Here is a 144179-nt window from a genome sequence, read left to right on the forward strand (position 1 = left end):
TCTGGTGTTATACCCCAATCTGACCTGTCTCGCACCCTGACCTGGTTCTTACATCTGCCAGTGGGTGTTGTGAACTGGCCCAGACTGGCTCTGCCCCAGACCTGACCCACATATACGCTGGCTGTTACTGTAACCTGGCTCGTTCCGGGTAGCTCCCAGTGTTGATTCTTGTGCTCAGCTGTGGGGACTGCAAACTGACAGTTTGCCTTTGTGATTCCAAAGTAATTTCAAATATAAAATGCTCACCTGCTAGGTTTTGTGCTTTGTCTAAAAGAAAAAAATCTCTGAGAAAATAAATAGTGACCAAGTATGCAAAGAAAGAGAAACATGGAGAACAGAGTGATCTGAGGACAATGCAGATGAACTGACACATCCCAGTGTTTGGAGGAAAAACCTTGTACAAATGTCAGGAAATAATTAGGTGTGGACCTGTGAGAATCAACATGTGAATGGGAGGTATGTATCTCTCTTTCATCTTTCTCTTCTATCTTTTCTTCCCCTCTTCTCTGTTTCTACGTGCATCTCAAATACAACATTAAAAAAAAACAGAAGAAAATTAAAACATGCATATTTGTGAATGTCTACACTCAGGAAAACTTCCAAGAAAACTGTACAGCTCTGTCTTTACCTACTCCAGACCTGCATGCTATCTTGTCTGGTATTACAATCCTTTTATCTTTTCAGGTCCATTAGATGTAACAGTTTCTGTTTGTGTAATTAATGTTCATTTATATTTCTCTCTCCTTTACTCCAACTTTAGTTTTCATTGCTCTGGTATTGCATATTATCCATCTGAGATAATTTTCTTGTTGTCTAAATATTTTCGCTAAAAGAGTATCTCCTGGTGACCAATTCAGTCTTTTACTTCTCTGACAATGTCTTTATTTTGGATGTTTCTTAAGCATTATTTTCACTGGGTGCAGAATTCTAACTTAGCAGTTCTTCCTCTCAGTACCTGGAGTTGTCATTCTATTCTCTTCTGGTTTGCAACACTGTTGTCAGACCAAAGATGCTATGTCAAGCCCACCCACTGCTTTTAAAATGCATCCTTTGTCTGTCTTTGTTTTGAAGTTTGGGATAATGAATATACTTGTACATTTCTTTGTAATCTGGTCTGCATGGAGTCTGTTTGTTGGGCATGTTTTACTTTTGGGTTGTGTTATATATCAGTTCTGGGGGGAAAATAATCTATGCCATTACTTCTAGAATAGTGCTTCTGCCTAGTTCTTCTCCTCTGGTATTCTAGACAAATGTGTTTCCATCTGCTTTCCCTTGAGGAAGGAGTCCAATACCTTATTTTTGGGACATTATGGTTTATCCTTTCTAAATATTTAAAATTTGTAAAATGATGCTTAGAATCTCTCTAAAGATTTGAAAGGATAGTACTTTACAAGTATATAGAGCTAAGATATCTCAATCTTCAGAACAAATATTGTTGCCAGCCCCAGTTTCCTGATTCATATTGAGAACATTTCTCCTGTTAGCTGAAGGATTGTTCAATTGCTAGGTGTGAGAACACTTCATCTTTGCTTCTCTGTCAGTCCAAGTCTTATTAGTGGAAAGCACTTTCTGGAAATTTAAAAGGAACTAAGGCAGGTGAGTCCTTATCTCACATTGTATCAGTTAAATTGCTTCTAAAACATTATTTGTTCTTCTCTCTCCCCTCTTCCTCCTTACTTTCCTCCTCCTTCTCTTCTTCCTCTTCCTCTTTAGCAATGGTTGGAACACTCAATATATTCAGCAGATTTAAGTAGAGATCCGATCACTCCTTAGACATAAGGCAAACTGGAAGTGTTACCTCCAAAACTTAACTCAGACTTGGCTCAGTGAATTGCTAAAGCCCAGCAATTGTAGGAGCTCATCTCAGCATGGAGGGAAGAGACCAAGCTGGGAGAACCAGGTAGGTCATTGTGTGTGTTAACTGGCTTTCCTTCCTGTTTTTGTAAGATAACCTTTTTAGATTGAAAGAGGCTCCTCCCAGAAGCCAAATTTGATAGCACTGCTGTTAACATTAGGTATTGTAGGTGAAACGACCATTCTGTATGTGAGAGGCTACTGACTGTGGTATTTTAAAACAGAAGGCACTAAGTACCTTTCATGGCAGAAGCTTCTGTGACCAGAAGTGCAGACAAGAGCCCATTTTTACACCTCTTTGGAAAATGACTTCGTCTCCCATTCTCTGGTCTCCCATTCCACCTCCAGCCGCTCAGCAGCTTCCTCACAGGTGATGCCAAGAACACTGAAAAAGGGGTAGGTAGAGGTCGGGGTGAGCAGGGTGGTGGGTAAGGAGGTGGAATTGAGGAGATGCAAGATTTGCACTTTAATTCCTGCTCTGTCGTGAACTAGTTCAGTAATATGATTGTCAATTTTATCAACTACCAATTTTTTGGGAACATTTCGTTTTCCTTAGTGTGTAGCTAAAGCCATGATGAACATATTGTTCTAATCAGCACCAGACTGGGCTCTACCCATTCCTGAGGTCCTGGCTGTGGGTACACGTGACAGTGTGTTCCACTTGGGTGACCCCAAGACTGGCACTGGCTGAAGTAAGGGACAGGCAGCTTGTAGCCACACCAACAACCAAAAGAGAAAAATATAGTTGTCTTTAGAAAGAATGATCACTTTGGGACCTACAGAAAGGGTTTAAATTGTGGAGAACAATTATATGTGCTGGAAAATTTACAGATGACTTGAAAAGTGGCTCTGATGGTTGTGAAACACCAAGACTGAAGCTTCCTGTGCATTGTTTATGTAAAACAACCCTCTGAATTGTGAAAAAGATGATTTCTAAAGGAACTTTAAATGTGTATCTACAATGTACTGTTATATAGATATTTAATTATTTCCCCCTGCATCCCTAGAAATTTATATCTACACATTAAAATTCTCAGAGACAGATCATAAGATTATTTTTTGTTGCTTCCAACTGGAAAAACTGGACATCACTTTTTATATGAACATATGCTGTTGATGATGGACAAATGTTCCTGTTAAAACACATCTAATTCAGTTTGGAGAACTTAATTTTTATGTTAGAATAATCTTTGTTTTCATATATATGACTTCCATTTAAAAATATTACTAGAAATTATTTTTAAATGTATGATTAGATTTTATATTTTCAAATTGTGATATATATACTACCTTGACAGTTGAAGGATTAGAAGACATTGTTCACTGCATTTCATGAACACTTTCAATGAACCTGTTTGTATATGATATATGCACAGTCACATGTGCAGGCACTCATATAGATAAGCATACTGCTCATCATTTGCATAAGTAGGTGTGTACCTGCAAACGTATGAAAGCTTATTGACAAACATAGACTCATCTGAATGCCTGGTTGAGTTCATGAGAACAGCAATCATGCTGCTAGATTAGCCGTTTTTTTTTCTCACAAACAGCCAGATGTGCCTCTGGCTGCACTGTGCCCTCTGTAGAACATACGCCATCATCAAGGCAACAATGTAAGTGATGAGCTTCTGAAGCTAGACAAAAGACATGTATAAATGTCTACATGTCTCAAGGCACAGGGAAGGTAACCCATGTCTTTATGGTCACACTCTGTTCTTAGCTTAACAATGAAGAGTCAAAAACTATCCAATCTTGCTGCTTCATGTGGATGAGCAAAAGTTACTATTAAAAGCCCTACAAGCAATGTCTTCTTCCACAGACGCTCATGGCTTTAGCAAGTGGTTTGTGGAGTTAATATCTAGTAATAGTTAATACTGTTTAATCCTTTCTTGGCTGTTTATACTAAGCCTGGATCTCTCACATTTTGTATCTATTCAATACTTCTAATTCCACTGTGAAAAGTAGACAGTTGTTACTCCAAATAGTAATGATTTTCAGTTTGTGGAATTCATTCCCTATCTCTGAGATATGTGCTAACATTAACCTTAGTTAATGATTGATAACTTCAATGATAAATGTATTGTTAAATTTATTTCATTTTTTCCCTAGGAATGAAAAAGTTTTGAACTGCATATACCAAAATCCTAATGCAGTTTTTAAGCTGATTTGCTTTCCCTGGGCAGGAGGTGGCTCTACTTACTTTGCCAAATGGGGCCAAAAAATTGATAACTCACTGGAAGGTACGTTCATTTTCATCACCAGCTAAGTAGTTTATACGGTCAGATGGCTTGGGCCAACACTGTGGCATAGTGGTTTAAACTGCAGCTTCTGACTCTAGCATTCCATATCATGCATTAGCTCAAGGCCCAGCTGCTTTGCTTTTTCTTCTTCTTTTTCAAGGTTTATTTATTTCTATTGGAAAGGCAGATTTCACGGAGAGACGGAGAGAAAGATCTTATTCTTCCATCCACTAATTCACTCCCCAAATGGTGGTAACAGCTGGAGCTGAGCCCATTTGATCCAAAGCCAGGAGGTTCTTCTGGATCTCCCACACAGGTGCAGGGTCCACGGCATCCTCAGGCTATAAGCAGGGAGCTGGAAGGGAAGTGAGGCAGCTGGGACATGTACCTGCACCCATATGGGTTTGCGGCACATGCAAGGCAAGAATTTAGCCACTGAGCCATCACACTGGGCCCCTATATTCTCTACTTCTAATCCAGCTTCCTGTTAGTATGCCTGGGAAAGCAGTGGGAGGTGGTCCAAGCCCTTGATTCCCTGCCACCGACATGGGATATCTAAAGATTTCCTGACTCCTAGCTTTAGCTCGACCCAGCTCTAGTTGTAGACATTTGAGAAGTAAATCAGCAAATCTGATGGGTTTTTTTTCTCTCTCTCCCTTTCTTCTCACCTATTGTTCTTTCAAATAAGTCAAAACTTTAAAACTTTAAAATTTTAAAACTTTAAAATCTTTAAAAAAAATCTGATGACTTAAGCATGTCGAAATTTGAAGTATGGTAAAGCTTTCTCTAATTGGTAGACAATCAACAATAAGCAGTTAAGGTTTCACTTCAAGAAATGATTGATATATTTCTAATGAAACTCTGTTGCCTCTATTTTGTCATTGTTATTAGAATTAGAAGGAGTTTCTAGATGACTTCACTCTGAATTTGTAACTAATGAAATTATTGATTTCATTAAGAACTTATGAATTTATATTTATAATTTCATTATGAAATTATTGATATGGTGAAATTAAATCTAATATCCTGGCAGTATTTTTCAATTTATCCTACTTGTGATTTGTTCTTCTGGTTTTTTTCCTTTTCTGTTACATTACTGGAACACTTAAAAAATATTCTGTATATATCTCCACCATTACTTATTAGTTATAACTGTTTTCCTAGTGCTTGCTGCAACATTGACAGTATGCATCTTCAACTTTTCATAATCTATCTTCAAATTCAAAATTTTGAAGACTGCATTGTGGCACAGTGGGATAGGCTACCACTTATTTCTTGAACATCCCATATGGGAATTCTAGTTGGAGCCCCAGTTGTTCAACTTCCAATCCATCTTTCTGCTAACATGTCTGGAAGGCAGTGAAAGATAGCATGAGTACTAGAACTCCTGCCATGCATGTGGGAGACCAAGATGGACCTCCTGGTCCATGGTTTCAGCCTGGACCAACCCTGGCTCTTACGGCCACTTGCAGAGTGAATCAGAACATGGAAGACTGATCTCTTTCTCTCTTCCCTCAAAATTTTCTGTCACTCTGCCTTCCAAACAAAATAAAATTTTTAACTTTTAAAAAATCTTTTTAATTTTATTTTTTAAATCTTTTTTATTGTTTATTATTATTATCATTTAATGATACAGTTTCATAGACTCCTGGGATTTCCCTTATCCCCTCTCCAATTCCCCCCACCCCCACCTAGTTCCTCTTTATCATTACTAAACTATTGTTTTTCATACATAGTCATATGTCCATCATTGCGGACATGGACAATGGCAGAGAGTCCAGCATCCTAATGTCAATATAGAGTAAACAGTTTCATTGTAAGTCCATCCTTGTCTGGAAGTAGAGATGCATACTACATTGTATCCTCGCATCTGGATATGTTAGTCTCCATTTCACAGTTACTATATTTCACAGTTATCCCCTTAAATGAAAAATCATAGTACAAAATCAACAATAGGAAGAAAAATAATTTACAATGCCATGAAGTTAAATGACATGTTACTAGATATGACAGTCTCCATTACACAGCTACTATACATCCCCTTAAATGAAAAGACACAAAACAAAATCAACAGGAAGAAAAAAGAAATTAACAACACCATGAAGTTAAATAACATGCTACTGAATGATTAATGTGTTGCTGAAGAAATGAAAAAGGAAATTAAGAACCTTCTTGAAGAAAATGATGCTACTGTATGATCTGTGAGTCACTGAAGAATTTAATTAGAAGTGTTTTGAAGAGATGAAACTAACAAAAACAAAAAAATCAAAATCCATGAGATACAGTTTCTGATTTTTGTTGGTGAAATACATCTCCTGTAGACAACAAATAGATGGGTTTTGTTTTTTAATCCAGTCTACTAATCTATGACGTTTGAGCTTAAGCCATTTACATTCAGGGTTAATATGTATTTTAGGAATGGGCTGTTCATTGATTTAGTCTTCTGTTGTCATTTTGCTGGAATGTTCTTCACATTTGCCTTTGGTTTTGTCGGGTGCTATTCCTCTTCTCTGTCAAGAGAACATCTTGAAGTATCATTTGTAGGGGAGGTTTGGTAGAGGCATATTTTTTAAACTTTTCTTTATTGTTAAAGAATTTTATTTCATTTTCAAAGACAAAAGAAAGCTTTGCTGGATATGTTATCCTGGGCCGACAATTTTTTTCTTTTAGAATCTGGAATATATCACTCCATTTCCTTCTTGCCTGTAGAGTTTCCTGTGAGAGATCTCCTGTGAGTTTAAGTGGCATTACTTTATATGTCAATTGATTTTTTTCACGTGCACATTTAAGGATCTTTTCCTTATGTTCAACTGAAGAGAGTTTGATGACCATGTGTCTTGGTGAAGATCACTTTTGGTCAAGCCTGTTAGGAATTGTGTGTCCCTCCTGGATCTTATTTCCCAATTCTTTCTCTACATTAGGGAAATTTTCCCTTATTATTTCATTAAATATATCTGTAAAACCAGTTTCTCTTTCTGCACCTTCTGGGACTCCCATAACTTTTATTAGGCCTCTTAATTGTGTCTTTCAATTCTTGAACACTTTTTTTGGCCTGATCCAATTCTGCTTCCAGCTTTTTGTTTGTTTCCCCCGATGACAGGAAATATCTTCCAATCCTGAGATTCTTTCTTCTGCCTCCTTCATTCTATTTTGGAGACTCTCCATTGTACTTTTAATTTGCTCTACTGTGTTTTTAATTTCTGATATATCAGCCTTGATTTGCTTTATTGCTGCTGTTGCTTGTGTAAAATATTCTTTAAATTCTTTGAACTCTTGTATGTGCTTTTCATTGTTGATCAGAAGCTTTATAATGAGTTTTCTCAATTCTGTGTCCCCCATTTTCTTGATATCTTCCTCAGTTAACTCTGAGGTTGGCAAAAGGTTTTGCTCCTTTACAGGGGAGTCTTCAGTCATATTCATTTTGCTTGTGTGTCTTCTTTAGCTCTTGGTCATTGTACTTCTGGTTAGCAGATTCTTCTCCTTGGGGCAGGTTTCTAAGCTGTGTCATCCACAGGACTACAGTTTGATTTTATTTATTGCTGTTGGTAACCAGCTCTTTGCTGGCAGCCAATTGTGCCACTCCTTTCAGCAAGTTTCAGGTTTGGGTTCTTATGTTAGATTTCCACAAATAACTCTGTAGCCCCAACTCCTGGCTCACCAATCTCCACCTCCTATGATACCATGCTGTGGTTGCACCATTGTCTCTGCAACCTTTCTCCCACTTTCGGTAGGAGCAGGTCTCAGGATTAGAGAGACACCAGGTGTACTATATAGCTAGGTTGTTGTTGGTGCTGATCTTGCCAGAACTTGTTGGCCATTAGGTCTGATGCCACATGGACGTATTTTGACCCGTACGCCGCCACAGTCGGTATTATTTTCCTATGGGACCAGTGCAATCCACTGAACTCAGTGAGTTCTCGCGAGCTCAGCACATGCACAGTTCACTGTTGTCCCCTGCAGTCCTAAAACTTTTGCCATACTGTACAAAATGGCACCTGACGTGCCACTACTAAAGTTCTTGATCTGCTAGCTATCAGGTCTGAGGGCTACCCAGACCTGTCTTGGGTGGAACCTGTAGAATGCCACGTTGTTTCAGTTCACTGAGTCAGAAATGAGTTCACTCCCAGCTAGGCGTATGCTCAGTCCTTTCCCTTGCCTTTGCCTCCTTACGCAAAATGGTGCCCAATTCGGCTCTAGGGGCATGACTGGGCTGTAAAATCAACCTTGTTCTCACACTGCCCATCTGGGGTCTGCTGCTCTGTCTCTGCTCCTGGCCAAATCAAACGGACCAGCAGGATGGACGATTCTTTGTCTGGGTTCACCTCCTAAGCTCCCAGTGAAAGTCCCTTCCCATCTGGTTGCTGGTGGAGTTCCAGCTGTGGTGGAGTTCAGATCATTAGCTGACTGCCGCTGGAGTATCAGTCACTGCAACACCATATCATTGTTTTCACTGCTTTCTTGTGTCTGTCAGTCTCCAGGTACCCCTCTGCTGCTGTTCTGTCCTCTCCTATTTGCTGGAATGTGTCCTCTCTGCTTCATCCTGACTGTCTGTTTAAATATGTCCTTACCCTATTCCACCATCTTGATTCTCCTTAATTTGTTTTAAAATTCAAAACCTTACAATGGTGGATGTGTATTTCCCTCCTGACCCTTTGCTATTGCTGTCACACATTTCAATTTTCCAGGACATTTGTATTATTTTCCCTTTTAGTAGTTACATTTTAATATCTTGTTAAATAAGAAAAACATTTTCTATTTTCTTCCTTCGTGTTGTCTGAATTTGTGTTTGGAATCATTTTCCTCCAGCCTGAGGAAAGTTTTCCTAGTGCATACGTGTTGTCAGCATGTTCCCTCAAAAGACTATACTTTGTCTCTATTTTGCCTTTGTTTTTCAAACATTTTTATTTCAGTTTGGACATATACCTTGACAGAGAGAGTATGAATCACACATTCACTGGTTAGCTGCCTACAACTGCCCAGGCTCAACCAGGCAAAAACCAGGGACCAGATGTCAGCTGGTAACTCCACATGACGACAGGAATGGGACCACATGCTGCCTCCCAGGGCATTTGTTAGCCCAGGCATGGGATAATGAGCAGCGGCAGGACCACAACCCAGGCCCTCTGACATGGAACATGAGCACCCCCAGTGGTGGCTTAACCACAACATGAAGCATATGCCCTGAGCCTCCCCCTGGAAATATATATAGGTGCCATCTGAATATGCAACTCCGGGTTGACCTACTTTTGTCCGTCTACAGATGTCATTCTGTCGTTGACTTGTTTTTTTTTTATGAGAAGGTATCAATAATTATTGCTATGTGCAATTGTCCTCTTCCTCTGGCTGATGTTTAGACTGTCTTGTCACTATTTTCATAAAGAAAATACGATGTACCCTTGTTTATCACTCTTGGGGTTCCTTTTGTTTCTTAGGCCTATAAGCTTACAATTTTTATCAAACTTAAATTTTTTTCAGTCAATATGCTTTCAATTTTTCCTTTTCTTTCCTCTATTTTCTTGGCTTCTCACCAAACATGTTATACCATTTGACATGGTTTCAGCAAGTCCCTAAGAATGTTTCTTTTTCAGGACCATTTTCTTGGTGCTTCCTTTTAGATCTACTGCCAATCTGTTCTGTGATTTTCTTTATTGGTGGAATGCAAATTTGAATTATTTTCTTACAAGATTGTGAATCTAAAGAAAAAAATCTTTTGTTTTGTGTCTATTTGCTTAATCTCTGTGCTACCTAAGAATGAGCCAAATGCCTAGAAGGGAGATTCACTGTGCCTTTTTTTTTTTTTTCTGACCACAATTTTGACTGGAAGGTTTGGCTGTTTTGGTAGCACTGTGTTCCAATTTTCATCTTTCTTGCCCTGAGAGAATGTAGAAAACTCTGCTGGCTTGTTGGTCACATGACCTGTATCACATTACCTCTGAGAGCAGTATAGAGGCTGAGAAAGTATCAGTTCATTTCTCTCGAGTTCTCTCCTCTTCATGCTTGGCCTAGCTGCTCCCTGACACCTTCAGCTTTATGTCTGTGTCTGTGATTTGTGCCTGTGTTTTTCTGTTTTTCCAAAGAGAGTGATGGTCTATGATAGGCTATTTCTTAGCCATGTGTAGAAAGCTAGTTATGTGAGTCTAGGGTCGTATAACAAATCTTTGTATAATTACCAGCTTTCCAATGTTAGTATGTTGAAATTTTTACTTCAGACTCTACACGTTTGATCAAATATTGTCTCTAACTTTAAGTATTTTTTACAAAGAAGGTTTTCAGTTTACAGAAAAATTGCACAGGCAGCATGGTGTTTCCTATTGTTTGCATGTTAGACTACGCGCTGCATTTGTCATAACTAAGGAAACAAGATTAGCATGTTACTGATACCTGCACTCCTTGCCCACTCATTTCTCATAATGATCCCTTCCTGTGTCACCTGAGCCAGTACCTTCCTGAGTGTTGAGCCTTCCTACCCTTCTCCAGTCTATGACAGTTTCTCTGAGTTGCCTTGTTCTTGATGGCATTTCAAACAGTTTAGGTCAGGTCAGGTCAGGTGCATTGTAGACCGTCTCTCCATTTGGGTTTCCTGGTGTTCCAGCCTGGTTAGGCATGGATCATGGGCTTCTGGGAAGAAGATCCCAGAGGGGAAGTGCCAATAGGCCGACATGAGATGCCATGGGGGAAGGCAGTCATGAGCACCTGACCAGATTTCTCCACCAGGAACTTGCTTTGCACAATGTCTTTTCAATATGCTTTTGAAGCAAGTCATTCAAGGGATGGGAGTTCACATCCACTTCCTCATGGTTATTTGGAGTTTTGCTTCAGATGTTGTCACAAACAAAATGAAATTCTTCTGCAGCTCCTAATGTGGATGAAATTCATTTTTTATTTTATTTAAATAGAATTTCATTCTTTTACTTCTAGTTATGCAATCTTCAAAATGTTCAAAGAGAACACATATCATGAAAGAAAACTATGAATGGATTAAAAAATTTTGATGGCAATAAGCTTCCTTTTAATTTCATTTTTCTATGAATTATTTCAAATACATTTATACAATATAAGCTTTTCAGGTTAAATAATAAATGGGAGATGAAACAGTGACTTTTCCAAAATTACATATACTAACTCTGATAACCTAGAAATCACTTCATAAGATTATGTATTGACTCAGACTTTTTTCTTCAAGAGATAGAGATGGACATAGATTTTACCTGCTGGTTTAGTTTTCCAGTGCCCACAAGGTCTAGGGTTGGACCTCAGGTTAAAGATAGGAGCCAAGAACTCAATCCAGCTCTCCCACAAAGGTGGCAGAAACCCAGTTACTTGAGTCATTATGGCTGCCCCTCAGAGTCAGGAGCCACATCCAGGTTCTGAATCTATGTATTTTGATGTGGGATATAGGCATGTTAACCACTAGCATAAATAAACATCCATTCCCTCTCTTAGTTTTACTTTTTTCATAATCAACCAAAAGTTTGATTTGTGCTTGATTCCAAAGCTCCCTTCCAGTGTCCCTTGAGTGCTTCTAATAATTTAACTTCACCTTCAGTGCCAACAACTTTCCAGCTAGGGCTTATCGGGAAATCAGTTCTAGGAATTTCAACAACAACAGCTTTATATTCCCCAAAGCATGTTGATGTAAATGTATAAAGAACTACACTCTGGCATTGTCTTAGTGGCCAAAAAGCCCTCAAATAATAACCAAGACAAAAATAAAAATAAAAAAAATATCCTTGGGGCAGAGATGGCATGATGGCTCATTTGGCTAATCTGCCTGCAAGTGCCAGGATCCCATATAGGCACTGGCTTGTGTCTTAGCTGCTCAACTTCTCATCCTACTCCCTGCTTGTGGCCTGAAAAAGCAGAGGAAGATGGCTCAAAGCTTTGGGATCCTGCAACCACATGGGAGACCTGAAAGAAGCTCCTGGCTTCAGTTCAGCTCAGATCCAGACATTGCCACTGCCGTCATCTGGGTAGTGAACCAGCGGATGGAAAATTTTTCTGAATCTCCTCTCTGTGAATCTGCCTTTCCAATAAAAATAAACAAATCTGTAAAAAAAATAAATCCCCTGGGAAATACAACAACTATTAAGAGAAAATTAGTTAAATAAATTATGGGATATTGCTACAGTTAACTATAAGATGCGGCTGTTAAAAAGAATGATTAATGTTTGCACATACAGAGATGGAACCAGAGCTATATTATGTAATGAACTAGGGGAAAAGCAAGTTGCAGACTATTGTTAGGATCTGCTGTTGTGTAAAAAGTTAAAAGGATATATAGTGATGTGCAGAAATGAGCCAGAATAAACCAAGACAGATACACTTATTTACACAGAGGTAAGTCTGACCTTTAATCCTTGCTTTTTCCCCACAGTATTTTCACATTTAGGGATGACTGTTAGAGGTACTTCGTAGAAATCTTTGAAATTTTTCTTCTTCTACTTCAGTAGAATTGATATTATGCATAACTTGAATAGCATTGACATTATGTCCTTTAAACAGTGGGGAAAAATTCCTATGAAATCATATGAGTTTGTATTAGGGTAGTTCTTCGATGAAAAATTACTTAAGGGTCAGCATGATGGCCTAGTGCCTAAATGTTCACCTTGCAAGTACTGGGATCCCATATGATTGCCTGTTTGAATTCTGGCTGCTCAACTTCTCACCCAGCTACTCTGCCTGTGGCCTAGGAAAGTAGTGGAGGATGGCTCAAAGCCTTGGGACCCTGCACCCATGTGGGAGACCTGGAGGAAGCTTCTGACTCCTGGCTTTGGATTGGCTTGGCTCTGGGCTCCAGCCATAGTTGCTACTTGGAGAGTGAGCCAGTGGACAGAAGATCTTTCTGTCTCTCCTTCTATAAATCTGCCTTCCCAATAAAAAAATTTTTTTAATTACTTAAAATTTCTATTTTTACTGAGGTAATTGTGGTAACTGTATCTTTTAAAGATGTAAGGAGGCTCCAGAAAGTTCATAAAAAAGGGAATTAATGGGATGTACCATGTTTATAGCAGCCCTGTCCACAATATCCAAGATAACGGATTCAAACATGGTCCCCATCATCAGATGAACAGAGAGCGAATATGATGCACACACACACAAATTATTCAGCTATAGAAGAGAATAAAATTCTACCATTTGCAGCAAAATAGTTGGAACAGCAGGACATAATGTTAAATGAAATAAGCCAGACACAGAAAGACAAATATCAAATATTCTGCCTTGTACGGGAGAAATAAAGGAATGCAGAGGGAAGGAGGAAATGAGAGGGAGAGAAAAGAGAGGGTGTGGAAGGAGAGGGGAGGGAGGAAAAGGGGGCTGGGAGGGAGAGGGAGAGAGAGAGGGAGAGAGAGAGAGAGAAATGTTCCATCTGCTGGCTCACTCACCAAACGCCTCAACAGTCAGGGCTGGGCAGGCTGGGGCCAGGTTGAAGCCAGAAGCCAGAAACTCCATCTAGGTCTCCTGTGTGGGTGGGAGAAACCCAAGCACTTGAGTCATCACCTGCTGTTCCCAGGACACACGTTAGCAGGGAGGCTGGCTCGATCCTAGTCCCTCAAAGTAGGATGTGGGTATCCCAAGCAGTGGGAACCCAGTGACCTATAACCCTATGTCACCTGCTCTTTCTGCTTTGCTTTTTTTTTTTTAAAGCATTTTCATCAGCTGAATCATTTATGTTTTCAGCGATCTATGTGTTAGGATTACGATGAAAACTGTTGGATTTTTCCGTAAAAATACCGCAGCCTACTGGGGCTGAAGTGCATGGTTCCTCCTCAGTTTCCTGGTTCAAGTGTGGCTTCTTCTGTTGATACAAGGAAGTGTAATTTTTAAAATACTTTGTCTAGTAGTGCTGACTTCTGATTCTACCACATTTTCTCGTTTCTATAGAATTCTTATCTTCAGCTCTATCCCCCTTCTAATTTTTTTTTGCACATAGAAGGAGTTTTATTTATTCCATTCTAATCTAAACATCTTATTTCCTTTGTTTATCTTATAGTATATTTGGTATTTCATAGAAGCATTGAGAGGGGACATTTTGTTTGTTTTACAGCCTGTCATTGTTCAACACAATACCAGCCGTAGGAGTTTTATAGTCAGCTTTTATAAGGCCGAAGTTCTCTTGCCAGCTTGCTGGAAGTTGTTAGTGTGAGTAGTGAATCTTGTCAGAGTTTGCCGCACCTGTTGATGGTGCTGATGTGGTCCTAATTTCTTGTTCTTTGCAGGTTTTACTAGGTTTCATTTCTGAATCTAGGTCCATGAGTGACACTGAATGTTTCTTTTGGAGTGGTCTTGTCTGGTTTCACGATCAGTGTAATAAATGGCTTCCTAAAATGAGTCAGGATGTGTTTCCTTCTTTTCTAGGTTCTGGGAGACCTGGTGTAGAATTGATACCATTTACTGCTGGGTGTTTGTCAGATTCGTCAGAGCACCCATACAGGCTTTGAGAGCTTTCTATGAATGTTTTAACTGTAAATTCAATGTCATTAATAACTATTTGGGCATTATTTCTCGCAAATTTCTAGAATTGACCTTTTGGCATAATTTTAGGTGTGCAGAATCAGTGAGCAGAGAGTACATAGGTTCCATACACTCATCCAGCACTCTGATAGTTTCCATGGATACAAACATCTTGTTTTAGTGGTGTACATTTATTAATTGAAGCCCACAGTGTACATGAAGGTTCACTCTGTGTTGTTCCCCTGGTCTGTGTTTTGATGACTGCATTAAGATACAGTGCTGTCATTTCAATTTCCTGCAGAATTGCTTTACCATCCTAAAAAACTCCCCACGCTTCACCTGTAAGTTCCTTGGCTCTCTGTTCTCAAACTCTTGGCCACTGGTGCTCCTTTGATTGTCTTTGAAGTTTTGCCTTTTCTTGGGTGTCATGTAACTGGGATCATACAGCATGAAGACCGGATCTTTTCACTAAGCAAAATGCGTTTAAAGTTCCTCCATGTCTTTTCCTGTTTTGATCCATTTCTTTTCATCAAAAAATCATTCCATGTTCTGGATGTATCAGTCTGCTTACACATTCACCTACTGAGGGACATCTTCCAATTTGAGCCTAGTTTAAATATCGATGTTGCAGACATGTTTCTGTAGGTTTTTTCTGCAGATAGCTCACTCACTGTCAGCATGTCTTGTGTTCTCTGGTCTCCAGTGCATGCTGTACGGCTTGCAGGAAGAGAAAGCAGATCTGAAGAACCTTTCGCAGATAACATGTGCCAGATAGTGGATGAAATTGTCTGTGCTCTGCTGCCCATCATCCAGGATAAGCCATTTGCATTTTTTGGCCACAGGTATTCAAAATGAGTTTTTTTTAAATATTTATTTACTTTTATTACAAAATCAGATATACAGAGAGGAGAGACAGAGAGGAAGATCTTCCGTCCGATGATTCTCTCCCCAAGAGAGCGCAACGGCCGGTAATGCGCCAATCTGAAGCTGGGAACCAGGAACCTTTCTGGGTCTCCCACATGGGTGCAGGGTCCCAAAGCATTGGGCCGTCCTCAACTGCTTTCCCAGGCCACAAGCAGGGAGCTGGATGGGAAGTGGAGCTGCCGGGATTAGAACCGGCGCCCATATGGTTTCCCGGGGCGTTCAAGATGAGGACTTTAGCCGCTAGGCCACCATGCCGGGCCCTCAAAATGAGTTTTAAAAGACATCAGAAGGAGTTCCTTCAATCATCCTTCTGTAAAGTGAGAATGATATTAGCTCCTATCATGAGAATTAAGTGAAAAGTGATAATAAAGAATTTTTTTGACTACTATATCGTACTTGTAAATATGGTTCAAAAATTGGAAAATAACATATACCCATCATTCTATCACTAAAATAATAATTCTGTAAAGTTTTAATGTGAAGTTCTCCATAATAGGATCCTGTTTTATGTTTCTTTAATATGATTTAAGAACATCTTTCATGGCTTGTAAGTATACACAACTTGCAGGGCCTGTATATATTTAATAGGATCTTTTTGTGCATATCAATTATTTTTATCTTTGTGGCTAAAAATAATTTATAACAAATTTAGTATACATCTCTTAAGTGATGCAAATATTGTTAAGCTCCTGACCAATATTTTTAAATTCCCTGCACTTTATATACTCCCTCAGCGGTGACCATGGGGATAGAGTCTCCCTTTCAAAGTCTATATAAATGTATAATTCATATATAAAAATACATTCATACTTATTTATAAATGAGTAACCTCTGGCAAAATGTGTCTGTAGAGCATTTGCTGCAGCAGTTAAAATAGGACACCTGCTTCTCACAATGAGGTGCCTAGGTTTGAGTCCCAGTTCTGGATTTGATTCTATCTGCCTGTTAGTGTGTACCCGGGGACACAGCAGTGATGCTCAAATAGTCGGGTCCTTGCTCACATGGGAAGACGCAGATGGGGTTTGAAGCTTCTGGCTCAATTCCAGCTATTCTGAGCATCCGAGGGCATCAGCAGATAGCACTCTCTTTCTTGCCCTTTTCCTTTTTGTTCTCTCTCTCTCTGCATCCCTCCCTCTTTTCTGTTGCTCTGCCTTTCAAAGAAATATTTAAATATTTATAAGATATATTAATATATCTGTTTTGTCCCAGTACCCCTTTTAAGACACATTGAGTACCTCTAAGATCTTCTGTTTACAAGTAACATTTCTGTCAATATTTTCCATGTTGGAAAGTAGAACTAAGAGGCCTGAAAGGTACTTATTAACTTCTTTAAAAACACTGACACACCTGTGTTGTGTTCACAAGCATTTTTATAACAAAAAAGGACATTTTCCCCCTGAAAGCACAGTAAGAAGAGTGGCATTATTTTACACCTCTGCAGATTTGTTCAGTGTTTGGTATTAGAGAAGGCAGCTGGGTTTGGACTTTTGTCTCTGTATTCAAACCTTTACAACAGCCTGTGTCACAGCATCTCCAGGCAATGTCACTGTGCATTCACAAGAGTGAAAAGGCAAATAAGCTCCCAATAGTATTCTGAAAATAGTTTTGACTTTGTGAGTCACCTGTTAGTGTGTCAGACATTCCCAGGGTGTCCCCAGACTATGCTTTGAAAATAGCTTTATATATCCTGGGAGAAGTATAAATTCATTTTCAGACACTGAAAATCAGAACTGAGTCTGGGATGCCTTTGAAATGCTTTTTATGCTGATGATATCACTGAAAATACACTTTACAATGTTTTGACTATTCCATGATCACTGCTACATTTATGGTACTTGTTTTTATCAACTTCTGATGGATCTTCGCGAGTTTTGCTGAATTGTGATTTTTTTTCTTTCCTGGAGTTAGTATGGGATCGTATATTGCTTTTATGACGGCACTACATTTAAAAGAAAATCATAAACTGGAACCAGTTCACTTCTTTGTGTCAAGTGCAACTCCTCCTCATGTAAGTCATTATTTTAATGGGCATGGGGAGGGTAGTGGAGAGGAATGAAGCAGATAAAAATCCAGCTGTTATTTGGCAAATTTTGCCTCAGAGGGATGACTGGGTTATTACTTGCTATTGAAAACCCTCCAGTCTCTTATTGCCATTTCTGCACATCTCTGAAGCACACATCATCGTTTCCCTGATCCTGGCTGCACTGCCCTTGCACCGCTGAGCTGCTGGCGGCCAGAGCCTTGCCTTGCCTTTTGGGTCAGCTGGGCACACAGTCTACTTTCAGCATACTAACTGGATGGGAACCAGGAAGGAAATCTTCACAAAAGGGATGTCACCTTTTTAGGGCTGCCATGGCTTTTTAAATCTACTGCTGTTGTGCCTACTCTTCCTCTGACACTGTAGATCTTCCCAACTATAGGACTAAAGTCCTGAATAGCCTGGAATTCTCAGTCCACAATTATGTATTAAGACATAGGCATATCTTACCAAATTTATTCTCCTGGCTTTAAAAAAAAGATTTATTTTTATTAGAAAGGCAGATACAAACAGAGAGGAGGAGAGACAGAGAAGATCTTTCGTCTGATGGTTCACTCCCAAGTGGCTACAATGGCCAGAGCTGAGCCAATCCGAAGCCAGGAGATAGGAGCCTCTTCTAGGTCTCCCACATGGGTGCAGGGTCCCAAGGCTTTGGGCTGTCCACGACTGCTTTCCCAAGCCACAAGCAGGGAGCTGGATGGGAAGTGGAGTGCCGGAATTAGAACCTGCAGCCATATGAGATCCTGGCGTGTTCAAGGTGAGGACTTTAACTGCTGGGATATCATACAAGGCCCTCTCCTAGCTTTGAAAAAAAATTATTGGGGACAATGCTATGGCATAATGGGTTGAGACTCTGCCTGTTAATGCCAGTATCTCATATGGGCACCAGTTTGTGTCTTTGCTGTTCCACTTCCAATCCAACTCTCAGCTAATGTGAAGAGGATGGTCCATGTGCTTAGGCCCCTGCATCCACATGGGTATCCTGGAAGAAGCTCCTGGATCCTGGCTTCAGCCTGGCCTAGCCAAGGTCACTGCAGCCATTTGAGGAGTAAACCAGCAGATGGACAGTTGGATAGCACTCGTTCTCTCTCTTTCTCTCTTTCCCTCTTTCCCTCTCTTGCCCTGTGATTCTTCCTTTAAAATATTTTTTTAAAAACACAATACATTATTGCCCATGGAAGCCTGTAAATAAAGGCATACATTTCCTATCCTTGATTTAGCAACTGCTTTAGATTGCTCTTAGTTTTTGAGCAAGTGTGGCTACCAAAATAACAGAGCTGTGTTGTTGATGTTTCAAGTCAAAAGAGCGGCTGCCCATTCCCCCAAATAATGAACTGTCTGAAGAACTGCTTAACCACCGGCTCATGGAATTCGGAGGGACTCCCCAGGATTTAATGGATGACAAGGAACTTCAGCAACAGTATGTTCCTATCCTGTTGGCAGATGTTCATATTCTGCGTAATTACATGTGAGTAAATGAGACAAGCTTTTTACATAATTATTTATAGAAAATATAGATTGGTAGTTTTCTAAGGCTATTTAAATGGAAGACAAGACTAAACAATTGATTTGCTCTCCTTTAGGGCCACTTGTCAAGTGTGTATTGGTTTGATCCTTGGCATAGAAATTAACTACAAAAGATGGATGACACATATTTGTTCTGTAAACATGTAGTTAGACATGCGCATTTCATCACATAATATTTTTAAAGTATTATTTATTTATTTGAAAGGCAGAGCCACCGAAAGGAAGATAGAGACAGAAAGACAACAAAATCTATCTTCCATTTGTTGGTTCACTCCCCAAATGACCACAATGGCCAGGGCTGGGCCATGTAGAGGCCAGCAGCCTGAAACTCCATCTGGTCTACCTTGTGGGTTCAGGGGCCCAAGCACTCAGGATTTGCTTTCCTAAGCACATTAGTAGTGGGCTGGATTGGAAGCAGAGCAGTCAGGACTCAAACCCAGCTCTCATATGGGATGTTGACATCATGGGTGACAGCTTAACTCACTGAACCACAATACTGGCTGCACCACATACTATTTTGTAAATTAAATTTGTACCAAAACATTCTCATTTTCTCAGAGGGATCAGTAGGAATGGGCAGCTACTATTGTTAAGGGTGGAGGTGAATTAAGGAGGAGGTTTGCTTTCCTGTGATTTTTGTTTCCCCAAACCAAAATCTATCAATGGCTCTTCCTGGCCTAACTTACCCATGGCTGTCACTTTAGAGGCAGCTTTTGGCCTTTACCACCAATATATACTGCCATGCATTTGGCCTTTGCTCCTTGGAATAAGTTCCTTGGAGGAACATGCCTGGACCTACACTTCTTTTACTTCCTCCACAAAGTCTGGAACTATGCATGGACCACACTGGGCAATGCTGATTATTAGGAGTTTACCAATAGCTGCAAAAATTGGGGTCACATTAGCAACTGCTTGAGCATGGAGGCAAGCCCATTCATTTTTCACAAATCCCTTGATTCACCTCTTACCTACCTCTTGTCATGAAGTTCACGATTCATTTTCTGGATACCCCAAGTCTTATCCATGTCTCTCCATTTCTACTCCAACCATCTTTACCCAGGTCTGATTCTCATTAAGGCTAAGTTGTCTTATGTTTGTATGTTAGCACACAGTCGGGATCCAAAAATACTAGTCAGACTTCCACAGAAAATTCAAATGACAAAAAAAAAAAAAAACCCAGCTGTAGTAATCAGGGTGGGGTTTTGGTGAAGTGGTTAAGATAGCACTTGGGCCATCTGGAATTCAAGTCCCCCTTGCTTTCCATTCTAGTTTCCTGCTAATATGTACCCTGGGTGCCGCTGATGAGTAATGGCTCAAGTAGATGGGTCCTAGCCATTCATATGAGAGACCTGGATTGAGTTCCTAGCTCCAGCCCTTGGTCTGATCCAACCCCAGTTATTGTAGTCATTTGGAGAGTGAAGCAGCATATGGGGCCTTTCTTTCTCTTTCCCTCTGACTTTGAAATACAGATGTACATTTTTTTCCCAGATATCATAATCAAACCAGTTTGTTACCAGAATAAAAAGAGACAGACTGATGCATGTAACAAAGCAAAAGTCCATAAATAAACCCTTGCATTTATAATCAAAGGAGCCAGGAATGTACAATGGGAAAGACAGTCTGCAGATAAAACCTGTTGGCAAGACTAGATATCCATGTGCCAAAGAACGAAATCAGATCCCTGCCTCATATTGCATTCAAAATGCAACTCAACTCCTTCACTATTGGTGGGAGTGCAGGCTAGTACAGCCACTTTAGAAATCAGCATGAAGAGTGCTTGGAGAATTGCAAGTAAACCTGCCATATGGCCCAGCTATCCCACTCCTAGCAATATACCCAAAAGGGTATATGAGAAGGGGATCTGTAATCCTATATTTACAGCAGCACACTCTACAGTAGCAAAGACATGGAAACAATACAGATGCCAATCCAAAGAGGAGTGGTTAAAGAAACTGTGGTTTATCTACCCCTACGGAATATTACTCAGCCATTAAAAAGAATGAAATGATACCATTTGCAACTAGATTGTCCCAACTAGAGACCATTATGCTCAGTGAAATAAGTCAATCCCAAAAAGACAAATACCATATGTTCACTGTAATATAAGGAAACCATCTTGCAAAATGGAATAGTGATGTAGTAATAGAGACTACCATATCCAGATTTGAAGACATAATGCAACATGCATCCCTACTTCCAAATCAAAAATGGACTCCCAATGAAACTGTTGGACATATCTAGACAATGGGATGCTAGATTGTCTGACATTGTCTGTACCAGCAATGTCGGGGCACACTTAAATAACAGACTGATGAATTATAACTCCTTATAAACGACTATGCTATTGTAACAATATGGGAAAAATCAGTTGGGAGGTTGAAACCTTGGGGGGTAGAAATCCCAGATTCTACAACATTGTATCATAAAATTCAAAATAAAAATAAAAATAATAAAAACAAAATCCAACTAAAAATTGGTTAAGTCCTCTATGTAAGACCTGGAATTCTAAAATTCCAAGAATAAAACACAAGGAGAAAGCATTACTACACTGGTCTGGGCAATGTTTTGCTTGATATGGCCCAAAAAGCAAGAACAGAAATATACAATTGAGATTACATCAAACTAAGAGCTTTGAAACAAAAGAAATCAAAGAGTCATCCCATAGATTGGAAAAAATATCTATAAAGCACATATCTTAAAATGCATAAGAACTCTCAACTGAATAAGTAAAAAATAACCGGAGTTTAAAATGGGCAAAGGGCCTAAGATGAACAGACAATTCTTAGAAGACATACAAATGGCCAACACATATGTGAAAAAAATGTTCAGCATTGCTGATTGCTAGGAACAAATTCAAACCAGAAGACAAAACCTTACACCTCTTAGAAAGACTACTAAAAGAAGACAAAAGTCTGCCAAAGTCTTGACAAAGACTTTGACAAAGATGTGAAAAGGGAATGCTTTGTACTTTATCCATCAGAGTAAATAATGGGAAACAGTACGAACAATCCACACACAATGGAAATCAGAACTTCCTCTCATCTAGAGGAACTGAAGAACTGACCCTTTGTCAAGAGACTCCTACACATCTTATTCACTGCAGCACTATCCCCAAGGCCGACACAGCAGTTGAGGCATGCATCCCTTGGGAGTTCCACCATGCATTCACCAGCAAACATGGCAGAAACCCAATGTGGAATCTTAGACCTTAAAATGGACATGCTTTCACTTGAGATCACAGAAACCAACCTGGAGGATGTTGTGCCAAGTACATGGCATGCAGACAGATGACAAACACGACGTGATCTTACTTCTATGAGGAATTTAAAGAAGTTCAATCAGAGAGTAGCTGGGGCTTAAGAGTAGCAGAGGAGACCTTGTTCAAAGGACATGGAGTTTCAGACAGGAGGGAGAAGTTGTTGAAACTAAGGGCATAACAGGTAACTTTCATTAAAAATAGTACATTTATATTAATTTCTAAGTGAGTGGCAAGCCCTGTGGCACAGGACATTAAAGCTGCCACTTGAGGTGCCTGTACTGATACCAGAATGCCAATTTGGGTCCTAGCTGTTGCTATTGTTTAAAAACTATTTATGGGGCCAGTACAGTAGGTCAACAAACCAATCCTCCACCTGCCAGTGCCAGCATCTCATATGGCTGCAGGCTCTAGGCTGTTCCACTTCTGACCCAGTTCCCTGCTTATGGCCCGGGAAAGCAAAGGAGGATGGCCCAAGTCCTGGGGACCTACACCCATGAGGCAGACCTAGAGGAGGCTCCTGACTTCTGACTTTGGATCAGTTTAGCTCTGGCCTTTGTGGCCATTTGGGGAGTGAACCAGCAGATGGAAGGTTTCTGTCTCTCTATCTCTGTCTCTCTCTCTCTCTCTCTCACATTCTCTTTGTAAACTTCCTTTCAAATAAAAAATATTAAAAAAATATTTATTTGGAGTGCAGAGTTATGGAAATAGGAGAGTTAGAAAAACAGAGAGGAAGAAAGAAAGGGAGAATCTTTCATCTTCTGGCTTACTTTTTTTTTTATAATCTTACATAGTTAATTAGGGTACAAAGGATCAAGGGCTACAGGAAAGTGGGTAAGACCATTGTTTCCACACTAATATCATCTTTTCCCCCCTCTGTATTTGGGGTCAGTGGAGAAACAAAGGGAGAAGCCCCACCCAGTCTCCCACCCATCCCAGGTCCCAGATGTGGGGCATGCTCTGAGGGTCATGCTCAAGCAGTTTTGATAGTTCAACAGTTCTGAATTGCTGCCAATCTCGCCATTCCAAGCACGATGAAATCTCTTCTAAATCCACTGGCTGACATAGTCTCTTCATAGTTGGGGTTCTGAGCTCAGCAGTTCAGTTGGAGGAATCTCCAAAGAAACTTCGTCTGAGGTGATCCCAGACCTGATTCTTGTATGCGCTTACCAGTACAGGGTCCAGCACTGTCCATCTCCCCAATTAGCTTATGCACATGCTGGTCATTACAATTGCTGGGTCAGTTCTGTTTCCAGCCCTGCCTTCCACATAAACCAATGGGTATTGCAGTCCAGACTGATCCTGTCCACTTCACACTCTGCCTTCAGGAAAACCAGTGGGAGCTGCGGTCTAGTCGGAGTGACCCACAATAACCCCCACCAGGCCCGTCCCCTGCCCTGGTTCCTGTGCTTGCCAGCATGTGCGGCAGACTAGTCCCGTCTGTCCCACATCCCATTCAGCTCTCATACATGTCAATGGGCATTGAAGCCTAGTTCAACCTAACTAGCTCCACTACATAGCCCACACACATGCTGTTGGGTGCCTTTCTGTCTAGCCACCCCTGCCCCTCTCCTGGTTTTTGTGCTCTCCAGTGGGAGTGGTAACCCAAGAGGGAGGAGTCCACTATTTCCCTTCTAGGTCCCTCCTACTCCTGGATTATGCACTCTCCAGGTGGTTCTGAAATTTAACTTGACAGATTTAGCCCCTAGTGTCAGCCTGTCAGCTGATGCTGCAGCAAAGCCAACCAACCCTCATCCACTCTAATTTTTGCTTGCACCAGTCAAAACAGTCAGTCCAACCTGGCTTTTCCCTGATCTAGCTCACATGAGGCCCACAGGTGTTGTAGCCCTGCCTGGTCTGGTCTGCCCCCATCCCAGCTCATGCTCTCCAGTGGGAGTGGTTGTCCAGCAGGGGAGCTCACATTCCCCCTGCTGGCTTTGCACCCTCCCTCCCTGGTTCTCATGTGTGCTGTTTGGGCGCTGCAGCTACATATGGTATGGCTCACCTCACCTTGGCATTCTGTAATGTGCACTGATTTGTGTCACAACCGAACCTGGCCTGACCCACACTCTATACTGGTGCTCGGATTCACCAGCGGATGATGTGAACTGATTCAGCCTGGTCTGCCCCCAGCATATGCCAAATGTATGCTGGTGGGTATCTTTCTCTGGCATGATCTGGGTTGCTCCCCATTGTGATTCTTGCACTCACCTGCAGGGACTGTGTCCTGACAGAGGAGTTTCCCAAGCTCCTCCATCAGAACCTCTCCCCATGCCAGATCTTGTGCATACTGGTGGGTTCATGGACCAGCTCTCCTTGCTGGTCTTCAATCCATTCTGGTTCTTACTGTTGGATGTTTCAGCCCAGACAAGTCTTGTCCATACCCAGACACTGCTCACACATGGCTCAGTAGGGGCAGAGACCTAGCCTAGTCCGTCCTACATCTACACAGGTTCTCCAGAGCACCAGATGGTGCTAGTGTCTAGCCTGGTTAGGTGTACCCAGCCCCAGTCTATACTTGTGCTAAGGGAGATTGCATCCATATCCGGACCAGAACACATCCCCCACTCTGGACCTGCACTCTCCTGTGGGACCCCCACTCTGGACCTGCACTCTCCTTTGGGAACCCCAACCCAACAAGTGTGTACTCTCACAGCTCCCCAACCAAGCCTGTTCCCAGCCTTAGATTACTCGCCCATGCCAGTGGTTGCTCTGCCCCAGTTGGCTTAGCCCCTCACCTGTCTCAGCTTTTGCCTTAGATGCTGTGGTCTAGTATCCCTGGCTTATGCAGACCAGTCAGTGTAAGAGCCTTGTTTGGCATGACCTGTGCTCCATCCTGAGTTCTGTTCTTCCTTGTGAGTTGAAGTTTGCTCAGCCCTGCCTGGTCTGCCCCCTTCCAGTTGCAGCTTGACCCACCCCACATCCTATTTTAGGATGCACTTTTGGGTGCTGCTACCTTGACTGTTGTCGGTTCCTTTACCCGTAAGTGATGGTAGGTTCCATGACTCAGCCCATCACTACCCCAGCTCGCAAGCTAACCAGCAGGATTTGTATTTCCACAGGGTTTGGTACACACTCCCCCCACAGAATCTACCCCCGGACCTGGTTCTGTTACGTGCTGGTTAGTGTCTTGACCCTGCCAAGTATGACCTGTCCACTGTTCCACCACTCAGTCAGGTACTGGTACCTAGCCCTGTCAGACAGGCCCCCCCATCCATAGCTTTCATGTGGACTGGTATGTGGCAGTCAGTGATGCTCTATGCTAACAACCCATCTCAGGATTCCCATTTGGGCTGGTAAATCAGTCTGGCCGAAGTAGGTCTTATGGATTCTCCCCTCCAAACCACCAGGTCTCAGTCCCATGCTTGCCAGACAAAGTTTCGTGACCACGTTGCTGGGAATCACCTAAAATTCATTCCTCACCTACACTCACACTGGCCTTATCCATGGGTGTCCCTAGGCACCAACTATATATCCTAAAAACCCCAGAGTTCACCATGGGGTGGCCAGAGTACCTACTAGTGCTAGGCTCTGTCTGCTGGCCGCCCAGAACCTAGGACTCAGTCACTGCCTTTCAGCAGTGACTTTGGCCTGAGTACCCACATTGGGTCCAGCCTGGCTGGGGCAACCCCCATAGCCGCCACACTGTATGGAGCTACTTTTGCCCCAACCCCAAAGCCGAACCGCGCCCAAACTATTTTTGGTTTACTTTTCAAGTGATCACAATTGCTAGGACTACGCCAGGCCAAAGGAGACCTTTACAGGTCTCCCATGTAAAGGGAAGGGACCCAAGTTCTCAGGTCAACATATATTGCTTTTCTAGACACACAAGCAGGGAGCTGGGTGGGAAGTGGAACAAAAGGGACTTGAAGCAGTGAATATGGGATGCCAGCACTGTGGACAGTGGAATAGTCTATTGTACCAGGATGCTGTGCCTGCTAGTGTACCTGGGAAACAGAACATAGTTAAAGTGCTTAATTCCCTTCCTCCCACATGAGAGGCCAGAATGGAATCCTAGGCGTCTGACTTTAGCTTAGCTCAGCTGCAGCTGCTGAGCCATTTGGGAACTGAATCAACAAATGGAATCTCTCCCCCCTCTGTTGGTCTGCCTTTTAAATAAAAAAGTCTTTATGGAAAAAAAGAATTGTTTAAAAAAATTAATCCTTGTGCAAGCATTAACCATGTCATCATTAGAATGCACCTACCAGACTCTTGAATCCTTCTGTCCACGCCTTACTGTGACACCTGGAGCACATTTCTGCCGCTTTGCATCTAATCAAAGGAAGAGATAATAGTAACCACTCAAGGTGGGACACCTGTAGGAGGTGGTGCCTAGTAGAGGGCTTGGCATAGAACAAATTATAAGGCATATTAAAAATAAGACCCAACAAAATCCACCTGTCACTGCGTTTTTTTCTTAACTTTTAAAAATTTTATTTTAAAGGGAAAGAGAGAAAGTATATGTCACCTACTGGCTCTCCCTAAGTGGCTACAAAGACCAGGGCTGTGCCAGGCCAAAACCAGGATGGTAGGGAGCCAAACACTTGGTCCACCATCTGCTGCCTCCTGGTTCTAAGGAAGCTGGAAGGGAAGCAGAGGCAGGTCTTGAGTCCAAGCGCTCCAATAATACAGGTATTCATAGGCAGTGGTTTAAATCCCGTGCATAACACCCACTCCTATCACTAAACTTTTTCACCAACACCAATATATTCCAAACACCCAAAACAACAAGCAGTAACACACTCCTGGAGCTGTTCCACTCACAGAACATAGAAGACCATTATCACTGCCCCCCTCGCCCTGTCTCCAGTGAAACAAAATCACAGTGGCTACTCACAGCAGTTTCTTCTCTCTGAATTCCAAAGCTTCCCCCAAAACTCTGCTCTTGGGATTCTCCTCCTCTCCTCTTAGCTGCTTGCTCTTTCTCAGCCTTTCTCATCAGCCCTATACTTCCCAACACCTGCCCAGCCCAGGGCCTACTGGCAAATAAGGTGGAAACGTGTGTCTGCTCGAAAGCATCCTCCCACCCCCCACCCTTGCCTGGACCCCAGCGTCAGCCCGTCTTCCCCTTCCAGCAGCCCAATTCCCCACATGAGATTGCTTGATAACTGGTATTGTCCTGATCTTTTGGATGCTTGCTTGCTATGCAACTTGCTTTCCTTTGTGTTCCAGCGTGGATAACTCGTGCTGAATGGCCTCAAGTTCCTTGCTGTTTGTCCTCAGCTGTATCACATCTACTGATGAGCCTGCCAAAGGAATTCCTCATTTTTGTTCCTATTGATTTCAAGAAATTCCACTGAACTCTTTCTTGAGGTCTTCACCTCTAATGGAACTCCACATGTAAATGCTGTCCATCTTTCTTGCTAAATCCTTTGACATACTAACCAGGGATATTTCCAAGTCTGTCTGATAGCATCAGTATCTGGGTCTTATCTGTCTTGGATTCTCTGCATCATCTCTTACAATCGATTTTTTTTTTGCTCTTTTGTGTATCTTTTTTTTTTAAATTTAAAAATGTGTATCTTAAAAGGCAGAGAGCTCCCACCGACTGTTTCACACACCTCCAGTAGCTGGGGTTCACCTTGGCTAACGCCAGGAATTTGAAACCCAATCCCAAAGTTCCTCATGCAGGGAGCAGGGACCCAACTACTTGAGCAACACCTGCTGCCTCCCAGGGTGCATTTCAGCAGGAACTGGGAGTGAAGCCAGGCCCTCCGTGATGGAGGGGGGCGGGAAGAGGTGTGCTAAACAGCCCTGTAACTGCTGTGCCAAATGCTCACTCCCGTTTTTCCTTTAATGAAAAGCCAGTGCATACAACAGTAGAGACTGAAATGAGCATTTTTGTACCTGAATTGGAGCATAACTTTTGTCAGGCTGTTAGTGCACGGAGTCAGTCTAGATTGAAGCTGAACTGGATTTGGATTTTGTGGTTGCGACGGTCACCTCCAGTACATCACAGGTCCCCAGACCTCTCTGTTACCACGTGCTCTCTGTGGCCGCCAAGGTGTTAACTTTTCTGTGTTCCTACTCCACCTCTAGCTTTGTGTCTCTCTGGAGCTCTCAGGGTAGTCCCTGTCCCTGTAGTTGTTCCCTACTGGTGCAGATAGCTGTGGCTTGTTACTGGATGTGTATTAACCTGTGCAGTCATCCAGGGAGTTCTTGGGCAATTTACATAGCCTTAAGCATCAAATGTTGCCTCTTACCCATGATTGGCTTGGTCAGCCCTTGTCCTTTCCCAAAGTGAGCAGATTTCAGCTGCGCTATGGCATAGGAGTGCTTGCTACACCTCACAGCAGCCCTGGTCTTTGCCTGGGCCTGGGCCACTGGTGGCCGCTCCTCAGGCACCCCTGAACCTACCCACGCTTCTCACTCTTCTTGGAGAGCCCCACCCGCCACTCCCTTTAGTTCAGTCCTAGTCTGAGGACAAACAGCTCTCTGAGGTTGAGAGGATATGATATTGTAGCTGATGGCTGTTTGGGTGTTTGTTTTATGCTTCCTCTTTATTGTTAGGGTGGGAGAGGTACTCCAGTTTTCTAGAACTGTGCAGAAGCAAAATCCTTGCCTGGAGTATCGACAAAGTCATTTACTAGGTCCTCTCCTTGGTCCCCTTTAATTGTCCACTCCCGCCCCACCACACACACATTCTTAGAGGGCAGAGCATCCAGTTTGATCACAACGTGCCTTGCCTGCAATCCTTTGGTGGCTTTCTTGCTCTTAGAACAATTAAATTCCTACATTTGGCCCTTGCTTGCCTCTTCTACCCAAGCTTGCCCCATACTCCCACTCATTTGTGTTCCGTCCTTTTTTTTTTTTTTTTTTTTTTAAGATTTATCTAGTTTAATTGGGAAGACAGATATACAAAGAGGAGAGACAGAGAAGAAGATCTGATGGTTCATTCCTCAAGTGGCTGCAATGACCACAGCTGAGCCAATTCGAAGATAGGAGATAGGAGCCTCTTCTAGGTCTCCTACATGAGTGCAGGGTTCCAAGGCTTTGGGCTGTCCGTGACTGCTTTCCCAGGCCACAAGCAGGGAGCTGGATGGGAAACGGGGTTAATAGGATTAGAACCGGCGCCCATATGGGATCCCGGTGCATGCCAATATGAAGACTTTAACCACTAGGCTACCATGCCGGGTCCTCCTTCCCCCTCTTTTCCCACTCTTCTTGTTTCAACCAGATGTCATGTCCACCTCATTTCCCCAGAGACAGCTGCCTGCACCTTCTCTCTGCATCAATTCTCCTATAAAAAATACGCTCGGATTGCCACAGCTCATGAGCCCTTCCTACACTCTCTGTGTGTCTGCCAACTTCATTAATTCCAGCCTCAGAATTCAAGATGGCAAAGACCGGGTTTTTTTCACGTGCCATTAAATGGCTGCCACACACTGCCAGTGCCAGCTCAGTCAAATGTTTAGTCACTATTGTTATGAGACTTGCTTCTTGCACAGCAATCCTGTGCTGTACCACAGAGCTGGAAAACACCACAGAGGTCTTGTTCTCCAGGAATTATACTTGAAAGTATCAGTTATCAGCTATCTGATTCCTGGGACTATATCCATAGGAAAGAAAGCAAAATATGAAGGAGTTACCCACACGTGCACATTTATAGTAGCTCAATTCACAATGGTGAGATATGGAATCAAGCCAGATGACCATCAAAGGAAGACTGGATGAAGAAAACGTTTATAAAAACAATGGAATATTACAGAGCCAAAAAGAGGAATGAAACCCTGACATTTGTAACAAAATGGATGCAATTAGACATCATTATGCTAAGTGAAATAGGCAAGTCCCCCAAAACAGAAATATTATTTTTCTTATTTGTAGCAGCTACTGTATACAGACAGGATAAAAATTAGGTGAATGTCAGTTCATTTGGTATACAGGTCTAAATGATGCATCACTGAATCATTCTCGGGGGTCCCTGTAGTGGGGACCGGGACTTGAGATGTGATGTCCACACCGAGAAGAAATTTGGGACACAGGTATGCAAAGGCAAGATGAACCAATGAGCAATTTATTGAATTTTTCTGGTGAATTTCATACCTATTTTTTGTAAAACAAGCAGGCTGGTTAACTATACAAGTTAACTATACAAAAGTATACAAGCTGTTTCAACAACAGCTCCCAAGGGATTTGTAAAAACAATCACCAGGTCTCAGGCAACAGCATAAGTAAACATGAGTTACAGGAACCAACACCGGTAAACAAACAAATCTCACTAGAAAAGGAATCTAACAGCACTTTTCACTCAGATACATCGTTCAGGCCACAATAGGAAGAGGAAGATGATGATGAAGACGCCTCATACCTATCCAGGCACACTTTGTCAACAAAGCGACCTGCAATCTCAAAAGGAAGTTTGCTTCCTGCAACATTCTCAGTCTGTTGAGAGTGTTTAAGATTGGGGTCCTAGGACATTTGGTGGTCTGGCTTTTGGGGTGGGTAGTCCTTCAACAAATCGTACCACATAAATGCAATATGCGCATTCCTCATGTTTGACAAAGTGGAATGGGGGTAGTGTCCTTTTTGGGTGTTTGTACGAGGGTGATTAGACAACAAAAAGACTCACTGGTGAGTACACTTGTTAACATGGGGACTATGTTTTAATGAAATATTGAACTTTTTCAAATGTATCAGCTGCAACCCGCCACACCCATAGTCATATGGGAACCCAGTACTATCCTTCTGCCTCTCTCAATGTTTTAGAAGTTACGTGTTGGGAAATGCTCTCCGTTTGGTTCTGAGAGGGCATGGTACCCTGGTGAAAACAAGACTCGTGCTGTTGACACTAGCAGCATCAATGATATTAACAGGAAAAGATCCTGGGATATCGATGATGAAAAACTACTCACCCATTCTTTTGTTTGCAGCTTTGAGACACCCTCCAAGGCTGTTATTTCTTGTGACTTCACTTGCTTTCTTGGAACTGATGATATCGCAAAGGATATGGAAGGTGAAAAATTATTTTTACTATTTTCACGGTTGTATTAGGATAACATAGCTCACATGTGGTTTTCAGCTGACACCAACTGGCAGCTATCACAACAAGTAGAAAATTGGTCCAGTTTTTATTTAGTGTAAGGGGAGAGATGCCGGTCCTATGCAACTTGAGAGAACACAGGTTAAGACTGCTGGATATTGATAGGTCTTAGTGAAATTAAAAACACAGGACACCCAGAACCTGAGACCTTGGAAGTAACTCTACTACCCAGTGTCAGTTCTCAGGGAAATGCTAGCTGGAAAGAAATCTCTAGTTGTGGTTGATACGTGTCATTTGTTACTATTTTTTTTAGCCTGGAAAGATGTCACCAGTGGAAGTCTCGATGTTCATGTGCTTCCTGGAAACCACTTTTATCTTAAGGAACTGGACAATGAGAACTTCATCAAGAATTACATAGCCAAGTGTCTAGAACTATCATCACTTGCCAATTTTTAAATATTTTCCTTGTGGTCTTTAACTAGTCAAAGCATGCATATGCCAAGCTTCTCAGTTATTTAGATGTTTGCTTAATAGTTTTATTCAGAGACTGAAAATTACCCATTCTCTGTTCTCAAGGTGATTTGTTACATATACATCTATGTCTTCATGGAGCATGTATGTATGTGGGAAAAAAAGTTAAAGACACAGCACATCCTCTGGCACAGACCTTTATCTTTCCATTAGATTCTAATTTGATTCCCTTCTGTAGGAAGCTTGCAAAATCATGCTGAGTAAATCACCCACTTATTTGCTTCAATTATGTTAATGGTAGAAGTGATTAACAAGAGAAATGCTTGAAATAAATGACTGTTCCACCAAATACTATGGGCTCAAGGTTTGACCTAATTTTTTAGACATCTGGTAGCAACTTTACTAAGAAAACATAATCTGCTTGATTAGAAGATGGCCCGAATCAGCTATTGTCACCTGTACCAGCCAGTCCTCAGAATGCCTCCTTCTGGGGGCTCCTTTGGCACCAGTGCCTCGTGGCTGTGGATGGCCCTGTAACCCTGGCCATAACTGTTTGGGGTCTAAAGTGATACCCAGTGATGGTGAGCTCTAGAGTCCGGCCCGTGGTGGGTGGGTGACCAAGCACAATGCCATTCCCAATAGGCAGCCTTGGTTTCACTCTGAAAAAAAAAAAAATAGGACTTGATATAGGGAAAGAGCAGCAGCTGGAAACAATCAGGAGCCAAGAGTAAAAGCAGTTTTAGAAGGGTCAGAATAATGGCAGCACACTACAAATGGGATCCACAGATAGGTACTGAAGAGGGCCAAGTGTAACCATACGCTGGTGAACTTCAACTCTACTGGTTCATGCTGACCGTGCAATTCAGTTCTCCTGATTTACCTGTTTCCTTCAGCTCTTTACAATAAACTACTACTGAATGAGACCAGTGACTCCTCCTTTCAGCCCACATCACTCAACACAGTATTACACACTAAATTGTGAAATCTGGAAAGGTTAAAGCATCAATAAGTTTATCATCACACAACATGAGTTCCTATTTTTGTTACTGTTTTAAAGTAATGTACATAGGGTCTTACTAAATAAGATTAGGAAAAGTACATAAAGCAAACATTCTTCCAAATTCTTCATCCCTTTCTAACAAAGTACACATAATATGTAAAATTACTGGGAAAGGCCAGTGCACATGAGAGCCAGGATTGAGGGAACAGCCTAGTAGGGGCTTAAGGGATCTTCCAGACTGGGCCACTGTACCTGTGGTGCATATGAGAGCCAGGGCTGGGGGTGGGTTGGGTCATATCACTGCATCCAAAGGTGCTTCTGGAACTGGGACTAAGAGTCAGCCTGGTAGCATTTCTGGAGGCCACTCCCCCCAACGCCACCCCAACCGGGCTGATACACTCACAGATGCATATGGGAGAGCAGGCTGCAGTCTGGACCAGGATGCAGCACCTGCTGGGGCACATGAGAACCGGGGCTGAGGATGAGCTGGGTAAGCAGTGAGCCCCCTGAATTGTATGTGCGCCTTAGACTGACGAAATCCCCAATCTCAGGGAACACCATGTATACTGCCCTGAAGCACATGCTGCAAGGCGAGGCCACCTCTGTTGCTGATTACTGTCACCTCTGTTGCTGATTACTGTGAAGCGATGAAGAACATACCCAGATGTACATGAAAGACAACTGGCTCCTCTAATCCAGCAGAAGACCTCAAATACCTCTGCAAAGGGTGGAAAGAAAAGCAAGTAGCACACTTCAGGCCAAGTTCCACAGAAAGCACCTAGGCCTGTGGACACTCTGAGGCAGACATGGACAACCAACAGGCCTTAGAACTTACACAGAGAGAACAAGAGCCCCCGGGAGGACAGATGGACTAATTCACCTCTTAACAGCAATTAAGATGATGCAGGGGACACAGCTATAGAGGGAAAAGCCAGGCCAGCCATAAGGATCCACTAGATGAGGGTTGGAATTAGGACAACTCTGTAGCAAGCTTAGGGCCACAAAGCAGAAGCCACACCTCCTCTGCTCCATGTCAGTCTTACCCATCTATCACTCAAGTAACACTCCCAGGACATTGTTCCTCTCACTGAGACACTGAGGTTGCTTCTGGTGACCATTACTGTCCCTGACACTAATGTAGTCTGAAAACAAGGAACAGCACAGCCCCTTCCACATGCCCCAGCCCCACAGAAGCAGGAGGGAAGGCAGAAACAATTCTCTCATCAAACCCATCCCAACCAGTGGCCCACATGAGTCTGCAGTCCCCTCATCTTTGTCATAAATGTTAACAAGTTAAATTTAAAAAAGTAAAAACAAAATAATTGGGGAAGGTGTTGAGTTAGAATTCATATAATCAATTTGGGTCAGAAACAGTTTCAAGCAAATTATACTAAATGGTTAGTGAGTATTTGACTTCATCCTGCAGTTCCATACTGGTTTTCAGGGCCCCCTTACAAAGACGGGTTCCAAAATCATTTGGGTTTATGAAACTTTTTTAGTCACTATGGTCTGTGGACAGGAGTCTCCAATGTGTCTGATACTGAGCTGTTGGCCAGGCTTTTCTTTGCTTCTTCACCAGGGGAGGTGAGGTCCATGTAGGATTCAGGCCTTTGTGTGACGGTGTCAAATTGACCCCTATGGAATACTTAGGAACTCTGTGTCTCTTGTTCCAAGTAAGACTAGCATCTGGGTCTGTGAGGATGAGGGGAAAGACCCTGCCACCGTGTGGGCCTGCACCATCAGTTGGTAAGGGGTCTGGAGAGAACACGCACAGAAACCTGACTGGTGTCTCTTGCTCTATGTTTTGGGACTCTGGCTTAGGACATCAGCTGCTGGCCTATGGACTTCAGTAGCTCCACTGCTGGTACTCAGGCTTCTGTCTCCAATTGAGAGCCACACCTGGGCTTTGTTGGTTTGAAGGACCCCATACTTGGGCTAGGCTCCACTCCCAGTGTGCCAGGGTCTCTGGCCTGAAGCAACTGTCATGGGACTTCTCGGCTGCCACAATCACATGAGGCAATTCTACCAATTCCCTCCTTGCAGATCTGCACAGACCCTACAGCTTCTCTTTCAGACTCCAACACACCTCTGTTGTGAAAGACCAGGCCTAGTGTTGCTGAGGCTTTCTCAGGCCTTGACTTCACTGTGGAAGACTTCTGACTCTCTGCAGGCAAGTCTTAATAGATCTAAGAGTTAGCTTTACTTTTCAGAATATCCCAGCAGGTCAGTCGACCCTGATTATTAAAATAATTAAACTTCTTGCAAGAACTATAGATTCCCACACAGTTATGAAAATAATACAGACAGTTCCCAGAGCCTTTTCCCCAATATGTATGACATGTGACTATAATGTAACATCACACCCAGGGTGCTGACATGGCTACAGGGGAGATACAGAACAACCCAACACCACAGGAACCTTCCTGCTGTACTTTCACAGTCACACCCGCCACGTTCCTTCCTGGCAACCACTCTTCTATTCCTTAGGTTAGTAATTTTGCCGTTTTAAATATATTAACTAAATACGAAAACTCAAAAAGCTTGTGGAAATGGTGACCATGAAAATGTGTATCCTAAAAAAGTATAATTCTATGCATATATTTGAACATTTTTATATCAAAGTAAACTTTTAATTCCACGTTTAAAGAACTTTTTGAAGAATTCCCATAGCATTACACAACACATGGTGGCAGGTGTTTGATGCAGTAGTTGAAACACAGACTGGGATGTTCACATCCCACCCTGGGTGACTGGGTTCAAGTCTGACTTCCACTTCTGATTCCAGTTTCCTGCAACAGGTGATGGCTCAAGTAGTTGGGTTTCTGCCACTCTACCAGGAGACCTGAATTGTTTTCCTGGCTCCTGGCCCCAACCCTGCCTAGCCCTACCTGTTGCAGGCATTTGGGGGATGAGCCAGAGATTAGAACCCTAGCTCTCTGTCAGATTAAAATAACTTTAAAAAACACTTGAGGTCAATTTCTCAAGTCATACTATATTAACCTTGAACTCTTTTAAAAGGAATACAGACACACTTTGGAAGGAAGACATATAATCTATGGAATCTCAGATAGGTTTCTAAACTGTTAAAATGAATCTATCTCCTTTCAAAGAACTTGTGTACTGGCCAGAAACTGTAGCAAGGGCCAGTATTCAAGACTCTGCATCTTCATTCTGATGAAACTGGACCTAAGTATGCAACAGTGGTTCTGTTAATCACTAGACACACTTTCATCTTATTTTTCTGATCTCTTCATCTTAAATTTCAAAATGTGAAGAAATTGTAGATTCCCATGGCAGCTTTCTTCTTTGAAGAATGATGGGTAGCCCCTTTTGTTTTACATAGAATTTGCTTTCATGTGAGCGTATGATGACAGTCAGTGCATTCAAATCTTACAACTACCCTGTGACAGCAATATTACTTTCCTTCCTCCAAGGTCACCTTGAAAATCACGGGGGACTGAGACCCAGCCAAACTGTGACCCCTATAGTCCTACATCTAGGTGAGCCCAAAGCTACACATGTTTACAATGAATCATTTTGCTACTGATTCTTAATAATCTGCATTTCTTACACCAATAACTAACTCATTATACACAGTTACCCTTTTATTCTACCAGAGGAATTTATTTTTTTAAGATGTATTTATATATTTGGAAGGCAGAATTATAAAGAGAAGGGGACACAAAGAGGGACACTGAGAGATCTTCTACCTGCTGGTTCACTTTGCAAATGGCCACAACAGACATACTGTGCTAAACCAAAGCCAGGAGCCAGGAACCTCCTCCAGGTCTCCCACCATTGGTGGCAGAGGCCCAAGCATTTGAGCCATAATGTGCTGCTTTCCCAGGTGCAGTAGCAGAGAAATGGATTGCAAGTGGAGCAGCTGGAACTTGCATCAGGGCCCACGTGGGATGCCAGCACTACAAAATAGCATTTAACAAAGTGGCTGCACCATCATGCTGGTCACTGCAACTTAAAAAAATAACTTGAGAGTCACCCGATTTATCAAGTAAAATTTAATCAGTGTCCAGTTACACAATATTCCTAATTAAATATTATAAATCATGTTAATAGCAAAAATACAGAATAATAGAGAACACATTGCGCCATTCAATGTTAGCTTGTGATACCTTCACCGTGAAAGCTCCAGAAGGAAAAACCTCTCCTCTGCTGGTTTCTAAATTCCATATTTTCCAATCAGCTCGTTAGTTTTAGAAATGTAGGCAAGCATGGCCTCATCCTTTGACAACCCTAGGAAGACACAAAAAAACAGGTTCCCTCACAGATTGGTGCATGGGGAAGTGAAGAAGTTTTGTTTTAGACTTGTTAAGGAGTTCCAAACCTTTTTGGAGGCTCCACGCTTCCCACTTGGCCTTGCCTTTTAAGTCTAACATTGCTGGACATGCTGCCAAAAAAAAGAGAGACACTTTCATGTTGACTTAGTACTGGCTGCTTCTGTAAATACTGTTAAACCAAGTTCATCATTATTCTTTCTTAAATAGCCACTTAATACCGATATTAACGTCCCCAACCATGGCTTGCTTGTACAGCCCGTAGAGTGCTTTCAATTCTTCATCACTAGGTCGTGCCTTCAGCTTCCTCACGTCTTCGGCGGCCCTGTCAAAATCAGCCTAAAGTAGGAAAAAAAAAAGACACATACTGTGCATTTGCTACTGTCGGGCCGACCCATCTTCGTTTCAGGGTGTGTTTCTCCAGGAAGTAAGGACTCAGAGGAAGTGGAAGAAGGTTCAGTAAGAAGTGAACCACCATGCAGGTGTTGTAGCACTTCTGTGGGTGCTGACCCAGCTCCCTGCTGATGCAATTTGGGAGGAAGCAGATGATGGGCCAAGTGTGTGGGCCCTGTCACCCACGTGGGAAACCAAGATGGAGTTCTGGACTCCTAGTACCTGGCCCAGCCTGGACTATCAGGTGCTTATGGAGAATGGGTCAGAGGATGACAGATTCCTCTCTGTCACTCTGCCTTTCAAGGAGGTGAAAAAAATAAACATATTTTAAAATTCTGCTTTCACAATTATCCTAATTACTTGAACTCATGGATAGATTGTTTTTCAGGTAGTTACCTGATATTTAGATAAAGTACATGGAATTAAATAAAATCTTTCCTACTAACAAACAATGCTCAGCCTGAGTTTTCTAAAAGGAAATCATACTCAATGAAACTTTATGACTTCCATGGAATTGCTTTCCCAAACCCACACCTCATTGTATGCAGGCACCCAAGCACACACCTCTTCCTCTCCCAGAGCTCAGCACAACAGCAAAACGTGGTGAACACCCCAACGGCCAGGGCTTGGCTAGCCCATAGGGGCACAAGGGGCGCTCTGCCTGCAGGGGCTCAGAACCTGGCAGGAGGTGAGTACGTGACATGCTGCAAAGCAGCACAAATGCCAAATGCACATTATCATTGTATGTACTCACACTACTAAATTTAAATAGGTCAGTCAACTACGCGGTTGTTTTTCAAAAGGTATTTTCCTCCAGAGCGGGGGAGAGAGAAAGAGAGAGAGAGAGAGAAACTTTCCATCTATTAGTTCATTTCCCAGTTGCCCACAACAGTCAGAGCAGGTCAGTAACTAACGCAAAATTGGTTAGGGTCTCCCCTGTGTTGGCAATAACGCAAGTTCTTGAGCCATCATCTGATGCCTCCCAGAGTGCTCATTAACAGAAAGTCATGCCCCACTAGGAGGGATGTGGTCTCCCAACCTGGTCAACACCTGCCACTCCTCCAATACCAGGAATACTCAATTAAATGGATGACAGATACTATCCTGGTAGTCAATGTGGATATTTCTTGGCATGCTGCTTTCCTGTAATGTCTTTCAGCTACTACATTCTCACTGAAGAATTTTTCCCCCAAGATTTGTTTATCTATTTGAAACACAGAGCAATAGAGAGAAGGAAACCCCAAATGGCTGCAACAATTAAAGCCTGGGTCAGAAGGAAGGCAGGGGGATGTGCTCCAGCCAGGTCTCCTACATGGGCGGCAGGGACTCAAGAACTCGGGTCATGTTATGCTGCCTTCCCAGAGTGCTCATTAGCAGCAGGAAGCTGGACACGGAGTGGAACAGCAGGGACCAGAACTGCCACTAGGACATGGGATGCCTGTAGTCCAAGTCAGCTTAACTCACTGTGCTACAACACACATCCCAAAACATCTTTCAAGCCTTCAACAGACAACAAAGTACTGAGTGAGAAGGAAATTCTATCTTCTGAGTCTCGGCAAGTTTTGATTATTGAAGGATGAGGGGAGGAGAGGGGAAGCTCAGCATTAGATTACATTGTCAAACACAAGAGAAAAATCCATAAATGTTTAGCTACCAGTTTATCTTTACTGGACACTTAGCCCACACGCCAGGCACTTTCCCACAAACTATAGAGGCAGCCCACTTGAGAACAAGCGTGCTGCAGTTTTAGAGAAGGGAACTGAGATACAAAGAGGCTAAGGAACTATTTCACAGGCTGAGTAGAGACCAAGTAGAGAGATCTGAACCCAGCTGAGAGGAGTGTGGACTTTTTTCCCACCTCGCTTCTTGCCTGAGGAAATGGTTAAGAGTTAGCCATGCTCATTATATTCAATGTATGCAATTCTGAAAATTTATATTTGTGGAGAATAATGATGAGAAAATGCCCTTAATAAAGTGCTAAGTGGAGGATCAAAACTAAACGTAAAAGCAACATAATGAGTGTGCATACATAAATCACACATGTAAGCGCAGTTACATTCAGGCGCACAAAGAAAACATGCAAGGAAGCCATCGACCACATTAGCAGCGTTATCTCCCAGCTCCTGGGGGATTGAGCCTCCTTTAACGTTCCAGGCGGTTTAACCAATCCCTGGGGCCCCAGGAAGCTTGTGGTAAACAAATGACTTGGTGCAGTCTACACTGTCCTAAGAGTGCACTCTGGAAACGGTGGGGATGCCCCGAGGTTGGCCCTGAGCGCTCCCAGGAGGCGAGCGGCAGTTGCTGTGAGCTGAGTGGGACAGGGGAGAGTCAAGTTCACCACGCGCTCTCTATTTGGGGGCTCCTTCTCAAAGCACTCCTTCTCCCCACCCCCCATCTCCTGAGTTACCTGCAGAGACATCCCAGCGCCGAACGACTTACACCTGCTCCTCCTCGCGCAACTCCGCACTGCCTCGCGCCCGGCGCCTCTTCCAGGCAGCGCTTCTCCGTCGGCCATCCCATTGGTCGCACTCCCGCCCGGCTCGGCCCATTGGTTCGGGTGCGCCGGAGGGCGGGGCAGAGCGGAGCTGGACAGGTGAGCTTGGTGGGCCCAAGAGGAACTCCCAGGAGGCAGTGACAGCTCTTAATGGTTGGCGTCCCACCCAGAGAAAAGGCTAAAAAAAGGGCGTTTAAATCAGCTTCTCTCGGCTCCTGGCTGGCGCTTCTAATCTTTCTCAAAGAAGTTGTATGCAAAAGAACAATCTTCCCAGAACGTAGACCTCACTTGGGGTTCTTCCTTGGTATACAGGAGGAACTATCCGCTGTGTCTTTGTTGCTGGGACCCGGTAGGTGACGGGAATCAGGTTCCCACCGTGTCCTGAATGACAGAAGGGCCATGTGGGCCATCCATGAGTGTTTATGGGTTGTCCTTCCTCCTTTTTCTAAAGCAAAGCTGCCCTAACTTGCTGTTAGTCCTGATGGAGGCCCAGAACTGCAAGCCTGCTCAGGCTGACCTGCTTCTGCAGGCGGCACACATCCCTACGACCTGGGAGCCTGCAGACACGCAGGAGGGCGCTGTGAGTCCCACTGCAGTGCCTCTCCGCAGACCTGGGGCCGCATTCCCTGATGGCAGGGGTGGTTCACTTTCTGTCCTTCGTTGTACTTCGCAGCTGAGTATTGGGAGAATTACCGTCTTTGCAAACAAATGACGGAGGGAGAATAGCCCCCAGCACAAGTGAGCCTATTTTCCACCATACAGCATTTTAAAAAGGTTTGCTACGCTTGTGGTGAAATAGACCAGTGGCAAGAAATCAATATCCAAGTGAAGTAAAACGCTGGAAAAAGTCATACTGTTTTAAAGTCGTGGACAATGGGCAATACAGAACAGGGAGCATTGGGGGTAGGGCGGGGTGGGCAGCGTTTGACCTGGTAGTTTAGAGTTCACAACCTCTTTCAGAGAGCCTGGGTTCCCTTCCCTGCTCCAGCCCCTGCCTCCAGCTGCCTGCTCCTGAAGCCCCTGGGAGGCAGTGGTAAGGGCTCCAGCAGCTGAGTTATTGCTCCTCCTCCTTCCTTCCCCCCTTTCCTTTCTTCTTTGCTTTCCTCCGTTTTCTTCCTTCCTTCCTTCCTCCTCTTAGTTGGCATCCATATTTGTAAGCCACCACTGCCTCCCAGGGTGTGCGTTAGCAGGAAGGCACTCAAGTTGGAGACCTGAGCATCCCAGTTACCATCTCAAGCAGTGAGTCAAATGCCTACCCTTCAAAAACTGTTTCCACTACACTAAAATTATCTTCTAGTTCAATTCTCTTTAAACTTCACATATGTTGGAGTATTATTATTTTAATATTAAAGCATGCCTGTATGTCAAACAAATCAGAAGGGAGCATGGAAAGAAAATATGTTTGGAGATCATGTGGTCATGGGAAAAATATTTGCTTCTGTTGTTGTTATGTTTGTGTGATAGAGGAATGGAAGGGAAACTGATTTTGAAATGTTCATATTAGTCAAATTCTTGTGGAAATTATATTGCCATTCTTAAAACAAGCACTGAAATTGGGATGCTCCATTTAAAAAAAAAATTCTGCCAGGTCGCTTCTGTATTCATCAGAGGACAATTTATCAGGACTCGCAGGACTATGTGCCTGGCACAGTGATCAGCATCTTACACAGATCATCTCCTCTAAGCCTCACAGCAGGGGCTATTATTATCATTTCACACTAGAGGTAATCACCTTGCCTACGGTTAGAGCTAGTTAGTGATGAAGTTGGGATTTCAACTGAGGAACCCTGGCTCCAAATATGGAATGGCTCATAAATGCTACCCAACAAATATGTATTAATATTGACGCTAAAACTATAGGTCTGGAACCTGAAGAGGAACAAATTTGGACAAATTTTATTCCCTTTAGTATTTCCATGAGATCTGTGTCTATGTTTACAGTACAGTATCAACTACTGTGACTTTCTGAAACAAGAAAACCTGTTGTTGCACTCAATCTCATTGTTGTTTTTTTTCCTTAATATTTGAAAATAAATATTGAGACAGAGGTAGTGACAAAAAGATATTCCATCTGCTGGTTCATTCCCCAAATGGACACCATGAGTGGGGACCCACCAGAGATTAGAGCATGAAACTCCACGGGTCTTTCACATGGCTGGCAAGAGCCCAAGCATTTGGCCCATTTTCTTGCTGCTTTCCCCAGGCACATCAGCAGTGAGCTGGATGAACAGCGCGGTAGCTGCGGCTGGAGTAAGCTATCCACTTTGAAATGCTGGTGTCACAGAAGAGGGCTTCACCTGCTATATCACAATTGCTGGTCCCAGCCTTGCCCTCTTCCATCTTTTTTCATGTAATAAAAATCACATGTATATTTTACTCTTGTATGGCTTACAATCTTTGGCCAAAAAGAGTGCCAAGTTTTGGTAGGTATGGCCCTTGGGGTACTATGTAGGCTATCAAAATGAATAGAAACTAGATTTCAAAGTGGGAAAAAAGGCAGCGAATAGATTGAAAAAAGGGGGGGAATATGTAGGTGAGTACGTCAAAAAGTTTATGGAAAATGGGATTAAAGCATTTGGTCTGGCAGGCCAGACACCAGCTGGCTTCTATGCATCCCAGTGACACCTGCCTGTCGATAAAATACCTGGGAGGCAGCAGGTGACTGCTCAATGATGGCGGCTGACACCCACGTGGGACAGAGTTCCAGCTCCTGACTTGGAGTGACGATATCAGGCACTGGGGGTGGGGTGAACCAGGAAATAGGGTTCCGGCTTCTCTCTGCCTCTCCAAGAAATATTTTTTTTTCCTTAAGATAAGTTTATTTGGGTACCAAAAAGAAAAAAGAAATCTTTGAAATCTATGTGCTTCTTTTAAAAAAATTTAAAAGCTGCTGCTGCTTTTTTCCTACCGAAACAGCAGATTTACAGAGATGAGAGAGCCAGGGAGAAAGATCCTCCCTCCACCCATTGGTTCACTCCCCAAGTGGCTGCAATGGCCAGAGCTGAGCCCATCTAAAGCCAGGAGCCCAGAGCCTCTTTTTGAGTCTTCACACAGGTTCAGGGTTCCAAGGACTTGGGCTATCTTGTGACCTGCACCCCAGGTCACAAAGCAGAGAGCTGGGTCAGAAGTGGAGCAGCCAGGACCCGAACCAGTGCCCACATGGGATCCCCACAAAACAAGGTAAAGGATTAGCCAACTGAGCCATCGCGCTGACCTTTGGTGTTTCTTCATAATGCTACTCCTCTTCGTGGATTTTGCAAGAAATTTTGCACCACAATGCTCTCCATTTTCAACTGCATTCTCCAAGAGCTTTGTATAGGACCTCCAATAGGAAGGGGAAAGGAAGATGGCTCACGTTAGAGTGAAAATGGAAGAGAGATGGGGAGGTCTCACTAGGTTACAAGCAACTGACTTTAAAAATCATATCCAGCTGTTTTTGTCCCCGGACACCACTCCTAACTGCTGGTCTCCGCGGGTTGGAGTAACTACCGCAGAAGACTCCGTATCCCTGTCTGTGAAAAGCAGCCCTTACTCTTCTCTACATTAGTCAAGATGTCCTACATTATTTCCGAGATGACATTACTGACAATGAGGTGTTTTGCTCCTCCTCCCCTATCCCAGCCCGCTCCCCGTCCCCAAGTATCTTTTTTTTTGGGGGGGGGGGTGAGTGTTGGGGGTTTGCACGGGGATCTCACAAAGATGCGACACCGGGACAAGGACCGAGGTTTTGCGTCCGGAAGGAGAGAAGAGACGGACGGCTAAGATCCCAAGGCGAAACGGGAGGGTGTTGACAGAAGCAGAGAAGCCCTGAGGGAACCAGCCTGCTCCGGAGGCTCAAGCTGGCGGTGAGGCTTGGGAGCAGCAGCCGGCCGGTCGCCATGGTCACCGTGGGATCTCGCGAGGAGGCGCTCGCTGCGTGCCGCCCTGCCGCTAGAGGAGGACCAGGCGGGAGCTTCCACACCCGCTTCTACACTCAGGGTCTTCAAAGACGAGACTTCGCTCAGTCCCAGCCTTGATTGTGGGCGCTTGCTGCCTTCCCTCATTACGCGGTGTGTGTGGTGAGGGGGCGGTCCTAGCAAAAAGGAAGGAACAAGAAGCGCCGGAAGCAGCCCGGCCCGCCCGCAGCCGCGATTGGAGGGCGGTGCCGGGAGGCGAGGGCTCTGCGCACGCGCACGCGCACGTGGGGCCGGCGCTGTGGTCTGCTAGGACGCTCGAGGTGTAGACTGTGAGTTGAGTTGAGGGGCGCGGTTACCTGGACCGGGGAGGGCGATCGAGCTTGGGGCTCTGGCTCCGGTCACGCTGAGTATCCAATACTTCCTGATCCACCTGTCGCGGGGCCGCCAAGCTCCTTCCGGGACCGGCGCGCCAGGCCGCTTGGGCTCGGACTCCGCTCTGCGTTACAGCATCCATTGGATTGTGTGTGTGTGTGTGGGGGGGAATACAAAACGAAAGCCCCACGCCGGCCCGTCTGTGTTTCGAAGGGGAGACGAGAACACAAAATGACAATTCCGTGCAGCCTGCCGGGTGCAGGGTGGCACCCAGTGGGGAAGGGTGCGCCCCCTGGGAACCCAGAAGCCAGAGTCGTCCCCCGGGGTCTCAGTGGGCGTCTCCTTGGCGGGGAGGATGTCACCTCCTGTTGGGGCTAACGTCTCTCTCCAGTGAAGGCCGGCCGCCTTCATTTCTTACCTGAAGGCTGACCGAGTCCCCTTGGTTGCATCCAGTCTTGCAAAGAACCCTCCTTTCCTTTGCTCAGATTCCACAGAGAGGTTTCTGTGACGGCTGTCTAAGCATGCCACTCCTCTGCTTTTAATGTTATTGTCGGTTCTCCAAGGCGTACAAGTCTCCCCCACTTGCCTGTACCTTGCCTGGCATCTCGTTCTGTACACCTCTGGCCCTGCCGGTTGGCGCTCAGCTGTCCTGTAAGACAGTTCCTGGGATGCCATCTCTGCTTCAGATGGCCTCTGATCCCCCTGAAGAGAAGTAGAGCTCTGCTGTGTGTGCCTGGTCCATTTTACCGTATTACCTGCCCACGTCGTCGTCCTGCTAGCTGCTTTAAGTTCACTGAGGCCAGGGTCTGTTTTTACCTTGTTTATGTCTTGGTACCTCAGCTGGAGCTGAAGGTGGCAGTGGTATCCGTTGGGAAGTATGAATGTGGCTGGGTGTTGAGGTGTAATTTGTGTGTGGTGGGGTCTAGGGAGAACAAAGCTGGTCAGAGATTGGGGTCTGAGTGTGAAGGGTCTTGTAAGGCACCTTGACGAGTTTGCAGTGGGGCAGCAGGCATTTAGTCTAGTGGTTAAGACGCCTGGGTTCAAGGCCCTGCTGGTGCAGAGGCTGGGAGAAGTGTGGAAGTCAGGCCATTGAAGTTCCTGCCGCCTGCCTGGGAGAGCCTGATGGTGTGTCTGGCTCCGGTCAACTGCAGCCTGGTCCCACCTTGCCTTAGCTGAGGGAACTCTGTTTGCACTTACTGGAATTAGAGGCTCCCAAGCAAAGGTACCTCAGCGAGGTCCGTGTTCCAGGCTCTTCCTGCAGTCGGTGTTTTGGTTTGGATTACACAGCATGAACTTGTGCTCATCCAAGCCACTTTTGTACTTCTTTCTCTTCCCCACCAGATTCTGCAGACACAAGTTCATGCTTCCTGTTATCCTCTGGAGCGCACAAGTGTGAGTATTCGCCCCTGCTATCCAGACACTGACATGTGCCAACTCCTGCATTGTAGCAAAAGCCCCATGAGGGTGCGTTCGCCTTGCTTCTGACCACCCAGCAGTCAGCAAGGACTAAATGGGTTTGGAAGAACTGCTTGTCTTCCAAACTCCCTGAGCCTGTGCGGTATGAAGATAGAAGGGTTTGGGGAGGACAGCATGGCACTGGAGTGAAGGAAGCGAGCTAGATAGCAGATGGCCCAGCACAGGCCCAGACACATTCATTGTGTAGACACTGGCCTCAGCATTAGTGGCCGTAGTTGAATTGGAGAGGACTTCCTCTAGTTTTGCCAGATGGGTCCCCTTGGTTCTCAGCTGAGTGCCAGATAGAAGGTAAGGAACCAAGTGGAGGGAAAAGACAGGCATAGGCCGCCCGAGGACGAGCAGGCCATGCGCTCTAGACCAGCAGATTGTAGTGTTTTCCTTCGTAAGGCCCCCTCTTGCTTTTCCTTAATGGAGCCTTGGCTTTTTTTTTTTTTTTTTTTTTAAGATTTATTTATTTTTATCACAAAGTTAGATATACATAGAGGAGAGACAGAGAGGAAGATCTTCTGTCCGATGATTCACTCCCCAAGTGACCACAACGACCGGTGCTGTGCTAATCCAAAGCCAGGAGCCAGGAATCTCCTCTAGGTCTCCCACACGGGCGCAGGGTCCCAAGGCTTTGGGCCATCCTCGACTGCTTTCCCAGGCCATAAGCAGGGAGCTGGGTGGGAAGTGGAGCTGCCAGCATTAGAACCGGCGTTCAAGGCAAGGAATTTAGCCGCTAGGCCACCGTGCGGGGCCCTGGAGCCTTGTCTTTAATCATGATGTTTCCCGTTTTCCTATAGTTAGGGGCAGCAGCACAGTCTGCTTGGCATAAACTTAAGTGGTTGTGTTGGAGGTGGGCGGGGGATATGTGTAGGCAGTGTTTTAGGAAGGAGGTACAAGGAGCCTGAGGAAGGATAGCAGGTTTACACAGGAGGACAGAAGGACAGACTTGCAGTTTTGCTTCTGTTTATGGGTTACTGCTGCAGTCATTGCACTATCACAGCTGGTTCACTGTGCACAGCAGAGGTGCCTGGGCCCTCTACAGGTTGTGAGCTGAGTGCAGCAGCCTCAGGGTCTTGTTCACCATGAACCCCAGTACCTGAAACACCACTGCCACACTGCAGGCGCTCAGTGAATGCCGAGTGAACAGAAACCCTAGAGAGCACTTAGAAAATTACAGCAAAACTCGTAAGAATAATACTATACAGTCCTCCTCCCAAAAATAATTATGAACATTTTTGATGCATAAAGAATGTGAGTTCACTGATTGCAACAATGTAAAACATTTGCACGCTGCCTGCCTATAAAGACAAAGTCAAGTGACAAAATGGGGAGTATTAAAGGAAATGTCAAATGTACATGGTCACCTGATTGGGCCTACAAATTCAGGCTTACTTCCACTTACCAAGAGTCCAAGTACAACTGAGATATTGGGAAGGCATGTGTTTCAAGCTAACGTGAATCTTCTATTGCCATTTTGTGTCTCTCAAGGGTTTCCCACCATGGCTGCAGCCCCTCAAGCCCCATCACGGGGTTCGGTTCGAAAGACGAGACCTGTAACTGTGAAGACATCCTTAAACAACCCGTATACCATCTGCTGGCCCGAGCTGGACCGGGAGCACACGCACTTCATCCTGCAGACTCTGGAGGATGGGTTTCAGGCTGTTGGCCTGCGCAAGATGGAGGATAAGAGGAGAAAGAAAACAATGCCTTGTTTCAAGAAACAGAGCCAAGAAAACTGCAGCCTCGGTGCTGATACTGGTGAGAACCAGAAGGAAAGAGAGACAGGCGCGAAGCAGCCATTGTTGGGGTGGACGCCCGTGCATGTCAGGAAACAGCTGGCCATCGGTGTCAATGAAGTCACCAGAGCCCTGGAGCGGAGCGACCTGCTGCTGGTCCTGGTGTGTAAGTCGGTCAAGCCCGCCCTCATCACCTCACACTTGATTCAGCTGAGCTTAAGCAGAGCTGTGCCCGCCTGCCAGGTTCCCCGGCTCAGTGAGAGAATCGCGCCTGTCATCGGCTTAAAATGTGTCCTAGCCTTGGGGTTCAGAAAGAACACAGTGGACTTAACAGACCAAGTCTGTGCTATTATCCCCAGAGTGCCTGATTTAAGCGTACCATGGCTTCCAGACAGAACTGAAGGTCCTGGGGAGACTATAGAGACCACAGCGCTGGAAGACCAAGACAGAGAGATTCTGGAAACTTCATTCGAAGACCTCTCAAAACATAAGCGGAGACTTGCTGAAGCTCAACCAACTTCTGTAGCTTTACAGCCACTTAAGATAAAGAAGCTGATTCCAAATCCTAATAAGAAAAGGAAACCACCCAAAAATAAAAAAGCTACTAAGTAATCTTGGATAAACTTGTCCTGGCAGTTTGTCAAAGGACACCTTGTAAAGATGCTTTGAAACTAATAAAATGAGTGACATTTACATATATCCTTAGGATCCTATTTGATAAAGTTTCCACTTTTTGTAATTATATGGCACAGATATATTGGTTTAAAAACACTAAATACAGAAAATATTTTAACATGAATGTAAAGACAAAAACTTACTGCAAATAATGTGCATGCGTTTTCTTTTTTTGAAGAAAAAAAATGTTCTTTCAAGCAGGAACATCTGTAATCCTACAGGAGTTATAATTTTCCATCAAACTTGGAAAATATGCCAAGGAGACAGTCCCGGTTCACAGGGCAGGTGTAAGCAGAGTGGAGAAGCACTAGGTGTGTTACAGGAAGGACCGAAAGCGCCATGCAGTATACTGTATTCAAAGGCAGATCATCTTTTTTGTCCTCCTTCATGTCAACTTCTTTTTTAGGCAGACAGGTTGAATGTTCACACAGAAAAAGTCAGGTGAGACATTCTGACTAGTTAGAAGTCACCAACTTTCCATGGTGTAAATTTAATTCCTATAAACAAGACGATGGTGATTAGGATGCAGCAAGAAGAGAACAGAGCAAGCAGTCGGGTCTGCCCTGCAGGGGCAGTCGGGTCTGCACTGCAGGGCTCTGCAGGCGAGGAGGGGACCAGTCATTGCTGTGTCAGTGTCTCCTGTTTGGAGAATTCACTTGCTGTGATTTGTGAGGAAGAGGTTGGCTTCTCAACATTTTCTTCAGCTTGAATTCTAGTGGCCTCAGGGATGATGCCACCTGTATTATTTCCACTTTACTTAGTGCTTATGGGGAAACCTAATGGAAAACAGCATTTTCATTATAGACAAATTATAAAACAATGTAATTATTTTGGATCTGAAATTCTATTTTTTTTTTTTATTATTATTGGGAAGGTAGATTTACAGAGAAAGGAGAGACACAGAGAAAGATCTATCTGCTGGGTCATTCCTTAGATGGTAACAGCCAGAGCTGAGCCATTCCAAGCTGGGAGTCAGGAGCCTCTTCCAGATCTTGCATTTGGGTGCTAGAGACCAAGGACTTAAACCATCCTCCACTGCTTTCCCAGGAGGCCACAAGTGCAGCACTGGATCAGAAGTGCAGAAGCCAGGACATGAACTGACACCCATATGGGATACTGGTGCTAGCAGACAGAGGACTAGCATGCCCCATGCCAGCCCCTTCGTGTTACATTTAGTTTTAATAGCTATTTTACAAACATGTATTGATTCTGTATTTTGAAATGTTCATTTGGTAATCTTAAAGAGTCAATTGCAGTTATTAGCTACATTTAAGAATGACTTAGTGATTAATTATCAGTTTCATGAAGTAAAGCTCATGACAGAATTTGACAGTTCTATAATTACCTGAAAAGTACTTTGCATAAATATAAAATTTTCTGCCATTAAAAATGTTGTTAAACAGAGCCTTGAGTTCCAGATTAAGCATTTACCTTATGCTAGTATCTCAGAATGTTCCAGTGGGTTGATACAGTTTTGTTTCTTGAAGGCTTTCTCCTTGGAAGAAAGAAGGGTCAGTACAGCTGGGTTTGAACTTTTTACTGCTATGCAGCCTCAGGTGTCCCACTGGTGGTAATGTGGGGATGCCACAGCTGTGACTGTCAGCTCTCAATCACTGCCTCTGTTTTCGTGAGGGGCCATAGGCTTTGCAGGCTATGCTGTTTATCACAATAACCCAAACCTGCCTTTGTAACATGAGGCAGCCATAGTCGGTGTGCATACAAAAGTATGGCAGTATTCCAGTACAACTTTATTTATGGAGTCTTAACTGTTTATTTTGTAGAATTTTCACATCACAAAGTGATTTTGACTTTCCTCCCTCCAACCATTCCAAGATAACAAAAACATTCTTAGGCTGTATACAAACAGGCAGTGGGCCATGGACTGTTGACACCCCCCCTTCCCTGGTAAAAGACCTGGCTGACTTCATTAAGACTACTTATCACATGCTGCTAATGCTGTCATGTAATCCAGGAGGCACACTCCTGCACACAGCCTAGGCTCTGGCATGTGCAGACAGGAACACACATCTGCTTACTGAGTCCAGGCTTGGCTTTGTGGCCTCATTTGGCATCTCATTTGTCCCTTAGGTCAAGTGGAATATATACATATTCATGTATACCTTTAAACTGGTTTCAAATTCTAGATTAAAAACACCATTGGTAACAAAATTATGGATACTTATTTACAAATAAGACATTTATATCAGCATGACAATTTTCGTGATAAATTAAGATTCAACATAAAGCAATATGTGCAATTTTGCATAAGTAATAAGAACATTCACACTATCAGTGCCTTTATAGCACTGATAAATTCCACCAGATCTGTCTGTCCACTTTAGGGCCTTTATTTCCTTTTGTTACATGTCCAGGATGTTCAATTTGCTCAGCAGCAGCAAAGTCTGGTCCTGGGCACAGGCTCTCTCAGCACACCTCATGTTTGCACACAACTTTGCTTTTCAAGCAATTCACTGACCTGTTGAAGATCAAAGTATAAATCTGTGTGTCTACTGATTGGACGGCACCGCTTATGGAGAAAAAGATGTGACAGTTACCAGTGCATTTTGTTATGTTGCTTCACACTTATCCACCCCTTGTCATTGAGGGAGAGAAGTGTAAGTGTTCCCAGTGACAGCACAGAAGGTGACAGAAGTGAAGATTCTCCAAATGGATCCTTCATTCTCTTACACAAATATATTGGCACTCAAACAAGTGCTGCCATTTGTCGCCATACAACAGCAAGGGTTTTCTTAACAATATTTAGTTCAGAGGAAAAACGGTTCTTTTTCAAAAAGAGTGGAAAAAGACCCTCTTTTCAGCAAGATAGTCAGAAGTTTGGAAATTAGGGAAATATGTTCTTTATATCTCTGTCATCCCATTCATAAAGGGGTAAACAGTGTAAAAAGGTGACCTTTAATGTTCTAGGTAAAATGTAATAACTGGTCACATATGGACATATTTTCATCTTGTCTGATGGTTACCAACTACTTCGATTTCACTTGTGCTTTTATTCTTTGGAATGGCAGTTCAGGAATCATTAATGGAATATTAAGAAAAGATGATGCCCAAGATTTAGAGTGAAAAGCATCCTTTTATTGTAGTACAAGTCCAACCTAAAGGGAGGAAAGAAATGAGTTAGTAAGAACAAGCAGCTGAGAGAAACTCTAGAACTGTATTTTTAAAAGCTATTGAAAAAGGCCTCTTAATTCTAGGGAAAGCCTAAACGGGATTACAACCCACCTTTTCAGACTCAGTTCCTGGACACCTCCAGTTGTATAAGTAATACTGTAAATTGCCATCTCCTATGCCAAACTTGAGTTTTTCCAAGAATGTTTTATTTTCCATCAAATCGAGTGCATTGAATACATCAAATCCTTTCTGCCAACACAAAAGGGATTTAAGATTTGAAACAAAGGACTAGAATGTTTCCTGGACTTAGTATAACATTCAATTCCTCCGTTGATAGCATGAAAGTGCATTTACAGTGGTTTAATGTCTTATAGAATAAGTTATGAGTTCAGCTCAAAAGTCATAAAACTCACAATGAGCAGGATGGGATCAGCCAGATCGCGCAGCAGTGCTAGCTGTGAGTGCGGCAGGGCAGGCATCTGGCCTAGCAGCAGAGATGCAACTGTCCTGTGCCGGAGTACCTGGGCTCAAGTTTCGACTCACTCTTGATTCCAGCTTCCTATAGTGTGCGCCCTGGGAGGTAGCAGCTAGAAGTTCAAGCATGGTTGTTTCCCTGCAACCCATGTGGGAGACCTGGATCATATTTTCAGCTTCCAGTTGTTGCAGGCAGTTGGGAAGTAAACCAGCGGATGGGAGCTCTCTGGATCTCAACAATAACAAGAGTACATTTTTCTTCAAAAACTGCATGGAACATCTCTCTGTTTCTCTGCCTTGCAGACAAAATAAATGATAAATTTCTTTTAAAGATTTGTTTATGTGTTTGAAAAAGCAGAATAACAGGGAGAGACAGATATCTTTGATTCACTGGTGCATTCCCCCGATTCCCTCAACACAGAGCTCCTTCTGGGTCTCCCACATTAAGTGGCAGGAACCCAAATCCTTGGGTCACCATTGACTGCCTCCCAAGCACATTAGCAGGAAGCTGGGTAGGAATGTGGAGTTGCCTGGACTTGAACTAGTACTCTGACAAGGAATGAGGGCATTCCAAGAGGCAAGCTAACCTGATGAGCCACAGTGGCTTCCCCAAAAGTAACAGAATTTTAAAAACAGTATTTTCAATGTTCAATTTGTAGAGAAATGTAAGAAGACACTTCTGGAAATGTTTTCAATTTCATAAACAATTATTTTTTTTATCATTAGTCATGTGTTGTCCAAACACGTCTGCCAGCTTACTGAAATTTCTGTTTAAGAAAAACTGCTGATTTGAAACAAGAATTTAACAATTCTGGCAATTCCCAGAGCAAGGAAATAGAAAATAACGGATATAGTAATGTTATAGTAGGTACACTAAATTACATTCAGTAGTTCCGCCATCTCTGAGCTTCTAATTATAGCTGAGTAATTGAAAATATTACATGGAAAATTCCTAAAACCAACATTCATCATTTTAAATTGTGCGTGCTGCTTTGAGCAGCACTATGCAACCGTGTGCTTCCTTCTCGGGGTGTGACTCACCTCTGTGCGACTTCTCCATGCCTGGGAGTCACTGCACAGCCACCTCAGCGATCAGACCCACCGTGGAAGTAGTGTGGTGCTGGTACGCAGGGTTCTGCACCATCTGTGGCTCCAGGCACCCACTGAGATCCACAGCTCACACACATGGGGCACTACAGTTCTTTCAAATTTAGAGACTATTTCCTTGAATCAGAAAAACTCACTTCTGTCCATTATTCAACCCAACCCAAGTATTTACTAATGTATTTTCATTATGGGACCATGTCTTTTCCTTATATTTTTATTATTTTCTTATATCATAATGAAAATACTATCTCCTTATATGCAGAGGTAGTTCCTGACTTGTACAAAATTTCTGTTAGAATGTCAAAAATGTCATCTGCATTAAAATGTTAAAAGTTCCTCAGAATTCCTCCTTTGACTGCTAATCAATAGTTAAACAACACAAAACCCAAAAGCACCTTAGGTGAAACCTATCTGTACGGAAGACAACAGAGCAGGATGCTTTCTCTGGCCCGTGGACTTGGGAGAACCAAAGCATGTGCTCAGGAACGCGGTGCTCACCAGTTTCGCAATGATGAGTGCGTCGTTCATGAGGTCCAGCAGAGGAGTCTCGGTGTGAATGTTGTAGAAGGAGTAGGCCGCTTTGAGGCTCTTGTGAGCAGGGTGCTGCATGACTGTGGAGGGGAGTGTGTAGAAGCTCAGGAAATCCGTCAGCCGGCCGCTGGAGTTCTGAAGGACAAAGGTGCCAGTCAGTATCCCACCCCATCCCCGCCACCCCGGAGCAAACTGCATCTGCTCTGTTAAGCGCCCTCCGGCATCTCTGAGCTCGGACCGCACCTTAATTTAGTCCTACTTATTTTTGGGTAAGCCAATTGGCAGTCCCTTGGATCTGAGAAGAACATGGTGTTGGAATTCTAGTCCAACTTTTGTAGTAGGAAAGCCTTCCTCAGGCTGACTAATGGGCCAGCTTTCTGGACCAATGGAGCAGTGATAAAAGCAGATTCAGTGTTTTGGTAGAAATAACAGTGTTAAGGATTAGGAGGCTGCCTTCGCCACCCAGAACATACTGTCCAGTAATAAACACTTAGCACAGGGCAGGAATTCGATCAGGTTAGAACAAAGCTAGGTAGAATCTGGAAGCTGTGTGTGGAAGCCTGTAGGAGGGCTGAATACTGCACCAACAAATACATATGTGAAAAAATGAATGAAAATTTTACCATATCAAAAATAAAGGCCATGGGCCTGGCATAGTAGCCTAGCAGTTAAAGTCCTTCCTTTGCACGCACCAGGATCCCATATGGGGGCCGGTTTGAATCCCAGCAGCCCTGCTTCCCAGCCAGCTCCCTGCTTGTGGCCTGGGAAAGCAGTTGAGGACAGCCTAAAGCTTTGGGATCCTGCACCCACATGGGAAACCCAGAAGAGACTCCTGGTTCCTTGCTTCGGTTCGGCTCATGTCCGGCTGTTGTGGCCACTTGGGGAGTGAATCAACGGATGAAAGATCTTTCTCTCTGTCTCTCGCTCTCTCTGTATATCTGACTTTGCAATAAAAATAAATAAATCTTTAAAAAGAAAATAAAGGGCACAAGATGGTATTCCTATCACCATCACCAGGATGGTTTTCATTAGCTACACTGGGGCTTGCTCACTTTTGGAACAAAGTCTTTCCATGATGGGGCTGAAGAGGCTATAGCAAATGCATGTTGTTGCTAGAAATTCCAGAGGGATATAGTCTCTGATTTTCTAGTGCTTCTGGTTAAGTAAACTTTAGACATTAAGAAATGAAGGAGGTTTATCTCCAGGGATTTTCACTGATCTACCCAGGCAGCCCAGCATTAGGGATGCAAAGTCTACGCTTTCCAGGAGGAAGGGGATAGCTTCTGTGAATGGATCAATATCATTCTCACAGGCAGAGGGGACCCATCCAATCTGATTAGCCACCGGACTCCCTTTTCATTGTTTGCTTTTTAGAAAACTAGCTTTTCATGTTCATACTAATGGTTACTCTGTGTTTGCTAATAAAATGCAACCAGAACTATGACAAACTTTCAAGAAAGCATGGGACATTCTTTGTGTTTGTTCCATTGTTTCTCATAGTCAATCCGCTGTACTGGTGGATTAAAAAACAAACAAGCAAACTACCCACAAGGCTATGTCTCCATGACCTATAGTAAAGCTTTTAGCAACCTCCAGAGAACAAATAATCCTTACATATGAATTGAAAAGAAGAATGATCCAAAGGTAGACACACCATTTAAAAACATCATCTCAATAGATTCAGAAAAATATGAAACAGAACTCAACACCAAGGCATGAAACAGCTAGGGCCAGAGGACCACCTCCTCAGTTTGATGAAGGGCATCTACCAGGCACCCTCAGCTCACATCACACAAGACAATGTCACTGAATAACACTCTCCAGCATGTGAAAAGGTCCACTATGTCCACTCTCCTTTAGAGATAATCCTGGAGCTCTGCTGCGACAAGGCAAACAGAAGACAAGACAGAAGAAATGAAGCCGTTTTGTTTTCAGATAAAGGCATCTGTACAGCCAGAGAATCCTGAAACAATCTACCAAGATTAATAAATGTATCAAAACTGAAACATACAAGGTGAGGGCCTGGCACAATGGCTCAACTGGTTAATCTTCACCTTGCAAGTGCTGGGAACTGGTTCATACCTGAACTGCTCCATTTCCCATCCAGCTCCCTGCTTTTGGCCTGGTAAGGATGGCCCAAGGACTTGGGACTGTGCGCCCACATGGGAAACCCAGAAGAAGCTTCTGGCTTCAGATTGACTCAGCTCTGGCCATTTTGGCCAACTGAGGAGTGAACCAGCAGATGAAGGATCTTTCTATCTCTTTTTCTCTCTGTAAGTCTGCCTTTCCAATAAAAATAAATATATCTTTTCTTTCCCCCAAAGGACAAGAAAAAACAAATATCCAAGGTCAATATATAAAACTCAATAGGAGGGCCCGGCGGCGTGCCCTAGTGGCTAAAGTCCTCGCCTTGGGCGCTGGTTCTAATCCCGGCAGCTCCACTTCCCATCCAGCTCCCTGCTTGTGGCCTGGAAAAGCAGCTGAGGACGGCCCAAAGCTTTGGGACACTGCACCCGCATGGGAGACCCAGAAGAGGTTCCTGGTTCTGGCTTCGGATCAGCGCGCACCGGCCTGTTGCGGCTCACTTGGGGAGTGAAACATCGGATGGAAGATCTTCCTCTCTGTCTCTCCTCCTCTCTGTATATACGGCTTTCCAATAATAATAAAACCTTTAAAAAAAAAACTCAATAGGATTTATATACAGTACAAAGAAACACGTATAAGATGAAATTACTAGTAGACAATGCTGTATTAACAGGTAGAAAGTATTTAAGAACAAATTTAATAAAAGGTGTGACAGACTTCTCCACAGAGTATTACAAAATACTGCTGAGAGAAACTTAAGACAACCCAAGTGAATGGAGAATTAGACAGTATCCAAAGTTTGGTTTCCTATATGATTAAGATAAATTATCAGAAAATTAATAAATTCAATACAATCCCAATGAAAAGCCCAGCAGGATTTTGTGGTAGATCACAGACTACTTGGTTCCAAAATTTATATGAAAATACAGAGGGCCTATGAAAGACAAAACACTTTTGGAAAAAAAAAAAAGAGGACTCAAACTACCTCTTTTCAAGGGACTTAAATAAAGCTATGGCATCTAAAGTGTGAACCAGAAAACAGGTAGGTGGGGAGATCTATCGAATAAAATAGAAATGCATCCACACATATTCAGTCACCCAATTTTCTACCAAGGTGTCAGGTTATTAATCGAAAAAAAAAAGTACTCTTTTCAACAAATGGTTCTGGAACAATTGAATGGTTATATAAACGTTGACCTGTACACTGTACACACAAAAAAGCCATACAGTCCCTAAAGAAAATCTTTAGGGCTTCAGAGCAGAGAAAGATTCCTGCAGCTAATCATGGATTCATTGTAAAAGAAAAAAATAATGGCATATTGGTCTTCATCAAAAGTGAAGTATCAGAAACTATCAATAGGCAAATTAAAAAGGAAAGTCAGAGAAAAACACTGATTACAGATCGATGGATACTGAGCTAAATATTGATGACAGAGGTCTAACAGCCAGATTATGTAAATGTCTCTTATAACTCAGTCAGACAATTCAGAAAAAAACCTGGAGAGACATTTTACAAAATATCAACATAGTTCAGCTTATGAAATATTACTGCTATAGCAGTTACTAAAAATAAATAACAAAAACCACAATGAGGTAAGACTCACATGATAAAATGTAAATAACAGACTGGCAGTGATGACACCACTGGCAGTGATGCCTCCCAGCCCGAGTTCCCGGGTTCGAGTCCTGGTTCTGGCTCTGCTTCTGGTCTAGTTCCTGCTAACGTGCACACTGTGACGTAGCAGCTGAAGGTTCACGTGCTTGGGTCCCTGCCACCCACAAGACAGTATCCCTAGAGTATCCCAGTTCCTGGCTTCTTCGGCTGTCATGGCCATTTAGGGAACAAACCAGTGTGTAGGAGATCTTTGTCTTTTCATCTGCCTGACTTGCAAACAAATAAACTAAGCCAATAGAAACTGAAAGATAGACATCAGACAATACCAAGTGTCCATGAAGACTTGGATCAACAACCTAGTGAGTACATCAAACGGCACAACCACTCTGGAAACTGTTAAGCAGTTTCTTACGAAATTGGATGTATATCTCCCTTTCCTCAAGAATAAAGAAACCACTGGTGTGCCAATGCCCACGACAGTTTCATCCATAAGAAGGATTCCTGTAAATAATCCAAATATTTATCAGCAAGAGAAAGGTGAAACAAACTGTGGTAAATTCATTCCATGAGCCACCAATCAGCAATAAAAATGAGAGTGGCTGAGAAGCGAAACTGCGGACGGATCTCAACGGCAGGCAGAGCACATGAGTCCATGCATACAAAGCTCCAGGACTGGCAAAGCTAATTTATGATGACAGAAATAAAACTACTGGCTGCCTGGAGGAGGGATATGAGAAATCCTGGATCTTGAATTGGGTTATTGTTATACAAGTGGCTCACCAAGTCGTGCACTTAAAATCTGCACATTCTATGTGGATTCTGCCTCAATAACACTGGCATAAACAAAATTCAACATAAATCCATGATTTCAAAAAACCATTAGCAGACAAGGATTTTGATTAATCAGATAAAGAATATCCCACCAAGACAGTCACAAAAATATCATAATATCATAATGGCTAAATGCTAAAGTCAGGATAAACATGAAGAGGGCCATTTGATACCATTTATTTATTGCTACAGGATTTATCCACTATGGCAATAAAGGAAAAAACCTATATGACCTGTAAGAATTGGAAAGAAAAACTTAAAATGTGTAAAAGTATTGGAATATGCTATGTTTAGATATACAGAAGATCTACCAAAAACCTTACTGTCAGTAGTAAATCCAGAAAATCTAAAAAATATATGTATTTATTTTTGTTGGAAAGGCAGATACACAGAGAGGAGGAGAGACAGAGAGAAAGATCTCCCATCTGCTGATTCACTCCCCCAGCGGCCTCAACAGCTGCGCAAATCCAAAGCCAGGAGCTCAGAATCTCTTCTAGGTCTCCCACATGGGTGCAGGGTCCCAAGGCTTTGGGCCGACCTTGACTGCTTTCCCAGGCCACAAGCAGGGAGCTGGATGGGAATTGGGGTTGCTGGGATTAGAAACGGCATCCATATGGGATCATGGTGTGTACAAGGCAAGGACTTTAACCTCTAGGCCATGGCACTGAACCCAATCCAGAAAATTTTTTAAATGCAAGATTAATATCCAGAAATCCTTAGTGTTCACCAACTTCAGTCACTCAGAAAATAAAAGTTTTCAAAAACCACTGCATTTATGACAAAATATGTATTAGAAGCTACAATGCACATAGAAACAAAAGTAAAAGATAAGGTAAGGAAGGAAGTGCGAGGGCCTTCAGGCAGCACTGATAGGTGGAATTCCAACACAAATGCCCCTCAAACAGAACCTACTGTGTACCTACTGCTGTGTCCGAGACCCTCCAAAGCCCGCCCCCATCAGAGATCCTGTGGTGGCAGTGGGCACCTTGCACATGCAGTGTTCACCCAGGGGAGCTGCTTTGATCCCACGATTCTGAGGCCTCTCCCTACAATGGCAGACACCGGGTAACCACCCTGGCACAGGCAGCATAAGCAGGGGCTGAGCTAACCCGAGGAGATCAAATATCAACCTGTTATTGGAACCAAGGTAGGCCAGGAATTGGGTGTTCACATCAACAGGCTGACAGTCTGCTAACACAAGGTTCAACTAAGACAGACTCCTTACACAGAGGCAATTTGGATAACAGCAAAAATCACCTGTCACAACAAAATGGCAATCCCAATACATTTCAGTCACACAGGTGATTCCAGCTGACACCAACAATGCAATGAAACAGATGTTACAATGTTCAGACAAGATTGTACAGTGATGTTTTTACATGTTGAAAAAATGCTCCAAGTAATGACAAATTCTCTAAAATGCAGAAAATTACATCAAAGAAAGGAAAGTTTCAGACCTGGAAAATAACATAACAGAAACAAAAAATTTGCTGGCTGGGCTCAACAGAGGAGAGATGACGGAGGGTACAGACGGGGACCAGGCAGGCAGGCAGGTCAAGAAGTCACCTGCTGAGAGCCACAATAATGAATTGAGCCTCAGATGTCTTACTCACTATCAAGAGATCCAACACTGCTCTACCATTAGGGTTCTGGGAGGCTGGGCTACAGAGTATTTGGGAAAAAAACAATGGTCATAAACTTCCCAGATTAGGTAAAATATACACACCACACATTCAAGAAACTGAGCAAACTTTAGCAGGACAAGCCCAAAGGAACTTCCAACAAGAACCATTAAACTAAAGACAAAGAAAAGCATTGACAGCAGGCCAGCCGGTACAAGGCCCTGCTGACCTGGATGATCAACGCAAGTGGACCTCTCATCTGACAGCAGACAGGACAGAAAGAAATGAGGCAGAGACAAAGACACAGAGCTGCCATCTACTGGTTTAATGCCCACATGGCTAGAATTTGGCCAGCCTCAAGGCAGGGAGCTGAAAAGGTCTCCTACAGAGCTGACAGGAAGCCATAGTCAGGGAGTTGAACCCTGATGGAGGCATTGTAACCGTTAGGTTAAACACCGTGTGTGTGTGTGTGTGTGTGTGTGTTTAAGTGCTGAGAGAAAAGAACTATCCACCAAAAGCTCTATATTTAGAGAAACTGCCCTTTGGGAGTAAAAGGGAAATAGAGGGGAAAAAAAGAGAGAACAAAAGGAAGGAGAGAAGAAAGAACAAAGAAAGATGTGTTGCAAGCAGACTAAGGCAATATTCTTCAAGAAAAAAGATAAGAATGGATCTTGGGTTATCAGGAATGAAAAAGGAATAATGGAAAATAGTTTTGGTACATACAATAAACTATTCTTCTGAGTGTTATAAATAATACTTGATGACTGACAAAATTATAATACCATTTGATACTTAAGACTTTTTAAAAGATTTATTTATTTTTGGGCCCGGTGGCATGGCCTAGCAGCTAAAGTCCTTACCTTGAACAGCAGGATCCCATATGGGCTCCAGTTCTAATCCCAGCAGCCCCAATTCCCATCCAGCTCCCTGCTTGTGGCCTGGGAAAGCAGTCGAGGATGACCCAAAGCCTTGGGACCCTGCACCCATGTGGGAGACCTGGAAGAAGTTCCTGGCTCAGGCTCTGGATCGGCGCAGCACCGGCTGTTGTGGCCACTTGGGGAGTGAATCATCAGATGGAAGATTATCTTCTGTTTCTCCTCCTCTCTGTGTATATATATGTCTGACTTTGCAATAAAAATAAATAAATCTTGATCAGAACATGAACCAGTACCCATATGGGGATGCTGGCGCCACAGTGTGGTATATTAACCTGCTGTGCCACTGTGGTGACCCTGACATTTTATTGTTGTTTTTTTTTTTTTAATTTAACAATAAATTGGTCCTGGTATGATGGATCAATGGCTAAATCCTCATCTTGCAAGCACAGTGCATGTCCTGGCAGCCCCACTTCCCATCCAGCTCCCTGCTTGTGGCCTGGGAGAGCAGTCGAGGATGGCCCAAAGCCTTGGGACCCTGTACCCACATAGGAGATCTGGAAGAAGGTTCTGGCTCCTGGCTTTGGATTGGCTTAGCTCCAGCCGTTGCAGCCATCTGGAGAGTAAAACAGCAGATGGAAGATCTTTCTCTCTGTTTTTCCTCTTGGTACATCTGAGCTGCCTTTCCAATAAAAGTTAAAAAATAAATCTTAAAAAAAAAATCTTAAAACACTTATTTGAGAGGTAGAGACACAGAGAGAGCTCCGACCTGCTGGCTCATTCCTCAGAGATCCACAGCACCTGGGACTACGCTGGGGGCCAGAGCCAAGAGCAAGAAACACCATCCTGGTATCCCTCACAAGCGACAGATACCCATTAACTTGAGCCATCACTGCTTCTCACTATCTACACGGCAGGAGCTGGAGTTAAAGGTCTGAGCTGGGACTCTGCCCCCAGGCATGCCAATGTGGGATACAGGGGTCTTACCTGCTAGGCCAAACACCTGTTCTGACAACAATATTTTAAAATGGAGATGGTAAAAAGACCTAATTAGAAATAAAATTGCTCAAAATGGTGAAGTCACACAGATATATTGTAATACCCAGAGCAACTGTGAGCAAAATCAAAGTCACCTCAATGCAGAAAAATGAAACTCTAAAAAATGACCAGGTAATCTGCAGCAAGGGGAGAACAAAAACGAACCACAGCAAACAGAGAAAACACATAAAGTAACACATGTTGAGGTCTAACATCTCAATAATCATCTTAAATAAAGTTAGTCTGAACACACTAATCAAAAAAGGACTAGTAGATAAATAAATACGACAATTACACAGTTTACCTAAAGTCACTTGAAATTCAACTATTTATAGGTTGAAAGTAAAAGAATGAGAAAAATATATACTATTATAAAAGGTAGGCATGGGTATAGTAATATCCAATAAAAGCAGACTGTTAAATATAAAACAAAATTACTACGTGAGCAATATTATATAATGAAAACACATAATATAATATAATATAATATAATATAATATAATATAATATAATATATAAAATACATAAAAACACAAAGATCCCAAATATGTAAATATAAAAATGTATCAAGAAAAACTGACAGAGTAGAAAGACAACTAGGCAAATTCACCTGTATACCTGGGGACTTAACAACTTCTCTCATCAACTGACTGAACTACAAGAAAGAAAACCAGGAAGACACAGTCTGAATATCCCATTAGTCCACTGCGTCTACCGCCCCACACGCTCTGCCCAGCAACAGTGCCACTTACTCCCCTTGCACCCAGGGACCATTCACCTCACTGGCCATACCCTAAGCCATAAATTACACCTCATGTAGCTTAAAACAGCCATATAGAATGTGTCCTTTTCTCATAGTGGGATCAGACTAGCAGTTGCACAGTCTATAAAACAAGAAATCCCTAAACACATTGAAATTGAACAGCCATGAGCCAGGGGAAGTCTCAATGGAAATATATATACATTTTAAAAATACATATTTATTTTATATATTTATATAAATATATATTTATATGTTAAATGTATATATATTTAAAATATATACATTTGGATGAAAATGAAAACACAGCAAACTTAAACATGCTGTCTGCAGCTAAAGGTGCTGAGAGAGAAATTTACAGAACTGAAGGCATCCTTGTACCAAAGCTTGCAAATCAATAAGCTAGCTCACTTCTCAAAGAACCTGAAGAGCCACTGAACCCCAAATAAGTAGAAAGAAGAAAAGCTGGTAAATGCAAGAGCAAAAAAAAAAAAAAAAAATCAATGACTCTGAACACAGGAATAAAATACAGACCAGCAGGAATAGAGGAATTAAATCAATACACTTCTAGCAGGACTGCCAAAAGTTAGAGAAGATTCGAGTTACTAACATCAGGAAGAGAAGCCACAGATACCACTCCAAACCCTGTGGCCACCCAAGTGATGGCAAGGCAGCACTGTAAATAATTTACACTCACATTCTAAAGTGCAGGAAAAACATGGACCAACTTTCTCTATTAAAACTAAATCAAGATGAGAAAGATCCTTTGAACAGTGCTGGAGTTATTAAATGTATTCAGTTCATATTTTGAAACTCAATCAAAAGAAGTATCTGAGCTCTGATGGTTTCAAATACAGGATTCTATCTTTTAAAAAAAATTAAGACTGATTCTACACAATCTCTTGCAGAAAACAGAAAGGAGGTATAAAAGGAGGTATAATCCTTTCTTGGCTAATTTTATGAGGCCAGCATTGTCTTGGTACTGAAACCAGTTGAAAAACATCACACAAAACCAGAAACCCAAAATCCTCTACACTAGTATTTCTCATCAACTCAATATATATTCCAGACACTAATAACAATCAATGCATAAACCCCTGGAACTAGCAAGTTATTTCATCAGGGTGCAGGATACAGCATCGACACAGGAAAGCAAGTGCCTTTCTGTATACTGTAAACATGCAAAAACAGAAACCAAAAACAAAAAACCACCCACAGTCACCCCAAAGAAGGGAAATATTTAGGCATACACTCAGAAATCGTGTACTCAATCTGGAAGCTGACAATGACAGAATGTTGGTAATAGACACGTTTTTAAAAACTTGAATAAATGTAGAGATATTCTGTATTTATGGATTGGAAGGCTTTTGTATTCTCCCTCAAATTACGCCTATCAAAGTGCCGGGCAAGTGGACAAAGACGAGGTAGACAAGGACAAACTTACTCTAAATTTGACATAAAAAGCCAGAGGAAATAGTTAAGTTAAAGCAATCTTTTTCTTTTCTTTTTTTTTTTTTAAAGATTTATTTATCTTTATTGAAAAGGCAGATTTACAGAGAATGAGAGACCTAAAGAGAAAGATCTTCCATGTGCTGGCTTACTTCCCAAATGGCCGTAACAGCTGGAGCCGAGCCAACCTGAAGCGAGGAGTCTCTTCTGGGTCTCCTACATGGGTGCAGGGTCCCAAGAACTTGGACCATCCTCTGCTGTTTTCCCAGGCCATAAGCAGGGAGCTGGATGGGAAGTGGAGCAGTAGGTACCCAAATTGGCACACATATGGAATCCTGGTACTTGCAAGGTGAGGATTTAGCTATTGAGCTATTGTATTGTCCCCGCAAAGCATGTTAATAGATAATCCTGGAGTGGGAAGAATTTCTCGACCTGACATCAGCACTAACTGCAGCTACTGTTCTGGCCAGGATGGCCCTCATGGAGGGGCTAATGAAGATGACCGGAATGGGAAAGATGACCTCAGACACGGAACTTGGAGGTGTTTAGTTCTCAGTATTCAGCACTACTTTCCCAAGCCAATAAAACTGCAATCAAACAGAAAGACAGGCAAACGATATGAACAGCAAATTCACCTAAGAAGAAATAATCATGGCTGGCAGATGCAGAAGTTTGGATAATGAGAATAATTAATTAAAAACAAGATGTTGTCTCAGACTCAAAAGCAAGGCTAGATCTAACACCTGAACACAATGACCTGTTTGTGAGGATGTGAGCAAACAGGAAGCCTGGGGAGGTGCTAACAAGATATTCTAGTGAGCTCCCAGGCCACTGAAAGATGCTACTGTAGGTCTGACCTCACACTCACCCACTCCAGTTACACCCCGGGGGCAACAGTTTTCAAAATGTGCTCTGTGAAGCCTGTGGGTGTGCCAGGGACCCCTTGGGAAATCAATGTGGCTAGCATTGTTTTTGTCATGAGTACTAACAAAGTATTGGTTTGGTCACTGTGTTGGCCTCTGCACTGACGGTGGAGAAGCGATGGTGGGGGGCAGCTGCTGGGGCATTAGTACAAAATAAGGCTGTGGCACCATCTAGTAACATCTTCATGGTTTACAAAAAGCTCAGAGTGCACACTCAGCCTAGCAGCAGAGACACCCTCCCGCCCACGTTAGTGTCTGGCCCTGCCTTCCATGGAGCTGCGGTGGGAACAGCTGGACTGAGTTCCCGACTCCCAGCTTTGGGCGCAGTCATTGCAGGCACTACAGAGAGTTCACACTGCCTGTCTCTGTCTTCATCTCTCCCTTTGCCTCTTAAAACAAAAATCTTTAAAAGAAAAAATCAGAAAAAACAAGCCTCCCTGCACAATGAAACACAAAGGTGGTCTCAAGCAGAAGCCCTATGCTACTGAGCTGTGAGCTCAGCTGGCCACTTTATTTTTCTCCATGGCACATTACATGGCAAACTATGGTTGTTCAGACTTAGGTGTTTGGCACATTTTCTGGGAAACAAATGATATGAGCCTGTCACATGAATAAAAGAGGATTTGTTGCTACTGATAAAGCTTCAGAGCAAACTAAAAGGAGAACCTGTAGGAGCTATATTACACACTTGCTCTGATGACAATGATGGTAATATCAATATGTAACTTTATGATCCCACATATGAAATGTCAGTATTTGGGAGCTCTATGCAACTCAGTGAACCAATTGTTTTCCAAATGACCAATACATGATGCACAGAGTCATTCAAATGACCAGGCAGACAGATGGATTTTTAATGTAATAGAATATGAGAAGTTTACCGATGGGAACAGTACTGTGGTATGGCAAGTTAAGCCTCCATCTGTAATGCTGGTGTCCCATACAGGTGCTGGTTTGGAAGCAGCTGATCCACTTCCAATCCAGGTCCTTGCTAATGTGCTTGGGAAAGCAGCAGAGAAAGGCTCAAGTATCTAGGCCCCTGCCACTAATATGGTGGACCCAGACGAAGCTCCAGGCTTTTAGCTTCAGTCTGACCCAGTTCCAGTTACTGCAGTCATCTGGGGAATGAGCCAGCAGATGGAAGATCTTGATCTCCATCTCTCTCTTTTTCCAACTTTGACTTTCAAATAAATAAAAATTAAAATTAAAAATGTTCAGTGATGGGGCCCGGTGGCGTGGCCTAACGGCTAAAGTCCTCGCCTTGGACGCCCCAAGATCCCATATGGGCGCCAGTTCTGGTCCCAGCAGCTCCGCTTCCCATCCAGCTCCCTGCTTGTGGCCTGGAAAAGCAGTTGAGGACGGCTCAAGGCTTTGGGACACTGCACCCGTGTGGGAGACCCGGACGGGGTTCCTAGTTCCCGGCATCGGATCGGTGCGCACCGGCCCCCTGCAGCTCACTTGGGGAGTGAAACATCAGACAGAGGATCTTCTTCTCTGTCTCTCCTCCTCTCTGTATATCTGACTTTGTAATGAAAATAAATAAATCTTTAAAAAAAAAGTTCAGTGATGATTTTCGGTAAGATAACAACCATAATTATATGAAAAACTGCAATCCGACCCAACTGCATGGCTCCCCACAAAAAACCTTTTCAAACACTCATTCTTTTTCATAGCTTCAATATTTCATATGAAGTATTTTCTTTACATCTTTGAAACATATCACAGTAAATGGGATACAGAAAAATAAATATGCAATTCTCTGTTATTTAGTTAGATATTAAAAAGATTGGCAAAAAATGAAATAATGTCATTTTATTCTCTGATTTTGTTGTTCAGAAAAAGTTGTTTAGATAACAAAATATGATCTTCAGGAAACACAGAATGTATTTGCTAGTGTTACATTGTGCTTAAGTAAAGTAATGGTGAAGAATTTCTAATTTGAATACAGTAAATATTTATCCATTTTAAAAAACATTTTATTTACTTAAGAGACAGAGAACTCCTGTCTGTTGCTTCACTCCCCAAATGCCTACAGTTGGGGCTGGGCCACACCCCATCTGGGAGCCTGGAGCGCAGTTCAGGTCTGCCACATGAATGGCAGAACCTGACCACTCGAGCCATCACCTGCTGCCTCCCAGGGTACATATTAACAGGAAGCTGGCTTCAGGAACAGTTGGCAAATCACAAACTCTGGCTCTCTGCTATGAGATGTGGGTGTCCTAAGTAGCATCTTAGCACCAGGTCCAGTTATTAGCGCCTCTCCTCAATATTTCTGCAAAGAATCCTGAGATTTCCAGGTTTGAGAAGGGCTGCCCTGGAGAAACGTACTCAAGTACATAAAAATGTGTGTACACTGGGGTGGGAGGCAGCAGGGGTCCCAGCCACTCCCATGCGAAACCTAGGGGAGTGCTTGTCTCCAGCTTTTAGCCAAGCGCCAGCAGGAGTGGGTGTCCAAGGAACAAAGCAGCAGATGGGGACCCACTTTGTCTCTCTAAGACATTTAAGAAACACGTTTATGAAATGTGTACTGAGATGTCACGCTTGTGGTGTTCTATAAATAAAAATCTAAAAACAAATCTTACTCAGCTGTTTTTCAGAAAAACCCTGTGACTTCACGCCAACCCAGGCTCCCACCATCACACCCTGCTTGGGCTGGGAGCATGCCTCCAGACGCAGCCTGACAATGCTGACTGAATGCTCCTGCTCAGTGTTTACAACAGATGCAAAGGGGTCACTCCAGTGGCTCCTAACCTCCTTCCTCCAAGTACTTAACAAAAAATCCCAGGATGTCAGCCTGCGTCCACTTCAACCAAAAGAGCTTTCAAAGGCGATAACCATACATGTTTCAAGGCTAAAAAAATTTTTTTACAGTACTATGCTAAATTTATCTAAGTCTTAATCAAAAACTGTTACTTTTCCTTCCTCCTTTCCTTTCCTTGAAGAGGAGTGAAGTGGCTGAATCGTGCCCTGTTAAGTAAGGCAGTCTGGTAACTGCTAGTTTTCCCAAATCAAGTCCCAAGAATCCAGGACACATCCACCTGGGATGAGGTTATACAGTCAACCTTAAAAAAAAAAGAAAAAAAGGAGGGTACATCATGGTCCTTTTGGGCAACACTTCACGCACACGATCCACGTACAGCTCAGTGGAATCTTAACGCCTTATTTTTACCTCCACTACAAAAGTATCGATAATGTGTTCCCGAGGGAGGAACCAGTGGGCTACTTCCTCTTCGTCCATCACTGGGGCTAGATGAAACTGCTTTAGGTAACTGTTGATTAATTCTCGGACGGCTTTCACATCTTTTGGTTCCATCGGTCTCAGACCTGAAGTCTTTGTAACCTTGTTGGAGGGAAAAGAAGGCAAATTCAGACACACTTTCATGCCCAAAGCATGGCACACAGAAATGGGTACTATCAGCAACACAGGGAAGGAACATGTCTCAGAACTGTAGAGTCTCGGCCCCTTGCCATTCAGAACCTGCAATTCAAATAAGTCCTTCCCCTTGATTTCCTGCACACTTCATAGTCGGAGGAACACTTGGTTGTGATATTTGCTAGACAATGTATCACAGCTTCTCATTTCTGGGTGGCAGATCTTTCACGGGTTACTGCCCATGACCCCAGGGAAGACTGTAGGTTGACGTACATGCCAGTGTCAAGGCATAAGAGAATCTCATACTCTGGGCATGACTGCTGGACTGTTCTGCTTTAAGACAGTCACATCCGACATTCTGAACACCACAGGCGAGAAACTCATTTTCTTCAATGGCTCATGAAGAAGGATGTCATGATTTCATTCTTTTAAGCAAAAATAAAATGAGCTAAACCATGCTGGTCAGGATGGGAAGCCAGACGTTTCACTAATGCAGCATTTCCTAGAGGTGGTCTTCCTGCAGTGCCTTTTGATGAAACGGGAACCAGAGGAGGCAGCCTAGTCACCGTTCTGGAAGTTCACCACTGACATGGAGCCCACAGGAGCCCGAAGTCTGCAGCTCCCGGTCAGGCTTCGTCTCGCTGCCTGTCCTTAACAAGAGCTCCCAGCAGCACTTGGCTTTCCAGAGCTGTCTAGACACGACACTTGAGACTGGCCTAAGAAAGCCCAACAACAAACAGAAAGGCAGAGAAAAGGAGCTTTTCTTAATATCAGAATGTTGGGTTTTTTTGTTAACAGGATTATTAATGATGGACATTATCAAGCCATTACATCAAGTAATGGAAGTAACAGGACACAAAGATCTGTTCAAAGAGAATGCTCAGAAATAAAGAAAAAGTTTTCCAATTTCCACCAGAGCAAAACACGTTGTGGGGAACAGAATTCTCAGGCACCTGATGTGGTACGAGAACTGAGCAACTGGCGGAGGGCAGCTCTCAGCTGACCCACACTCGGCACATCTTTCCAATGGGCAATTACTAAGCACCCTAAAGGGTTTTGCTTATGAGGGCTTCGCGTATCTGCATTTACCATAGTAGAAATTCAACCTGAGAACATTTTAAAACAGAAGAAAATATAAGAACCCAGTGAGTGAAAAGAAAAAATGCGGATTTCACGTTAGTGTGGTTGTGAACATAGTGTTAATTTCACAGAAAGATCTCAGGGACCACTTAGGTCAGAAAAATAAGCGATTTAGACAAGACAACTCATGAAATGCATGTTAGAATCACAGCCTTGGCAGTTCTTAAGCATTTTAAGCAAGATTTTACACAGAAGTATTAAAGTGGAAGAGAACATTATCAGGGTATTATTAACTATAAAAATGCATAAGGTAATAGAAAATGAGGAAAATATTTTACTATCAGTGGCTCAACAATCTACAGGATAATTTTTACACTTGATCTTCACCAAAAGGCTGAAAAGTGATAAAATAACTTTTCATGTAATGAAATACTCAAATTATAGCTACTGACTTGAGGCAAAAATGGAAAGACTGTTAAGCTTAAATTAAGAAAGGCAAGCTTTTGTATAATCAGAGTGAAGTGGTCATGTTTTCTGAGTTTAGTAAAGAGTAAAGAAGCTTTTTCAGCAACTGAGAACATCTCTGATTTTGTAAGCAAACTTTTTTGATCAGATACACCTTCCCCCAACCCACTACTGTCCATGACTTATTGCACTCTATGCATTCATAATGAACTGTGTGTAAAATTTGCTCTTGTGGCCTGCGCAGATGTGCAGCAAGCTAATTCTCTGCTTTGTGGCACCAACATCCCATGTGGGCATTGTTTCATGTCCCAACCGCTCCGCTTACGACCCAGCTCCCTGTTGATGGCCTAGAAAGCAGTGGAGAACGGCTCAAGCCCTGGGAACCTGCATCCACATGGGACACCATGAAAAAGCTCCTGGCTCCTGGCTTTGGATCAGTTAGCTCTTGCCATTGCAGCGATTTGGGGAATAAACCAGCCAGTGGAAGACCCCTTCTCTCTATTCTCCTGTCTCTGTAAGATCTACCTTTCACATAAAAATGAATCTCTTTTTTAAAGATTTATTTATTTTTATTGGAAAGGCAAATATACACAGAGGAGAGACAGAGAGGAAGATCTTCTGTCCAATGGTTCACTCCCAAAGTGACCGCAACGGCTGGAGCTGAGCCAGTCCAAAGCCAGGAGCCTCTTTCGGGTTTCCCACGTGGGTGCAGGGTCTCAAAGCTTTGGGCCATCCTCGACTGCCTTCCCAGGCCACAGGCAGGGAGCTGGATGGGAAGCGGGGCTGCCGGGATTACAACCAGCACCCACATGGGATCCCGGTGTGTTCAAGGCAAGGGCTTTAACCGCTACACTATTGCGCCAGGCCCTAAAAATGAATCTTAAAAAAAATCTGCTTGTAAGCACATCAAGAGGTATGACAATTGAGAGGTCTGAGAAAAACAGAAGTTGTGTCATTATCTGTTAGCCCACTTGGCATGAAATACTCCACCCCAACATTCCAAGGTAGAGATTTAAGCAATGATTATGGTTGTTTAAAAGGTTTAAAAAGGAGAATATGCTAAATACTAAAAAAATTATCTAATGCTACTAACTGTTGTACATCTATATGTCTTAAAATATGTTACAAAATATGAAGCAAAAAGCTTAGAAGATCAATTTAGAACTCTCATTTTTAACTACTTCAAATTCTTTTAACTTTAAGATCACACACACACATAGATACAACAACTTTGGAAATACTCAACACCAAAATTAAGAAAAAAAATGTAGAAAGGGTACAGAGACATAGTAATACTTGTTTCTTGAGGACATCTTAGTATTTTGCCTTATTTTTAATTAATTAATTTGAAAGGCACAAAGAGAGTGAGTTCCCATACACTGGTTCACTCCCCAAATACCCACAATGGACAAAGTTGCGCCCGGGGCCAAAGCTGGGTGCTGAGAACTCAATCCAGTACTCCCAGCAGGTGTCAGGAACTTAGCTACTTGAGCCATCACCACTGTCTCCCAGGCTCTGCACTAGCAGGCAGCTGGAAGTCAGGAACCAGGGGCAAGAACAGAACCCAGAGCTGTAACTAGAGACACGGACATCCCATCCTCGTCCTCATTATCACAGCCAGGCCACATACCAATGCCAAGTCAGCATTTCAGGGCCAAGCATTGTGGCACATCACGCTGAGCTGCCATCTGCAGTGTCAGTGTCCCATCTGGGAGCACCAGTCTGAGTTCTGGCTGTTCAGCTTCCTGGTTTTGGCCTGGATCCAGAGCCCCAACTGCTGAGGTCATTTGGAGGGTGAACCAGGGGATGGAAGGAAGGTTTCTCTCTCTCTACACACACATATACACTTTATATATCTATCTCTATATATAGATATTTATTTACGTTCAATAAATAAATCTTTTAAAGACTAAATAAGTTTAAGTTAGAATAACAAAAGTCTCTTTTCATCCCTGAGTGGACTGACTCTTGGATGAAAATATACTGGCTAATTTCCAGTGTCACCTCAAGGATATTTTTAGCATCTCAGATTCTACCCATCCTGACTAACCCAACTCCTTATTCTTCATTCCACTTTAGGCAACACAGAGGCAAGTGTGTGTGCTTATAGACAAGTTGTAGGCTGGCCCAACGGATCACACTTCTTGGAGGTGACACCAGCTGTGACCTTGGGCATGTGGGCGTGGCCTGTGTTTTGCCTTTAATCAACAGAAACAGCAGAGGTGACTGGATGTCCCCTTGGGTACCAGGTAACACAGGCTCTCTCCCTTTCGTTCTTGCTGGTGACTGTCTCCCCCTGGCTTCAATCACAAAGCTGCGCCCAGAAAGCGCAGCTGGCACAGACCGGAAGGCAGGCCTCAGGCAGCTGACCAAGAACTGAGGCCCTCAGCCCACAAGCCAGCAAGGAAACCAGTCCTGCAAACAACCTCACGGACCCCAGGACTCAGCTACAGGTTCTTGGTCCCATGTCCTGCGCCCTGCTGCTGTAAGCTCTTCAGAGTGGCAGTGATGTGTTGGGAAGCAGCAATGAATTTGCCGCCCATTTCCCAAATAATGCCAAGACGAAAAGGCACATCTACATCTTTCCCTAGGAAGAAGGACAACTTCTCGTATTGGAAATCTGTTAGCTTAAAAAGAGGCGCAGTGAATGACACATTATTTCCTGTTCCTGGGTCTCTCCTCTAATCTCGACGCCTCAGCTCCATTGTGTTAAGGAAGCAGCAGAATCTAAACTTTCCTCCCACTTGACCTCTCACTTAGCAGGCCATTAGCAACTTCAAATTTCCAAATTTTGGATTTACTTGAGTCCAGTATGATCTGATCGTAAACTAAAGAACATTAAAAAAAAACAGTCTTAAAAATAAAATAGAACACAAAAAGAACACTGGTTTTTCCAAATGAAGTTCCTTTCTTTCCCTAGCTCCGTCTCTCGCTGCAGTCTTTTCAGCCACATGTCTGCTTCTTCAGACTCTGGTGTTCTGTTCTGTTTTTTAAGATTTCTGCAAAAAATCCATTCCCACACTAAAGGCTTTGGTTGTAATGGTTTAAAAAAAAAAAGAAAAAAACCCCCACAAATCATTCCTACTTACATCTGGAAGTCTGTATAGCTTCATTGTTCTCTGTAAAGTCATATTTCTGCTCAAGTGAGAAAATTTCACTTCCACCAATTTTCTGGGGTTTAACGATCGATGCCAGTATCTGGAAGATAGTAAAGGTCTGAAAGTTGGATTGATTTCTAACTCTGCAAGTCCCAACTCTGTCTCGGCTCAGCTGCTGCGTCAGCATTTCCTGGACATGCTTGTGTGTGTCTGACCCAGGCCTGAACGCTGGCCCCCCTCCCACGTGTGACTTTTAGTCTCTAAAACATGTCTTTCCTTCCTGGTTAATGTCCCTGTTATCTCCTTTACTAGAGTGGAATCTTACCACAACAAAAGAAGCATTGGTTAGGCCTCGGTTTGCATGTACTCAACGAGCAGCACAGATTCTACAAAAGGCAAACCAGCAAATCAGAGAGTTTCAGAAACGTGAAAACCCTTTTCCTAAACTGGTAGCCTTTTCCACTTTTATGGAATACACACCAAGGAAATCAACTTTTTTGAGGAACTACCGTGGCTTTCTCAAATGATTTCACGTTAGCTACTGGGATAAATATTTTGAATTAAAATACAGTGGTGGAGTCTTTTATTCTGTTAATTTATGAGTGCAGGAATTCAATAGAATACAGTCACTGTACATACACTCTGGGTATTGACCCTACTAGAGTCAATAAATACAGAACAGGCAGGTCAATTCTTTCTGCTGTCTCAGAAACAGGTCAGTCCCATGACAAGCTGATGGCTCTCTCCCTGGAATAGCCTTTGAAAGCTTGACTGGAATGAGTCAAGTCATAACCAAAGAGCTAAAGTTGCCTTCTTGCTCTTAGCTGCTAAGAACAGCCATGACTTCTCAAGCAGCACACTGGCATAACTCAGCGAGGCTGTCAAGTGCAGTGGAAAACCGAGTGGTAGTGTGGATGCAAAGGTGGGACATTCAGAACGCCCAGGTCTCCCCAGGCATAGATAGCACCAGTCCTTCAAGTAGAAGAAAAGCAAAAATAGGGACCCAGAGTCAACAGCAGGAGGAAGCTAAAAACCATTTTTGAATCACTGGGTGGCTGTATGATATACGACCAAAAAACACCAGACTCAGTGGCCCTAGGTTCTGGTCTCAAGTCTTATTTCCAAGAACCTCAATAGTCATAAGTAAGTCTAAATCTGCCCCCCCCCGCCCCCACCAGTTACTCCTGAGGATAAAGAATGCTTCTAGAAAAGTTGCTTTTGTTATTGTTGGGACTGGAATGTGCGGCAATTACCTGCATGTGGCCACTGGCTTAGGGAGAACCACCCCAGCCGTATACACGGCCTGAAAGATTCCCTCCAGGTTCACCCTTCTGGTTATTTCCCGAATTAACACTGGGGCTACTCGTTTGGATCTCAGCTTCTTGTGAACACAAAGAAAGTTGATTTCTACCATCTTCTTCACACTAGGAGATAAAGATATTAAAAGTTAGAGTTGACACAACACAAATATATTTTCCAAAAATTAAGTACAGAAAAGGCATCCTTTAACATGATATTTATGAAAAATATTCTATTATGTAAACTTTTCACAAATTCAAATCAGAAACACTTATTCCCCATGCTTCTCGGTCAAAATGGATTAACTCCGTGCCAGGGAGAACCAAACGTCCTTGTTTTAAATAAACTTTTGGGCTTCAATCTTTCCTTTTTTGTAAGGTTTTCATCAAGATCCAGGATCAGATGTTTCTTTATCTGTTTTTCCTGAAATGTATATAATCATAACTGGGTCAAGGTTGTAGAGTTGGACAAGATGCTGCTGTAGCGTGCAAAACAAATTCCCTGGGTCCCTGAGAAGGGACTGCCCTTCAGAGCCATCCCAAACTTTGACCCCACTGATGCCGGCCTTCTGTTTAGCAGACAGTATTTCTGGAGGTCAACTGGCTGTTAGCAGTAATTAAGCTAACCCAGTATGCTGAAACACAAAGGGACCTATTAAGCCTCGCATCTTTGACTTTCATAGCTGAATCTTTCATTTCCTTGGCTGGAGACACAGAGCAAAAAGGGTAGCATAGTGGAGCCCAGCATTGTGGTGTAGTGGGCTAGGCTTCTGCCTGTGATGCCGGCATCCCATTTCAGAGTGCTAGTTCAAGTCCTACCTCCTCTGCCCCTTACTCAGCTACCTCCCTGCTCATGGGCCTGGGAAAACAGCAGAGGATGGTCCAAATACTCGGGGTCCCTGCTGACAGTGTGGGAGGCTAAGACAAAGTTCAAGGCTCCTGGCTTCGGCCTGGACCATCCTCAGTCACTGTGGCTTTTGATGAGTGAACCAGCAGAAGCAACATCTCTCTCCCTCTCTCTCCCTCTCTCTCTCTCTGTGTAATTCTGCCTTTCAAGTAAATCTTTAAACAAAACACAGCGTATTTACTTTATACAGAAAAAAAAAGTTAAATCATGCTTCAAATTTCCATAGTATTCTCCCCTAGAAATAAGCCTGGAATACTTGTGTATGGGTTTATTTATTCTGATACACACATGGTCTCTTTATATGTGTTTGTATGTACACATCACAAGTATGCTTGTATGAGAATGAGGTACAACAAAATTAAATAGACAACACTTTTGGTTCACTGTCTCTTCCCTCTCCAATTATTTTAACTACTCAATAAAAACTTTATTACTATTTTAAAATTTTTTTGAGAGAGAGAGAGAGAGAGACAGCGAGCGCTCCCATTTGCTGAATCATTTCCTAAAAGCCCTCAATGTTTGGCTGGGTGGGTCAGGCTGTAGCCAGGAATGGAGAACACAGCCCAGGTCTCCCATGTGGGTGGCAGGGGCACAGTGACTTGTCACCATTGCCTCTCAGGATGTGCGTTAGTAGGAAGCTGGAGTCAAGCTGTTCTGGGACTCAAACTCAGGTACTCTGATTTGACAGTCTTAACTGCTGGGCCAAATACCTGCTCCTACATTTTATGCTTTATAGTACAGCCTGTATCCCCCACACAAGCATAACCTCCCCGACTATCAAGAACCTGAGTTAGTTTAAAGTTTCTTCTTATCCTCTTGTTGTCTAATCTTCCAAATATACTGCTAGACGAAGCATGGCCTATGTAATCACTCACTCTCACTCACACACCCAACCAGCCTCTTCCAGCTGCCATTCCTGGAAAGGCAACACAAGAACTGGCACTGAAGGAATCCGCAGGTACCTGTCATAAATGCGGATGTTTGCTGGGATGGCACTTATGAATCCCACTAGCTTCTTATTGGAAGACACTCGGACCCCGCAGTGCCACTGAAGGAGCCAGCCTGGAGGGCACAGAGCCCTGGAGTCAGGAAAGATGAGAAAAATAAGGGTCAGGTTAACGTCTAAGGACACATGAACGGACACAGCCCGCCTGAGCCCACAGCCTCCCTCCCAGCCTCCATTACCAGGTACAACTCACCACAACAGGAACTCGGGGGAATAGTCGAATCGGAACATGTTGTCATCATCTTCCACGTAATTCTCATTTAACAATGTGTACAGCTCCTTGAGCTACAAGACACGGCGAGCGTCCTATCTATGGTGCTCAGACCCAACTCAGGAGCACTTTCTGTGCAGCCAAGGTCAAGATGAGCGAAAGCATTTTACTCACCACGTCAGCATTATTCAAGTCTAAGGTGTCCCACATGAAACCCTGCGGCAGGGAATATGGCTCCTGACGGATGTTGTCTTTGTCTGGTTCGATGGCACCGTGGGACGTTATAACTTCATCTGCAGCAGAAGAAAAACAGAAAGAATTTCGAATCACAAAGTATCCTGCCAATTCAAAATCATCTGTGATACAAATAGAATCATGTTTATGGCCCTTGGATTTTATATAACAGGCTATTATTCCATGTACCACTGGCTGAGACAGGAAAACTAGGCAGTAGTATGGAGTAATCACTATTTCGTCAATTAGAGGGAGGAAACCTTTCGCACAGTGATGACGACATTACAAAAGGATGGCAACTGCTCAGTCTCGATCCGTAGACTGGATGTTAACATACAACACCACATCAAGCAACATCAATTTGATATGACAGCCTTACAGAGGTTTTTTTTTTTTTTTAGTCTTATTATGTTCTCTTACATATTTTTAGTTTTAACAAATTCAATATAGTTCAGAGAATGAAATACATTTCATATTTCCTTATATTCCTAAAAATATATTTCCATTCTCCCTCCCATCCTCTCCTATCCCCTTCCTGTCTCTTTCACATTTTTAAAAAAGACTTAATACACAATTTTATTTAGAAGGTAGAGTTACAGAGACAGAGAGGAGGAGTGAGATCTTCCGTCTGTTATTTCACTCCTCAGAAGGCCACAGACAGCCAGGCCTAGGTCAGGACAAAGCCAGCGGCCAGGAATTTCCTCCAGGTCTCCCACGTGGGCTCAGGCACCAAGGCCTTGGGTCATCTTGCACTACTTTCCCAGGCCTTTAACAGGGAACATCTAGGAACTAGAACTAATGGGAGGAGAGTTGTAGGAGGTGGCTTAACCTATTAATTTACATGGCAATCAAGAGTTTAATGCTTCAGTGAGTGAAGAATTCAACAGGTAAAGAGCAAAAACATCCCAGCATGGCAGAAATGTAGGCAATGGCTATAAACAATCATCAAATGGAAAAACGACTATTTCACCATAGACGGTAGATTTCAAATTAGTCACAGCTCACTAAAATTAGAGTAGGATGACACCCACACCCATTAGATTCACAGAGACTCATTTCTTGATTATCTATCTGCACACCAGGGTGGGGCTGGGACACGGTGATTATCCACCCTCCCAGTAATAAAACCCAAATTAATTTCCAGCCGCTTCTCTCCTCCTGTCATAGCAGCAGAGTAACCCAGGCCATATGGCTTGTAGCAATTTCTGCCTGGGAGTCTCCCTGTGGCCACTGTCTCCCTTGCATACTCCCTTCTCCTTCCCTTCCCCTTCCCCCGCCCCACTCCCTGCACGCTGACCTCCCTGAGGCCAGTCCCATCCCAGGGCAGCCCTGGGGCCTGGCCTCTGCTGGGGCAGGTGGGGATGGGTGGGGGGCCTGCAGAATGTCTCAAGCAGATGCTCGGGCACACACTCCTTTCTTGCAGCATCTTTCCCTCCCTCAAGCCCCATCCTACCTGAAGCATGTCTTCCCTGAAGTCTAACCTGGCCACCAATGGTCTACTTTTCCACCTTTGTTCCCCCAGTGTGGACCCCATACTGTGTCTGGTGCTTAGTAACAGACACAGCAAACACCTGCCGAGCCTAGGACCCTCAGGGTCTGGTTCTTCCCCTCCCATGACCTTTTCACAGGGCTTGTGTGCCAGCCCCAGTTCCTTTAGTTGTCTTCTTATCTCCATGTTGCCAGCTCACCTTCAAAGGAGAACCTCTACCTTCCTCAAATCAGCCCAGGGGGCCAAAGTCCTTACTGCTTCTTTCCAGGGTCCCTTGGAACCTCAGCTGTCACACAGCATTTGAGGACAGTCTCCAATGGGAGGCTGTGCACAGCTGGGGGTGCTTGGAATGAACTGGAATTCCTCCATAGGGACAGAAGTGTGGCAGTGTTTCCTGTTTGATCTCAGTTCTACTCTTCCCCTATCCAGCTGGATCTCCACCCCCTACCTGTTCTGTCCTTGGAACACCAAATTCAAGGGACTGAAGAGCCAAACGAAGATTAAGAGGAAGCAGCACGGTGTGGTGAGCACCTGGGCTATCTTCTCAGCAGGGTACTTGGGCCTTAGGTGCGGGCTGAAGTGGCTTCTGTTCCCACTGGTTGGACCAGAAGTCCACCAAGCAGCATTCAGTGGCTGCCAATGCATTTAACGTCAATAAATCTAGATCTTGTAGCTAATGGTCATTCAATTCACGGCCACCTAAAGGCCTGTCAATTCCTGAGAATCTTGCTCCACTGCTAACTACATTTCCAAAGCCTGCAAGGAAAGAAGTAAGCTGCGGGTGCTTCTTTCTTCCGCTCTCAGGAACGCACTTCATTGAGGATCAGTATTGGAAGGCACTGAAAACTTCTGTTTCCTAATTTACACTGCACAAAACAGATCACTTATCATGGCTGGGTTACTGAGCTTTTAGTTAGACCCTCACATGCTAAAAATCCTGAACCTGAAAGACTGAAAAAAAAGCATATAGACACAAGGTAAAGAAGCAGGTTTAGGTGTAGTATGGTTTTGATCATCCTATGGCATTTACAACTATATATATATATGTGTGTGTGTGTGTGTGTGTGTGTGTTTATATATATTTATATATACCTTTTTGGCAGCACAGGAAGGAGAAGGTTAGGTTATGTGTATGGCAAACTTCAGTGGTAGATGCCTAACTGTACTGTTGAGGGGCAGGTGCAACACCTGCAGAGTGCAGGAACCGGACATCATGACAGTGTCTTCTCTGGGTGAAATCCCTTACTTGGGCCTTTGCAAGATGTCCCTGTTTCTCAATGATACTTGGGATGGCACTGCATTGACACTAGTGAAGCCAATGGCGGGTGTTCAGATCCCAGGTTAAATGACACAGAACTTTCCTTTGCAGTAACATGTGACTGTAACAGGGAAATTTCTCAAGTTTTGAATGTGGATGGGGAAGAGCCCCTCCAGTGTTTTACCAAGTGTGGGGAAATGGGATATGCTTACAGAGATAGCAATTAGACTAAAATTGTTGTCACTGACAGCCAACCTCACTACCTGACATAGATATGTAATAAGAAAAACATGATGTCTTGTACATTTTGAATCTATAATATGAAACAAAGATGTGAGTGAAGGAATCTCATGTTTTTCGATTATCATTCATGCATTTTTGTTTCTTGGGGGAAAGGGGGAATAAAGCCGAAGTGCTTACTTAGTTTGGGCACTGGCTGTGTGTCCCAAAACTGGTATCTGTGTTTTGCAGCCTCATCAATGCTCCTGGTCGGGCCCTGGCAGGCGGACAGCAGCTCCATGGCTCTCTGGATGTCCTGAAGCTTCTGCATGGGTATGGTGGCATTCTAGAACAGCAAAGACACAAGACACATGAGGACACTGCCACTTGCTGCTCCTGTGGTTGGGGTGGATGAAGGCACATCTGCCTTGGAGACTACAGTGCCTAAAACCTGAGGACCTCTTCCAAGGCTGGTCAAGGTTGTGGGCGTAAGCAAGTGAACATGTTCAACTCTAAGCAAATACAGTCTGTTAACGGTTAAGAGAGTTCTGTAGTTTGAATGGGGGCTGTGGCAGTTTGGGAAATCTAAAGTGAATCAGAGGATGCTCTGCTTCCACCTTTCCTACCCATCTGCCAATAGTCTCCATCACCACTTCTCTAGAAGTCCAAAGAGGTCACATGGCAGCCAGAAGCCGTGAGCCTTGGTGGCACCATTAGGATTGAAGCTCTGCAGTAGCAACAATGGTGCATGAAGGAAATAACTTCTATGAAGAAATTAGACGGGCCAGGAGAAAATTTAGTTCATTAAAAAAAAAAAGAAAGAAAGAAAGAAAGAAAAGAAAAAATTGAGCCCAGGGTTGAGCTGGAAAGGAAACCTTAAGCTCTGTGCCCCTTCCTCTAACACCCTGCCCTTCTTCTAAATCTCTTCCCGGGAGACAAACCCTCTGGACAGAAGGCCTAGCACTTCCTCTGTCAATTCAGATTCTCAACAGGTAATGCCTGTCTCCCCAACCAACAGCTAGAACAAGCCTTTTTTTAGGCAAAACCCTGTTTTCAATCTATAGGCAATATCTTTAAATTTTAGACTTGCTTTCTCAAAACAATTATCTTTATCATCTATTGAAGACTGGTCAGCTCATTTCCTCTTAATTATTTAAATAATGCAACACACAGCACATGAAACTATACTTAACATGGGGTGGGGTGAGGAGAGTGGCAAGGTCTGGAAGTGGAAATCAAAGACTGGTTTTAATATGCAAAATTCCAGATGTTTCAGCAGTCTGAAGGGGTCGGGAGACCGGTGCTGTGGTAATTCAAGGTAAGCCACTGCCTATGGTACTGGCATCCTATATATGTGCTGGTTCGAATCTCACCTGCTGTATTTCTGATCCAGCTACCTGCTAATGGCCTGGGAAGGCAGTGGAGGCTGGCCCAAGTGACTGGGTCCTTGAACCCACAGGGAAGACCTGGAAGAAGCTGCTGGCTCCTGGCTTTGGATTGGCCCATTCAGGGGTTCAACCAGTAGATGGAAGGTCTTTCTATTTGTCTAACTCTGCCTTTCAAATTTAAAAAAGAATGGGGTTAGAAGGAATTTCAGAAACTTTGGGTTCCATTGTGTGCTCCACCCCTCTCTCCAGAGACACCAAGCACAGGCACAACTGGCTCTTGGTGGTTTGACTTTGGACTTATGCTCCACTTTGAATCTGGAATCCATGGTCTGGTAAATAGTCTCAATCCAAGGAGCTCACCTGTGTGACCCAGCAGACTATCCTGCCATTGCTGTACTTCTGTATTCCTTGGGGTTCTTGATGCTACAGTGACTCAAGGAAAATAAGAGCCTGCAGTCTAACTGTAGGCCTGTTATAGGTTTCATGTCTCCACTTGGAACTTTAACAGTTGAATCCAGGACTGCCTGCTTTTATAAACTGTGAGTCTTAGATTTTGGTTGAGCTCAAAATCCTAATGGTCCCATCTTAAGGTCACACAGAAATTTTTAAAAAAAATTTCTTGCTCTAATGTGTTGTATTTTTGGATTCTTCCTATGGCTTGGGCCTCTTTGGAATCTCCAACATTAAAATTGGCTTTTAGGCAAAGTGAAATTTATGTCCCTTTGAACCCCAAAACACAAGCTGTTAACGGGGACCTTAAGTTAAATAGAAGCTGAAGTCACCAGTCTTTCTCAATTTGTAATGTTGGTCAAGTTTCACAGGGCCTAGCCATCCAAATATACAGCCACTGTATCCTTAGCAAATCTTCTCCCACCCCACCTCCTGCTCGGATACTTGGGTTGAACCTGACACTAATACATCTAGATCTAACGACTGTGCCACAGGCACAATCAGCATCCTTGTTCCCATGTATCTTTGCACTGTGGCTCTGACAGCACACTGTCCCATACTTCACCTCGCCAGGCTCATCCAGTTGCCCAGCGCTGTCTACACAAAGTCCCCACTTGTCAAACAGCTCCTGAAGCTACCTATTGAAATGCTTTCTGATACAAGTAAGCACGAAGCAGTAAGGAAAACTCAGTCTCAACCTCTTCCCCATACTCATGCACCTTGCACAGCAGCACCTCCTGGGGAGAAATGACTGTGCTAACGGAGCGAGAACATCCAGCGGTCCTGTGCTGACTTCCGCTGTTCTACTCCTGGTTAGGAGGCAGTATTCTTTTCTTCCACAAATTACTCCTTAAGAAATACTGAATGGCAATCATGCTGTTTACTAGCGATTTTTCAAATTTACTACCTTGGAAAAACATCCACACCTTCTACCACTAGGAAATCATTCAAGAAGAAGCTGGTATTATGGCACACCAGCTGAGCTGCAGCTTGGGATGATGGCAACCCATTTTGGAGTGCGAGTTCAAGTCCCAGATGTTCCACTCCAGTTCAGCTCCCTGCTCCTGCAACTGAGAAGACAGCAGAAGACGGTCCGAGTGCTTGAGTCCCTGCCACACATCTGGGAGCTGCAGCTGGAGTTCCTGACTCCCGGCTTTGGCCGACCCAGACCTGCCTTTGTACCCATTTGATGATCAATCCAGTTGATGAAAGATCTCTCTCTCTCTCTCTCTTTCTCCCTCTCTCTGTTGTTCTGCCTTTTAAACAAACTAATACATCTTTAAGAACTCAGACAGAGGTGGGTGTTGTGGTGCAGCGTGTTAAGCCATTCCCTGCAGTGCAGGCATGCCATATCAGAGTGCTGGTTGGAGTGTTGGAGTGCTCACTATTCCACTTCCCACCCAGTCTCCTCTCAGTGAACCTGGGAAGCAGCAGATGATGGCTCAAGTGGCTGAGTTCCTGACACCCACATGAAGTTCCTGGCTCCTGGCTTCAGCCTAGGCCCGCCCCATCTACTGTCACCATTTTGCAAATAAACAAATCTTAGAGAAAAGAATTCAGATATAAACAATTTCTATTTTGACTCTTGAGTTAGGCAGAATATTCTCTAAAATGCAGTTTACTGTAGACTAGAATATTATCTAGAGCTAGCAGAAGAAAAAAAAAATACAATGGTGGATGTGGGCAGATGGCACGCCAGCTGAAGTCCTTACCTGGAATGCCAGAATCCTGCATCAGAATCTGCATTGTGTGCTGGTTGCTCTCCTGATCCAGCTTCGTGCTATTGGGAACCCCACTGGCAGCAGATGAGAGCTCGAGGGCCTGGGTCCCTGCCTTCAACATGGCAGTTTCCAGCTCCCAGCTCAGCCTGGTCCAGCAGTAGTAGTTGCAGGCATTTGGGGGGGGGTTAAGCAGTAGATGGATGATCTTTCTCCACCTGTCTGTCTCTATTCTCTCTCTTGCCTTTCAAATGCAGTGAAAATAAATAAGGAAGTTACAGGGAAAAGCTCGCACTGAAATACCATTGACTTATTCCTGGTTAAAAGAAGGTTTCCATCATGCAATGCCACTGGTGTCTTCTGCCTTGATGGGTGCTAGTTTCTTACAAAAAGACAGAGACGAGGAAAGAATTCCAAATTATTAGGGGTGAAGGGATGGGTAAAAACTGATGGTGATGCTAAAAGCAACAAGAGGGTGGCAAAAGCAGCTCTGAGAGATGGGAAGACATGCTGCAAGCTCACAGTGGTATTTTCCAGTGTGTTACCCTGGAAATTACATCTGATGGATAGAATATTTATGACCTTCAGAAACAAGCTGAAATGCTAGGCAGGAAGTCTCCATTTTTTTTTTCACCCCACATCAGTCAATGAGTGAAAAATGGGATAAATACTTTTCCTTCTCAGTGGTTCTGGGTCCCTGTGTGTAAAATAGGTAACAAATCAAACCAAACTAAACAACTACCTGTCATACTCAGACCAGGTGATATGATATAAATCCTATGTAATAAAAATCTGAAGCTCACAAAACTTACTTAAGGGTAATAACTTCCCCCGTATACAGCTCCTTATATTGTAAAAGCCATTTAATAAAAACAGTCTTATTTCAATGAGCTGATATCAACAGCCCTGAGAGACAGAAAGGCATCATTTCCATTTTCCAGGTAAGACTTACAATGAGGAAGGGGCTTAGGCAAAGGCACATGACTCATGGTCAAAGATGCTGGAGTTAGCACCAGGTCTCTGAGGTATTTCCAGGGCATCCCACACTACCCAGGGTAACCTATTTGCAGCTACAATCCAAACCACCTCTACTTTGTGAGCATTTCAAATTCTAATTCCCTCTGCACAAACACCTTGCACAGAGGCTTTGGTGTTTCCCAAGGCCCAGCACACATGGGCTGGGTTCTCAGCCGAGGTGACAGGGAGTGGGCTCCATGGACAGGGGTGCCTGCCATCTGCACCACCAGACACACACAGCACACAACGTGCCCAGATGGGGCCCAGCGGGAGAACTTGTGGCTTGGTCTAAATGGGTTGTTTCTTCACCGGGAGCTGCTCTTCACCCCTGGCAACTGAATGAAGAATGACCGCTGACAACTGGTCTGATCCAAAGTCAACAGAAGACTTACCATGGCAGCTCTGGCTGGCATCTGCTGCCAGATGGCCTTGTGCTATTCCGGCAATTAGCCAGACACCCGGGAAAATTACAACGTGAATATCTACTGAACTAAAGGTCGTCAAACACCAAGTGTAACTTTAAAAAAAATCCACTAAGAAGCTCATGCTTTCTTGTAGAATGCATTTACTGAAGAACAGGAAGAATATAGCAGGTACACACACACATACACCACACCGCACCACACCACACCACACCACACCACACCACACCTTGTACCTCTTGAATTATTTGGGTGCCAAAGTCAGTGTTCAGGAGGCTGTAAACAGCCTGCAGTTACTGGTGCCACAGAACACAGTCTCAGCTCACAGGCCTGGGAAACCACAAAGGGGAGCATGAGACAGGGTGCTCACTTTTGAGGGTGGCTGAATTTTAAGCTCCTGGGAGTCAGATGCCGAGTCGGACTTGGTGCCTCCAGAGTTGGGTTTCTCCTTTTTCCTCTTCTGTTTCTTCTTCTTCTTTTTGGCTCCCAAATCCCCTCCGGGACTCCTACAGGAAAAGCAGACAGGGTCAAACAAGCTCAAAAAAAAAAAAAAAAAAAAGGCACAATACAAACCAAACCACACAATGTTCATCACTTGAAAATCCAGTGCTAGACACAGTGGGACTGCAGGCTACAGGGGGGACATAAAACACAGCTGGCTTAAGAGGGCTACAGACAGGGCGGGAAAATGTCAGGGCACACTCAGGCACGCAGATATCAAGCACCGGCATTGCAGATCTGGAGTCACAGCTGGCATGCTCCTTACCCTGTTCCAATACTCTACTTCTTAGCACTTTAAGGGAGAGATACATTAAAAAAAAAAAAAACATCACAGACATCTCTTGATATGCCAAATCACTAAGATAGAAATAAAAGAACTGACACAATCTTGTCTGCAATATGCAATATTCATTCTCAAAAACGCATAGGAGGAAGTCTCTCCTAAGGCAGGCCTGCTGAGTGATAAGCAACAGGTAACTCATTTCCATTTGGAACCCTCATCATCTCCAGCTGTTACCTTCTCATGGAGGAAACCTGGGGAAAAACAGACAAAAAGAACGTACACTTTCCATCTATCCGGCTGGACCTGCTCTACCACATAACTCCCAGGTGGTGAGCTAACACCTGTATGTTGAGTTACTCTTGTATTACTGTCCAATACAGAAGAAAGTGATGGGGAGGACCCAGCACGGTAGCTTAGTAGTTAAAGTCAGGGCACTGATTCATGTCCCAGCTGTTCTACTTCCCTTCCAGCTCCCCACTTGTGGCCTGGGAAAGCAGTCAAGGACGGCCCAAAGCCTTGGGACCCTGCGCCTGTGTAAGAGACCTGGAAGAAGCACCTGGCTCCTGACTTTGGCTCAGATTAACTCTACCGCTGCAGCCACCTAAGGAGTGAGCCAGCAGACGAAAGAGTTTTCTCTCTGTCTCTATTCTCTCTGACTTTCCAGCAGAAACAAATTAATCTTAAAAAATAAAAGTGATGGGGAAAATTTGGCCTATCATTATGTTCTAAGTCCATCATATCTACCTCTCTGATTTTTCTACTTAATTATTAAGTGTCTAATATGCTGCACAAGATTTCTGTATCATTAATTAACAGCTTTATAATATTGTCCCTCGAATGCAACCCATAGTTTTTCTTGCATATATGCTTCTTAACTTGTCTTTCTTCTCAAAGTCCTCATTTTCATTACAATTTTTTAAATACAAAACTGAATCTTAAACCTACCATTTCAGAACCTAATTTCTCTCCCTTCTACTTAACTGTAGATCATAGAGTTCTTTCTGTGTTGGGATATACTAAGCTACTGCATTTCCCTTAGCACCTGGCTGGCCTAAGACTGTGTAGCTGGATAAGCTCCTACCTAACTACTCCTGCATCGAAAACCATTCTGGGGCTTACATCTCTGTGTACAACTGTAGGAGGAAACACTAGGTCAGAAGGCCTGCAGGTGCTCAGTTTTATTAAGCGATAAAGGCTTCTTTCCCAAATATTGTACCCACTGCCACTTCACCACCTCACTGCCCACATTCTTGCCAGCGCCGCAATTACGGTCTTCCTGGCCACGATCTTCCCCTGGATGGAAACAAGCTCACCGCAGACCGGATTTTCACTTACTTAATCAGGAGTGAGGTTATAGATCTTTTAAAATGTTTATTTATTTGAAACACAGAGAGACAGCGACAGAGACAGGCAGACACATCTCCCATTCACTGTTTCACTTCCCCAATGCCTGAGTACAGCCAGATCTGGGCCACGCTGAAGCCGGCAGCAGCCTGGGGCTCAGTCAGCCTGTCACCCAATGACTCCCAGGGTGTGTCATTTATTAAGCATTTCCTTCGGGCACTTAACCTCATTGAATCCTCACAACACCCTGAGGGGGCAGAGGCTATTCTATGGCTTATGATTCATGGCCTAGCTGGTTATCTTTTATTTAGGCTGTAAATAGTTCATCCAGTTTATTTTTTTATCCTTCAGTTTTACTTCCTGTAGTACAACATCTTAAACAGTTCCCCTGTGGTTTCTTGGCTTTTAAATCTTGCTTACAAAGGTCACTCCAATTCCAAAAGTACACTTCTGTCTTTCTCTGCTTCCCCTCATCACCCCTGCCCCCAGAATTTTAATGGCTTTTGGGAAATAAAAGCTAAATTAGCTTTCTAACTCACTTGGTATTAAATAAGTACAATATAATGTACCATGCCTCCTTTTCTCAAAAATACATTATAAACACAGGGAAGTTTTACTGTAATTAATTCAGTGCCAGACTGTATTGCCCAAAGACTGACAAGCAGATGGAGTGAGAAAGGACACATGCCTACTCACTGGCTACGCATTCACCCACTGGACAATCAGTTTTCAAACCTGTCCATGAGTTCTTCTCGTGTTAGGGTCCTCTCCCTTCTCTTTTGATCAGGGTGATGGTGGTGGCAGGGGGTGGGAGTTGGGGGCGGTGACTGGCACTTCTGCACAGCAGAAGTGACATCCTGTGACTTCCCAGTCAGGAGTCCCCAATGAGGTCTGGCCGCCCTGAGGCCTCCAGCCCTGTGGGCAGGTCTCTAGCCCCGTGGGCAGGTCTCCAGCCCCGTGGGCAGGTCTCCAGCCCCGTGGGCAGGCCCCCAGAGGGTGCAACTGAACTTGAGGGCTGCAGAGTGAGCTGCCACTGAGACAGAAGAGACAAATCTGCAAGTGACAGGACAGCAACCCCTGGGGTGACTGCAACAGTCTAGGGGATTCCCCAAGTGTCTATTTACTTTCACCGACTTCTTGCCCCACCAAAGTTGGAAGCACAGTAAGTGATCCCTGTTTTAATTTCATTGTAGTAATGAATGCTGAGATGGAAATATGGTATCTGAAAGTGCATAACAACCCAAGTAGAAGGCCCTGGTTGCGTGACAGCTCAGACAGGGCTCAGACAGGGAAGAAGACCTTTGCAGATGACTGATGATATAAAGAAAAACAAAACAGGTGCATGAAAGACTGAGAAAAAGATGCCTCTGCTGCAGGAGAGGAATAGTTATATAAAATTAACACCAAGATGCACCAGGCGTTGTGGTACGGGGGGCTTAACTGCCACGTGACATGGTCCAGCAAGCCCTATCAGAATCCTGGTTCAAGTTTGCACTGCTTCCTGCTAGATTCCCTGGGAAAGCAGCAGAATACTACTCAGGTCATTAGGTCCTTGCACATGGGAGATACCCAAGAAGCTCCTGGCTTGGGGCTGACCCAGCTCCATTATTGCAGCTATTTGGGTAAATAAACCAGCAGACAGAAGATCTCTCTGCCTCTCTCTGTAACTCGGCCTTTCAAACAATAAACTAACCTTAAAAAGAAAGAAAAGAAAAAAGACAGTAAGCCTAAATGAATTTGATGATCTAACTCAAAAGGTTTCTGGAAAAAGTGTTGAAAATGCTGGCCACACCTAGCTGTCCACAATAAAGTGAGAAACAGATTGATTAGACAACAAGGATAAACCTGGCCCAGAGTTGTCAGATTCAAAACCAAAATTGCTTCTCATCTTGAGCTCCAAAGAACAGAGGATTAGCATAGTAAGAAATGGCCTCAGGACACAAAAAGAAGCAAAAGTCAAATCCAGGGTGTAGCTGTCAGACCTTTTGTTAAGCCTTCAAAAAGATCTTAGGGCCCCTTCCGGGTCTTCCCTTTATCAAGAGGGCTCCTAAGAATCTTAATTATGTCTATTAACAACTGCCTAAAGAAAGCCCAGCCTAGAGGAGAAAGTTTATGCTAAAGACTCCCGGTATGACTTTTGCCTAATAAATGATTATGAAGTAAAAGTCAGGAAGCCCATGGCATTCATTCATTCATCCATCTTGGAAAGACAGAGACACACAGGATTTTCCACCTACTGACTGGCTCTCTGCAGGCCTGAAGCAGTCAGGGGGAAGCCAGGCTGGAACCAGGAGCCCCAACTTCTTGAGCATCACCTGCTGCTTCCAGAATGTACATCATCAGAAAGCTGGAACTGGAAGCAGGTGCTGAGAGTCAAACCCAGGAACCCCAATACAGGATGCCAGCGAAATGCCCTCCCTAAGCTAAGTCTCACGGGGAATGACATTTTTCAATGCAATGCAATGGCTTGAAAATGATGGAGCAGAACAAAACAAAGAGTCCAGGTCCCTTCTGCTGTGAACAGGCAGGAACCGGGCAGAAAGAAAGACCTTCAGACACAGAGCTGGTTTTCTTCAAGTAGGATCACCCCGAGGGCAGCACTGATTGATCAAACCACAGAAGCAAGAATCAGGAAGGACAACTTTGGAAGAGGGGACTGAGCAGCAGGATTCAGAGCCACCATGGACACTAGCTGCTGTGTGCTTTCTGTCCCTCTGTTAGGGCAGTGTCTGCAGGGGCCACCTTAGGCCTATCCGTGTGATAGCGTGGAGTAGATGACTCACCACAGATGTTCACATGGAGAACAAGTGACCATGAGCAGCCTCCTCCATGCCACACTGGCTTGAACCACTGGTTTCTGGGCTTTGAACCTGGAGCCAGATACCTAAGCCCTACTAGGATGTGACCCAGGGGCTGTCTTAGCAAGGCACAGTATGTTCTGCATGAAGGAGAATGGAAGCCATTTTTAAGCCAGAAAGTGAACTGTGGTGATTTTCGATATGTTTGCAAAATTGTTTTACAGGCTTATTTATTTTGAAATGCAGGGTGATCAAGAGGAGGGAGAATTAGAAAGAGGGATCTTTCACAGGCACAATAATTAGGGCTGGGCCAGACTGATGCCAGGAGCCTGGAACTTCAGTTGGGTCTCTCACAGGGGCAGGGATCCAGCTCTTTGAGTGGTCACCTAAACAACAGTATTTTGGTGTTCTTAGCACACTATAACTTAGTTTCCTAACTGCTACAAAGGGCCAGCTCTATTGCCCAATATCCAAATGACAGAGGGCCAACTTTTTTCCAGCACATGTTTATGTATCAAAATAACTCCTTAAAAAAATTGTAAATAGATAAGTAATACAGATTCAATCACTGCTTGGGACATCTGCATCCCATGTCAGGGTGCTAGTTCAAGTCTTGGCTGCTCAGGGTGGCTCCGACTCAGGTTGCTGGGAGGCGGTGGATGATGGCCCAAGTACTTGGGGCATTGTTACTCATGTGGAAGACCTGGAGTTCCTGGTTCCAGGGTTGGCTTTTGTGGAGTTGCCAGCAAATGAAATATATCTATTTCTCTGCTGTCACTCTTCAGCTATTTTGTCTGTCTGCTTGTTAATGAAAAGGAGCCCAACTGGCAAGGGCCACTGAAAGTCTCCTTTAAAATGGAAATTTAAATTCAATGGGTAATTCAGTCCTTTGTGAAGTCAAAATATGAAAGATATGTCTGACAGTGAAACTATATAAGAAACAAATACTGGAGCTATAGATTTCTATTTCCTCGTTCCTAGTCCTAAAATAGAAGTGTGTTCATTTTTACAGATGCATTAAGACCTTGTGAAGTGGTATTCTAGTGGCTTAAACAATAGTAACGCATTTCTATACCAAAAACAAGCAGCTCATTTCTATTAGCAGAATCTAATTTGTACTATCATGATGTTTTTATTTAAAATCATTTGGTGACTAAGAGTGCCTGAAATATCTGACTAGCAATTGGGCTTAAACAAACCTATCAAAGCTAGGTAAGTTCTCTGATTTGGGAGTAGGAGTAGGAATATTTTAGGTTTTCCTTCCTCAATGGTTCCATGGCTGGTATCTTCAGAAGTAGTACATTTGTAGCACTGTGTGTGTGTGTGTGTGTGTGTGTGTGTGTGTGTGTGTGTTTTACAGAAGAATTTACTCACGGTTCCTAATGCTCTACACTAGTTGATATTAATCACAAATGTCTGATCAGTGAAGCAAGTATATGATACAGCTGCTAAAATATCACTTAAGACACGCTCATCCTCCAACACATTGAAATAAACTCCATGCTCCCAACCTTCTCAACCCTAAAACGAGAAGGTGCTGTTTCACCACTTCCCAGAATTCTTAAGGGAATTAGCAGCCAAGAGCAAGTGCCCATTCCCCACTGTTTTCCCAGGAACATTAGTACAATCAGAAGTGGTGCAGCTGGGACTTGAACTGGTGTCCATACGGGATACAAGCGCTGCAGGTAGTGGCACTATCTGCCAAGCCACAGCCCTGGGCCTCAAGGAGAAGATTCTCCTGGGAAATCCTAAGAAGAAACACCACCTCAGGGTCTCAGTGCCTGAGATCAGGTGGATGATGGCTGAGTTACAGAAATCACTTCTTGTGATTCCCGCGGTCTCTGAAGAACACAACTTCCCTCTCTCTCCTTCCCAAGATGTGTAGGAAAAGCTGTGTCTCCAGAGAATCTTGGCATATTCAAACCTCAAGAGGAAACCAATGAACTTCTCAGCCAGGGAAATGTCAATTTTTTCATACACACATACAGTAAGTCCCTCTGCGGGAGTATTCATGGAATGTGTGCACAGAGTTTAATGGACTAATCCGATGGGATATGAGCAGAGCCATGTAACATTTTCCAGCTGGGCTGGGACAAAGTCCTCACAAATCCATCCCTTCTCCCTGAACTCGCAGCTACACATTTCCGAGCTCCCTTGCAATGACCCTTGGCCACCGACTGGGGCACAGCAGTGAATCTGGGAGGATGTGATTGCGTGCTGCTGCTTCCTGCTGGTCCTGAGACCCTCCAGGATGGAATTCTCTGGGCCCTTCCTTCCCCTGTGCTGACAGGACCTACATGCAGGTGAACTGCTAGTGGCAGGAAGGGACAACTGGTCTGCAAAGGTGATGTAAGGACTACAAATTCACTTGGTTTGGCCCTGCCAAGGCAACCACAAACAGGACTAAAAATTTAATGAATTGGGTCTGGTGCTGTGGTGTAGCAGATAAAGCAGCCATCTACAGCCCCAGCATCATATATGTGCACTGGTTTGAGACCCAACTGTTCCATTTCCAATCTAGCTCCCAGATAATGTACCTGGGAAAGCAGTGGAGGATGGCCCAAGTGTCTGAGTCTCTGTGCCCACACAGGAGGCCTGGAAGAAGCTGCTGGCTCCTGATTCAGACTGGCCCAACCCTGGCCAACATGGTCATTTGGAAGAACGAATCAGTGGATGGAAGATACCTCCCCCGACCTTCTCTCTCACACACATACACACATATGCTCTGCCTTCCAAACAGATAAATAAATCTTTAAAACAAAAAGGTTCAGTATAAGTTGATAGTTTTGATGGCTATTAAGGTCCAAATGGTGTGGGAGGATGGCGGAGCCACATGAAGAAGTGTGGTTGGTGAAGAGCAGTGGGAAGGAGCACCTCTCTGGGCTCCACCTGAACACCCGCCCAGGACTGTAACATGAGCAAGGAGTGCACAGACACTGAGTCGGAGTGATTTACGTGACAGTCCAGTCATTACACTAGCTTGCTTATCATAACCAACGCATTAACAGAAAAGTAAAACATTTAATGACGAAGTGACTATAAACAAAATTTTAAACAACAGCAAGATACCGGTAACTTATGACGAAGACTTAGTAGCCAGGAGACACAAATGAGCTCATGTCCCCTTCATATTTTGTCTCTACTACAATACAGAGACAAGATGCAATTTACTGGACAGGACTGTAGGCATTTGCTAGAGTCTGGCCACAGTTTAAATCCTGGCTTCCCAGCTTCCCAGCTGTGTGGGTTTTTTTAAATGCTTATTTAAAAAATTTTCACCTACATGAAAGTGACAGAGAGAGGGATCGCTCTGTTGCTTATTCTCCGAATGCCTACACAGTCAGATCAGGGCCAGGCTGAAGCTTGCAGCTGGAATTCCAGCTGGACCTTCCCCAGTGAGGGCCATCGCCCATGGCCTTCCAGGTACTCCAGCAGGAATCCAGCCTGCAAGCAGGGTGACTGGGACCCACACCACAGTCTGCAAGGGGATGCAGGTGTTATGAAAGAAACCATTTTATCTGCTGCACCATGACGTCTGCCCCAATTTTCTGAGTGTATTACTTAACTTCTGAACTTCTGTCTCCAGCAAAGATAAAAATTTTCCAAAAATGCTATCATAAAAACCATAAGCACAAAGTAAGTTCGTATACAGAACTCAGGATAAGAGCTGGCACATGAAAAGCACTCAGTGTGTGTTAGATAGTTTGCGATTCTCCTACTTTAAATCTCTTCCCACAAGGTATTACTGTCTGAATGGCATTATTATTTGTATCCTTCCCACTGATATCCACAATCCAGGATGCTACATTCTAGTCCTAGTGCCTAAGATAGCGTGTAGCACACAAAAGGCACTCAATAGGTGTTTGCTGGATCTATGAGAGATCAATAAGGAAGACAAAAGACTGACGGTATGGGCTGACAGTAAGCACTGCACCAAAGGGGAAGCTCTGGCAGCCAAGCACCTCAGGAGCAGATGCTCCATTTGAACCCATGATGTAGACAGCACTGTAAAGTCTAACAATACAGGAGAAACACAAGGAAAGGAAACACACACACACCTCTGGTAAATGTAACCTCAAGAACCACTGTGAAGAGCAATCTGACACTGCTATCATCATCTACTACTACCACCACCATCATCCCAACCACAACCGTCATCTTCATCCTTGTAGGCACTGTATTAAGTATTTCTGAGAAACTACCCTTACAAGCTGTCACAGCTTTGAGCAAAGTTCTATCATGTTTACTTTTATTCCCATTTTATAGAAAAAGGAAACTAAAGGGGTTAGCGTGGTGGCTCAACAAGTTAATCCTACACCTGCAAATGCCAGCAACCCATCTGGGTGCAGATTTGTATCCCGGCTGCTACATGTCCCTTCCAGTTTCCTGCTATGGCCTGGGAAAGCAGGAGAGGATGGCCCAAAGCCTTGGGGCCCTGCACCTGCATGGGAGTCCTGGAAAGAGCTTCTGGCTCCTGTCTTCGGATTGACTCAGTTGTAGCAGTTGTGGCCATTTGGGGAGTGAACCAGTAGATGGGAGATCTTTCTCTGCCTCTCCTTCTCTGTGTAAATCTGCCTTTCAAAAAAATATAAGTAAATAAATCTTTCTTAAAAAGGAAGGGGGGAGAAAAAGACTAAAATATAGGGAGCTTAAGTAAATGTGACGAAGATCACAGGTTCATGTAGGAGAGCCAGGCCTTAAAATCCCCTCAGTACGGCACCAGAAACCAGGTGGTGACTACACCGTCCTGTCTCATTCATGTACTTCTGCTGGGCTGGCCGGCATTCTAGGCAGTTACTGGCGATGTGAGCTCTCCCGTGTACCGCACGTTCATATTCTTTGAGTACATTTTTCCTTGGGAGAAAACCGAGAAGCTGCCGTTCCACCAGTTCATGCACACAGTCAGTGGTGACCCACAGGTGCATGGCAGAGAACTCACACTCAGGACTGGGGCCCAGTGGATGAGGCTGAGTCAGACGGGCAGGGTGCACCTGCCGCAAGTCAGTCCTCATCCTGGAGCCTGGTGTACATGAGCTCATCACTGGGCTGTAAAACTCAATCAGGAATTTCTGCCTGCGGTTTAAGTTCCAGAGGAATTCACACGAGTTAGCTTGTTTTTTTGTTTTTGTTTTTGTTTTTTTGTGGGGGACTCATGTGCGTGATCCCAGGATGGATTTTTACCCCCTCCTCCGTAGGTGTGATGTGCCACCCAGAGTGGCATGCCGACCTTTGGCTGTCCTCATCCAGCCTCAGGGATGCCTCTTGCGAGCTGTGCTTTCAGCTTCCTCCTGGGTTTGGTGGCTTCATCCCCTAGTCAGCACACGCCTGCTCTTGGGATTGATACAGGAAACATCTTCAGAGTCACCTCATCGGTGGCCTGGCTGTGAGTCCTGGATGAGTCTTGGGAAGACCCACAACTTGAAGCTGTCCCCAGCAGGTTATGGCTAGAGAAAATACCATGAAGGTCAGCCAAGTGGGCAGTCACCAAGCAGCTGTCAGGTTGAGTGACTATGGAGGTAGCCGACCATTTCAATGTTCCCATGGGTGTTAGCACTGGAGGGTGGCCAGTTCACTCCAGGCCATGGCAGGACGATCAGCCTGGGTTCATGAGGAGCCTGGGCAGACGACAAGCATGCCAGCCAGCTTTTGCTGGCCTCCACCCTAACAGACCAATCCCTTTTCTTTACGCATTGGGTTTTTTTAGGCTTTTGGTTCTTTTAAAACTTGGTTATATTCTAAATATAGAAATACATAGCCTTACCTCATGGGCCTTCTCCTTCTGCAACTATTCCATCATTACTCAATCAGCTGTGCTTGTTCCACGTTAAAAACCCAATTCTGATCAGAGGTTATGTTAAGTTACAGTAGAAGGTCAGTACGAAGTTTAGTTTGTACAGACCTTGCTGTGCAGATATCCCAAGATCAGAAGAAAGGAGGGAATATTGTAAAGGCTAAGGAAGGGATATTATAAATAAATATTAATTGTTCCACCAGCCATTCAACAAACTTCATAAAGGCTAAGTTTTGTGTATCTCAGATTATGATGAAATGAAGAAACAAAACAAGTAAATAAGATATATATTTTTTTTTCTTTTTTTTTAAGATTTATTCATTTTATTACAGCCAGATATACACAGAGGAGGAGAGACAGAGAGGAAGATCTTCCGTCTGATGACTCACTCCCCAAGTGAGCCACAACGGGCCGGTGCACGCCGATCCGAAGCCGGGAACCTGGAACCTCTTCCGGGTCTCCCACGCGGGTGCAGTGTCCCAAGGCATTGGGCCGTCCTCAACTGCTTTCCCAGGCCACAAGCAGGGAGCTGGATGGGAAGTGGAGCTGCCGGGATTAGAACCGGTGCCCATATGGGATCCCGGGGCTTTCAAGGCGAGGACTTTTAGCTGCTAGGCCACGCCGCCGGGCCCAAGATATATATTTTCTTAAATGCTTGAAAAAGTGCCTGATGATCCAAATGAATAAAAAAATTGCTCTTACTTTTTCACCATCTTTTCTCATGCTCACAAAGGTTTCTCCAACAGAACAGCTGATAATATAATAGCTCCTATGTGACTTTCCTCATTCCTGGACCTTTCTGAGTTTACACGGGAAGAGAGTTAAGAGAACGCTTTTTGCTGGCTGAGATTCATTTCAGTATAGCATTACCACTGTTTACATTTAAAATTTTTTTATACAATTTATTCTTTAGAATATCTATTTTATTTGAAAGGCAGAACTAGAGAGAGAAAGGGAGAGACAGAGAAGAAGTCTTCCATTTACTGTTTCATTCCACAAATGGCTTCCAAAGGCCCCAGGGCTGGGAGCCAAGCCAGGAGCCAGGAGCCAAGCCAAGAGATTCTTCTGGGTCTCCCACGGGGGTGAAGGGCCCAAGGATTTGGGTTATCTCCTGCTGCTTTCCCAGGTACATTAGCAGGGAGCCGGATGGGAAGCGGAAGAGCTGCGATCCAAACCAGTTCAGTGTCTGCATGAGATGTCAGTATCACAGGAGGCAGCTTTACCTGCTATACTGCAACACTGGCCTCCACATTTAGTAACATTTAGTAACATTTAGTAATGCATTCCAGGAAAGTAAATAATTTGATGCATTTTCCACAATATATTCTTATGTATAAATTCCTCTGCATATCAAATTTTCATTTCCTCAATCAACTATCTTACTTCATTTGTACATTTATTTGGGAGGCAGAGAGACATAGAAAGAGATACAGATAAAGAGAGACAGCTCCCAGCTGCTGACTCACCCTGAAAATGCTCACTGTAGTCGTGAGGCGGGCTCCAGAAGCCAGGTACCTCATCCAGACTGCCAACCTGGATGGCAGGAACCCCACCACAGCAGTCATGGCTGCTGCCTCCCAGGTTCCACGCCAGAAGGAGGCTAGAACCTGCAGCAGAGAACTGAACCTAGTTACCCCGATGGGAGAGGCAGGCATCTTAGCTGATGGCTTCATCAGCAAGTCCAGACACTCTCCCCCAATTTTTACTTCTTACACCTTTTTAAAATCTATCTCAATGTTGATCATGGAGCTGGCTAACTATTTCATTACAGAAATAACCCACATTTGTATGAAAGCCTTATGGCTAGGGCCCAGCGGCATGGCCTAGCGGCTAAAGTCCTCGCCTTGAATGCCCCGGGATCCCATATGGGCGCCGGTTCTAATCCCGGCAGCTCCACTTCCCATCCAGCTCCCTGCTCGTGGCCTGGGAAAGCAGTCGAGGACGGCCCAATGCATTGGGACACTGCACCCGCATGGGAGACCTGGAAGAGGTTCCAGGTTCCCAGCTTCGGATCGGCGCGCATCAGCCCGTTGCGGCTCACTTGGGGAGTGAATCATCGGACGGAAGATCTTCCTCTCTGTCTCTCCTCCTCTGTGTATATCTGACTGTAATAAAATAAATAAATCTTAAAAAAAAAAAAGAAATCCTTATGGCTATAGAGTATGGCAAAATACTATGTTTCTCCACCCCCTCCCACCCTGAAAAATCTAGTAAACAAGGGGCAAAATATGTGTGCTATCAAAGAAAGACTGCCACCTTTCACAATTATATGCATGAGGAAAAGCACCATGAGGCCGCACCAGAAGGAAGAGTGGTTGGTGCTGAAACGAAGACTGCTCAGTGGCTGATGAGGCAAAGGTAGCCCGGAGAGCCGCTGGTGTAGAATGAAAGGCTGCAGATGGCTTTGGAAAGAAAAACAAGCTAACAAAGGACTAGAGAAAAATGGCACAACTAAAGACTGGAAAAATGAGCCTGTGGTATGCGCCTGAGAGGAAAGGCCAGAGAGACTAGAGAAGGAAAACGGTTTCTGTGAACAGAATCCAGGGACACAGGCCAAGCTGGTGAGGCTGTACCGATGGCACCTGAGCTCTGACCTCCAAGGGCACGCATCTTCCCAGTCCTGAAGGGAGCTCAAAATCTGGGCTTCATGCCTTCCACCTTGGGCAACCATGAGCAGAGAAAAGAAGCAAGCCAACATCGTAGAAGGCATACAAACGCCTAGTGCTCTGGCAGCTGTTGAGAAGAACAGAAAGAAGTCATGGCCATGGCCGAGATGGGTGATTTCAAGCTGGCCTCAGCCAGGAGAGGAAGGCAGCACTGCATTGTCTCTTTGGCTAAAAGGCGTCTCTCTTCCCTTTACTCTCAGCACGCGACAGTAACAAGTCAAACAGGAAGAACACGGGTGCCGGAAGCACAAGGCAGGGCTGGTCTTGCCTGCCTTCTGCCATCCTTAAGGGAGGACCCAGCCCACGACCACAGCAGGAACTTCTGAAACGCAGGGCTTTAGAAGCAGGCAGATCCACTAACGCAATTCAGCAATGAACATGCTCACACCAACAGAGAGTCACTGAGTAGTTTCAAGTTGATTCCTGTTGAATGTCCAATAACCCTCACTGCCTCCATAAGACTTGTCAGCTGAGACTGCACAACATTCATTAGGAAATACTCTAGGGAAGATAAACAAGACAAATCATGGGGGAAAAATCTGGAAACAACCTTTCTGTCCACTAACGGGGAAAGAGAATGACAGCCATTGGATGGCCTTTTAAAATAGGATGATGTAAGAGCTGCCGCCACGGCGTAGCAAGCTAAGCCTCCACCTATGGTGCAGGTATTCAATATGGGCACCAGTTCAAGTCCCAGCTGCTCTGCTTCCAATGTGGCTCCCTGCTAATGGACTGGGAAAGCAGTGGAGGTTGGCCCAAGCGCTTGGGCCCGTGCATCCATGTGGGAGACACAGAAACTCCTGGCTATTGGCTTTGAATTGGCCAGCTCTGGCTATTTTCTTCTAAAGATTTATTTTATCACAAAGTCAGATATACAGAGACGAGGAGAGACAGAGAGAAAGATCTTCTGTCTGATGATTCACTCCCCAAGTGACCACAATGGCCAGAGCTGTGCCCATCTGAAGCCAGGAGCTCTTCCAGGTCTCCCACATGGGTGCAGGGTCCCAAGGCTTTGGGCCCTCCTCCACTGCTTTCCCAGGCCACAAGCAGGGAGCTGGATGGGAAGCAGGGCTGCCGGGATTAGAACTAGCTCCCATTTGGGATCCCGGCGCATGTAAGGCGAGGACTTTAACCACTAGGCCACCACGCTGGGCCCAGCTCTGGCCATCTGAGTAGTGAATCAGCAGATACAAGATTCTCTCTTTCCTCTGTTTCTCTTGTTGTAACTCTGCCTTCCCAATAAAAACCAGATTTTAAAAAAAACAGGATGATGTATATTTTTGAAATGTAATGACTTCTAAGATGTTCTATTAAGGAAACATTAAAAGGCATGCTGCCATTTGCATTAGATACACGTGCAAACACATCTCATGCCCCACTCTCCACATCCTTACACAGAACAACTAGCAACAGCACCTGCCATGGGGAGGAAAACTCACAAGACTTGCTTTTCACTGTGTGTCCTTTTGAATTTTGTACCATTTGTTCATGTTACCTCTTTTAAAAAATAGTTTTAACTGAAGACATCTCCAAGGCCAAAGTCACACAAATGTTACAGTAGCCAGTGTGCAGGTTGAGCTGAATGGATGAATGTCCCAAGATAATAGCAGCTCACATCACAAACTTGTTTCTTTTAATTTCCTTTTTCCTTTTTTGTGAAAGGCAGGGAAGAGACAGAGATAGAGATGTAAAGATAGAGAGAGAGAGACATTTTCCAACAGCTGAGGCGTTACCCAAATGCCCATAACAGGACTGGGCCGAGCCAAAGCCGAGCTTAGAACTCAATGCAGATCTCCCACATATGTCGGGCCGGAATCCAGCTACTTGCGTTAACATTTCCTGCTGCTCTCAGCATGCACGTCATCAGGAAGCAGGGCCCACTTCCAGACTCAGCCGTAGGGAGATGAGGGGTTCCAGTATCAGGGAGCCAAATAAAGTGATGCTACTCTGCCAGAACCACACTGTGACGGATCCAGCCATTTGCTGGACTCAACTAGGCCAATGACCTGAAACATGTTCATGACACATCAACAAAAAACAAGAACTACAGGTGAATAATGATTGAGTTTACACAATGGCTTCAGAATGTTCACAGAGATATGGAATTGAATTTATGGTGCAAAAAAAAAGTGAGGGGAAGTGAGTGTTTAGTTTAGAGGTTAAAACACCCACACCCCACATGGAAGTGCCCATTGCGATACCCGGCTGTGGCTCCCTGCCGATGCAGACCCTGGAAGGCAGTGATGGCTCATGTGACTGACAGGACCCAGTGCCACCCTCATGGGAGTCCTGGATTTCATTCCCAGCTCCTGGCTCTGCTCCCACCCAGCTTTGCAGGCATTTAGGGAATGAACCAGCAAATGATACTTCTCCCTCTCTCTCTCAAGTAAACACATTAAAAATATTTTTAAATCCATGCTTTTTATAATTATATATTTACCATAAACTTCATGAGGAATTCTAGTACTTGCACTTCTATAAAAACAGGTATATAAGGAACATGTATAGATGAGTATCAAGGAACTGTCTTTTTGCTTTATGATATATTCTTTCTAAAGGTTTTTTTTTTTATTGGAAAGTCAGAAATACAGAGAGGAGGAGAGACAGAGAGGAAGATCTTCCATCCGATGATTCACTCTCCAAGTGAGCCGCAACGGGCCGGTGTGCGCCGATCCGAAGCCAGCAGCCTCTTCCAGGTCTCCCACACGAGTGCAGGGTCCCAAGGCTTTGGGCCGTCCTCGACTGTTTTCCCAGGCCACAAGCAGGGAGCTGGATGGGAAGCGGGGCCACCAGGACATGAACTGGCACCCATATGGGATCCTGGCACATGCAAGATGAGGACTTTAGCCACTAGGTTACCGTGATGGGCCCAACATATTCTTTTTTAAAAAGACTTATTTATTTACTTGAAAGTTGAGCTACAGAAAAGAAAAGAGACCGACCGACCTTCTATCTGCTGGTTCACTTTCCTGATGGCCACAGTAGCCAGTGCTGGGCCAGGCAACCATAGGCCTTCATTTGAGTTTTCCACATAGGTGACAGGAGCTTAAACAGCTAGACCATTTTCTGCAGCTTTTACCAGGCACACAAGCAGGGAGCTGAATAGGCAGTGGAGCAGCTGGGACTTGAAGCAGTATTCACATCTCATATGGGCTGCTGGCATATTAATGATATTCTAATGTTTTCCATTAAAATTTCTTCAAAAAATATATGGAAGATGAACGGGCTCTTTCATTGTTTTTAAGGCTTCATTTATTTGAAAGACTGACAGAGAGGCAGAAACAGAGATCTTTCACCCACTGGCTCACTCATCAAATGGCTGCAATGGCTGGAGCTGGGCCAGGCTGAAGCCAGGAGGCTGGTACCCCTTCCGGTCTCCCATGTGGGAGCAGCCAGCACTTGGGCCATCTGCTGCTCTTCTAAGCACACTAGAAGGGAGCCCGAAAGGAAATGAGGTAGCTAAGATTCAAACTGGCATTCATATGAGATGCCAGTATTACAGGTGGCAGCTTAACCCTCTACATCAATGTTTATCCATTTTCTTTAATTTCTTCAAAATATTATAAATATGCAAATGCAATGAACAACAAAAATTATAACCCATCCCCCAGCCAATCCACTAAAGGAGCAAACTATGAGGAATTTATTACATGAACAGAATCACCACCTTTTCTAAGAAATTAACTATATGAACTCATGGACCCAAACCAAGTGAACACACCAGTGGGAATGAGAAGGCCATATTTTGCTGTGACAGAAGCCCAAGTTCAACCACACAGAAGCCGTAAAGGTCAAATCTTACTTTCCTTTGTGATTCCTACTGGCTGGGACAGCATGACCACCAACCGATCACAACTGGAAACCACAAAGAGCAGCAGCCACGGACACGTGTGGCAATGTGCAGGAAAGGCACATTCAATGGTATATTCCCGAGCCAGATGGGCGGCTAAGGGAGGTGCAGTGCCAAAATTCCTCGGCCCACTTTGTGTGACACTGGGTTCATGGGATCCTGCAAGATGGCATCACAGCAGGGGACGCTGAACTGTACCAGCCCCAGGTGGAGAATTGGAGGCTGCCACCAGAAAGGAGATGATCTGAGCTTAGGAAAAATAATAATCTGCCTGCAAACTTTTATGATGACAGTGTTTAAGGTGGGCTTCTAACAGTCCTTGGCGGTGATTGGTCATCTGTGGCCCTCAGGGACATAAAGTGGAAACGGGAAACAAATCACATGCTCCTCAGAGCCTGACACCACACAGCTGCGTGAAAAGACACAGGCTCACAGAGTTACCCAGGACTCAAGGTGGGCTACAGAAACAAGTTACTAAAAATGGTTCAGTCCCAGCCTCCTGACCTGCTTGGGATGACTGCATGAGAGTTAAAAAATAAACATAAACAGAATGTACAAAACACAAATCAGGAGTTCAACAGATGACCTCGTGGGCCCTTGGCTTGGGTATTAAGTTGCTGTTTAGGAGGCTGGCATCCTGCCACAGCACCCATGGGTTCCATTCCTGGTTCCACTTCTGTTCGACCTTTCTACCACTGTGCAGCCTGAGAGGCAGTAAATGAGAACTCAAGTACCTGGCTGCATGACACCCTTAGGGCAGACGCAGGTGGAACCAGGAGCCTGAATTCCGCCTGGTTCAGCCTCAACTGTTGTAAGCATTTGGGAGTGAACCAGTGGATGGAAGATCAACTCCTCCTGCCCTGTCTTCCTTTCACATAAATGAAATTAAAAAAATTTTTAATTGGATGTTATTTTACCATGTTGGGACCTAACCAGCATAGAACACAACTACAACTCTACAGCCCAAGTCCTTTCAGTAAGATGCAGAGCAAGAAAATCACTCATGTATTCCTAATGTACACAAGGACAAAATTTTAAGAGTCAGAAATTAGTCAGTGGGCACTTAGAATCACTGCAATCCGGTCACCACACCTTGATAAAGCTACCGGTGCGTGCGGTGAAGCAGATGTTACAAGGGTTGGAGACAGAAAGCGCCATCTCTGCTACAGCGCACGGGCATGCAGAGACACGTGCTGATGCTACAGACGAGTCTGCACTTGTGTCTCGGCCAATTCCTCCTGCTGCACCACAGACTCAGTGGGTGTCGTGACACATGGGCACTTCTCACAGATGACGGTGTTGGCAGGATCTGAAGTCGGGTTCTCGGTAAGGGCCCTCTTCCGGCACAGACAGAGCTCTGGGCTCTTTCTCACCATGTGAGGACACTGAGGCCATCACAAGTACTCTCTCCTGGTGACCTAATGACCTCCCCAAATCCCTAAGCCTAAAAAAACACCACTCCACTGGAGACAGAGGCTCAACATGCAAGTTTGGAAGGGCTCCATAATTCAGTGCACACACAGGTGCCAGCCAGGTTCTTAAAAAAAAATCACCTCTGATCACAAATCTCCAAGGTGTGACCCTCAGCGGCTGCTGTACCAGCTTGTAATTTCCCCACCTTACCGCCCTGCTTCCCCCAATCCAGCTGACTGGATCAAACCTGGATCATCCTCCCGCCTGCTCAAAGTCTGGCTAGAGAATAAGCAAAGAAATAGATCTCCAGGCAGTTAGCTGGTGACTGAGAGAAGGAAGCAAACAGGGAGAAAAGGCTGGAGAGGCAGAGGACCCAGGTTCCTGATATTCTGGTTCCCAATTTTCATAAAGGCCAGTCTTACCTTATTTTGACATATTTATAGAACCTTCTTTTATTCAAGTCACTTTGTAGAGGTGATGCAGAGGCACTGAATAACAGGTGCAGAGAACTCTGTCCCCTAGCTCCCACCACGTGAGCCTGGACAAGTCACTCATCTCTAGAAGATAAGGTTCCTTGGAGGCAGGACCAGAGCCTGTTGCCTGAGCACGGCAGGAAATGTGGAGGGAGTAACTGGTGTAAAGGTGTCACAGGAAGGGGGGTTGTCATCTCAGGCTATATGCACCACTGGAGAAGAATGGACAATGCAGCTGGACTTCCAATTTGAGGGAGAGGTAAGAGACAGACGGACAGCACATTCTTGAGGGACAGGGGACACTTCAGAGCGGCACGGAGAGTTACAAGCCCCCATAGGTGAATAATGACACCTGTCAGGGAATGTGAAGTTGTTTTCTGCTGACGCTATAAGTCAGCTCCCCTCCCCCATTATCTATAAACACAAGGGCATGCGGCTTGCATGGCAGCCCTGCATTAGTGATTCTTCAAGGGCAGAGGGGAATGAAAGAGACCCCCGTGTCCCACCCAGGGACAAGGGCGGGAGTGGAGCTGAAAACAGCAGGTGCACTTGGATGCGGGAAGGCAGGACGTGGCTCAGACATGCTTGAGGGGCATGAGAACCTCAGTGCCCAAATATCCTCATAAAGATAAAATAGCTGCTGCTATTTTGTGTGGTTGTTAAAGGAAAGCTCATTCTAGAAGATAAAGAATATGCAAACTCCCTGTTCATAGGACAGGGATAAAATCCCCAAAGCTCCAAGACTGAAAGCAAGTCAAAACAAAGGCAGAATGACAACAGAAAGACGAGCAGGCTGGCAGAAAGAACATCTGCACTGCTAAAGGCTAGAGATGATGAAGCAGCATTTCCGGAGTCTGCAGGAGAATGTGTGCTGCTGGGCAGTCACACGCAGGGCCCGGATTACGGCTCCCATGCAGTGGCACACGAACCTTGGGACCTGCAAGAACTCAGGAGAGCCATCGCCCGCAGACCCTGGGAGAACATTAAATGAGCAATCATTTAAAGGAGAAGGTGTAGCTCACAAGACACAGTGGTAAGGTGTTAAAAACAGTCAAGCTGGCTTTTTATCACATGAGCCCTTATGAGTACAAGCAATAAAATAAAAGATGACACATGGAATTCAAATGGTTATTTGCTATTACTATAGATCATTTCTACAAAGCCTAGGAAATGAAAGCCAGGAGAAGTTATTAAACGTGCTACACGTTTTTGGGCTGTCCGATGTTAAATATTTGGGGTAGTGGTTAGTTTTTGATGTTGATAAACACAATCTGAAAACATGAGTGCTTAAAATTTCATGGGAATCTCTGGAAGGTTAAGAAAAGAACAAAAACTTGATTGATTCTACAGAGGACAAGAAGAACTATTTTCAGTACTGGGAGCTTATCAACCAAACTCAAAGGCAAGGCATGAACTGAGCAGCCCACTGGGATAGCCGTTGGTCACAAAGGGCTACTTCAATTAAGACTAATTAACATTGAGCATAATTTCATCTCCGCAGTCACACTAGTCACATTTGGAGTGTGACAAAGCCACATGTGGCTACCAACTACCAAACTGGACATTTCTATTACTTTAGAAAATTTTGACAGACAACACTAAGAGGCAGTGAAAAATACAAGGTAACAAACAAACCCATATAAAGGATGACTACATTTATTATCAACACACTGAAAAGTTCATTAAATTGCTAATTTGACTGGAAGGTCTAGGGAAAAAAGATAACCAGAGGGTGTTCACCCTGTATTCCGAATTTTTCATAATTATTTTTACTCTTAGAACCTGCAGAAGCCAATAGCACATTTGCAAATGAGTAACAACAATCAAATCACCTTCCTTCCAGAACTTGGAACAGGACTCAATTTTATTCACATAGAGTGATTTTAGCTAATAGAGATATATAGTACACACTGATGTTAAGAGACAAAGACTCTTAAAATATGCATCCCATGTACAGAGATTCCCTAGTTTTTCCAACCTCAGGAAAAAGCTTGTTTTGGCCAAAGAGTGATACCTTCATTTCATGTGCAAGAGTCAACAGACACTTGATCATGTCAAACTGTATTTCTCAAATCAAAGAGGTTCCTAGGTCAAGGGCTAGTCATACATCTTTTCACTTATATTTTGTTGATATCACATCCAACTTCAGAAAGGGCTGTCTTGAATTATCCAGGACAGGAAAAACCCATGGAGAGAGACAGTTACATTCCTTCATTTTTCCACGGATTCCATGGAAGCTCCCCTAGTTAATTCCAACCACTGACAAAATCAGAATGAACAACATGCTGTACACAGAACACTTTCTATTTCTTCCTCTGAATGGGAAGAGGCGCACGAATTCTTCCAAGAATTTCAAAGTTTTGATTTTTTGCCAAACAACAGATCTTTACTTTTTCTAAGAAAAAAAAAAAGTCCTAAAACTCCCTTTGTCATCTTCCATTTTTATAAAAGTTTTATCCCTTTTTATTGGAAATGTGGATTTACAGGGAGAAGGAGAGAAAGAGAGAAAGATTTGTCTGCTGGTTCACTCCTGAAATACCAGGCATAGCTAGAGCTGAGCTGATCCAAAGCCAGGAGCCAGGAGTCTCTTCCTGGTCTCCCAAGAAGGTGAAGAGTTCCAAGCTTTTAGGCCATCCTCTGCTGCTTTCACGGGCCCAAGTGGAGCTGGATGGGAAGTAGAGCAGCGGGACATGAACTGGTTCTCTCAAATAGGATGTTGACATTTGCAGGTAGAGGATTAACCAGCTGAGCCATAGTGCTGGCCATAGACATATTTCATCGGGTGGGTGCACAGTGGATTAAGCTACTGCCTGGAACACCTGCATCCCATTTTGGAAGCGCCTGGTTTGAGTCCTGGTTCCTTGATTTCTGACCCAGCTCGTAGGAGGCAGCGGTTGATGGCTGAAGTCCTTGGGCCCCTGCTACCGACCCAAGTGACCCAGATGGAGTTTGGGCTCCTGGCTTCGGGGCTGGCCCAGCCCGAGCTGTTGTTGGAATTTTAGGGGAGCAAATCAGTGCTCAGATCTCTGTCTCAGTTTCTCTTTCAAATAGATGAAAATAAACAAGAACAAATTTAAAAAATCCTCTCAAATACCAAAACTACTTCTTAGCTGTCCCAGGGACTAATTCATTTAGTCACTAATCTGCCAACAAAGATACATATCCACAGATATTTTTCTCCCCTACACAGTCTTCATGGCTGCATCCTATTTTGCCGGAGTAAGTGCTCAGCAGAAGCCTCTTCCAGTGGAAAGGGGATAAAACCACCAATTCACCTAGGACACATGCACTCTCTCAGCCAGTGTCAGTAAAGTAAGACAGGTGACTGGATTCTACCACTAACTTGAACACTGATTTCCAGTGGGGACAAGGAGGTGACTGGATCTGCCACGCTGTCTGCATGGGCTGACAGACTAAAAGTCAGTGGGTCATGACCAGAAGTGTTTTGCAGGAGGAAAAGATGCAGTCATTGTGCAAAGACAAGAAGGTAGTGAGTTGCGGCCAGTCCTTCCATCATCTGCCCTATGCTTTCGATCCCATCAGAGTTCTAAAGGGGCTCCCTCCCACCCTGTCAAGTCCCTTTAGAACAAAGGCACAAACACACGAAGAACAAGTAAAGAGGGGCCAATGTTGCAGCGTAGCACGTAGGACCACCATCTGTGATGCCAGCATCCCATAAAGAAGCCAGTTTGAGTCCCAGCTGCTCCACTTCTGACCCAGCTTCTTACAGGTGGCCCAGGAAAGCAAAGGAAGATGGCCCAAGTACTTGAGCCCCTGTGTGCCTGTGAGAGGCTCAGCAGAAGCTCTGGGCTTCAGCCTGGCCCAACCCTGGCCATTGTGGCCATCTCAGGGGTGACCCAGTGGAAGGAAGATTTTCCATTTCTGTCTCTCCCTCTGTAACTCTTTCAAATAAAAAAATCTTTTTAAAAAATGACTAGAATATTGGAGTGGGTGTTTGGCCTAATGGGTTAAAAAACCCACATCCCAAAACTGGATCTCCAGGTCTTAATCCTGCCCCTGGGTCCCACAATGCAAATGCTGGGAGGCAGTGTGAGACAGCCAAAGCTACTGGCTCCCCGCCACTCACATGGGAGATCTGAATTGAGTTCTTAACTCCAGCTTTAGCATGGCCAAGCCCTGATTGTGGGAGCTCTGTCTATCTCTCAAACAAGAACGATGACGGTGACAGATGAGTTAAGTACTAAATATTAAGGATCCAACAGTAATATTAAGCCCAACAAAAAGGCAAAACATCCTTAAGCAACCCATCTTAAAAGTAACTTCTTTGCTACCACTGTCACCTCCAGTACAAGAAAAATCTTCATGAATGCAGACTGTTCCTAATAATTCATCTAAGAAGCTGGTCTCTCTGAACAGTGTAGAAAGACTCTGCCAGAAAACAGCAGTGATGGGCTCGATGGTTAAGATGTCAGTGGACTGAGCTCTATCCTTGACATGGGTATGGGACACCTGTACCCACAGTTAGACTGCCCAGGTTCATGATGCAGCTCTGTTCCAGACTCTAGTTTCCTTGGGTCCCTGCCACTGACATACAAAACCTGACTTGGGTTCCCCGTTCCTAGCTTTGCCCTAGCCCAATCCTAGCTGCTGTGGGCATTTGGGGAGGAGCTGGTGGATAGGAGATTTCTTTCTCTACCTCTCAAACTGATGATATTTTTTTCCTTCTTCTTTTTTTAAAGATAGCAAGAGTATAAATCCTAGAACTTTCCATTTGCTTGAAAGTTGTCTGTCTCCCACAGTTCTTTACAAAGATCTATTTACTTATCCCTGTAAACAGTACAGCAAGTTACTGAAAACTTCTCTTGGGAGAATCCTCTATTAGCCTCCTTCTAATTGTTTCCTATTGTTTGAAAACTGTAAAAGCTTTACTTCTTCCAATACAGTCCCCCAAATTCAAACTGACAGTCCCTTCTCTCCTCTGTGTTTCTTTTTTTGGGGGGGGAGATTCGAATTTATGGAATTCTTATAGTGGTTTGCCACTTCCATACTTAGGTCAGCCAAAAAGTTAAGTGAAGAACACATTTTTCCACCAAAAATAAAATAGGAAGATAGTGAGAGTCAAGTATTTTATAATGCCCATGTTCTTAATGAAACATAAAATACCTCATATTTCATCAAGACACTTGGTATTATCCATAAGACACCCTACCCTTTTTAATCTATGAAGAAAATGCCATGAAAGCTAAAGCATATGCAATCTTTATAGTTTGGTGCAAAGTAAGATTTAGATAATTTTTTTAAATTTAAGGCTCTAGTTCCAACTTAGCATACGTAAAAACAACGAATAAATATATTACAGGAAATGGCTCAGTACATTAATTCTTTCCAGCCACAGGGCTACTGAACAGAAAATTCTTTTTTTTTTTAACTTGTTAAAATATTTCTTATTTTAGATGATGCTTACATAGTTCACCAGGGCAGGAAGGGTCGAGGGTGAGGGAAAGTATGTGTGATCATTATTACGAAGTTTTCCATTTCTTTTTCCTGTATCTTGGGGGGAGGAGGAAGACAAGGGGAGAAACCACACCCAGCCTCCCCAATGCCCTAGTACCCGGGGATGGGGAACAGCCACCCAATATCAGCCCACGGTCCTGATATGGTGTGCATGCTGAGGGTTCTGCCCAGGTGATTTTGATAGTTCTGAAATGCTGTTGATCCTGCTGATTCAAGCGTGAGGGAACACTTACAACATCCATTGTCTGTTCACCTTAGAATCTCCATTTGCCCAGATATTTGCTGTCATCATTAGGCTGGGATAGTTGTCCAATCTGTCCTGTTCTCCTTCCTTTGCTAAGGTAACAGATGTCTTCTGAAGGCCCCAATGGGCTGCCATATCCTCTATGTGGATCTAGGTCAGCTGTACACCACTCAGTCTTTTCTATTGAGGAGGACCAATTCTCGCAGGTGGGCCCAAGGACCCGGGCCAGGTGACCGGGACCCCACCAACACCCCCATCCCTGCGACTCAGGGACCTGGCACTCACCATGCAGGCAGGCCCAAGGACCCGGGCCCCACCAGATCCCCCACCCCCAGGGCTCACAGACCAGCATCCACTGAGCAGATGGGCCCAAGGATCCAGGCCCTGCCAGACCACATTCCTAATCCACTCCTGGGGCTCACAGACCTGGTAACCACCACCCTCAGACTGGCATGGCTTGCCCAAACTTGGCATCAACCCGCAGGTGCTTCAGCCTGGCTCAGTCCAGCCTGTCCCAGCTGCAGCTCCTGATGGTGGATGTTGCAGCCTATCCCAGCCCATCCAGTCCCCTGTCCTGGCCCCAGTATGAAATGGGTGGTTGCAGCCCAACCCGGCCCCTCCTGTACCCCTTCCTGGTCCTCAAATCTGTCAGTGGATATTATGAACTGGCCCAGCCTGGCCTGCTCCCAGACCTGACCCACTTGTGTATTGGCCAGTACTGTAGCCTGGCCTGGGCTGGGCTGCTCCTAGACTTGGTTCTTGTGCTTACCTGCAGGGACTGTGTCCTGACAGAGGAGTTCCCCAAGCTCCTCTATCAGGTCACCTCCCTGTGGCAGATCTTGTGCATAGCAGTGGATCCTTGGCCCAGGTTGACTTTGTCCACCTCTTGTTTTGGCAGAACAATGGCCTTATCCAAACAGCCCATATCTAATCCAGTTCTTACTGTTGGGTGCAGCAGCCCAGCCATACCTGGTTCATACCCAGATACAACCCTCATGTGGTTCAGCAAGAGAGGAGACCTAGCCCAGCCCATTCAACACCCACCCTGGCTCTCACCAGCATCAGTGGGTGCTGGAATCTAGCCCAGCCTGGAGCTCTCCAGACCCAGTCCCCACCGATGCCAGGGGAGACTGCAGCCATGTCCAGCCCAGCCCACTGGGCTCTTGCACTCACCAGTAGGAATCCCAACCCAGCTGGGGTTTCCCTTAGCTCCCCAACCAGGCTTGTTCCCCACCACAGCTCTTGCATGTGCCAATAGACATTGCTGTTCCACATGAATGAGCCCACATACTCCCCCACAGACTCGGCCCCCAGACCTAATTCACTCACCTGTTGGTGTCATTGACCAGCCTCACATTACCCCCTTTCCTGTTCCGACTCTCACTGCTGGGTTCTGTGATCTAGCCCTGTAAGCACAGTGGCCTTGTCCTTGGAAGGCCCTCAGAAGTCGTTCCTTATCTGGACATGAACTCTCAGATCCCTGTTTGCCCCTACCTGTGCCATCCCCCAGACTAATTGTAAGTCCACACCACCAAGTCCCCAGTGTGTGCTACTTGGCAGCCAGAGGGCTTTGCCTGGTACCACTGGTGCCAAGGCTGCCAGGGCTTCCCCTTCTCCCTGGGAGTCATACCACACAGCTGTTTGCTCCTATGCCGGCCCAAAAAGCACCCAGACTGTGTGAGCCTGGGGCCTAGCTGGACCTCCTCTCTGCCAGGGAGTCATGCCGCCTGGCCAGAAAATTTTCTGTGTAATGATCATTGTTTAGTGACCGCCAAGCAACAACCTTACCTTTAAATTTTTATTTACCTACTTTCACTTTATGTGAACAGCAGAGAAAGAAAAAATGGACACAGCATGAGACCTTCCACCTAGTTTACTCCCCAAATGGTCACAACAACCTGCACCAGGCCAGGCTAATGCCAGGAACCTGCAACTCAGTCCTAAGTCTCCCACCTGGGTGGCAGAGCTTCACATTCCTAAGTCATCACCCGCTGCCTCCCAGGGCTCCTATCAGCAGGAACCCGGACCAGAGGCACAGCCAAGACTCCAACAAAGTACTCAGGTAACCGTATTTCAAGTGACATCATTTTTTATAAAGGGTTTTATTTATTTATTTTGAAATGCAGAGCAACAGAGAGATCCTATACCTGCTGGTGCCCTCTCCGATGCTCACAACAGCCAAGACTGGGTCAGGCAGAAGCCCAGGTATTTACACCATCTTCTACTGCCTCCCAGGCACGTTATGTGATGCTTAACTCCCTAGGCCAGAACATGAGTCCCTCAAGAAGCATCCTGGGCCTGGCGTGATGACTCAATAGCTAAATCTTCACCTTGCAAGCGCCAGGATCCCATGAGGGCACTAGATCATGGCCCAGCTAGTCCACTTCCTATCCAGCTCCCTGCTGATAGCCTGGGAAAGCAGTAAAGGACAGCCTAAAACCTTGATTGGGGTCCTGCATTCACGTGGGAGACCTGAAGGAGGCTCATGGCTCCTGGATCCAAATCAGTTCAGCTCTGGCTGTTGTAGCCATTTGGTGAGTGAACCAGCAGACAGATCTTTTTTTGTCTCTTCTCTCTGTAAATCTGATCTGCCTTTGCAATAAAGATAAGTGCATCTTTTTTAAAATATATTTTTATCTTGAATTTTGAATTATGTGGTACAACTTTGTATAGGCTGGGATTCCCCCCAAACTCCCACCCCCCGTCAGATTTTTCCCATTCTGTTACAATAGTGTAGTCCTTCATAAGGCATCTTTAAAAAAAAAAAAAAAAGGAAGAAGAAGCATCCTAACTGCTACACAAAAGCAGGGCCTGACAATTCACCTTTTAAAGCTGAAGTATACACCTCCTCTACTTTGAGAAGCCCATTATCTGTTATCTACTCAAATCAGCAGACAACAAAATCAAGACAGAGAGTCACTCACGGTTTAGCATTTTCCAACTTACTACAAGAAAACCTGAAGTTTCTACCCAGCAATACCACAAGCACATGAGCCAAGTAAAATCACTCTGCAAACGGTGGCAACTGTCTAACCTTACACCCCAATCGCGTAGGAGCAGCAAGCTGGAGTTTCACAAATTCTCTTACATTTAAATAGACTGCAATAAATATGTTAATACTCTCTTCCCACCAGCAGCTGTTACCAGATTATCTGCTCTTGACTCCAACCTTGCAGTCCACCAGGCATCTCTAAGTTGTGAGTAGCTGTGCCAGCCTATAATAATGTGCTGATGGGCAAAACCGCAAACCTCTGAAAAACGCCTTGGGGAACCTCTAACGGACCACAGCCACACATCAGGGAACAGTGCCCCATCAGTGAATTCTTCGTACCACGGACAGTGTTGCTTGTGCATGAAACAGAAGCCCCAAGGAGCCTAGGATGCCGATCACACAAAGAACAACAAGCAGAAAATCCAGAAACGGCTAGAGCAGCATCGGATTTCACCAGACAGGCTAACAGGTGCTGGAGTTACTAGGGTAACTTCTCACACTTGGATCTGGGCCCATTTCCAGCAAGGCAGCTATTGTTTCAAAAAACACATACGCACAGATTTCAAGAGTTTGGCACCAGACTAAACTGATCTGTTTATGCCATTTCCCACAAGTATTCTGAAGTCCCCACCTATTTATACTGATGTATCATAGGCAAATCTCCATCACGACCTCACTGGAACCTGGGCTCAGATTTCTGTACAATTTCCTCTCAAAAAAAAAAAAAAAAAGATTTCAGAGTTGAAAGATAACAGTTTATATTTGCAGCTGCCACTGAAGTATTGGTTGCAACAACAACAACAACAAAAATTTAAAACCCTGGAATCAGCTTTTTTTCCCCCTTGCTCTTATTGGTAATGTATAGCATAGGAAAAATCAGCAAGCATTCCTTTTAAAACTAAACACACAGGTATGAAGTGTACTGCACACACTTGACACTGAATCCTCAAGCCACTGCCAGAGTCTCTTCAGTGAATGGAACCCACAAGCTCTCAGGGCCTCAGGTCTTGCTCTCACATTTGGAGGATGACCCACATCTCCAGTTACCACGCTCCACAAAACTCTCCCTTGTCAGGGGGCACCGGTGCAGTTTCCATCCAACCCCAATCTAAAGTGACTCCCGCCCCCAGTTCTACAAAGAGAACTTCACTCCCAGCCCAAACCTGAAGCAATCTTTCTTTTCCTCTCCAACAGCAGAGTCAAGCAAGGCTGTGGTGCGGAGAAGAGGGCAAGTGTAAAGGATTAAGAAACCCGATCAAGTGTTAAAACTCTGGGTGCTTCTGGTCTCTGGAGACCCAAAGGCCACTCTACCAGCGGGATCAAGGACAGAGCTGCCGGAGCTCTGCTCAACGGGGCCAGCCCTGCTCCGGGGAGCTCTGCGGACACGCGTGGTGGTGCCCAAGGCGCCAGCGCTCAGGAGCGCAACGAGCCCCTGGGCCCCTCGCCACACCTCGCCCGAACGGGGGCACAGAACTTTGCGCAGTTCGCAGCCAGTCCACCCGAAACCACTAGGGACCCATCTCCACGCCACTCCCCCAACCGCGCGCCGCCCGTTTTTTTTTTTTTCCTCTCTCTCTTTCCGGGTGGGTGGCGGTGGCGGCTGGCGGCGACGGTTGGGGGGGGAGGGTGTGAGAGGGACTTGAGGAAGGATGGCAAGGATCAGAGGAAGGCGACTTTCAGCCCACGCGCTGCGGCTATCACAAAGGGAAGGGCGTCACGCCTCTCCCCGGTTCCCACCGAGACCCCCACGCTGGCCAGGGCAACACGCCGCCGCCCCCACCAAGGGGCCGGGACCGCGGGCGAGGATGGGCGAGGCCGCCGGCGGGGGCGCGCGGCAGGTGACAGCCGCGTCGCCGGGCCCCTGACTCCGAGCCCCAAGCCTCCCCGCCCACCCCGGGCCTCACCTCAAACGGCGAGAGAGCCAAACGACCCCAGACCTCACAATGGTCCCGGAGCCGGGGCGACGCCATCGCGGGCCAAAGCGGCCGAGAGAGGGTCGTCGTCTCCGGCACCCAGGGGGTGGGGGTAGCCGGAGCCGGAGAAGCGCGCGCGCTGACCGACCCACCCTGTGGCGGCCAGCGGCGCCCACGCGCCGTCACCTACCCTTTAGCATGCTCCGTCTCCTCTTCATTGTCCCCGTCTATGCCGCACGTGTCCTGGTCGTCCAGCTCCAGGCTCTGCTGGCTGGCTGCAGACTCGCTGTCCTCCGCCATCGCGGCGGCGGCGGGCGCGGCGGCAGCTCCCTCTAGTGCAGCTCGCGGCTCGGCTGGGCTCCGGAGCGCGGGCACCGCGCCCGCCCCGCCCCGACCCCGCCCTCCTCCGCCGGCCGCGAGGCGGGGCGGGGCCCGGCGGTTACTCGCTCCACGGTCCCGGCCCCCGGCGCGCAGGGGACGCCCCTGCGCCAGGCCCTGTCGGAACTCCTCCGCGAGGCCACGTGTGTGTACCACTCGGCTTGGTCTGAGCGCTCTCAACCCTTGCAGGGATTTTGAGACCAGGCCAGTTCTCCCTACTGGTGTACAGGTTCCGTTTTATTTCTAACAGGCTGACACATTCTTAAATTCAAAAGGGCAAAACAGGATGCTTCCAAGTCTCTCCTAACCGCCTACCCCCAGCCCGCGCCGGGTCGTTCCCACCGGCCTCTCAGCCCTTGAGAACCCCGACTGGAAAAGCCCAGAGCTTGTCCCCTAGCCCCGGCTGAGGGTGTCTCGAAGAACAAGGGGAGGTGAACCAAACTGGTGAGTGGGAGGTACGCTCACCTCCTGCAAAATGAAAGTTATGACCTGGACTTCTGGTCAAACGTGGTGACCTCCTGGGCCAATGGAACACAAGAGGAAACCGCAGTCGGAGGGTCTGGTGAGGCAGGTGAAGCTCCAGCTCTTTAGTTTGCTGTTGCTCTGCTCCCATGGCTGTGCTTTCCCCGAGGTCATGGCAAGAACCCCTGTAGGCTTAAGCAAAGTGGAGTTAAGATGGCTATCAGAAGCTGCTTAGGGAGGGAAGCCTGACCATGAAAAGCCACCTGAGATTTCTGATATCTGCAGAGGTCTTGGGGGCATTTTGTGATGGCCCGCCACCAGGACCTTAAGATGCAATGAAGTCGAAGCATTTGAAGGTGTAGATCGCAGAATGATCTCAAAGTCCATCAGCTGTTTGATGGTTCTGTGAGAAGTGCAAGCGGTGGGCGGAGCTGTGGCTCACAGTGAGGGTATCCGGTGTCAGAGTGCAGGTTCCCGTTCTCTGCTAATGTGACCCAAGTGCTGCTACTCCTGTACCCACGTGGGAAGCCTGGATGGAATTCTTTGCCTGCTTCAGCTTCACCCAGTCCTGTGGCCACGTGGGGAGTGAGCCAACTGACAGAAGAGCTCTCCATCTCCCTCTTGCTTTGGTGCTCTGCTTTTCAAATGCATAAATCACTTTAAGAAGTGCAAACGAAGCCAGTGCGCAACGGAAAGACAATTTATCTTTAATAATTGCAGCTGTTCGTTTTAAAACAATTGAATTTTTTTTTTAATTTAAAGGCAGAAGGAGAAGCGGAGAGATAAGAAGAGAAATCATCCATGACCACAACAGCCAGAGCTGGGCCAGTCTGAAGCAGGAAGTCAAGGATTTCATCTGGTCTCCCTACTTGGGCAGCAGGGGCCAAAGCCGTCGGGGCCACCTTCGACTGCTTTCTCATATACATCAGCAGGAAGCTGGATTGGAAGTGGAGCAGCTGGGACTGGAAGCAGCAGTCTGACAGGAAATGCTGGGGTCCAGAGTCACCAGCCAGGGATTAAGCTGCTGGATTCCAACACCGTACTCAATGGCAACTATCTGGAGCAGAAAGATACCTGTAAGTTATGGATAGGAACCTGGCCAGAAACAAGCCTGTCAGCTCAGTCTCTGTAACGTGTTGGAAGGGTGCCCTAACGGAAGAGTTCCAAAGAGTACAAGGCAAAGGAAATACTAGAGACATATTTATTTGAAATTTCCAGCAGCTTTGATGAAGAACTTTTTTTTTTTCACAAGAGCATTTGAAAACAAATAATCCTGGAGAAATAAAATGAGGGCATCAAAACCATTTAAACACTCAAAAACAATGACAAACAGAGAACATCTGCTCCCCAGGATGGAAAGAAGTTAGTCTGGATGCCTGCATGGTACTGGAGTGTTCTATAAAACGGAGGTCTCTCAGTACACATGCTTTGAAGGAAGAAAGAGTTTACAGATGACTGGGAAGTCTCCTGTTCAGTTTGGTTATCTCTCATTACACATGTAAGACTTTGGTGGTATATCAATGGCCTTGTTTTATTTAAGCATAACACTAGAGAACCTGGGACCAGTACCGATGGCTCAGTGGCTAAATCTTTGCCACTGGGATCCCATTTGGGCACCGGTTCACGTCCTGGCAGCCCTGCTTCCCATCCAGCTCCCTGTTTGTGACCTGGGAAGGCAGTAGAGGGCAGTCTAAAGCCTTGGGACTCTAACCTGTGTGGGGGATCCTGGAAGAAGCTCCTGGCTCCTAGTTTTGGATTATCTTAGCTCCAGCTGTTGTGGCCACTTGGGGAATGAGCCAGCAAATGGAGATCTTTCTCTCTCTCTTTCTCTCTGTATATCTTTCTAATAAAAATAAATAAATCTTTTTTAAAAATTAGAGAAGTTTTTTAGTTGTGATAAAATATACAACAGAAACTTTACTACCAGCTTTATCATTTAGTAGTGGTTAGCACTTGTCTGATCACATTGTTGTCTCCAGAAATTTTCCATCTTACAAAACTGAAACTACACCCATTAACCTCTCCACTTCCTCCCAGACCCAGATTCTGGTAACCACCATCCATTCTATATCCTGTTAATTTGACTGTTTTGGATGCTTCCTCCAAAGTGCTTGTCTATTTGTGATTGGCTTGTTTCACTGAGCATAATGTCCTCAAGGCTCAGCATGTGTCAGAATTTCCTTCCCTTTTAAGGCTAGATCATAGCGCATTGTATATGTAGCACACTTTGTTTATCCCTTCATTCACTGATGAACATTGGATCCCTTCCACCATTTAGTGACTGTTAACAATGTTGTTAAGGAAACTGATGTGGAAATATCTCTTCAAGATCCTGCTTTCAGTTATTTCAAATATGTACTCAGAAGTGAAATTGCTGAGTCATATAATCCTATGTTTAATATTTTGAAGAATTGCCATTCTATTTTTCATAGAGGCTGCAGCATTTTATACTTCCAGTAACTGTTCGGTCTGTCCATATCCAACACTTGTTATATTCTACTTTTTATTTAGAGCAGCAAACCTAATGGGTATGATCTGTTTTTACTATAATTAAAAGATAGCCAGAGACTTATATATGACCCTTGTTTCTGCTTGTAAAGTACATTTTTTTGTTTTAATCTTATTTTTCAAAAGTTGATCATTTATTCAAAAGGCAGATTATCGGAAAGAGGGGGAGAAACAGAGAGAGATCCTCCATCTGCTGATTAACTTCCCAAATGGTTACAACAGCCGGGTCTTGATCAGACCAAAGACAAGAGCCAAAATTCAGGAACTCAATTTCTCATTTGGGTAGCAGGGGCCCAAGGAATTGAACCATCTTCCTCTTCCTTCCTAGGTATACCAGCCAGAGGCTGGGTGGGAAATGGCAATAGCCGAGACTCCAGTGGGCATTTCAGAGGGGGATGGGGTGGCTTAACCCACTGCACCCCAATGCCAACTCCATGAAGTACGTTTTTCAGGCCAGAGCCAAAATAAACTTTTTAAAAGCACTTATGATACAGGGATAGACTGTATTATATTGCTATCCATAATGGAATTTACCTTGACAAATTTGAAAATGTTTTAATTATAGTAAAAAAAAATTACATAAGACAGTCTGTCATTGGAAGAGTGCTGCATATAGTTGTCAAATAATACTACATTGTATGTATTTGAATACAACATATTTGAATACAATGGCCAAGGGTGTAGTTCAGGGAAATAAAAATACAGAAAATTTAGAGAAATTAAGAAATATGACTGATAGAACAAGGCCTTGAATGCTTCTATGCTGCTTTTTGAAACACTTCCGAACCATGAGCCCAGGCTTGGGCTAGCCTGCTGTGGGATGTGGAGCAGACTGGGGCTGGCCAGCCCAGGGCCCTAGCCTTACCAGCTTTCAGTCACCAGCTGACCAGATGGACAGGGAGCCCTGCTAAGATTGGCACTGCTTCTATCTGACCCTTGTGAGAAATAATCAGCGCTTATTGTTTTAAGCCATTACATTTTGAGTGTCTTGTTCTGCAGTAGTAACTAATTGACATACTGAGGCAAAAACAAAGACCAAAAGAAAATCTGAAAGACTGACTCATTTCTTACTAAAAATTGGGACTGCTAAGTTTACCTGAGTATCTGTGAAAGACTCACACCAAGCCAGTAGTTTGCACTTACCAATGTGTGCTCACAAAACCAAAGCCCATTGTATTTGCAAAGCACTTACTATTCCTGGTAATCCAGCTGCCTCAGACTCATCAAAGAAAAAGGGCTCCATTTCTACTTGTTGAGGAACCCTATATTTGTGCTGTATCCTTGAGAACCTTGCATTTGGACTAGGCAGACAGTGTGCTAGTCTCTGTCTGGAATCCCTGGGTTCCATATCTGGCTCCAGCTCCAGCTCCAGGCTCCAGCTGTCTGCTAATACAGAGGCAGGAGGTGGCACTAATGGCTCAGATAATTAAAATTCTTCCTCACAAAGGAGACCTGGGTTGAATTCCCGGGTCCCAGGGTCAGCCTGGCCCAACCCTAGCCACTGCGGGCATCTGGAGGGTGGGAGAGATTGAACTAGCACATGGGAGTTCTTTCTTCCCCTCTCTTTGTTTCACAAATAAATAAGCATTTAAAAATAGGGTCAGGTAGTTAGTATGGCAGCACTTGGGGAAAGCACAAATCCCATATAGAAATGCCTAGATTCAATTTCCCTCTTCCCCTTCCCCTACTCCTTTTCCACTTCCGGCTTCCTGCCAATGCAGACACTGGGAAGCAGCAGTAATGGCTGAAATATCTGGTCCTTGCCACTCACATAGGAGACCTGGATTGAGTCTTGGACCCCCCGTTTTGGCTTGGCCCAGCTGCAGCCACTGTGGGCATTTGGGGTGTGAATCAGCTGAAGGAGGATTTTCTCTCTTCTCTGCCTTTCAAATAAGATAAAAATACATTTAAAAAAAGTTTAAAAATAAACTAAACCAGTGTCTTTGAAAGAGCACATGTCCTGGCTACTCTGAGTAATGCTCGTCTCCTGCTCCTGGTACTCTGCTGCAAGGTTTTCCTACTTGTCCAAACCAGCAGGGTGGTAGCCCAGTGACCACTGCGGTTGAACAGCATTATCAGCGTCAATGTTGGTGACTCCATTTTGCCCTGTAAGACAAGGCTGAGGGTTGAAGGTGATGCCAGTGAAAACGAGTAGAGCTGATACTATGTCAGGTGGAAGCACATGCTCATTTAGAAGATGGAAGTGAGGGGCCTGCGCAGTAGCTTAGTGGCTAAAATCCTCGCTTTGCACACCCTGGGATTCCATAAGGGTGCCAGTTCATGTACCAACTGCTCTACTTCCTTTTCAGCTCCTTGCTTGTGGCCTAGCATAGCAGTAGAAGACAGCCCAAAGCCTTGGAACGCTGAACCTGTGTGGGAGACTTGGAAGAAACTCCTGGCTCCTGGCTTCGGATCAGCTCAGCTCCAGCCTCCAGCTCAGCTCCAGCCGTTGTGGCCACTTGGGGAGTGAACCAGCAGATGGAAGATTCTTCTGTCTCTCCTCTCTCTGTAAATCTGGCTTTGAAATAAATTTAAAGGGCCCGGCAGCGTGGCCTAGTGGCTAAAAGTCCTCGCCTTGAAAGCCCCGGGATCCCATATGGGTGCCGGTTCTACTCCCGGCAGCTCCACTTCCCATCCAGCTCCCTGCTTGAGGCCTGGGAAAGCAGGAGAGGACGGCCCAATGCATTGGGACACTGTACCCACATGGGAGACCTGGAAGAGGTTCCAGGTTCCCGGCTTTGGATCGGCGCGCATCGGCCCGTTGTGGCTCACTTGGGGAGTGAATCATCGGACGGAAGATCTTCCTCTCTGTCTCTCCTCCTCTGTGTATATCTGGCTGTAATAAAATGAATAAATCTTCAAAAAAAATAAATTTAAAAATATATCTTAAAAAAGAAAAAGAAGCTGTCAATGAGAGGGGCATGGCAGGTTAGTCTGCCACTTGGGATGCCTGCATCACATTTCAGAGAGGCTGGCTTGCATCCTGTCACTATGTTCCCAGTTCACCTCCTACTAACATGTTTATGGAGGCAGTAGGTTGCGGTTTGAATGGTTGAGTCACCCTCATGAGAGACCTGGGCAGACTTTCAGGTTCCTTGCTTTGGCTTGGCATAGCCCCAGCTGTAGAAGCATCAGTAGATGTAAGATCTCTCCCCATTCCTCACCCCAGTGCTCTCTGTCATCCTGTTCTTAAAATAAATAAGCTTTCAAAGAATTTTGGAAGGTGGACAGTGCCTTGATTCTGAAGAGTCGCCTTCAAACCACTCTGCTCGGCATACTTCTTCTTTTGTTTTTAGGATTTATTTATTTTTATTTGAAAGGCAGATTTTACAGAGACAGGAGACACAGAGAGAGCTGTCTTGCATCCATTGGTTCACTCCCCAAATGGCCACAATGGCTGGGGCAATTAGAACTCTCAAACAGACATTCCAATACAGTAGGCAGGCATCCCAAGCAATATCTTGGCCCCTACTCAAACACTTACATAGTTGCATCTCTATGATTGATAAAGACTCCACATGGCTTCACCACTCAAATTCCTTGCACATGACTTTCACTGTGCCTAAACTATATCCCTCCATAACCCTAGCAACATTCCCTATTTTGAGGTCCCTCAAAATTCCCAATTTTGAGATCCCAGGTTCCATCCTGCCTCCAGCGAAATCTTTTTTGATTTTCTTTGATATTGCCTCTTTCTAGTACAATCTCTCGGTTTGATAAATTTGGGGATTATCCGACTCCACTGAAACAATTCGTCTTGTGACTGTGACTTCTCTGTGCAGTGTGAATCATACTCAGGGTCTCCCACAGGCACATACTAACAATCTGTGGCAGTGAACTGAAGTTGAGCTTCACTGGGAAACTGCATGCTAGTGGTCATTCCCAGGAATCACATGGACAATTTTCTGATTGCTGTGGGTGAAGGTTCATGACCGGAGAGTTCCAGAGCTGAGGCCTAGGTTCTGTGACTCCACACACAGTATGTGTATGTCAAGAGCTGTCAGGGGTCTGAGATGGTACCTGACTGGAAACCTACCAGCGTAGCCCTGTCACAGTCTTACTGCTGCTGGAAGACTTGAGATTTCTGGTTCAGAAGTGGAGGCCCTTATTACTCATGACAGCATGCAAGAACATCAGCCTATTGGTGGTAGTTCCCTTTGTTCCAAGTCTCATGGGAGTCAAGCATCTATGCTGGCTGCATTTTCAGTGGGATACAACACAGGAGAATCCTGAGCTTATGGGACAGATTTATTTTTTGAAAAAATATGAAACTTACATATACCTGGATTTTACCATTAGTCATTTTTCAACATCTGTTCATTTTTATTTGAAAGGCAGAGAGAGATCTATCTATCATGCTCCAAATACCTGCAACAACAGGCTGGGCCAGGCTAAAGTCAGGAGCCTGGAACTCATGCCAGGCCTCTCAGGTAAGTGGAGTACCTGAGTTAGCTTCTGCTGTCTTCTAGGGTGCACATTAGCAGGAAGTTGGAATTGAGAGGAGAATTGGGACTCGAACCCAGCACTCTGAAATGGCTATGTTCTTGTCTCTCCATCACTACATCTCAAATAATATTAATTAAAACAAAAGAGGGTCTGGCGCGGTAGCCTAGTGGCTAAAGTTCTTGCGTTGAACATGGCAGATTTCCATATGGGTGCTGGTTCTAATCCCGGCTGCTCCAGTTCCCTTCCAGCTCTCCGCTTGTGGCCTGGGAAAGCGGTGGAGGACGGCCAAAGCCTTGGGACCCTGAACTCCCGTGGGAGACCCAGAAGATGCTCCAGGCTCCTGGCTTCAGATTGACTTGGCTCCAACCGTTGTAGCCACTTGGGGAGTGAACCAGTGGTTGGAAGAGCTTTCTCTCTGCATCTCCTTCTCTCTGTATACCTGCCTTTTCGATAAAAATAAGTAAATCTTTCAAAACAACACCAAAAAAACAAAAAAGAATATGGGTGGCATCATGGAAGTTTAAGGAACATTCAAGGCTCAAGTCTTAATAGCTGTGTGATTCATTTAAGTCCTGGCTTTTCAGCATGTCCGAGATTTCAGCTTTAAACTGGGGACAATATTGTTTATCCTGCTTATATCACACAGTAGCTGTGATGCTCCCTGGCTCATATAAGTAGTGGTACCCTACTACCCCTACTGCCTTTGATGAAGATGTTATCAGGCCCCATTTTGCTCCCTCAGCTTTCAGTTCCTCTGTGAACAATAACTCATTAAATTAAGAGAGCTGCATGAAGCCTAAGATCCCAAATGCCCTGATGGTTAACATCTCAGCGTAGCCTCTGTTCTCAGAGCTTTGTAGAAACTCACAGGACCTCGTCATGTAATATCCAACCTTCCCTTAGACCCAGACAGATCAGGGACCACCTTTGGCATTTCAAAAGATACCATGGCCCCTACACTGACCCAACAAAGAAGGCCAACCGGAGGCGCACAGATGAGCTGATCACGTACTGCCCAACCACTTACCACTATAAAATTCACTGCCTTCAATTCCTTGTGGAGTCCAGGAATCAAGCAACAGCTGCCTGACTCCCTGCTCTGTGCATGCAAATCAACAAACCTCTTTTCTACTACCCCAGTGTCAATAACTAACTGGCTTGCTGAGCGTTGAATGAATGGAAACAGTTTGGAAGGGGCTCTACTGGAACTTTTTCCAATTAGCTCTGGGAGAGCTCTGTAACAATACCTGAGAAAGTACTTTAGGTATAAGATCCTGTAATGTAAAAGAAGGATCCAGTCTCTCTTCTGCCTCCCTCAGCACAAGGTATCCTATCCTGTCGTTTATCAAAAGGAATTCACTGAATGAGGGCCTGGTACAGCTGGCCCTTCGAGGTTATAATCGTCAGACACAGGAGTCATTTGCTTCTCCAGTAGATAAAATCCTGTTGACCAGCAGTGTGGGCAAGATTTGTGTATGGGGAATTCCAGGTCCAGATAGGGAAATTCCAAGTCTGGAACAGAAGATCATTGTCACTTGCACGTACTCTCCCAGACCAACCGGAGCCCACATGAACTCTCTATAGAGCACAGCATCATCGACCAGTGAATGGAAGGTCATGAGCACCACTGACAAACCAGGAACTTGGAAGTAAGCTCAACACGTACCTCTCAGCAGCCATTTCTTTTCTTTTTTAATTGGAAAGACAGATATACAGAGAGGAGAGATCTGAGGGGTTGAGGCCTGCCAGCAGCTCCCAAGGTAACCGAGGGTGAGACAACATTGTTCTTTGGTCATAAGAACCACAGGAGACAAGCTGGTGAGGAATGTCCGCTTTATTATGCACAGGTTACAGCTTTTAAAGGATAAGAAAGTGGAGGGCAGGAGGGCATCTTCTGGCAGATCCCCCCCCACGTCTGCCCACCAAAGACACTGTAATTGGCTACATGACTCATCTATTTCTCTTGATCTTCCGGTCATGTTCCATGTGCATTCCCCTTGACCTTCTAGCCATGTCAGAGGTCACACTCCACGTGTAGGCCTGGAAGTTGTGCCTCAGGCCAAGGAGAGGTAAGCTGTTAAGCCATGCCCACCAGGTAGCAGGCTATTGCTCACAGAGCGACCGAGGGAAGTATCTTCCATCTACTGGTTCATTCCCCAAGTGGCCACTAAGGCTGAAACTGAGCCAATCCAAAGCCAAGAGCCTGGAGCCTCTCCCACATGTGTGCAGGGTCCCAAGGCTTTGGCCTGTCCTCCACCGCTTTCCCAGGCCACAAGCAGGCAGCTGGAAGGGAAGTGCAGCAGCACGAATATGAACTGGTACCCATATGGGATGCTGGTGCATGCAAGGCGATGACTTTAGCCACTAGGCTACCATGCTGGGCCCCTCAGCCCCAATTTCAAACTGGAAGAACCTTTACCTCTAACCCTTCAAAGAGCCAGGCAATGAAGCAATCATTTCCTCTTTGCTCTGTGCAAATGAATTATTTTTTAAATTTTCTACCATCCTGATATTAGTGATTAACTGCTGTGCATCAGGCAAGTGAACCCAGATTCCTCCAACTAGTTTGGGGAGTTTTTTGTAATAGGTGTTTCCAGGAATGTTATAGGTATATAGAATGACTACATGCCTCATATCAAGCATGAAAGAGCGTCTATCCCAGTAAAAAGGGCTTATCACCATCTCCAGAATTCACAGCCTTATTGAACACCAAACATTCAGATGGTCATGTTTGGTGGGACTGATATGAGTTCACACCTTGCTGGTGTGAGTTTCCTGGAGGAGGTAGGCGCCGAGATCAGTTTTGAGTTGAAGCCAGAATTCTTGGGTAGAGAGCAGGTGTGTCCAATGAGAAGTTTTAGGGGAGAGAAGGAAACCAAAGATCTTTTGTGTAATTGGCAGGGAAAGATCTATAAATGGAACTAGGAAGTGACAAAAAAAAAAAAAAACAAGGACAATCTGATTAGAAGTCTCCAGATGATCCATGGATAGGCCGAATGCAGTGCGGAAGCACCCAAGAGGATGGTGACAGGAATGCATTTTCCTGTGTGTGGAACCATTTATGGGAAAAGGAGCAAGCCATCAGTTAGCGGGTTTTATTTCAGGTGAGAACTGACCCCAACTCATCTGGGGATTCTACACTGGAGCGAGTAATAACAACACAAACACAGTCTGAGTTGCTCCACTTGCAGGAAGGAACGCTTGGGGGAGGATAACAATGAGCAATCAGATACTTAAATGTAGCTACTGAGCATTCTCTTAAATACAATGAAGCATGATTGCATTTTAAATTAATTCCTAGCATGCAAACTTTTGAATTTTTCATGCTTTTGTTTTCTTTGCATGTCCAATTGATTGCTTTTCTTGTTTTATTTTTACAAATACCAACAAAATTTAAGAAGCTAGCATTTCTGATGAGTAATGTTTGTGGTTTTCAAGTATTTATTGTGTGTTTGCTCTGTAGGCGATGGGGCTCTGGGGTCAGGAAGAAGCAAGTGTGTAATTCAGTAGGTATTAGTTATGGATGATTTCATAGGAACCTGTACAAAAGCTCTGTGATGTGCCTCTTACCCAGCTCACTCTCCATTCCAGGATGCTAAGCCTCAGAGAGGTTATGTAACTTCTCCAAAATAGCATCTTAGCAAATTATTACAGCACCCACAGTACTGTGTCGTGATCGCCTGTTGATTTACTAGGGCCAACACTTGACACAATGCTCCATCTCTACCTTGTTGTTATTAGGATCTATTGGACCTTGTTGCTAATCCCAGCTTTTCATTCCCTCAGCCTCTCTCACACAGCTGAAGATAAGGCTGTGACTTCGTCAGTGAGACAAAACTACGGCTCCTGAAGGTTGTGGGGAAAATCTTAAAATGTGAGGCATTCATCCAACTACTGTGTCCACTGTCCAGCCATTTAGCAGAAGGGAAAAAGACATCTTAGAGGAGCTAGAGTCATGGAGCTTGAACACCACTCACTCTCAGGCATCTTGCTCTAGTGTTTAGTTCCCTTGGTAGATATTCTGTGCTTCGCACCTGAGAGAATTCAGCCAGGGCAGGCTTTTCTGGATTCTCAACCCTTCATGAAGGGGCAGGGTCCCACCTACAGACCATGGTCAAGGAAGGCCAGCGATGCCTGTCACAAACAGGATGGCAGGACTTTCCAGTGGCCCCCATGCAAGCAGGCCCAAAGGGGATTAAAAGTTCAAGTTGGATTCTTTCTTTTGGGAATTGGAACTAACAATACAAGGTGTTTGTTGTGGAATTAGCAGAGTAAAGAGACACAGGAAACGTGAAGCAATCATATGAGAAAGTGAGGCTTAGAGAAAGCTGAGTCGTAGCCAGGCAGAGCAAACACGGCCACCAACCCCCAGCACGCCTGATGCCATAGGGACTGGCTAACCAGAAGCCGGTCTTTTGTCCTTGTTTCTGCCTTGGAGACCTGTTGGATAGCATTGGTTTAAGGCCCCTGCTTCTCCCTCGACTGAATTCTGCTGTTTAGTGATCCTCTGTTCTCAATTTTATTTTTAGTTTCTGGGAGGACTTGCTGAGGAGGGAACAAGCCAAGCACCAAGCACACACGTGTGGGGGGTGTTGCTGGGCTGCTTCTGCACTGGCTGGCTCCTGAAGCTCTAACGAGCTCAGCAAGGCAGGCCTCGCTTCAGCGGCTTCCTGAAGGCCTTCTAAGAAAAACCCCGAGACCTGATGGCTCCTCAGCGCTGAGAGCGGGACAGCTCATTTTTCCTCAAGACTGGATCCATGTTCTTTTCCAACCATCTAAGACATATTCTGGAAACCAAACACTCTGACCAGCATGACACACCAGCCTCTGTGGCTAAACTCCCATCTCCTTGTATCTTGGTTGTCTCTGGCAGTCAGAACTTTACTACAGATAGCAGCTGGAACAATATGCATTATTTCACAGTTAGAGAAGCTACAAGTCCAAGATCACAGTGCTATTCGGGTTAGTTGCTGGTGAGGACTCCCTGTGGCCTGTGGACAGCCACCTTCTTGCTATGGTCTTTCCTGTTGGTGTGGGGTGTGGAGACAGGGAGGGGAGAGGGAGGAAGGGAATAAAAGAAGAGAGGGATCTCTCTGTTGCCTTTTCTCAACACCCCCTTTCTCTCTCTCTTTTTTCCCTGGTGTCTTTTCTTATAAGAACATAAATCCTATCCGACTAGGGCCCACCATTATCATCTCCCTTACACCTAATTGACTCCTTAGAGGCCCTGTCTTCAAATGAAGCCACATTAGATGCTGAGACTTCAACTTAATATGGATTTGGGGGGGGGGAACACCATTAACTCCACAGTTTTTGGAAAGTCATAACAGGACCTAATTAGTCAGACCTAATCAGTTTCTAATTTCCCCATCACAGCCCAGTCCTGACCCTGACATACCATAGTGTTCATTAGAAGCCAGTCCAAAGAAGTTATGAGTAAAAGGGCAGAGCTGTGGGGCACTGACCTAGTTTCCCGCTAATGCATGCTGGGAGGCAGCAGATGACTGGCGAAAGGCTTGGGTTTCTGCTGCCAACATGGCAGACCTGGCTGCAGCTTTGGGTTCCTGGCTTGGACATAGTCCAGCCTTGGGTGTTGCATGCACTTGGGGAATGAACCAGCAGATGAGTGTTTTCTTTCTGTCTCCTCTTTCTTTCAAATAAAATGAAATCAACGAACTTTTTAAAAAAGAGAAATGGCAGGGCTAGTATTTTAACTGAGGTCTTCTAATCACTGAACAAAATGCTGGGCATTGTAGCTGTATGCTGAAGGAGCAATCAGAAAAAGGTATGCTTTGCTTCCTGTGAGTGTTAATCTTATTATGGTGGTAAGACACACAAGACATAACATGCACTCTCGTGTCCTCCTGTCTTCTACTACAGGATGATGCAAAAAGAAGACCCTCACCAAATATAGGCCCTGGAGTGAGTGCTATGGCACAGTGGATTAAGCTGCTGCTGAAGGGGGTGGGGTCTGAATCTCATATCAGAGCACTGGTTCAGTTCCTGCACGCTCTGCTTCCTATCTGGTTTCCTGCCAATGCATCCTGGGAAGACAGTGGCTCAAGGGGCTCAGTACTTAGGCCCCTGCCACTCACATGGGACAGATGGATGGAGTTTCGGGTTCCTGTCTTCAGCCCGACCCAGACCCAGCTATAAGGAGTGAACTGACAGATGGAAAGATAGAAGATGTGTGTGTTTGTGTTGGTTTGTCTTTCAAATAATAGGTGGAAAAAAAGAGGTAGGCTCAATGATCTTGGATTCCTGCCCTCTAGAAGTTTAACAAACAAATCTTGGTTCTTTAAAAAAAAACCCAGTCTCAGGTATTGTGCTAGACCAATACCAAACAGACTAAGATAGGGCTCAAGAAGGGATGGGACATGGGATGGAGTCCCTTGACGGGTTTGCGTTGGGACCCTGAGAAGTGGAGGTGGGGAGGAGGGCACATGGGCCAGAAATCCTCAGGCTCTGTGGGCTGGGACTCAGGATGCTGTCTGAATGCAGAGAGGACACCGGGATGGCAAGCACATACTGCACCGTGTACTGAAAGAATTCAAGCAGAGCTTGGGTAAAGGGTTCCTTGTACCTGGATGAGCATCCAAGCTGTGGGCGATGAACCACAGAAAGACATCTACAGTCACCTTTCCAGTCAGACCAGCAGGTGTACCTTTACACCAAGCATTTAGAAGGTGAGAGAAATCATAGTCATTTCTTCAGCAAAAGCAATTATTTCACAGCTATGATAATTCATGGTGATTAGGTTGGAAAACTGGTTTTAAACTGTTTTTTGAGAGTCAAAGAGAATGAGAGAGAGGTAGGGAGGGAGAGAGACTAATGAATTCATACCCACTGGCTCACTTTCCAAGTGCCTACAATAGCCAGGGTTGGGCCTAGCTGAAGTTGTGAACTCAGTCCAAGCTTCCCAGGTGAGAAACATGAATCCAGGTACAGGAGCCATTGTCCCTACCCAGGATCTGCACTGGCAGGAGTTAGGAGCCGGAGCTGAGCTCAGTGTCTCCACCACGGCACACAGGAATGGTAACCAGCAGGCTAAATGCCTTATGCATTTTCAAAAAGATTTATTTATTTTTATTGGAAAGGCAGATATACAGAGAGGAGGAGAGACAGAAAGGAAGAGCTTCTGTCCAATGATTCACTCCCCAAGTGAGCGCAACGACTGGAGCTGAGTCAATCTGAAGCCAGGAGCCAGAAACCTCTTCTGGGTCTCCCATGCGGGTGCAGGATCCCAAGGCTCTGGGCTGTCCTCAACTGCTTTCCCAGGCCACAAACAGGGAGCTGGATGGGAAGCAGAACCATCAGGATTAGAACCGGTGACCATATGGGATCCCAGCACATGCAAGGCGAGGACTTTAGCCACTACGCTATTGTGCCGGACCACCTTATGCAATTTTAAGGTTTTTTTTCTTTTTTTAATACAGCTGAGCCTATCTTTTAATATATTTTCAACTGTGCAGCACCTTCAGTTATACTTTAGTTTTTCTAAAATTTTTTATTGTTTGGGGTAAACAAATTCATCTTTTCAGAGGTGAAGCAAAATTCTAGAACTTGCTTATATATTTTAGGAGAAAACTGCAAGACTGTAGTTTTGAAAAGGAATAACACAAAAGACTTCATGTTTGGTTTTGTGTAATTACTTAGTAGAAGCATTGAAAACCAAACCTACTTTTAGGAAAATACTCAGACCATATGATAAAATGAACTGCTCTGTAAATGTTAAGAAATTCAAAGCTTAAAGGCCACCATGCTCCCAGCCTCCACTCCCTTCAATGTCCCTCTAGCAGCCTCCCCACATCCGCTCTGCAGGTCTGCCCACAGAAACAGTGATGTTTGAAAAGGACTGCTGAGACATTTAGAGTTTTAATAACAATTTCAGCAAGCCAGAAGCATGGGGCGTGTGGGCATTGGAGAAAGTCATTTTCCATCTGCTTCTTCCTCCGTGTGTATGTGTTGTCTGTGACTCCCTTAATGATATAACAGAAGGTGGCAGCTCTTTACAGTTTTTACCTTAGTTTAAGATTATCCATTTTGATGATGTCACACATCTGTCCACATTTAGCTGATGGATTGGTACATTTATTCTTTCGCATATATCTAACGGAAAGAATTTCAGTACATCCCATCGCCCAAACTTAGTTTGGGCATTTGGAGGGCAAGACAGCATAGTTTTAGGAGGTGTACATGTCAAGATAAAAATCCCCTGACAAACTTTAACAGTCAATCTTGTATCCCCATTATTTCACAACCCATATTGGAGTGCCTGAGTTTGACTCTTGGATCTGAGTTCTGACTCCAGTTTCCTTCTGGTAAAGACCCCGGGAGGCAGCAGTTGTGGTTGAAGCAGCTGAGTTCCTACCACCCATGTGGGAGACCTAGATTGAGTTCATGGAGCTCTGTTTTGTCCCTAGCCCAGCCCCAGTCACTGCAGGCACTTGAGGAAAGGAACAGTGGATGGGAGCCTCGCTCTCTCCCCTGACCACCACCCTCACTCTCTCTGCTTATCAAATCAATAAAAGAGCAAGCCATTCCCTCCCTGCGCTCTTGCATTCTGGCTTGCTATATGACCTTTCTTTTCTTGATCCTCCTTCTGCTTCTCTCCCAAGCTGTGATACAGCTGGAAACCCTGGGTTAGGTGAAGAATGGAATGGTTTGGCAAATGTCGAGACCTAAGTCAGCTGGTCTACTGCTCATTCTGTGCAGAAGCCCTGAACCTAGTGACCGAGTAACATCACCAGAAAAACACCTCCTATCGGCTAAGAAGGCATATATTTCACATCTTAGGACCATAACTGGAAGAGTGATCGCTGGTCCCCTTGTCTGACTCTCCCTAGATGTAGACTGCATGGAGTATGAGAGGGTCATTTAGTCAATAAACAAGTCTGCTAATTACAACTTTTGATTTTCAATGTGATTGATAATCACACCTGAATCTACACTGTTTAAATTTGATTCAATGCAAGTACATACCCTTTAAGAGCAATATAAATCCTATAACCAAATTCAGGCAACTGATTGGTTGCTAACAGGTTTAAAACTTCAATTTGAATAGCTGGATAAAAAGTGAACTTTCATTCTCCAGCCAGATTTTGATTAGTTTAGTCAACAACTGTTTTCTTTATACATGACCATTATCAGGTATTTTGTTATAGTAGCACAAAAGAGATTAGGACATTTTTCCAAGTTCGGGTTGAGCCATCCTGAATTCTTGGGTCAGGATACTCAACTGATGAAGATCAATAAGGATGTTGGCTCCAGTTTCCCATCTTCAGGTTAATCAGTGTGTGCATCCTGCCTGAGCAATCATGCTCCCATAGCAGGCCCTGGCTCTGACCTGACTCTTTGAATCCGGACTATTACATCAGGCCATTTAACTCCTGCTTGCTTCTTAGTTTACTCTCATCTGGCAGCTTGCATCTGACTTTCATTCTAGGTATCCAAATCTGATCTTGTTTCCATTCTTCTGATCTTCTAGTTTGGATGGTTCCCTCCACACCAGCATGGTATGCTTTATTCTCAACCTTGGTTTCTAGTAAGTCAAAGCTGAGACTCCAAAGTGGGTCCTTAGTGGGAGGGTCCTCAGTTCTGGAGCTGTTGGCTACTAGTCATTACTGAGCAGGTGCAAATGACCACCTAGGATCTCATCTCTCAGTTACTCCAGATGAGTTGCCCTACCAGTGCTGTTCTTGATCACAAGCTGTACATGCTGACAGAGGAGTCTGTGCATGGACACTCAGATGCCTAGGATAATCAGCAGAAGTCTGTACAGAAATAAGGTGGCACAGAGAGGGTAACTGGCTTCCACACTTGGACAAGGGCATCAGCTTGTGAAAGTCATCTTTGTGCTCCCAGAAATGCACCTGGGGTTGTGAAGGATGGCTGTCTTTGATGTGGGGCCTTGGGTTGTACATTCAGGCAAAGAAAGGCTGAGCTTGAGTCTGCACCTGCTCCTTCTTGCTCCCGGCATCCTACATTTAGAGAAAGTCTACCTTCCTCTCCTCTCCTCTCCTCTCCTCTCCTCTCCTCTCCTCTCCTCTCCTCTCCTCTCCTCTCCTCTCCTCTCCTCTCCTCTCCTCTCCTCTCCTCTCCTCTCCTCTCCTCTCCTCTCCTCTTACCTCATGTCTCCAGAAAATGCACATTGACATTCTGCTTTACAAAACAACAGTCTTGGTCCCTACTCGCCAGCCCCTCACCCTGACATGATACAATAAAAGCAGTAGTAGGTTTCACCGGTATCTCTGAGCCTTGCCCCACCCGAGGTCAGGAACCCCAGGCCACAGGCCATTCACTTCCCACTCCATCAGCCTGAAAGGACAGTTTCGACATTGATGCTGGAGAGCACTCCTGTATTTCCTGGGAGCTAGCTTCTTCAAAACAGCCCTCTCTGCTCACAGGGTGGGGATTTTGTGTCACAGCTGCCATGGGAGAATTCTGATCTTCAGCATTGTTGCTGATTGAAGGGGCTGCAGTCAGAATTTTCCCTGGGGTAACCACTCCGGGGGGCGGGGGGCGGTGTGTGTCTGCCTCTTATAGAGATTCTGCCACTCCCTGGACAGACCACTCTTGCCTGAACTTTATCTAACTCAGAGTCAGGGCCAGGGAGCATATTGCTTTCAGGGATCATAGTTATTTCTAAAATCATGGATTTTAGAGCCCCTGGCTTCTGTGTGGTCATTTGGTAGGTTTCCCTAACTTTAAATACCAGGGAGAAGGGCTTGGGGTGTGGGTCTGCACTCTCCAATGGGCCCTAAGCACCTTAAGTAGGTCAGATCACTCCTTGGGAAGACAATTTTGTCAAGCCAGAGATAAAATGTCCTAGACTTTCCTCCAGGACAATGAATATTACTTACATAACTTAAAAAAAAATCTTCCAAAAACTAAAACAGCCTAGCCAGGTCCCTACCTTTAGTCATTGTAAGTAAGTAGGACATTTATTTTATTTTTATTATTCATTTCACACACACACACACACACACACACACACACACACACACACACACACATACACACACACACATCTAGCTCCCATCAGCTAATGTTTGCAATACCAAATGTTTGCAATAGTGGGGGCTGGGCAGGGGTCAAAATTAGGAGCTGTGAACTCAATCAATGCCTGCCACTTAGGTGTCAGGAACCCAACTAGTTGAGCCATCCCTGCAGTCTCCCAGGGACTGAGGTTCACAGGAAGCTGTAGTCAGGAGCAAAAGCCAGGAACTGAACCAAGGGGTCATGTGGAACACAAGCACCATAACCAGCATCTAAACAGCTAGGCTAAATGCTTGCCCCAGTAAAGAGGCAGGGTATTTAAATGGCAGCTTCCTTCTTAATAACAAGTTGAGTCGTGTCTCATAAGGCATCTATACACACCTGACAATGGCTTCCTCTCTTTTAATTTACAGTGGAGGGTGTGTGTGTGCGTGTGTGTGTGTGTGTGTGTGAGAGAGAGAGAGAGAGAGAGAGAGAGAGAGAGAGAGAGAGAGAGAGAGAGAGAGGCAGATGGAGCCTCATCCCCAGGATCTGAGTGCTCCACAGTGTCAGGTCTTATTTTTAAATACCCTCACTTTAACAAGGAGAGTATTTTTTTGTTTTTGTTTTTGTTTTTTTGGGCTGGCTGTGAGCAGAGTAAATCCTTTGTGCTATGAGTAATTAGAGATGGGGGACAAAGGTTTGTACTCATCAACATTTGCTAAATTACCTGTTGCAGAGATAGCTCAAGTCACACCTCTTTCTACTGAAATAACTGTGACAGTGTGAGCCTCAGCTAACGCACCCCACACACCTCTATTATGGCATTCCCTGGAGTAGCAGTGCATTTGAAGTGAATAATTGGTGAACATTCAGTATGAGACCTCTCATACACCCAGGTGGTTGAATCAAATGACTATCAGACTTCTAAAAAAGCCATTTTTGGGCCCAGTGCAATAGCATAGTGGTTTAAAGTCCTTGTCTTGCACGTGCCGGGATCCCATATGGGCACTGGTTCTAGCCCCAGCAGCCCTGCTTCTCAGCCAGCTCCCTGCTTGTGGCCTGGGAAGGCAGTCGGGGACGGCCCAAGGCCTTGGGATCCTGCACCCACTTGGGAGACCTGGAAGAGCTCCTGGCTCCTGGCTTCGGATTGGCTCTGCTCCAGCCCTTGCGGCTGCTTGGAGAATGAGCCATTGGATGGAAGATCTTCCTCTCTATCTCTCCTCTTCCATATGTCTTCCTTTCCAATAAAAATAAATAAATCTTTTTTTAAAGCCTTTTTATTGAACATATGAAGAAAGGTAAAAGATAAAAATTGCTGGCACTGACATCTTAGCATAGTAGGTTAGTTCTCTGCCTGCAGTGCCAGCATCCCGTATGGGTTCCAGTCCTCGTTTCTCCACTTCTGATCCAGCTCCCTCCTAATGTGCCTGGAAAGCAGCAGAGGATGGCCCGAGTCCTTGGATTCCTGTACTCATGTGGGAGATCTGGAAGAAGCTCCAGGCTCCTCCTGACTTTGGTCTGGCCCAACTGGCTGTTGCAGCCATCTGGTAAGTGAATCAGCACATGGAAGACTCTGTCTCTTATCTTCTCTCTGTAAATCTGCCTTTCAAATAAAAATAAATATATTTTTTTAAAAGATAAAAATTGCAAAAGGAGACGTTGACCAACTCTAATTTCATGGCCTTGGTCCCCTTCAGAAGGTGCTCCAATGCTGGCCATTTCTCCTCAGGAAAGATTTTATGTGAGAAGAAGGCAATTAAGCCAGCGACTTTAAGCCAGGACTGGGCTCACCAAGCGTCTCCACTCTCAGCTCTCTGCTGCCCTATACAGGAGCTCCAGAAAGCTCCAGCTGGATCTGAATAAGCAAGATTTCTGATGCAACAGCCCTTCCATGGACTCTACGTCTCTTAGAACTCCTTCCTCTTCTACCATATCCTTCAGTGAATCCCACTGATCCTTCAAGGCTGTTACTGCGGATGGGGAAGGAATGGTTTGTCTTCACGGCCGAGATACTTTTGATCTAAGAGTGCAATACTTATACCTACCAAACCGCAGTACTGTTCTCTGAAGACCTTGTGCTGACCAGGGCAGCTTATGGACTATCTGCAAATATTTCTGTTTTGAGTTCTATGTAGCAGCCTGGCTGTAACGATTTAGGACATGAGATTGTTGCACCTTTCATAGTTCCAGCAAAGATCGATGATCACAAACAGAATTTAAAAGTGCCCGTTATGCCCTTCCCTTTTAAAGCCTCTATGAGAGAGGACAGACGCCTGTCCTAGTTACCACAGAATCCCCAAGTCATGGTTTAGTGCTCATTGCGTAGCTAACAATATTGAATGAACCAAAACAACCCACTGTTATTACAGACTTTATGCCCTGCTACTTCAGCCTTTGAAGATCTAGAGTCGAGAAAAACAGGGAAGACAGAGATGGGCTAAACTTAAGCCTTCCTCAACAGGAAAATGTCTCTTAACAGGAGTCATTCATGTCTTCCAGTAAAGGGAAGGGGGAATAGTTCATGCAAATTCATGTCAAAAACGGCAACATGCAATTTATGCAGATATTTGTCAGCCACCATTTCTCCAATTGCCTACATTCTTGAGTGATCTGGATATATGGAGAAAGGGAATTCATCTGTAGGACCAACAAAACAGGAGTAAACTCCGTTTTACGTTCATGATGAACAGCCAGTGCAGCCATCATAGGTCCTCCGCATCATTCTCTCTGCAGAGTGGAATGTCCATCCTGGAGAGACTCTGCTCAGGCTGGGCTCCCCTGCTTCTGAAGTACTCATCCATGCAGTGAACCTGGCCTCCATCCAACCTTACACTACATCTGCTGGTGAGCAGGTTGGACCTGTGACCTCTGAGGGCCTTTTGACCCCCTGTGATGACATCAGACTGTCAGACCTGGACGTGGAAGCTGTGACTCCCTCTGTCTACACCCTCTTTGCCAATCCCTCTGGGTTCCAACTCTCAGGGCAACTGCAGAGATTAATTCTCTAAATCCCTCAAAGGATTCAGCTCTAGCAGGGCTGCTCTCTTGACTCCTCACCAAGAAAACCAACAAGGAAGCCTGTGAGCTTGGGCCCAAGCTCCCCAGCCTCTTCATTTCTCACAGCCCATGCTAGGTAATGGCTCCACTTCAGGCGTGTGTCCGTCATCCCCCACCCTCTCTGTCTTTTAGATACTTTTTTTTTTCCAGGACATAATGATGCCTCTAGCTAAGAAGCTCCCACTGTCCCTGCCTATTTTTTTTTTTAATAAGATGGGATCATTTTCAAAACAGTGGTTGTAAGAGATTTGCAGTAAAATGATACAAGATTTCATTTCTTTTTTGCACCAAAATGAGCTTATCTTTTCATTCCATTCTTCTGGGAACTTTAAAAGGTACTTTTATACAAATCAATAAGGACTGGAAGGTTCTGTCTGGCCTATTTGGCTTCCCAGCTCACAGACACTCCCTGATCCCACCACAGTGTTTTTCAGAATAACTTTAAAATCAGCTGCTCTGAGTAAAGATTAAACAACAATTACAGAGAAGTGGGTGTTTAGTTTAGTGTATCCATGCTAACGTGCCTGAGTTCAATACCCAACTCTGGTTCCTGGAAGTAGTGATGACTCAAATGACTGGGGTCCAGCCTCAAAGAAAAACTGGATTGCCTTACTAGACACCCAGCCTTGGCCTGGCCCAGGTTCAGGTGCTGCAGTTACCTGCGGAGTGAACTAGCGGATGGGCACTTTCCCTGTGTGTATATCTGTTATGTTCCTTAATCTCCTTATTTGTTTCTTTGCCTCTCAAATAGACAGAAATCTTCAAAATAAAAAGTGAAGTATGGATGGATGACACTTAAGATGTCCCTTGAGAGACCCACAATCATATTGCACTACCTGGGTTCACACCTGGCTCTGTCTTCAATTCCTGCTTCCTCTAATGTCGACCTGGGTAAATCGTGGTGCTGGCTCAAGCGTTTGGGTCCCTGCCACCCCTGTGGAAGACCTGGATTGAGTTCAGAGGTCCTGGCTTCAGCCTGACTCACTCTTGGAGTATTTGGAAGTGAACTATCAGATGGAGGAGCCCTGTCTCTCTCTACTATATATATATACATATATATAGTATATACATATATATACTATATACATATATACACACATATATTATATATAATATATATTTAAATATATACTATATATAATATATATATTATATTATATTATATTATATATATACTATATATTATATATAGTATATATGTGTAATATATAGTGTATATATATATATATATATATATATATATATTTGAAAGACAGGCCTAGAGAGAGAGAGATTGAAATTTTATCTGCTGGTTCACTCCCCAAATGGCTGCAAGGGCTGTGGCTGGGTCAGACCAGAGGTTTGGGATTCCTACTAGGTCTCCCACTGGGTAGTAGAGACCCAAGTACTTGGACTACCTTGTGCTGCTCTCCCAGGTACATTAGCAGAGGACTGAACTGGAAGTGAAGACGCCAGCAGGTGCTTGTATGGCATGCCAGTATTGCAGGTGGTGACCTAACTCACTGAACTACAATGCCACCTTCTCAGGATTTTTTGGAAAAGACTTTATTGGGAAAAAAAAGCACCATTGAAAACCATCTGTTTGCTTTTTAGATATTACAAATATGTGCTAAAGGAAGTGTCCATCTTCAGTGTGCTTTTTAGACAGCTCTTTTTTGGGTTCTTTCATTTCCCCATTCATATTGATGAAAGCATCACGACCTGGGTCAACCAAAAAAGAAAAAAAAAGTGGAGCAGGAAGCCGAAGACTGAGTCACACAGAGTTGTATCTTTACCAGAACAAGATCCAAGTGGAAGAATAATGAAAAGGAAATGTACAACATCAAACTGTACTTAAGAATACCAAGAATAAAGTCATTGCCACCTGGCTTGTAAACAAATCCAGACTGTCTGTCTAGCAAAGTCTTTTAATCTGGAATGATCCTTCTGCTAGTTGTGCTTTTTTCTTTCCTGCCCTTAGTTTAATTTCGCATTTTTATTTATGCATGTAATTTATTTGGAGAGAGAAGAGAGAAATAACCCCTCTCTCTCTCATTTGGTTCACTCCTAAATGGATGCAGGGACCTAAGCACTTGTGTGAGCTTTCACTGCCATCCTAGGCACATTAATAGGGAGCGGGATCTGAAGCAGAGTAGCCAGGACTTTAATGAGCATTCATATGGGATACTTATATCACGGCTGGTGGCTTGGCCCACTATGCCACAACTGCAGTCCCTGCCCATTTGACGTTAAGACCATATATTTTCTTGTATCATCATGGGTATGGGTCTCAGTCTATAAAATTCAAGGTGGAACATTCATTTCCTTATTTTTAACAGTACACCATGCCAATTAACTCCATAATGTTGTAAACTGTTATTGATGTTATGTTGTGGCTTTCAATCGGTCGGGACAATATTCTGCCAGCTCTGTTTTCAGACCAGAGATGGTCTCCCCAAGAAACTGTTAAATTTATCTGGACAATAAGATGCTGGACTCTATGCATGGTACATGCTTACAATGAAAGAATCATGACTGGACTTGAACTATAATACTGCAATAAGGTGGAGGAATCCACCACGGGGGGAGGGTATGGGGAGGGGCTGGGGGAATCCCAGAGCCTATGAAACTGTGTCATATAATGAAATGTAATTAAAAAAAAAAGTACGTGAGATTCTGAGGCCCCAAGCTGTGGGTCAGTGGAAAATTCGATCTTAGTCATTATTGGGTTACTTTCTTCCCCCTCAAGATGGCACAGAGTCAGGAAGTCTGAATTGGCAGGTTCTCTAGGGAGGCTTTTGGAGCCCCCTTTCCTCCTGGCTTCCACTGGACACTCATGGTTCAAGGCACCTTTTGGTTCAAAGACTCTCCTGCCTTTGAGCCTTGCTAGGGTGGGGACTGCCTGGGCAACACTGGCAGCATCAGTGCTCAGGATCCTCTCAAATGCCAGCTCCACCCCACATCTTTTAGCATCTTTCATCTGTGCTCCAAAGAAATGGATCAATTCTGCTACCTTCCCAGAGGAGAAAATTAAGTCATGTTAGTAGTGGGTTTGGCTTCTAATATAGTCAAATAAGACTTAATTACCCACCATTCTTTGGAAGTGGAGAGTTTCCTCTGTCTTTTGATTAAAATCTGTCAGGTTGGGGCTAGCATAGTGGCATATTGGGCTAATCCCATATGGATGCTGGATTGCGTCCTGGGCTATTCCACTTCCCATCCAGCTCTCTGCTGTTGGCCTGAAAAAGCAACAGAGGATGGCCTAAGTCCTTGGGAGACCTGAAAGAAGCTCCTGGCTCCCAGTTTCAGACCAGCTCAGCTTTAGCCATTGTGATCATTTGGGGAGTCGTCAGCAGATGGAAGAGGGCTCTCTGTCTCTTCACTCTGTAAAATCTGCCCTTCAATTAAAAATAAATAAATCTGAAAAAAAAAAACAAAATTGGCAGGTTGATGACTTTTCTGGCCACTTGAAGTCTTACTGAACATTAGAAGACAAAACAAGTTTTACTTTAGTAGTTCAAATGCTAAACTGTATGAGCAATCAAAACTTTTGAGGGGTGGGCTTTATGGTGCAGTGGGTCTTATCCACTGTGTTTAGGATTCTCATATCCCGCATTAGAACGTGAGTTTAGTCCTGGCTGCTCTGTTTCCAATCCAGCTTCCTACTAAGATATCCTGGGAGGCAGCAGATGATGTTCCAGTGCTTGGGTTTCTCCCACGCATGTGGGAGACCTGGATGAAGTTCTGTGTTCCTGACCTCAGCCTGGCCCAACCCTGGCCCTTATAGGCATTTGAAGAAAACCAACAGATGAGAACTCTCTCTTTCTCTCTCATATAACCCTTTTATAAACGGACAAAGAGTTGTGGGACCAGTTCCTCAACATTTCCTTTGTTAGTTCTGCACACGGACACTCTGTTAAACCAATGTCAGACTCTGAGCAAGTTAGATTATTCCCAGTACTAAGTAATTTTATATATATATATATATATATATATATATATATATATATATATATATATATACACATACACACACACACACACACACACATGAGAGAGGATATCTTCCATCTATTGATTGACTTCCAAAGTGTTTGCAACAGTGGGTCTAAGACAGGCTGAAGCCAGAAGTCTAGAACTCAATAAAAGTCTCCCCAGATTGGTGCCAGGGACCCAACTACTTGAGCCAGAGAGCTCACTAACCAGAATCTGAAACTGGTATCAGAGCCAGTACTCAAACTCAGCCCTCTGATACAGAGCATGGGCATCCCAAGCAACATGTTAACTTCTGCTTCCTTGCCCTAACTCAATTTTGAAAGAGTGAAGGTTTGTGGCTAAATCTGCATCTGTCCTCCATCAGGTCTGGAAACTCTTCATCATGTGTGGGTCTACCTTTTCTTAGCAAGAGGAATCCCTCCTTGTGCATTATTGCCTCTTTTACACCGCAACAGCTGATATTCTACCATGATCATTTCTGTCGCATGATTTTCTCTAACAATGAGATTTGTTTTTCCATGTTTTCTGTAATCCTAAGTGTGTGGTCTCAGACAGTTCAAAGGGAGAAGCATGTTGCCTGTGTGTATCAATTTAGGTTTCAAATCTAAGTGAAACGTACAAATTCTTTTTCTGTTTTCTAGTGTAAATTAGGACTACACTCAGTTATCCTGTTGGGTGGTAGGCTTTCAATAGAGACTTTGAAGTCTTCTATCTTGTCTATTTGCGCCATTAATTTCTCAGTATTCCTTGCAAAACTGCAAGTTTATTAGGAGAATCGAGAGTGATTATCTTACTTTCCATTGGAAGGAGCTATATAACAGGGTGTAATAAACTCTAGGTAACTAGACAGGCCCAAAGGGGTGACTTTGGCACCATAAACCTTACTAGTCATAGACATTCAGGGTAGAGCAGCCTCATTGTGGTTAGTGGAAAACTGGAATCTCTTAACATAATGCTTTGCCTCTTTCAGATGCCAGCCAAATACTGGTTCACAGTACTTATTCATGCAGAACATGCTGTTACTTTTCACCCAAGTTAAGATCAATTCATTAATTTTCCTTCAGCATGTTTTTCTAGAGTGAACTAATGTTTTAAATTTGTATTTAAAAAATCCTTTTAGGAGGGCCTGGCACAGTAGTCTAGTGGCTAAAGTCCTCGCCTTGCCCGAGCTAGGATCCCATATGGGCGCAGGTTTGTGTCCCGGCTGATTCTCTTCTCTTCCAGCTCCCTGCCTGTGGCTCTGAGGTTAGATCAGAGCCCTGGGACCCTGCACCCATGTAGGGGAATCGGAGGAAGCGCCTGGTTCCTGGCTTCTCTTTGGCTCAGCCATTGTAGCCACTTGGGGAGTGAGCCAGCAGGATGCTTTTCTCCTTGTGGCTCCTTCTTTCTGTAGAGCTGTCTTTCCAATTAAAAACAAAACAAAACAAAACAAAGCAAAAAACCCCAAAACTTAAAAAAAAAAGTCCTGTTATTGAACCTGTAACAGTTTGAGTGTTTGACCATTTACTCTTGAGCAGGCTCCCACATCCGTTTTAGCAGTTTACAAGCTTCATGTTGGGGTAGATACATTTGAAATCACCAGTTTAGCATGCTATGCACAGGAATGATAAAAGCACAATGATAAGTAGTCTAGACCTAGATTCACACACTGCAACAACTGGGAGTGACTGTTGAAGGAAACAGAGAAGGACCATCTTCTTTGCAAACAGCTTCATTGAGAATCTGGTGACTTCATCCACTGCAGGGCCACACAGGGCTCCTTGGGCAGGTCAGTGTCACAGGCCGTCAAGGACAGAGAGGGACGCTAAAGTACTGATCAGAACAAGGTTGTTTTTTTTTCCTAACTAGAAGGAATTAGACTAGTTACTATGGTACTCCTTGAACCCAAGAGATTCTGATTCAATAGATACCATCTTCTCATAGCCACTGTCCCCAAGGATAGATAAAATAAAAATCCAGTCCTAATATCTAGAGTTCAGTTAAAAATATCTGAGATGCGCATGTGGCTCAGTTCATCTCTACAGTGTTTAGGTGTATCTTTCTAGAGTCTTATGTAAACATGGCAGACATTGAGGGAAATCCAAGTTGGGAATTCAACACCTGGATCCTGATAGATAAGAAAGACCTAAAGAAACCTCATCCTATTCTGGGTTCCTGTCATTTCCAGTCCTCACTTTTCTCTGAAAACATTCACACTTGACTTCCTAAACCATGTCCAAGTCTCATTTCCTCTTTCCTGTCCTCAGTATATTCCTCATCACTGTAGAACTCGTCTATTTACCTATGGATTGTAGCAGCAGAGAAGGCACCTGTTTGTAATGCAGGAGCTGTGACTGGCATCCATAGGTTTCTGGGTCAGGTAAGCTGGTTGTAGGTTTATGTTCTGTCTTTCGGACTCACATGATTGGTGTAAACCAAGGTGCCATCAGAGAGAAAATCACAAATGGATTTTCCTTATCTAAGTTTATAAAAGTACCTGTCAAAGTGTGCACATGGTTTTATTTAGGGCTTAAAAGAAATTAAGAATCTAAGTTAGAAAAAACAGGATATTTAAAAAACTAATTTGCAAAGAAATTTTTATATATGTAAGTAAACTTTATGAGATTTGATTATTGTTCCTAGCCTTTTTCTATAGTCCTGAGAAACAGTCTTTTTTTTTTTTTTTTTTTTTTTTTACTATTTGTTGAATTCTTCATTTAGTAGAGGGTTAAACTTGTGACTATAAAGTAATTTGAAAGTGTGTCATTGCAAAAATTGAAAGAAAGATAAGAAAGCAAAGAGGGAGAAAGAAAAAAGGGAGGGAGGGAAGGGTTGGAAGTATTATGTTCTTTAAACTGTATATATGAAATACGTTACAATGTTTCCCTTTATATGAATACGTTAAAAATTAAAATAAAAATTATTTTAAAAATCATTAAATGGGAGCAGGCAAGCTATGGGATAGGTACATGAAGGAATCTGAGGATGAGTTGCAGACGAAGGTTAGCACAGTGAAAGGCACACTCAGCACAGTGTGGACAAGCCCTACTCACAGGATAAAAGCTCATCCCTTCGTGTGATCTGGAGGACAAGAGCTCGTGCTTTGGCAGAGGTTTCCAGGAGGGGCAGGGATTTCAGGGATTTGACGACTGCCTGATTTTTGACTTTTTAAGGAAGCCTCTGAAGTGTCATGGTGTTAGGTGCATGATGTGAGAGGAAGTGTTGGCTATGGTGATTTCATTATAAAAAACTTTAAATCACTGCAGGTAGGTTGTTAATGGCAATGTTGGATGTTTTTGGCCAGCACTGGTTCTGGGTGATGGCTTGCTGGCAGCCATGAGAAAACATTGGTGACATATTTCTTCTGGCTCTTTCTCTAATACTTGTGTATCTCCTTACCTGTGACAGGCATATGGCCTAGCTTTGCTTTGCTTTGCTTTGCTTTGCTTTTCCTCTTTCTTTCTTTCTTTCTTTCTTTCTTTCTTTTCCTTCCTTCCTTCTTTCTTTTTCTTTTAAAGATAATTATTTTTATTTTGATGAGTTTTACATAGTGATTAGGGTACAAAGGGTCAAGGGCTACAGGAAGGTGTGTGAGACCATTATTTCCACATTCTGTTTTTTTCCTTCCTGTATCTGGGGGAAGGCGGAAATAAGGGGAGAAGCCCCACCTAGCCCCGCAACCATCCCAGGGTTCCCGATGTGGGGCACACTCCGAGGGTCCTGCTAAAGAGGTTTTGATAGTTCAACAGTTCTGAATTGCTGCCAATCTTGCCACTCCAAACACAATGAAAATTTTCCAGAATACACTGGTTGACATAGTCTGCCTTAGAGTCTCTGTTTGCCCAGATATTCACTGCCAACACTTGACTGGGGTAGTTGATCAATTTGTTCTGTCCTCCATCCTCTGTTATGGTACCATGTGTCCTCTGTAGGCTTCAATGTACTGCCATATCCTCCACGTGCAACTGGATATGCTGTCCACTGCTCCGTCTAAGCTACTAAGGTAGCTTAGCTACTGAGGAGGCCCAGCTCTGACAATGCACTCCACTGTCAGACCATGGAATCTGTAATTCTCTCCATGGTTGGATCTGAGTTCAGCGATTCAGTTGGCGGAACCCCAAAGAAACATCATCTGAGGTGATCTCAGATCTGATTCTTGTGTGTGCTTGCCAATACAGGGTCTGGCACAATCTGTTGCCCTAGTCAATCTATGTACATGCTGGTTGTTGCAATTGCTGGGTCAGTTCTATCTCCAGTCTACACAGCCTGATCCTGCCTACCACACATTTGGCCCTCACACAAACCAGTGGGAGTTGCAGCCTAGTCAGAGTGACTCCCAATAACCCCCCCACCAGGCCTGCTCCTGCACTGGTTCCTGTGCTTGCCAGTATGTACAGCAGACTTATTCAGTTTGTCCCACATCCCATTAAGCTCTCGTACTTGTCAGTGGGCACTGAAGCCTAGTTTAACCCAACCAGCCCCACTATCCAATCCACATTGGTGCTGGTG

The 144179-nt window shown here is 44.5% G+C and overlaps 4 protein-coding genes across 4 annotated transcripts; 2 read left to right on the forward strand and 2 right to left on the reverse strand.

Moving 5' to 3' along the window:
* The first annotated feature begins 220 nt into the window (after positions 1-220).
* Positions 221-32097, forward strand: OLAH (oleoyl-ACP hydrolase). Its single transcript, XM_004578889.3, has 8 exons — positions 221-456; positions 1714-1900; positions 3967-4097; positions 15253-15391; positions 17382-17481; positions 18810-18979; positions 31168-31250; positions 31591-32097. The coding sequence occupies exons 2-8, from the start codon at positions 1869-1871 to the stop codon at positions 31731-31733; spliced, it is 798 nt and encodes a 265-aa protein (XP_004578946.2). The 5' UTR covers positions 221-456; positions 1714-1868; the 3' UTR covers positions 31734-32097.
* A 4641-nt stretch (positions 32098-36738) lies between these two features.
* Positions 36739-43205, reverse strand: ACBD7 (acyl-CoA binding domain containing 7). Its single transcript, XM_004578591.4, has 5 exons — positions 43142-43205; positions 39841-40105; positions 37262-37379; positions 37091-37153; positions 36739-36999 (listed from the first exon to the last, which is right to left on the reverse strand). The coding sequence occupies exons 2-5, from the start codon at positions 39946-39948 to the stop codon at positions 36926-36928; spliced, it is 363 nt and encodes a 120-aa protein (XP_004578648.2). The 5' UTR covers positions 39949-40105; positions 43142-43205; the 3' UTR covers positions 36739-36925.
* Positions 43206-45462: 2257 nt separating this feature from the next.
* RPP38 (ribonuclease P/MRP subunit p38) lies at positions 45463-48094 on the forward strand. Its single transcript, XM_058669290.1, has 2 exons — positions 45463-45587; positions 47148-48094. The coding sequence occupies exon 2, from the start codon at positions 47159-47161 to the stop codon at positions 48005-48007; it is 849 nt and encodes a 282-aa protein (XP_058525273.1). The 5' UTR covers positions 45463-45587; positions 47148-47158; the 3' UTR covers positions 48008-48094.
* A 1934-nt stretch (positions 48095-50028) lies between these two features.
* Positions 50029-114309, reverse strand: NMT2 (N-myristoyltransferase 2). Its single transcript, XM_004578590.4, has 12 exons — positions 114076-114309; positions 84513-84648; positions 79349-79493; positions 76122-76240; positions 75930-76021; positions 75693-75809; positions 73779-73949; positions 72517-72625; positions 67679-67849; positions 53279-53446; positions 51311-51448; positions 50029-51183 (listed from the first exon to the last, which is right to left on the reverse strand). The coding sequence occupies exons 1-12, from the start codon at positions 114183-114185 to the stop codon at positions 51163-51165; spliced, it is 1497 nt and encodes a 498-aa protein (XP_004578647.1). The 5' UTR covers positions 114186-114309; the 3' UTR covers positions 50029-51162.
* Positions 114310-144179: the final 29870 nt, after the last annotated feature.

Source organism: Ochotona princeps, chromosome 10 (assembly GCF_030435755.1).
Source record: "Ochotona princeps isolate mOchPri1 chromosome 10, mOchPri1.hap1, whole genome shotgun sequence".
In the NCBI taxonomy this organism is placed as follows: Eukaryota; Metazoa; Chordata; class Mammalia; order Lagomorpha; family Ochotonidae; genus Ochotona; species Ochotona princeps.

Excerpts from the sequence above, each read along its gene's own strand:
- OLAH (XM_004578889.3), top strand. The coding sequence starts at position 1,869 with ATGGAGGGAAGAGACCAAGCTGGGAGAACCAG. Across the intron at positions 15,392-17,381 it reads TTTGCATTTTTTGGCCACAG|TATGGGATCGTATATTGCTT; the intron begins GTATTCAAAATG and ends TCCTGGAGTTAG. Across the intron at positions 17,482-18,809 it reads CAAGTGCAACTCCTCCTCAT|TCAAAAGAGCGGCTGCCCAT; the intron begins GTAAGTCATTAT and ends TGATGTTTCAAG.
- NMT2 (XM_004578590.4), bottom strand. The coding sequence starts at position 114,185 with ATGGCGGAGGACAGCGAGTCTGCAGCCAGCCAGCAGAGCCTGGAGCTG. Across the intron at positions 76,022-76,121 it reads ACTTGAATAATGCTGACGTG|CTCAAGGAGCTGTACACATT; the intron begins GTGAGTAAAATG and ends CGTGTCTTGTAG. Across the intron at positions 72,626-73,778 it reads AAGCCAGTGGCCACATGCAG|ATACTGGCATCGATCGTTAA; the intron begins GTAATTGCCGCA and ends ACTATCTTCCAG.
- RPP38 (XM_058669290.1), top strand. The coding sequence starts at position 47,159 with ATGGCTGCAGCCCCTCAAGCCCCATCACGGGGTTCGGTTCGAAAGACG.
- ACBD7 (XM_004578591.4), bottom strand. The coding sequence starts at position 39,948 with ATGGCCGACGGAGAAGCGCTGCCTGGAAGAGGCGCCGGGCGCGAGGCA. Across the intron at positions 37,380-39,840 it reads GCGCTGGGATGTCTCTGCAG|GCTGATTTTGACAGGGCCGC; the intron begins GTAACTCAGGAG and ends TTCCTACTTTAG. Across the intron at positions 37,000-37,090 it reads AGCGTGGAGCCTCCAAAAAG|GGTTGTCAAAGGATGAGGCC; the intron begins GTTTGGAACTCC and ends GTGTCTTCCTAG.